At 37.9% G+C, this 118,948-nt stretch overlaps 2 protein-coding genes and 2 long non-coding RNA genes across 6 annotated transcripts; 2 read left to right on the top strand and 2 right to left on the bottom strand.

Annotated features, from left to right (window-relative positions):
- Positions 1-1,880: 1,880 nt before the first annotated feature.
- LOC137852264 (uncharacterized) lies at positions 1,881-7,451 on the bottom strand. Its single transcript, XR_011093750.1, has 3 exons — positions 7,227-7,451; positions 5,250-5,361; positions 1,881-5,160 (listed from the first exon to the last, which is right to left on the bottom strand). It is a non-coding gene; the product is annotated as an uncharacterized lncRNA (long non-coding RNA).
- STAM (signal transducing adaptor molecule) lies at positions 6,635-41,362 on the top strand. Of its 2 annotated transcripts, none has more exons than XM_068673826.1 (14): positions 6,635-6,821; positions 17,281-17,365; positions 24,269-24,344; positions 24,439-24,534; positions 25,065-25,211; positions 25,487-25,577; positions 27,430-27,622; positions 27,923-28,017; positions 29,275-29,363; positions 31,012-31,099; positions 32,838-32,892; positions 33,232-33,385; positions 35,251-35,426; positions 36,228-41,362. In XM_068673826.1, exons 1-14 carry the CDS (start codon positions 6,782-6,784, stop codon positions 36,475-36,477), a joined length of 1,635 nt encoding a protein of 544 aa, XP_068529927.1. In that variant the 5' UTR covers positions 6,635-6,781; the 3' UTR covers positions 36,478-41,362. The 2 variants fall into 2 exon arrangements, with proteins under 2 accessions (XP_068529927.1, XP_068529926.1); XM_068673825.1 differs by lacking the exon at positions 6,635-6,821 and adding an exon at positions 14,586-14,723.
- A 13,741-nt stretch (positions 41,363-55,103) lies between these two features.
- On the bottom strand, positions 55,104-87,322 carry LOC137852262 (uncharacterized). The gene is made up of 2 exons (XR_011093749.1): positions 86,981-87,322; positions 55,104-56,362 (listed from the first exon to the last, which is right to left on the bottom strand). It is a non-coding gene; the product is annotated as an uncharacterized lncRNA (long non-coding RNA).
- On the top strand, positions 57,801-117,453 carry LOC137852257 (macrophage mannose receptor 1-like). 2 transcript variants are annotated; one of them, XM_068673812.1, is made up of 30 exons: positions 57,801-59,043; positions 62,926-63,327; positions 64,745-64,918; positions 69,659-69,823; positions 71,919-72,032; positions 74,385-74,531; positions 79,696-79,878; positions 85,223-85,380; positions 88,492-88,605; positions 89,827-89,942; positions 91,282-91,430; positions 92,802-93,001; positions 93,486-93,610; positions 94,811-94,898; positions 95,834-95,978; positions 97,516-97,557; positions 97,678-97,841; positions 99,017-99,084; positions 100,240-100,340; positions 100,857-100,999; positions 101,742-101,856; positions 103,725-103,894; positions 105,807-105,909; positions 106,768-106,997; positions 108,017-108,182; positions 108,919-109,071; positions 111,628-111,744; positions 113,694-113,861; positions 116,720-116,773; positions 117,106-117,453. In XM_068673812.1, the coding sequence occupies exons 1-30, from the start codon at positions 58,977-58,979 to the stop codon at positions 117,354-117,356; spliced, it is 4,392 nt and encodes a 1,463-aa protein (XP_068529913.1). In that variant the 5' UTR covers positions 57,801-58,976; the 3' UTR covers positions 117,357-117,453. The 2 variants fall into 2 exon arrangements, with proteins under 2 accessions (XP_068529913.1, XP_068529915.1); XM_068673814.1 differs by having other exon boundaries at positions 57,805-59,043; positions 62,926-63,040.
- The last annotated feature ends 1,495 nt before the right edge of the window (positions 117,454-118,948 follow it).

The raw sequence follows: 118,948 nt of genomic DNA, 5'->3' as shown, positions 1-118,948 counted from the left end.
AACTTTCACAGGCTGTTCTCCTTTACTTGCTCTAGTTTCCAACCATAAACAGCTACACTGTTATTACAAAAATGAACATTTTTCCCAGCTTACTTCATTATTGATATTATCAATGTACATTTCTTTTATACCTTCCCTATTTCACAAATAGATTCTCAACACCTTATAAAATTAAATGGCTTTTATTTCCAAATTATTTTCAGGAACACAAGGTGATGCTTTTATGAGAACTATTTTCTCCTGTTGTGTTCTACAACATTTTTGTTGTTGTTGTTGTTGTTACAAAATTTACCTATCCAATATGGGAATATTCCTATAAGGTGAAAAGTAGCAGTACTCTGAAAATAATGTAATGACTTATCAGCTCCACTATCACAGGGGAAGGTCATCTACCATGAAATGCTGCAGAAATTACTTAGAATGAGCACCGATCTCATCATGAGATCACCTTTTACACTTCAGAGTAGCTGAATGCCAGATGATAACTATATCCCAAGGAAGGATAATTGTTAAAAAGGAAGGAAATTGTTAAAAAGATAACAGCTTAAATTCTGCTTGTCCCCCTGCCCTCTCTTCTCTTAACGTTCCTAACACACCTTGCTAGAACAAGCTGCTGAGACAACAGACTTATGTATAGGACTTGCATATTGCTTTTGGCTTTTTGGGATTTTCTGAGTTATCAGTGAGGTGTTCAAGAGTGAGTAAACAGAATTTAGTTATGTTTAGATTTAGTTATGTTTAGATTGAACAACACAGTGTTTATGCACTTTTAGTGTGTTGAGTTCATCCAGGCACATGTGTCTATGATTTTTTTTTTACGGCTGCAGGAATAGGATAGAAAATGCTTTCAAAAGACATAGTGTAGAATGGATTGCATGTCGTCTGGAAAGAACTAGAAGATGTCTCTGTTTGGTACGTCTGAAACAGCTGGGGTTTTGTGCTGTTATCACAAGACAAATGACTCATATTAAGCCTCTGACTATATAGTTTAGCAGTCAGAGAAGAAAAATGTGCCATGAACACAGGCTGAAACTATATATGAAAATATAAAAATTTTGGTGTGAACATTTAGAAATCTGTACATGAAAACTGTTGATTCTATATATCTGAAAATAAACTGGTTTGAGATGCCATTGCGTATTGTCCTATTTAATCCTCTTCAGAAACAAAAGTATAATTCAAACTGCAGTATTGAAGGATGCACACATGTTAGGAGATGAATATCCCCCTTATGTGAGATTGGTTTAGCACTCAGTGTGCTTTTTGTTATAACAGACTAATTGGACTCTGTAAAATAATTATTTTCCTTATGGGATATTTCGGACTGTACTGCTCTTTAACTAGCCTGACATTTTGTTGCACTGCTAGGCTTGGATAGATTGATGGATAGACCTGTCCCACAGCCTGTAGCCTGTGCAATTGGCTTCTCTGCACAGCATGCAGACTGGCTGTATCAAGAAGCTAACTCTGCTATAATGTTCTAATTATACAGAAGCACATACAAAATGCTTAAAGCTTAAAGTTATTACCCTTAAATTCAATGGTACTGTTCATGTGAGTTAGAGTACATGTTTAAAATCAACTGTTAGTTTAAGTTCCCTTCCCTGTAGCATGTAATATTTTTCTAAAATAAAGAAGCTTTGCTACCTTGTCAACATGTGTCATGCAGCCTTACAAAATGCACACTTCAGTAATATTAAAAAACCTTTTGATTTTCAGTATATTTCTACAGTAACTTGCTTACGTGAGTACTACAATCTCTATAGAGGAGACTGCTTCCACTACTAGTTTTGTAGCACACACAGTCTTTGCTTGACATTTAGTTTTGTTTCAAGGACTTGAGTTCAAAAGGGCTCTTTATCAAGGGAATAGTGTTCCAATCTAAATTCCATTAGGGTTAGTGGAAATATCTCTATCTTCTTTGTTAGAAGAGTGGTAGAGAACATAAAGATTAATTTTAACCTCATCATTGGTGGAAATCTGGTCCAAGTTATCAGCAAGGAAAAGATATTGGGTGTAGTCAGTTTGGCCACACTGAGAACAGGTGCTGGTGCCAAAAAAAGCATTAGGACAAGTGGTTCCCTGTGGCTGTGTCAGGAACCTGGCACAGAGTGATGCTCCTGCCAGCACCCCAGGAAGCCCAGGCACCCAGAAGTTCCAGCAGCTCACCAATTATCTGCTTCTTACAGCTATATCACAAAGCATCACTGTAAGATTACTAAAGCAAATAGTATAAGCACATCTGTATGTTTATCTTTGGTGAACTTGTTATCCAAAATCATTTAACAAAACTGCAATGTAAACATATTAAGTATTACTTAATGTGAGCTGCAAGTACTGCTTTGAGTGAGGAAAAAAATAGGAAGACAAATCCTAGTTTCTGGCACAAATACATGCAAATATTAACTAGAAATTTGCACAGTGATTGCTAACATGGTCAGGGCAAATGGGATTGTTCTATTAAGTTTATTATTTGATTACTTTCTTAGTCCTAATGTTTGAAGAAACTCCAGGTATATGCTTCATGTAATTCCGTTTGCATACTTCAAAAATCTTGAGGCCAAAAAGGACAATTAAACAATTGTGGCCTGACTTCTTGTCTAACACAGGACACCAGACTTACAGTTTTGATATGTTTCATGAATTCTCTTTATATAAGGCAATGTGTAAGAATACTATAAGCAAGCCATGCAATTTGGGAACTTGCAAAATATTAGGGTGCACAATAAACTTATGGATGGGAACTGAATCATTGCAGTCCAGTGTTTGGAATACCTACATGTGGCTTGTGACCAGGATAAATTTTGTCTTAGTCATATCATTGCATTGTTATGCATTACAGCATCTTGTGTGCCATCCAAAACATCTTGTACTTGCCCTGTCAAAGACAAAAGCTGTGATTAAATGGACTCCTGGCACTTTCTCCGTCCTGAACTTTCCTCTCTTCCTTTGATTTTCTTTTCTGCCCAGCTTCCAGTTTGGAAAGCAATGTATGCAATAGACTGCAGTGAAAATGCAGTTAAAACCAAGGTCAGTGAGACTGATCCCAGAGACAACCACTGGTCTTCATATCTGTCTCCTTGTTAACAGTGCACTGAACTGACATTTTCCTGGAGTTATACACCTTATCTTGACAGTGCAGCAGCGAGCAAAGTAATATGTGCTAAAATAAATGGGGATGCCAAGTAAAATTCTCCTCCAGTGAACAGGAACTGCAGTGAACATTCCCTCCAATGGACACAATGTTTTTGTTTTCCTCTAAAAAATACACTTCTTGTGCAACTGTGTATCAACTAAGGGATTGCTAAAAGTATCAGAAATTTCCTAGCAGGTAAGTTACTGTTTCCAAGTATCCTTTCCAAGCAAAAGACTATAGGGAAATGATTCACTGTGTATCGTCAGATTCTGGCACTGAGCTTGGTACAGAAAAAAACCTTATCGACGTTTTAAAAATAAGCAATATTTTATATAACCAACCAACAACAACAGGAAACAAAACACACAGCTACTTAGACATCAACATTCTACATGGTTTAACACGTAACTCTTTACTGAGTTATGTCTGCACTTGAACCTGTATGTAGTTTCCTTCATCAGGATTAGATGAATATGGAGTGGTCAAGCAGTAAAACATGATTGGATTTGGTAAGTTTCTTAGTGGGCAGGTGTTCATCTTCAAAAAATAGTCTGTTAGTGCATGCTGTCAGTTTTGTTATAGAATGCGAAGAAACTGGACTACACTGGCTGCTTCAGATTTTACAATGTTGTCAGTGACAACAAGTAGCAGGTTTTAACACTTTACTTTTCTTAAATTACAAAATTAATGTGTTTACAGTGGTCTTTTACAGAATCATTCTCTGTGTTAGCTGTAGATAAACCACTATGGTGCATTTCCTAAATACATTCTATAGTAAGTTCAGAAAATAATTAAGTGGCATCACTTTGCAGCTTTTTTCTATTTTAAATAGAAAATGTAACTCTAGTGAATGTCCTACATATCATAACATTTTCCTACAGCAACATCTTTGCATACATTCATCAGTTCTTACGCAGTGTTTTCTAATACTGCTGGTACTCTCACTGTTTAGATATAGATAGTGCTATGACTTGAATATATATCAGGGCAAGTTATTTGATAGTGACTCATAACTAAATTTAGAAGTATTTTACATCTTTAAAACTCAGGAAGTGAGTTGCAGTGGCAATTAACTGAATGCAAACCTTGATCACACAGCAGTACATGAACAACCGTGTGATATATAAAAGTTGAAATGTGCCAAAACAGATGCATGTACCAATGCCTGGAGATTGTTCTATTTAGACAAAAGTAGCATACATTTAAAAAGAAAAAAAAAAAAATGAACTTGCTATAAGGCCGTCAGAAGACAAGTTCTGCATCAGAGAAGTGTTGGGCAGATAGGCTCCTCCATGAAATTAATAGTCAGACCTTTGCAGAAGGCATCTTTGGAAGGAGGTCTGATATAGAAATAGATGAATAATCCCCTGGACGTGCCTGTTTTTCTTGATCCAGTTTGGTGAAGCTGGTGTACAGTCCCCAGCAGCTCCTTCCCAGCTCTTCCCTTGCACGGGATCTAATTACAAGGTGAGGAAGATGAGTGACATGATCCAACAGGGAACTTTTCTGCAGTGAGGTAGTTTTCAGTTGGATCAGCTGATTGTGCAGCCACAAATGAATTGGATCAAATTCCAAATCTAAAGCAAGAAATGTGATGGCAGCACATAGCTGTGGGCATAGGGAGTGCAGTGTTGCTGCAGTCTGCATCAGCTGTAGTTACCCTGAAATTAGATGCAATTTGACACTGTACCCTTGGACAAGATTCCTTACTTTTAGATAGCTAGCTTGGGCAGCATGAGTCCTATTTCAAACACAGTAGAAATAATACGTACATTTTGAACTACATAAAATAAGGGAAGCTTAACACACCCTTTTAATAGTATGTTCCTTACACTACTCACACATAAAGTGGTAAAGCTGGTTTCCATAACCATCTCTGTCTGAGAGGGCAAAACCCACGCTTCATGGGAGAGTGCTCTAACCATCGTCCAGTGTTGTGCAATAGGAGTGCTAGAGCCATGGGACGGGGAGAAGAGGGAGATTCAGTGTAGTATTGAGCATTCAGAGGAGTCTTGTACTTTACACTGTGTCCAACAGAAAAAAAAAATAATTACAGAAACAAAATACTAGCCATAATTATAAAGCCTTAAGATGTTCCTTGAGTATGGGCTACCTTTTTCATAATGTTGAATGGGATGTTGCCTGGGAAGTAACGCTGGGCTGGAATCCATTCAGGCTGAAGAGGGTCTAAAAGCCAAATTCCCCACATCTCGTGTTTGCTCTTACTAAAGAAAAAAAAAAAAAAAAAGGTATAAAGGCTCTGCCTGTTTTAAAAGGATTCTTACAATTCATTTTGAAACCCATCAGAAGGAAGGGATGAAAAAGGAGGGGATAAAGCAGGCTCTGAGAACATCTGCCATATGTCTTTTGTGAACATAGTGGGGGATGATGAATAGCGAGGAGGTAAAGCGTCCTCTGGGAATACCTAGCAGATGTCATTAAATTGAGGCAGAATCTAAAAAGAGAATACTAGATTCCTTAAAAGGAGTCTGTCCTGAGCAGTAGATCAATGCTGACCTGCATCAGGCTTTGTGGATAGCGAAAGGAACTGAACTTGAGGTCCTGGAAAAATGAAAACAAGTAGCGCCTGATGAATGTAAAACCCTATGGGAAAAGGCCTGGTGTGGAGTTTTCATCTAATGTGGCAAAAGCCTGCCTAATGCATGCAATTACATTCATTATTGAGCATAGTTAGGGCTATTGATTTCGTCTAGTGTTTCTGCGCTGCGAACATTAGCCGTACCTTCGCCATTTTTTGTCACGTGCCAATATTTGAATCATCGAATGGTTTGGGTTGGAAGGGAAATTAAAGATCACCCAGTCCCAACCCCCTGCCATGGGCAGGGACACCTCCCACCAGATCAGCTTGGCCAAGGCCCCATCCAGCCTGGCCTCGAGCACCTCCAGGGATGGGGCATCCACAGCTTCTCTGGGCAGCCTGTGCCAGGGCCTCACCATCCTCTGAGTGAACAATTTCCTCATAACATCTAGTCTAAATCTAACCTCTTTTAGTATAAGATTATATAAGATTATTCCTCCTTTTTCCATCATTATCTACCCGAGTAAAGAGTCCTTCTCCATCCTTTTTATAAGACCCCATTAAGCACTGAAAGGCCGCTATAAGGTCTCCCAGAGCCTTCTTTTCTCCAACACCCCCACCTCCCTCAGCCTGTCTTTAAGGAGAGCTGCTCCAGCCCACCTCAGCGCCCCCCACATCCTCTCCATCCCTTTCTGATGCCTCCGGCTCGGCCATTAGCCCTTTATTTTTCGACCTCAGCCTGCTCCCCAGTCACCCCCGAGCACTTAAACCACCGCCACCCCAGGACAACGAGCTCCCTGCGAGTCCCCTGGGGCCACCCCTTGGCGTGTGACGGGGACCAGGGGCCGGGGCCGGGCTCAGCGGGGCGGGGCGGGGGGAGCCCGGGGCCGGGCGGTGGCGGTGGCGGCGGGGCCGGCCCCGCTTTCCCGGCGTGCTGAGCGGGGAGGGAGCGGGGCCGGGCCTGCGGGGAGGAGGCGGCGGCGGCCGGGGCGACCCCGGGCGGGACGAGGAGGAGGAGGAGGAGAAGAAGGAAGAGGAGGAGGAGGAGGAGGAGGAGGAGGAAGGAGCCGCGGGCCCGTGGCTCGGTGGCCGCGCCGCGCCCCGCCATGCCGCTCTTCGCCACCAACCCCTTCGACCAGGATGTGGGTGAGTGGCGGCCCCGGGAGCCCCCTCCCCGCCGGGGCTCTCCCCTCCTGCTTCCTCTTCGCCTCCCCGGCCCTCCCGCTGCGGCCTGGCCCCGGTGGCTGCGGGCCCTGCCCGGCCTCGGGAGGCTCCGGGGGGGGGGTGCGGGGCCGAGGCTGGAGCTCGCCCTGCCCCGGGTTGGGCTCCGCTGCCTGAACGCGAAGCCCCCTCTGGGTGGGTGCAGCCTGGGCTGTGGGCAGCTCTCAGCCCCACCTGGGTGGTTTCAGGGACAGGCTGTACGGTTTGGGGGGAGGGGGGGGGGGTGAAATCCCTGCTGCTTGCTCGTGTGGCCCAACCCGAGGCAAAACAACACACGTAGGCAGCCCGAAAATTGGCACGGCTGGTTGTGTAAGACGGCTCCGCTCGTACCTGCTGCTGCCATCGGTGTAATTCCGAGTGATACAGCAGGGTACGGACTGACTTCTCCTATTTGGACCAGCACCCAGCTCCCCTGTTACCTCCCCACAGCAGGGTGACACGGCCGATGTTTCTGGGCACACCTCTCTTCATTAACCTCACATTTGCTGCCCCTCTCAGCTACAAATGCACCGGTTGTTTCTGGCTGTTTACCCAACTGCAGAAGCCAGGGCTCCGATTCAGTTACTCCAGGCCTTCAAAAAAAAAAACAACACAACTCAAAACTGCTCGGAAAGTAGGTGTTTTTCTCTGGGGGAAGGGTTAGTGCATAAACAAGCAAGTGTTACCCGGACTCGGTGTGTATGTTATCAGGAATCGTTAATCTGTTGCATCTTAATGAGGCGTAGCTCCGTTTCTTCCCATGTTGAATAATTAAGTGTGCCACGGTCTTTTCTGGTGAAGGCTGCCCTTTAATTTGTAATTTTCTTGATGGCAAAGCCAACAATTCTATATTCTGAAGGGCAGTAAATATCTTTTCCTCATTGTTTCACTGTCCTGTAGCATAATTTGGCAGCTGAAAACAAAGAAGACGTTGCACTGCTTGCCAGTTTTCTGTGGACTGTTAGAGGACTGAAACATCGGTGATACCTGTGAGAATTATTTGAACTAATAAGATTAAAAACTGATAGCCAAGGTTCTGGAAAGTGCTCATTTTCTTATTTCTTAAGGCAGCTGTCTAGCAGTGGTGAAGATCAGGCTGCTTGAGGGAGTTTATAGAGAGCTGAAGCTGGTAGATACGTTTGTCAGCACTGTAGGTTTAACGATGTGGAGTAGTAGTGCCCAACTGGTACTTCAGTGGGCTATTTGCTATTTTTGAGGACAGGGGATGCCGCCAACACCTTACCTGCTGTGACAGCCTAGTACAGACTCCAGTAGATATTTTTCAAAAGCTTTATTCTGTGTATCGTATGAACACTAGTAAATAACCTCTCACTTCCAAATTGTTCTTGGAAGAGCAGGTAAAGGGCCATGGGCTGCTTTTCCCCAGGCAATAAATCCAGCTTCTTTGTGTGGGCCCCCTTTCATAGTGCCCTGAGGGAGAGCAAAGAAGCAGCAGACAGTGGAGTTGGTGGCAGAGCTACTTGCTGCCTTTATCCATCGCTTAACTGGATTTGTGCCATGGAGGCAGCAATGGTGAAGTCTCCAGGAAAGTGTCCCCAGGCCCTTCTTCCCTGAGGCCTCCAGGGAATGCGCTATTATCTGGATGAACTTCTTGGCAGGCTTTGTAAGATAACGTCAGTTGGGAGAGTAAGCTCTCGTGTTCTCGGGAAACTTCCCAAAGTTGTCAAGCAGTAGTGTTACTTTACAGTTCTTTTCTCAGAAGGAAAGTTGAGTGCTCTGCTTTTGCTCCTGCTCAGCAAGAACGTTTTATTTTGAAAATCAGATTCCCGAAGTAGGAAAGCAGTCAAAAACTAGTCTTAGTTTCATACGAAGCTGGGCATCGGTGTAGTTGATAGTGTTGCTGGGGTAGCTGTGAATTCTTGCCTCCTGGACAGCTAATTAGTGCTGTGTAATGGTTGGAAATGACTTCGGAATCATTTTGGATGATGGATTGCAGTGAACGCATCTGGGACTAACTTGTTTGCCATTATTTTGAGGAGCATAAGCGTCTCTAAGCTGAGGAGGAGAAATTTCTCAGTTTTTCTCTCTGGTCATCAGCATGATCCTAATCCTGTTAGCGTGCTCATGCTGTGCAGATTGGTCATCTGTAATAGTGTACCACTTGGAGTCAGCTTTGTACACAGATTTTGAGGGGTGCACTTCTTTACTCAAAACAATGTTAAGACTACTGTTAAACATTTTAAAATATTAGTTTAAGCTGCCTCTAGATTTCAGGAGATAGGTCATTGTCATCCTCAAGGAGTCCCAATACTTCTGTTTTCTCAATCCTCTTTTTACCATATTTAGGAATATTTCAACATGAAGGGATGCTAATCAATGGTGACGTAAGTTTGTGTGGGTTTTCACAATCAACTGTGGAAAACTTTGACAGTGTCCATGTAAGGAACATAATGCTGAAACACGAAATAAGAAAACCCTTCAAGATACTGAACTGTTGAGGATATAGTTAAGAGTTAAGATATAGTTAATTCTCCAAATGAGGGTTTCGAATTGATGATGTACTTGTAGTTTAACACGAAGTCCATTTCTGCCATGTTTCATAACCTCAGTCATGACATCTTTTGCAGAGAATTGTTCCTGAGAAATGTGGGTTTATCTGTAAGTTTGCAGGCAAGGTAACGATGTAACGTGCTTGACGAACCAAAAGACTGTCTGCTAGTCTGTCATGCCAGGCTCATTGGTAAGGTAGCAGTGGTTAGGCTGGGTTTGATGAAGAACTCACTGCTGAAGCAGTTCTCAAGTGTTATTTAGATGCTGTCTCGAGAATACTGTTGGTAACGCTGGACTTAATGCTGTGCATACTTAACTCTAACTTGGCATTAAGCATTGTAAACTTAATCTATGTTGTAAGCAGAGAATTGGAAGAGTTTTTTACTCTGTGGCATAAACTTACTATTTCAATATATTTCTGAAATTTTATAGGCTATAATAAATACAAATTCTGGTATGAGTTGTTAAAAATCACCCAATTTTAAGGGGAGATGTTTACTTTTAATTTTGAAAGGAATTAAAATAAAAACTTTTTGAAGTTGATCCGCCATTCAGCAACGTCCAGAATGCCAAATGATGCAACTCTTCTGACTGATTTTTCTCCCTTACCCACAGCAAGGAATGGAGGCATGTCCTGCATTTGCTTTGCATGTCATTCTTGTTCGCATTGTAGCTGGTGTACTGGTTTGAGGCATCACAGGAGTGGGAACAAAGGAAAGATGCAGGCTTAATATTTACATCAATAGAAAATTAAGCAGGTAGTTTAGTAATGTACTGTCAAACTGATGTCATTGTTTTTCCTACGTTTTCATCAACTACAGCATTTATTGACCATTTTTTTATTACAACTCTTAGAAATGTAATAATATGCATGGATTACGTATGACTGTACTCAGTCATATGTAGGTACAGTGAGTAAGTTAAATTACCACTGCATACAGTTTGACACATTAGGGTGTAAGAAATGCTTTGACCTCAAGTTGCATTGTGCAATTTCTCATAATAAAATACTGTTGTTCTTTAATCTGGATAGTCTTGAGATTTATCCCATTTGGTAGTCAACGTCTTCAAAACCACCCAACTGTGCCTTTCTGTGAGCTGGGCTTTTCTGTTTGCCAAAAGGAGGGCAAATTGTTGCCGAGGAGACTCTTGACCCTGAAGAATTCTGGAGAATGCAGAGTGAGGCAACTTACCTCTGGCTGCAAGGAAGGATGACTTCCAAGGAGTGGTTCAGATTGTCAGGAGACTGGCACTTGTTCTGCTCAAGTTGGCCTACTGCTTTTCTCAGCATTGTTTTAGGGAGAAGGATATTAACTGTGAGCTGAGCAGAAAACGTGTGGGAAAGGAGGTGTAGCCAGCCCCTCTCCAGTTATTTATAAATGTTTCTAAAGAACAAGGATTTCTCACTTTGGTGTACATTCTCAATGAAAAATGGCAATGCTGACAGGCTCCAGATGAGTGAAATAAATATTTCTTCTGTAGAATAGCCAAATTTTTTTTTTTTTAGTGTCACACTTTTTGCAAATGAATCACCAGACTCTGAGTTGAGCTAGGCAAATTTGAAGCCAACAACTCACATTCCCTAGGCAAAGGAGTTGTTGTAGCTGTACTTTATTGGCAATTCTTTTTATTTCCTCCCAGGGAAGAGCTGCCACTTTAAGTGCTTCCCGTCATTTCAGCTGTGGCAACATATAACATCAACATGCAAATAATCAAAGTAGTATGTAAAATCTGTTCCTCTAGCTGATAAAAATAACACTATATGTTTGCTGTGGATAGTAATGTCTCATGCTGATCTTTCTGAAATGCCACTTCTACTATGGCTTGATTTGTGGGGCTCTGCAAATAGATCCTGGCACCACTTGATTGTGTTACTTCCCTGTGATGCACCCTGGTTGTGGAGTCGTCGCCATCGTTACCATCTCTCTCTGATGTGCTCACCGTCCTGCTCTGTTGTGGTAGTTCTGGGTGAAAGGTTGTTTAAGTTCTGTGGATTTGTTACGGTTTGCATAAAATCTCTATTTTTGCCCAGCTTGTCTTACTTTGTTTTCAGCGTTCTTACCAGATCTCTAATCCTTCTGTCTTCGTTCTGTGCAGCTCGCTGAGCTGAGTGGTGTCTGTGTTGATGAGGCTGCCTCAGACATGGTGAGATTATACAATCATAAAATCATTCAGGTTGGAAAAGACCTCCAGGATTGTCAAGTCCAGCCTAGCACTGCCAAGACTGCCACTAAACCACGTCCCTAAGCACCACACCTACATGTCTTCTGAATAATTCCAGGGATGGTGACTCAACAACCTCACGGGGCAGCCTGCTCCAATGCCTCATCAACTTTTCAGTGAAGAAATGTTTCCTCATATCCAGCCTAAACCTCACATGGCACAACATGGCATTTCCTTTTGATAGTTGTTTGGGAGAAGAGACTGACCCCTGCTCTGTCACAACCTCATTTGCGGCAGGTGTAGAGAGCTGAAAGATCTCCTCTGAGCCTCCTTTTTCCCAGGCTAAATAACCCCAGTTCCCTCAACCACTCCTCACAGAACTTGTGTTCCAGACCCCTCACCAGCTTTGTAGCCCTTCTCTGGACACATTTGAGCACCTTGATGTCCTTCTTGCAGTGAGGGGCCCAAAGCTGAACAGAGCACTCGAGGTGCGGCCTCACCAGAGCAGAGCACAGGGGGACAATCACCTCCCTGCTCCTGCTGGCTGCACTATTCCTGGTACAAGCCAGGATGCTGGGCACACTGCTGGCTCATATTTAGCTGGCTGTTGACCAGTACTGTCAAAAGCCTTGCTGTAGTGTAGGTAGGGAACATCCACAGCCTTTCCCTCATCTACTGAGCATGCCACCTTGTCACAGAAGGACAGGTTCCTCGTCCAGTTTGTCAAGCAGGACCTGCCTTTCGTAAACCCGTGCTGACTGGGCCTGATCACCTGGTTGTCCCGCAAGTGCTGCATGATGGCACTCAGGATAATCTGCTCCACAAGCTTCCCCAGCGCTGAGGTCAGCCTGACAGACCCGTAGTTCCCTGGTTTCTCCTTCCAGCCCTTCTTGTATATGGGTGCCACATTTGCTAGCCACCAGTTGACTAGGACCTCCCTGATAGCCTGGACTGCTGATAAATTGCAGATGGAATATTCATCAGCAGCTGGGAGAACTCTCACAATCACTAGCCTGTGTTCTCGTTTACGAGCAAAAGGCCCAGCTGGGCACCATCCCTCGTTGGCTAACTTACCATCTGGGTCAGGAAGTTGTCTTCCACACCTCCTAGACTGTTTCCTCTCCACTGTGTTGTATTTCCAGCAGGCGTCTGGTAAGTTGAAGAACACAAGAACAAGGGCTAGTGATTGCAAGGCTTCTCCCAGCTGCTTCTAGAATGTTTTGTCTGCCTCTTCAGCCAGGTTGGGTGGTCTCTAACAGACTCCCACATGGACATCTGCCTCGTTGGTCTCTTCCCTGATTCTTATCCATGAACACTCAACCTTCTTGTTGCCATTACTAAGCTCTAGTCAATCCAAAGAAGCCACCTCCCACCTCTCCTTCCTAGCCTGTCCCTTCTGAGGAGTTTGTAGCCTCCAATTGCTGTGGTCCAGCTGTGCGAGCTGTCCCACCATGTGCTGGTGATGGAGCTATGCTGTAGTTTTCCTGCTGCACAACAACTTCACAGAATCTCAGAATTTCTAGGTTGGAAGAGACCTCAAGATCATCGAGTCCCAGCTCCTCCAGCTTCTTGTCCATGCTGTGTGTGTTGGTGTAGATGCATGTCAGCAATCCTGTCAGCTTTCTTGGGGGGTCTTTCCAGGTGTGTTGTAGGGAAGTACAACTAATGCTTACCTTAGTCTCTTCTGTGTTTTGCTAGGCATCTCTTTCTTTAGGTGTATTGTATATTAGAGACTGAATTTGGGGCAAGATGGAATTGGTCTTACTTGGTGTGATAGGTTGTATGAGGACAGAAGAAACGTAAAGGGAGAAGACCACTGACTCCACACTCTGTGTCTTTCCAACTGGCTGAAAATTGTGATGTGACTTTTGTATGTGTTTCTTTTGTTTTATTAGAAGCTATCTAGAAAGGCATTCTTATATTATGCAGAATTTTGGTTATTGTCCAAAGAAGCCATAGGTCTAAGTATCCCTTTCCTCTGAAACAGCAACTTTTGCCACTTTTTAGAGGTGAAAGTTGAGAGCTTGCAATGGAGACAAATAAAGAAAGCAATGCTGTAAAATTTAGAAACTAACAATTAAAATCTGAGGCAACAAAAGATGGTGCAGTGTTACAGAGGCTGAAGTTGGTACATTAATTTGTAGGCCTTGCTTATGCTAGAAAAAAAAACAAAACACAAAACAAAACACACAAAACCTTGAGCATTTCCTTCATTAGTGAGACAACTTTGTGGGAAAGAGCTGTGCTGGAAAACTAGAGACAAAGTCTGGTAAGGCATGCCTCTGTGTCTTGTAGTTCTGTTTTCCTTTGCATTTGAAATAGCATGAATAAGTCTTAAAGAGCACTGATTTCATGAAGCAGCCAGTGCTGCCTTTAAAAGTTGTTTAGTAGAGCTGAAATGTTCCCTGATCTCGTGTTGGCACTCAGCAAGCCAAATAAGATTTTGTAGCAGTGATGAGGTGCACTCAGGGGGTTGGAGGTAAACATTAATATTGCTGTAACAGAATTATTTTTGATCAGAGATGGAAGATGAAGAACATTTCAAAGTTTAACGTGAGGTTATCTTCTGTCTCCTGTGTTAAGCTACCTTAAGACTTGAAATCTGTGTTTTTACCTCCGTTTTAGTCCATTTTGGTGCTAAGATAGTGATGTGCCAGCTGTACCTGAAGACAGGTGGGGTGCCAGCTGTTAGTTGGAGTAAGGAAATGCTGAATGAATGAATGAACGTGAAGGATTTTTGGCTGCAAATGCATGCCTCACGTTGGAGGAGAGAGTGTTCGTGGATTTAAAGCGATGATAATGTAAGTAATTTAACTTAAGTAGCCCTGAGTTGTAATTTTGCCTACAAAACACTGATGCAACATAGCAATTTCGTCAAAGCGTCTCTGTTGCTCCTGCTGCCAGCGTGGTGAAAGGTGATAGCTGCTCGCTAATGCTCTGACAGAGGCATTGGCCTTTTTTGTGGGCAGTCCCTGTCAGCTACTGTACTGCTAACGCTCACGCTGTGCCAGTGACTTCTGACTGCCCTCCTTGGAGGCAGAATTTAACCGAACCTTTAGAGGCAGAAAACTTTGCTCATGTCTTATGATTGATTTTTATCCAAGGGAAGTCATAGATGCTTATTACTAGAGAAGACAAAGCACACAGTGAAACCAGGTTTCAGACTGAAATAAGGTAAGAAACTACTTAGTGTTTGGTGATGGAGGAAATGTCTGTCTAATACCAGGAGGTGGGGAGGACTTACAAGCAAATGGCAGTTTTTAGACAGGACTAAGTTCAACTTTCAAGAAGAAATGTAGCTGTGGTAGAACATTTGTAATTGTATTCATGGGTAAAGCTGCAAAATATTCCATTTGAGAATTAAAATGAAGGTTGTAATTGGTGAGGTGGATGTGGATTAGGGTTTTCATTAACCACCATCTTATCTCTAGTTTTAGCCAAGCTATTTAAATTGGCATAAAACACGATTTGGTGGTATTTGACCATCTAAGGAACCTGAAGGTGCACAAATCCCTGGGACCTGACGAGATACATCTGTAGGTCCTAAAGGAACTGGTGGATGTAGCTGTTAAGCCACTGCCCATCATATTTGAGAAGTCGTGGCAGTCTGGTGAAGTTCCCACTGACTGGAAGAGGGGAAGCGTAATCCCCATTTATAAAAAGGGGAAAAAAGGAGGACCTGGGGAACTCCAGGCCAGTCAGTCTCACCTCTGTGCCCAGCAAAATCATGGAGCAGATCCTCCTGGAATCTCTGCTAAGGCAAATGGAAAACAAGGAGGTGACTGGTGACAGCCAAAACGGCTTCACTAAGGGCAGACCATGCCTGACAGATCTGGTGGCCTTGGCTCTGCACCTGGGCCAGGGCAATCCCCAGCTCAAATACAGGCTGGGTGGAGAATGGATTGAGAGCAGCCCTGAGGAGAAGGACCTGGGGGTGTTGGTTGATGAGAAGCTCAACGTGAGCTGGCAGTGTGCGCTCGCAGCCCAGGAAGCCAGCTGTGTCCTGGGCTGCATCAGAAGCAGTGTGGCCAGGGAGAGGGAGGGGATTCTGCCCCTTTGCTCTGCTCTTGTGAGACCCCACCTGGAGCCCTGCATTCAGCTCTCATGCCCCAGCACAAGAAAGGCTTGGAGCTGTTGGAGTGAGTCCAGAAGAAGCCATGAGGATTATCAAGAGGCTGGAGCACCTCTCCAGTGAAGACAGGCTGAGGGAGCTGGGGGTGTTCAGCCTGTGGAATAGAAGGCTCCAGGGAGACCTTACAGCATCCACTTTTTTACTTCTTAGTTTGCCACGCTGTTTCTCTCTGATGATGTTGTGAAGAAAGATGAATTACATTAATCTTCATAACAGACAGTACTTCTGGCAACAAGGAAAGAGCCCCAAATTTCAGTTCCATGGGATTTCTCAGCCCTCTGACTGCTGAAGGATGCCCTAGCTGAAGGACAGCGTGGGGCAGGGGTGAACTGTGTGGGTGTGCGAGGATGCACGTGAGCTCTAAGCCTGGCTGCAAGTTAGGGCTCTGCAGGGTGCTGTGTAGACACACTTTGAATGGAGCTGGTCCAGCTCCAGCAAAACTGGCAACGAACTTCAACAGGGGAATCCTGGAACTAAACTGCCTCCGTGCGGTTTGTCTAGCTTGGCTCCGGACTGTGCTGACCAGCTGTCTGCAGTCTGTTTTTCTCCTCGGCTTTATTTAGTATCTCATTTACTTGTATGTTATAAGGTATCCTCAAAACCAGAATTGAAATTCTCAAGTAATGGAACAATGCTCATTGATATAAACGGGGTACAGCCTCATTGCTCTGTGGTCATGTTTTGGCATTCTTATTTCGCTTGATGTCTGGGTTCCACCATTCTGTCTCCTTTATGAATAAGATTTAAAAACCAAGAATTTCTCTGTTAGTTATGCTAGCCCTAAGCGTCATTTAGAACATCAGCAGACCAAAAAAAAAAAAGAAGTTGTCAGTTGATCTGCTGGTGTTTCTTAGTGCCATATGTTAGCATGTTGTCTGCTCAGGGTTTTTCTTATTTTTGTTGATTATTTGATTTTTCTTTTCCTCTTTATTTCTTAACTTTTAAGCAGGGACTATTCTTGTCCTGTTCAGAAGGTTTGGAAGGAGGAGACCCAGTGGCTTCTGTCAGATCAGCTTTAGTTTAGCAGTCTGTAGCTGAAAAGAGAAGTTGGAATATATCACCCAAAGCAGAGATGAGAATGGGGAGTTAAAAGTTTAGTGACTATTAATGAATTGTTGAAGCCTCCTTATTGAGGAGAAAGGAGAAAATATGTATGAAGCAAATGCAAGACACAGCAACATAGTGTCTGACGATGGGGTAAATGCTGCTATGTTTGACTCTGCTAACAATGAATTAATACTTGGAGTATTCCTGTCGTATTAAACTTAACATTTCCAAATGCTCACTTCCCTCTCCCACCCCCCAAGTAAATCTGTTGATAGCTGATACCCTTTTGTATATATATTCTGGGTATATATTTATTGTGTGGACAAAATATGTCTATTAATTTGCTTATTCATATAACTTTAGGGCTACAAGCAAACATTTGAAAAGTAAACAGAATTAGGTATGACAGTTTAAATGTATGAATTTATTAAATATATTAATGCATTTAGAGAGGTAATGTTGCAACAACTTTATTGTCAATTTTGTTAAATTTTTATATTTTTAAAAAATAATAAGAATTGTATTTTGATTTACTTATGCTTTATTTATCAGAGAAAGCAACCAGTGAGATGAACACTGCGGAGGACTGGGGCCTCATTTTAGACATTTGTGATAAAGTTGGACAGTCACGCACAGGGTGAGTTTAGAAATTGTTTCCTCATAGACTTTAATTTTGTTGTATCAGTCTTTCTTATATTCAGATGAGAGAAATGAAAACTTCGTTATCTTGTAAAGACTTTTGAAGCAGCTCGGTTTAACTTAATTTAAATCTACTCTGGTAAGTAAGTACTACAAGGAAGAGGAAAACATAGAGATTTTCTGCCCAAATAATTACAGTTCTTCCTTTGGAGATACTAACTGATCTGTTAAAATTAGGAATTACATAGAGCAGTTTTTCATCGGCGTAACAGAATAACCAAGCTGATATGTTTTAGCAGTGTCAGTGTAAATCCAGGAGACATCATCGGGGGTTTTCTTGTAGAACCATAATCTGGCTTGGAAGTGACCTCCAGAGGTCATCTAGTCCACCCCCCTGCTTGAAACAAGTCTAATTAGATCAGGTTGCTCTGGACCGTGCCGAGCCTTGAATGCTTCCAGGGACAGAGTTTCCACAACCTATATGGGCAACCCATTTCAGTATTTAACTATCCTCATAGTAAGCAAGTGAATAAATAGGTTGTTCTACTTGTTTGCTACATCTTGCCCTGTGACCACAGCTCTGAGAAGACTCAGGCTTCATCTTCTCTGTGTTCTCTGTTTAAGGACTTGAAGAAAGCAATAAGGTCCCCTTTTAGCCTGCCCTTCTCAAAACTGAGCCCAGATCTCCATGTCTCCTTGTACGTGACTCTCCTCTAACTATCTTGGCAGCACTCCACTGGACTTGCTGTGGCGTGTCAATATCCTCCTTGTGCTGGAGAACCCCAAACCAGGCAAACTCCAGCTGCAGTCTCACACAAGTGCTGAACGAGGGGATGGATCGCTTCCCTGGCCTGCTGGCTATGATGTTATACTGTGGCCCAGGATGTGGCTGGTCATCTTTTCAGTCAGGCTGCTCTGCTGACTGCTGTCACCCACTAGGACCTGCCAATCCTTTCCTGTGGAGCTGCTTTCTTGGTGGCAGGCTAGTGCTGCCTACCCCAAATGTAACACCTTGCTTTTCTCTTGCTGAATTTAATGAGGTCTGCCATTTCTCCAGACAGTTTCTCCTTACTAGACAGTAAGGAGACAGTAAGGAGACTCTTACTAGACAGTAAGATCCCTGTAGTTAGCCCACAGCTCTCCAGTGTATTGACTGCTTCTTCCAACTGGTCAGCAAAGTTGCTGAGAGTGCACTGCCTCCCATTATCTAGGTCATTAGAGCAGTACATTTAGCAGTACTGGTCCCAAGAGCTGGAATTTGCACTACTGGTGATCACTCTTTGATCTTAGCTGTCCAGCCAGCTTTCTGCCCACCTTATCACCCTTCCATCCAACCAATATTTCACCGGTTGAGTGATAAGGAGACTATAAGACAGTGTAGAAGCTTTGCTAGAACCAAAATAGAAAGCATCTGCTGCCCCCTCTTTGTCACAGAAATGAGGCTGTGTTTTTGTTTTGAGAGGCCGTTTTATGACATCAGGGCTTTATTAACTGTTCATTTTGAAAATGTGCTATTGAATGAAACCCACCTCGATACAGACCATTAATGCTTCCATTATTAATTATTTAATGAACTTTCTCATGGACTTTGTGTATGGCCTCATTTCTTGGACATGAAAAGTTAAAATGTAAGTTGAGATAGCAAATAAAAATACAACACTGAATAAAAACGTGATAGATATACTGAAATATTGTCTTTACGCTGTATTTAGATTTTGGACATGTATTAAATACAGACCCCCCAAGCATTCTCTGAAATAATTCACATAAGGAATGGCATCAAAAAGAGAGCGGTGCCGTTGCTGCTGTTTAGAGAAAGGCTCCTTTGAGAAGGACTTGGACTGCCTTGTAAGACTGTGGGAAACAGTACAGGATGTCAGACAGCAAATTCCCACCTGGGATTTTTGTTCCGAAGGACAGGTTCGAAAATAAGCTTATTCCTTGGGATTAGAGATGGTCTCTAGAGGAGTGTTTATAAATAGCATGGTGTATTGAGGCTGCTGTGCTGTTGTGTATCACTCCAGTTAAGATAACAAACAGCTGGTAAGTTATTAATAATGCTGTTAGTCCCTATATGTAAAACTGTATTTCTGCTGTGTGTGCATTGCTGCTGAGCCTGTAACAATAATACTATTATTGAAGGTTTCAGTATTCTAGTTCATCATTGAAAGCTTTTGCATAGGCAAGATTTAGCCTCACAGTGACTTACGCTGAGCAGTGCTCAAATGTATTTGGCTGCAAGAGACAGCTGCTTGGGAGTACAGACAAATCTTCTGGCAACATACAGCTAGATGTCTCCATGACAGCTGGAATTTCTGCAGTGATTTTAAAAACAGAACGAAACAACAGTAGTTTTATACTGGCTGTGACTTTAACCTTTGTAATACTTACCCTGCTTGTAATAAGCTGCCAGCTGACTCATTGCTTAACATCAGATTCTGTTAAAACTTGCTGATAATGTGTTTTCTTTGTTTTGATGGATTATGTCATGCTACAGCAAGGTAAAGCAAGGCAGAATTCCCCATTAAGTTTAAGGCAGATATGCTACACTGTTTGTAACTCTTTTGCAATTTAAGTTCATTTTCTCCAAAGATAAATTAGTTACAGTCCAGTAACAGAATTGCTAACTGCATGCATACAGTTGTGCTACTGTAACTTTTTATATTGCCATACCTTGGGTACAGCAAATCACCAACAGCAACCACTTTTATCTTTCTTCCCTTAATTCAACCAAAAAAAAAAATAAATACTGCTTTAGCAAGTTGGAACCCCTCCACAGCTCCCTCTTTTTAATTGGAATTAACTTGATACTTTCTGCATGTTTTGTGTATCAGGTTCTTACAGTGATCTAGAATTTGTCTCACTTTGAGTCAATCAAAACAGCTTTTTAAATCTCTGATATATATGTATATATTTATTTTTTTAGTAAATTGTCCAGTTCTGCAGTTGCATATTGCATTTTTTGTTATGTTTTTTAGGAACACTGGTAGTATCCAAAACAGTTCAGTGACCAAGCTGCCTTTTCAACATGAAAAGATGATTAAAACACAGTGTTTTTGGAAAATTGTTTATTTTAGAACCGTTGATTGTGTTTGACTTGCATTTTAAATCAACTCACTACAGGAAAGTTATACGTTCTGCATGTTGTTGGCTTGCAATCAAAGTGCTTACACAACTTAATCTATAGTTTATCAGCTCCTAGTAAAATAATGTTACGACACTGGAATTACTCATTAAACAGAAAGAAAAGGAAACTTAAAAAATGTAATATGTTTTAGCATGAGGTGCACCCGTCTTGCTTGCTCTCTGTTAATTCCTCAGTGAGTTTTAGTTCAGTGCTAACCAGTTCCTGAGAAGTTTGTACCTTTTGCTTTGACTTAATGAGGCATACCAGTACTTACGTTTGAAACTATAACTACTGCAGTTTTTCTCTAGGAATGGTAGTTAATAACAGTGAGACGATAAAAACATAGGAAGTTGGTGACTAGGTGAAGATAGCAATGGTTAAGAAAATAGAAACATTTTGCAGTACTGTCTGTTCATGGAGAGAGATTTGGATATTGAAAACCTTTCATTCAGAAATGGCTTGTCTGCGTTGCTACTTGTTTAACTTTGTCCTGAGTCCTTATGGCTTAATCACTGCCTTGGTGAGTCTGTGTTCTGGTTAGCTCATTATCCTTTTGTTGTTTCCATGCCTGTTTGTACAAGAGAAAACAGTAAAACTGCATGCTTGATAGTCTTCTAAACCAGTTCTTATCTTTTTTCCTACCCCCTCAAGTTACCCAATGTAAGTAGCATTTTACGTAGTCATCCCTAGTCATCCAGTGTATGTGTCATACAGAAACCAGGAAGCTCTTGGACTAGCTTGTTTCTCATGGAGCAAGGAGGAAAATGGAGACACGTGTTGTGGTTGTTTTACCTTGCTGAGTAGCTGAGCTCCGCCACAACTGATCTCACTCCTCAAAGGGAATGAGGGAGAAAATTTGATTTTCAGGGTTCAGGGATTGAGATAAGGACAGCGAGATCACTCAACAATTATCATCGTGGGCAGAACAGACTCAGCATAAGGAGATGAAAGAAATTTATTGCCTATTACTAACAAGCTAGAGCAGCAAAAAACTAAATACAAACTAAAAACATCTTCCCCCCAACCACCCTCTTCCACCTCCTTCCCCTGAGCAGTGCAGGGGAACGGGAAATGTGGTCAGTCCAAAAATCTTTGCTGATGTATTTTTAAGTTTTTATGAATTAATGAGAAAGGTTTTTTTTTTTTTTTTTTTTTTTTTTAATATATATATATATTGAAGTTGTACTTGACACTTATGAAAGATCATTTGATTTTGAAGATTTCCTGTTACTTTATTAGTTTTCAGAAGGAGCTACCATAACAAAATCATTGTAGACTAATGGTCCTGGTCCTGGACTACTAAGCTCCTGAACATGTAGCCTACTTTTATAAATACTGGCTTAGCAATTAATGTCCATTGTTCGTGATTTTTGTTGCTTGCAGTTCTAACACATTGTTTATCCTACTCATAAATGAATGCAGTTATTTATATATTAATGTATACATTAAAAACAGTTATTTCAGAAAGTTTTATCATGTATTCTTTCTCAGGTAAGATGAACATAGCAGAAGTCTCAGATAATTAATAGGTAATGGACAGTACTTGTCTTACAGCCTTCATTTGCAGTAATAATTGGTTGTATGAAGGTATACACTGAGTAATATGTAGTCTTTCAATGTGACAGCATTTTCTATAATTAGTACTACTGAACATGAGAGAGACACTTCTGTAAAATGTAGACACTGCCAAATATAGTATAGCCAAGCAGTGGTGTAACTTATACCTGAGTTTCATATTAGATCCTGGATATCAGTTCAATAGAACTGACTTTGCTTCCAAGAAAAAAACACACAAAACCACAAAGTTGCTGTAAATGCTCAGAAAAACATAAAATCTCTTACTTTTAAATATACCCTTCTCTTTTTCTATTTCCCTACTGTTGCCTTTTTCAAGGCTATCTTTTTAGGGCTATTCAATAGGTAATACTTGTATGCTCATGGTAATTATACCCTACACTTGCTCAGCCTTCTACCATCTCCAGAGACAAAATAACTGAGACACACATGGATTTAAATACACTAAACTGTCTGAAAATCCCATTCAAATTGTTAAATTTCCTTTTTGCCTTTATGTCTATTTAGGATGACAAAGGTAAAACGTGAATTCTATATTTATCTGCTTTAAAACTTCTGTGCAGTTTGTCTAACATTTTTTTTTTCCCACTTGTTTCTTTGCTATGTATTTTCTTTATAAATGTTATCCTGGAGATTAAAGCAGACTCTGAGGAGCATAGTGGTGGTAATTAAAAACAATGCAGGAAGGGTGTGTTGGTAATCAGTATGTAAGCAAATATTCTTAGATATGTGTGTGGAATACGGAGGAGGAGTAGATCTTAAGGAAACGTATGTGGAAGTAATTATCACCCTAATTCATTAAATAAATATTAATTACATAAGGTGATTGTATATCTACTAAAAGGGAGAGAATATTCAGACTAATTTTTAAGTATGGACTGGGATGAATTGAAAGTGAAGCTAAGCTTACTGAGCATTTTTCTGGAAGGTAATTGATGAGCGTGACACAAGTTAAATGTAGGAAACTGCTCTTTACTTAATTTTTATTAGTAACTGAAGTTATATTGTGACATTAAAACATTGAATATCTGAGGAGACTTCTACAGCACTTAAGTCTTAATTTCAGCTTTTTTGCTTATGAAGTTTTACGTGTTAGTGACTAACGCTGACAGTTACGATATTGTATATGTATTTCCAGAGAAGATTTTAAATTGATTTAGGCTTAGCTTATTTACAAGACTGACATAAGTAGAGATTGTAACCTAACTTTAAAAAGTCAGATGTTTTTCATTGTGATTTGAATGGACACGTGGGAACTAGAGAGATGTTAAATGAGGGAGAAAGGGAAGGGATTTACAGTACAAAGACTTGGTTATGTTCATGTAAAAGTGACAACTTCTGCCCTGCTCCTTTTTAAGTGAAATGCAAGCGTTCCTTTCTTGAGCTGTATTGTCATTAATGGCGTATGAGTTCTGAATCCTTGCAGCAAGTGTTCAGTGTCCTGGGGTACTTTGTAGAGCTCACTTGGAGAAGGGGGAAGTAACACGGAGTTCTGATATCCAAAGGAGTTCAATGTGTTTGTTGTGTGAGAAGGTTGGAGTGGGAAAAGAGAGTAACCCATACAGGGAAAGACACTCTGGGGAGCAGGTAGGAGAGAAGCACAAGAAATCATGTGGTGGTTGAAGTGATGACTGTAAATTCACTTGCATGTCTTAGATGCTGAAAGATTTTGTTTTGATACCAGATTCTTTAAGAGATCTGTGTTAAAAAGAAATTAAAAGCAACAATATGAATTTGATGTAGCAAAAAAGTATTTTCATTAAAATCCTGTTACAGAGTTTTGAAATACATTGCAATCATACACAAATATTTTACATGATGATTTCTCTGATAAGAGTTTTTCTTAGAGTGAAAAAAAAGTATTTAATGAAGATGCACAGATTACAGAGAGCTACAGTACTCTAATTGTAAGGAATTTTATGCGTTTCTGCAGTATTTACAGTAACTCTCTCCAACTAAAAAAAGGATATGTAGCTTATTGAGAGGTTTTGATAACTAAGACTAGCAATCATACAGATAAAAATGGCTAGAACAGCTAATGGTGTTGATTTTTTTTTTTTAATTGAATGTTGCACTTTAAAGCTACTAAATAATTTACTGTTTGTATTCAGGAGAGCTTGCTCTCTGTTGGTGTTGTCATGTGTGCAGTAGGAAATGTTCATTGCAGTGCATTATTTTAAAGTTGTCTTGTTTCTTTAGGCCTAAGGATTGTCTCCGTTCTATTATGAAGAGAGTGAACCATAAAGATCCCCATGTTGCTATGCAGGCGTTAACAGTAGGTTACTTCTTAATGTAGTCTTTTTCCTTCCTAGAAAGCTATATTGCAAAAACTCTTCTCTAACTTTTCTCTCTGATCCTTCTTTCTTCAGCTTCTAGGAGCATGTGTATCAAACTGTGGTAAAATCTTTCATTTAGAAGTCTGTTCAAGAGATTTTGCCAGTGAAGTCAGCAATGTGTTGAATAAGGTAATGTATTGCATTGATTTATGTTTCGTATAAAAGCTAAATCAGAGTTGGGGTAACCTGAAATTGGAGTGGGATCTGCTTCTGCAAGATTGGAAATTCTGGGAGGGGATACAAAGGAGGAGGGGGGGGGATTTGGGCAGAAGGATATAAGATGACTGTGAAGACTGACTGTGAGAAAAAGCTTCCGGAATATCAATTCACAATACTGAGACTTACGTATTCTGTTCACGTGGGTAGTGGGACTACTTTATAAGTATACGAATGGACATAACACAGGACCTTTCTATAACCTTGTTTTACTCTGTTTTGGGGCTAGTCCTTATTGTTTAAGTGATATTCGTGCAGGCCATCAAACACAATGCTGAAAAGGGTGCTTAAAGGGTGTCCCCTTTCTAATAAGGACATCACTTAGTAATATACGTGACTTTAAAGTGTCTATACAGTTTATGTTGACAACAATATGAAATTACATGAAATTTAAGGATTAAGAATAGATTCCTACATTATTTAACTAGCTTGTTTTTCTGCAGGGTCATCCAAAAGTTTGTGAAAAGCTGAAAGCCCTTATGGTGGAATGGACTGATGAATTCAAGAATGACCCACAGCTTAGTTTAATATCTGCTATGATAAAAAATCTTAAAGAGCAAGGAGTTACCTTCCCAGCTATTGGTTCACAGGTACAATACATGTTGTGGTGGTTCTTAAAAGGAATGACAAATTCTTTTTATCCTCAGTTCTGTATTTTAAAATTTGTAATCTTGAATTCTATAATGCATTTGGCAAACAAAACAAAATCTTTCTTTTCTAAATAAAACATTCATATGTGAGTTGAACTGCCCTGTTTTCCTTTGATTTTTGTATTGCAGATGAATACAAATCAAAACGGTGAACTTACTGCATTGTCACAGTTTTTCAATTAATTTACTTTTACATTTTTAATTTTTTTGGTTAGGCTGCTGAACAGGCAAAAGCAAGTCCAGCACTAGTTGCCAAAGATCCTGGTGCAGTAGCTAACAAAAAGGAAGAGGAGGATTTAGCTAAAGGTGGGTACGTTTACTTGCTGACCCAAATAATTTGTTGGTAAGTATCTAGTGAGGCAGGAACTTTGCTTCCTTCCTCACTGTGTGCAGTACATTTATGGATTGTAGATATGATTTCTATTCCTTCCTTTCTGGAGGGTTAGAGATCAAAACTTATTCTATGTATAAAACAAAATTGAATAATGCCAGATTTTTTTAACCCTTGCCAGACCAAAACAACATAAAAATCTGTGAAACCTCGTGTTAAGAATGTTTTCCATAATGTAAATGTTTGATACAAGTTCTGCGCTTGAATTTTCCCTCTCTCAGGGGCCAATGAAGCATATTCACTTGCAATTTAAACATTTGATTGAAGCAGACCATGAGGATTATAGTGTAAGTGGTATGCAAAGTTGGATTCAGTAGGTTGGGTGTGCTACTTTAAACTTCGTATTTCTTTGAATAATACTTCCTTAATGTACTTAACATGACTTTAAGCCTTTGACTGCTGTAAGCAGAGTGTTAAATGTCTCAGTGCAGTCCCAGTAAACAAAACTAGGATGTGTTTTTTTTATTTATTTACTGTTGTACCAAGGTATATTTAAAGATAATTTAATGATCCTATACCATGTGCAAAGAGTTATTCTTAGACTAGACTGATCCGTATGGCTTACAGAGTGTTCAGATTTCAGCAAGATAAAGGCATCAATTAGACCTTATATGTAGTATGGCTTTTGGCTTAAAGTTAATGACTCTTCATTATATGAATGAAGACCTTGTGCAAGGATATTTGCAGTTTCTCATCTTTGATAGAAAAATTCTTCATTTAGCTATTGTCTAATATAACTTTGACCCATTTTAATCACCATTAGCCCATCTGTAACTGTTACTTGTGGCTTCTTCAGTAGTTGATCCACCAAGGTCTGGTTTTCAAGGGTTTTCTGTCTCAAGGTTCAGATTCTGCATGGGTTCTTTAACATTTGTCCAATTCTTTTGTGTCTCAGTCTGTCCCATCTTATACAGGGTCATCTATTTACAAATTTGGAGGAGTTTATTATGACCGAAACCCTTCTGCTTAGTCAAGTTTAGTTGACAATGATCAAGCAATTTATAAAATTATTCCAGGAGAGATAGGGAGAGAAAAAAGGATAGACAAATAGGCAAGCAAAAGGCTTTCTATAAATTATGATTTAAGGACAGACTTTTTTACAGTTAGGGTGATTGAGCACTGGTGTAGGTTGCAGAGGGGTGGTAGTCTCCTTTCTTAAAAATATTCAAAAGCCATCTGGACGTGGTCCTGGACAGCTGGCCCTAAGTGACCATGCTTGAGTGGGGATTTGGAACAAATGACCTCCAACCGTAATTTTCAGTCTTAATTAATCTGTGTGATTGTCTGATTTAGGCTAAAGCCTACTGATCTAAAAGACAAACAGTGTGCAGCTAAACAGCTGTATCTTTTTAGCATTTTAAGCAGTCTGGAAGAGTTGAACCTTGTGTATGCTGGTTAGAATGTAGATCTGCATATCTGTTTAAGATGCTAACAGTAATAGTAATAATAATAAATGGATCACTTCACTGAGTTATCTTGTTTGTGCTTAAGTACTACTCATTCCTCCTGTCCATGTTGAAAGTCTCAGTAACAAGGAGTGGAATTATGCTCCATAGTTGTAAAACATCTTTTCATCTTTTTACTATTATTTATAAATGAAAGTCAGAAGTTGGTTATGATGCAAAAAAAAATGGAATTATACTACAAGTTTTCATAGAGATAAATTTTCAAATCATTCAATGCATTTATAAAGCGAATGTTCATCTGGATGACTTTTTCAGATTAAGAACTTTTCATAACCTATTTAAAAACCTTTTTCTTTTGTAGCTATTGAACTGTCACTAAAAGAACAAAGGCAACAGCAAACAACACTTTCCAGCTTGTATCCAAGCACCTCAAGTCTTTTAACAAATCACAAACATGAGGGCCGAAAGGTTCGTGCAATCTATGATTTTGAGGCTGCTGAAGACAACGAATTAACCTTTAAAGCTGGAGAACTTATAACTATCCTCGATGACAGGTACCTTGTACAGAATGCTTTCTAGAAGTGGTTTAGACTCTAAAAATCGATCAGGAATAATGGTGTCTGGTATGTAGAAGCATATTGGAATACCATTGCAATAAAATATATTTATGCATTAAATATTTTATCTCTTTGATTTTTGACACAGAAATGTAATGGTATAAAGATTAATATATAAAGATTTCTGCATATATGCAAATTGTGTTTATGTACAAGTAATACAAATGCTTTGTACAGTGCAATTCTTGGAAAAAATCCATGTCATTATGGGGTTTTAAATGTGTATTTATGTTTTAGTGATCCAAACTGGTGGAAGGGTGAAACTCAACAGGGTATAGGATTGTTTCCATCTAATTTTGTAACAGCTGATCTTTCTGCTGAGCCAGAAATGAGTAAGTAACTTTATGTTTACGTATATAAGTTAAGCTTTGCCTTGGTTCAAGGGATGCTCTGTAGTCAGGTATTATCTCTGTGATCCCTGAATGGGAAAGGTTCAATTGCAATTTAATGTAAAGCTTGAAGTAAAACTGAGCCCTTGCTGTGCTTTCACAGTCATGTCTCTGTGTGGCAGACCAAGGTTACCTAAGCTGGCATCTGTTGAAAAATAGGATGCTACCTGCTGCTGGCTTTGTCATTAGCTTCCTTGAGACTCATTTAACAATTTCATAGACAGATAGATACATTTTGTAGGCAACAGCAGCTTTTTTCCAAACTGTCTTTTTACTTGGTTGCAACAGTACATATTTAATCAAGAAAAAACTGAAGGTAGGAGACAGAAACAGATTTCCATAGCTCGAATGGTATAAGAAATCTAAATTATATCAGTACATATGTGGAAGGAATTTTTTGCTGCATATTGATTTATCTCCCTGTATCAACTTACTATCAGTCTAACATACTCTTAAGCCTGTAATAAAATAATATTAGGCAAAGTTTTAAGATGCTAAATCTAATTTCTGTAAACTGGACGGGTTTGAAAGATGAATTTCTTGTGTTCTCAATATCTGTGTGTCAAGGGTGTGAGCAGGTCAGCAGAATTAGACCCTGTTGGGGTCATATGTTCTGTATTAAGGCTAATTGGTAAGAGTAGTATATTGAGAGTAGTATATGGCAGCTTTTTTGGTGGCTCCTCTGCAACTCGTCATCTGAGTGAGATGCTTTTGCAGACAATATTTGATGGAGAAGGAATAGCAAAATTTGACAGTTTTCCATTCTATATTTTACTTTGGGGAAAAGAAGACTCCAGTTTGTCATGGATGATTTTACCATTTTTCTTGTAAGGTTTACTCACTAGCCCTGTTTCTTCCAATCACTCTTAGTCTGCTTTCCTGATGGCTTATTATTAGGTGGTGTTATGTAGAGGGAGACTATAATAAAGACATTACTTGTTAAAACATATGTTTCTATTGACCTTGTGTGAACAGATGTCTTTTTCTAGTGCAATTTATTGATTTATTTCTGAAAATTTCTTGTCTGCGAAGATGCTTTTGTCCTTCAATGGACAAAGTAATGTCAACAAAATAATTTAAAAAATTTTCACAGTAGGTTTTTCAGATCCAAAGATCTTAGGTAACATGCTAGCTGTGTAACATTGTAATTGCTTTGTTTATTTCTATTTTATAAAATAAAGATCTGCCTTTACCTTACAGTGAAAACCGAGAAGAAAACAGTGCAGTTCAGTGATGAAGTTCAAGTAGAGACAATAGAACCTGAGCCCGAACCAGTTTATATTGATGAAGTAAGTGTGATACAGCTACTGATTTTTCAACTAGTGGTATGCTTAAACATGCGATGTTTAACCCTTTCAAACTTTACCTCCAAAGTAATCAGTTTGAAATATCAAGAGAGCGTAACCAGAAGAGAAATGGGAAGGAAAAGTTGAACTTTTTTTTAATGAGCATCTACAGTGCTCTAATTTGTTCATTTGCCTTGAAGTTCTCAGGAATTTCTGAAACTGAATTTGGAGGCTGCATTCAATTTAGGGCCCTACTCCACGACTGTACAGCTGTTTAACTCCCATCTAGATGCTTGGTGTGGAGTGATGTTTGTTCTAAAGCTGCGCTTTAAGGACCTCAAGATGCCTCAGATGTACCAATCATAAATACTCCCTTAGAGTTATCTCTAGTATAACCACTGCTGTCTTCTCCCGCACTTCCTTCTGTGAAAACTGAGCTTTTTGTTGCTCTAAAACGTATCCATTAAGATTCACACAATCTCACCTTGGTGATACTGCAAGGTTCCCAGGAGCTCTCAGCCAAAGCTGTTTTCCCCTGTCCTTTCCTTTTTCCAAGGGTGCTATTGTCTTAAGATTTTTTTTTTTTTTCATTTCTCTCTCATGAGCTTCTATATGTTTCTCAACTAGGGTTATTTCATTGTTCTGTGAAATGAAAAAAATGAGTTACTGCCTTCCTAAAATCCTGTATATCTCCTGCCTCATCTGTCCCTTTCTCAGGTAGTCTTCCTCCAGAGAGGTTTTTGTTAGTTTGTAATCTGCAGAAATGACTTATCTCAGGCCTGTGTTGAGGTGCCTTTCAGCTTTGTCTTCTGTGATGAGTCCATGTTAGTTTGCATGTAAGCATTTTGTTTTGTTGTTAAACTTCCCATGGAATATTTTTTTTAGGAAGTAGTTCATTTGGCTTCTTTCCACGTTTTCCTGGGGTTGAGGAGGAAAAATCATGTCTTATACTGCCTATGTAACTCTGCCCTGTTAAGACTGTTTGATGCCACTCAGCTAAAAAGTGATTCTTAACCATTTACATGTAATGTTTAGTTAAGCAGTATAATTTACAGCAAGGCATAATTTCTGAAGAGCTTATGAATGTTCATTTTTTTTCCCTTGGTATTTTTTTTAAATAGGTTACATTTAACCTTGTTAATCGAGGATGTGAAATTCTAAAGTAAACCATACAACCCCTCCGAACATCATCTTAAACTCTTTTCTATATATTAGTTATGACATTGCTAGTGTGCTGATAGGCATCATGTGTGTACAAAATGTGGGTTGGTTCTTCAGTGATTTTAGTTTTAAGTACCTATTTCTTTACTCAAGGTATTCTGTCAAAACATTTGCACTAATCCCACTAGGTGGTAGTATTGCATATGTAATAAGCAGAATGGAAAAATGGAAACTGCTCAGGAAATACTGTTTAGAATGACTTTTAAAATTAAAGGGATATACAGCATATTCCACTTGCTGCTACTAATCAATTTTTTATCATTTGGCTTTTCCTTGTTGAATTATCTTCATTTGTTAAAGCTAGTTTAGATGATTTCCCAGTTCCAAGAGACCCAAATGGATGTTGTAAATAGCTGTTTTAAGTTACTGTTCTGAAACTGCTGATTCTTCCCTCACTTCTTCCACACTAATTACACAATTTTTGTTCTAGGATAAAATGGACCAACTTCTGCAGATGTTACAAAGTGCAGATCCATCCGATGACCAACCTGACCTCCCAGAATTGCTTCATCTTGAGGGTAAGAAAATCTCAGTTTTGTTGTTGTTGTTTTGCTTTCCAGTAATTACTTATGTCAAAACGAATTGAAACTACTTCAGCTTGTTTTGTGTGCTGCAAATATGCCTGAGGAAAGTGCTTAAGTCTTAACTGTCTTTTCACTTCTTGTTTCCCATATCTAAGAGACCAAAATGCAGTATTTTAATTTGAAGAAATTATCCTCTTCTCTCAATTATCTTATATTACATTTTCATTTACTTTTCAAGACCCAGAAATACTTAATTCAATTTTCTCTATTTTTTTTTTCCTTCATGGAGTAGCACAGCATAAGTTGCAATAACAATGTGAAGAGAATTCTGTGAGAAGAATAAAAATATTTCTGTGACTTAGGATGGGCCTGTGGGTGTTCCACTTGCTTTTCACTTGCATGCATTTTCCTATTAGGATTTTAGAGTTAAGGAATACCTTACAGAGAACTACAAAGACTAGTCCTTTAGACTCAAAGTTATTCAGAATACCTCTTCAAAGAGGCATTATAGGCCATTCTATCTGGGTCAATAGATGCAGCGAAGGTTTTAGAAGGGAACTTTGGAGAAGGAAGTAAAGAAACTACATGTTACGGAACAGAATATTGGCTTTAATTTACAATCCAGATAAGATCAGACTTTAAGAAAATGGGGGATTCTGAATCTATGTAGAAGTTGAGCAAGAAAAGATGCTTGAGCCTGTAAACTGTTGGATATCTCCAGTCTTTTCAGAGAATCACAGAATTGTAGGGGTTGGAAGGAACCTCAAGAGATCATTGGGTCCAACCCCCCTGCCAAAGCAGGTTCCCTAGAGCAGGTTACCTTAAATTAGTAAATAATTCATTGTTTGGAGAAGTAGGCACATTTTGCATTCTGAAGTAGGGTTAAGCTGTAGTATCCCATTTTAGCTTTCCTTCCTCTTTATTTTACATGTGACAAAATCAGACTTTCTGTTAGTTAATTGTTGTTTGCTTTGCAGTTACATGAGCCCTATGTCCTTATGCTGGAAGTTGGGGTGAGGAGGTGCACTTTTACTTTAATGTTCTTCCATTCTACTTCTGCTAGGTTTTTCTTTGTGTTGGCTTTTGCGTGTAATATCTTAGTGGTTTGAAAAAGCCTTACCTGACAGGATCCCCCTCACACAGTTAGGATTCCAGTGAAATCGCAATGTGCTGTTAGTTGTTAGTGTCTTTGTTGTGCAGATAATTTAAATAATTTCAGTCTATTTCCCCCTTCATTGTTTTAATTTTTTTGGTAGTAATGTTGATGGAGCACACAATCACGGTTTCAGTGGCAAATTTTCTTCCTTGAAGAAAGATCACCTTTCAGATTACCTGAACTTTTTTTAATGCAAAATAGTTTCATCATTCTATTTACCTTTTTTATGTGCCATAAGTGTCTACAGCTGATACTGCTTTACACTCCCTGGATGTTAATTTACACTCCCTGGATGTTAAATGTGTTGTTTTGTTCTATTTAAACCGGGATTCTTTCTCTGTGCTATTATTGAAAACTTCAACTGGATCTCATTATTAAATTGTTCATGAAACTGCATCTCTTACTGTAATTCTTTAGCATATAGTTTATAGGACTAATCATAATTTTTCTTTTTAAACATTTTTCTTTATTTTTGCATCTACACATTTCAATCCGATAATTCATTTTAAAGCTATTTTCTGACTTGCTATATAGAAATATTTATTACTCTAATAATATTTTAATGTTCTTTTCTAGCAATGTGCCACCAGATGGGACCCCTCATAGATGAAAAGTTGGAAGATATAGACAGGTAAAACATAGGTGTTTTGAATCAATTAAGACACGTTTTTAGAAATAATAGAGTTGCTACTTAAATATATGCAGCCATTTCTGTCAATACTGGTAAAGAAGACAGGTATATTTATTAGTATCTTCTCATCTGGGAGAAGGTCTTGAAGGATTATTTTTTTTCAAGGTAGTATAGTATTTTATAGTATTCTACCATTTGACATTATGGCACTTAACGGGCATCGCTTTACAGGCAGTAGGAGAATTTTGCTTATCACCCTTTGTGAAAGTTCCTCTGTTTTGTCTGTTCTGTACGGAAGTTATCTAGACTGTAGAATAAGCTATATAATGTATTTTCCAGGAAACACTCAGAACTCTCAGAACTCAATGTTAAAGCAATGGAGGCTCTTTCTTTGTATAACAAGTTGATGAATGAGGACCCAATGTATTCCATGTATGCAAAGCTACAAAACCAACAGTATTACATGCCGTCATCTGGCGTTTCTGGCTCTCAGGTAAGCTTTAAGAGCCATTGACACTATCAAGTACATACTAGATTAGAGGTGATTTGCTCAAATTTTGCTTAATTTATTTTTTTTTTTACAATGTACTGCTGTACAGTACTGAAATAAAGTATTGATTTTGTAAGAAAGTGCAAGTTCTATAGTGTGGGGCATGTTGATGGCGAGTAGTTATGTATTTCGTGTTTCTGCCCTGCTGCTGCTGACTCCTCTACCCTAGAAGTTGGAAACCTCTATTTAGGAAAATTCATTGCCTTAACGCTTGGTTAAAAATCATCTTGCTCCCTCAGAAATATTCTAAAATGAACTAGCAAATCTTTCTTAGCACAGTATGAAAACAAAATATTGTGTTTTCAGTTGCAAGCTTTAGAGATTTTCTATTTGCTAGTTTTAACAATTCTAGTTCTTTTCTGCTCAGTTTATTTTGATCAAGGAAAAAGTCTATCCTGTTTTGAGTCACACATAAACAGCTGGAAAGTAGAAGCTGACTAGGCCTTTGCATAGTAGGTCAAAGAAAGTATAGAATCAAAGGAGTAAAATTCCTGTTTAAGAATTGTAATTCTTAAATTACAATTACACTCCACCCTAAAATTTACACTCCACCCTAAAGCAAGCGTTGTCTTTTATTTTGCTTTTAATTCCATAGTCTAATGTATATTTGCTGTATTTCTTCTTTGTAGGAATATGTAATATTTCAAGTTATTTCAATAGTTTACTTTTAGTATGTAAAAAAAAAAAATAAAAAAAAAATTCAGCTTATTAATGCTCATGCAGTATTATAAAATCTTTGGAGCAGATTTAGTTTTTAGCTTCCTACAAATATGCCCCTGCTTTCAGTGTCTTTTTAAAAAAATGTATATTTTCCCAGTGTCATTAAGGAAAACATTGTGTACCATGCATATTATACAAGCAATCACGTCACAACTGTTTTAAAGTAATCTCAATATTTTATTAATGGGTATGTTTCTGGGGATTCTCAAAAGGAAAAACTGGATTTTTCGGGTTGAACATGAACCAGTATAAAGTCCTGAAAAGTCAGAAGGTCTCCTCCCTTTTCTGGCCTCTAAAATTATTTTGTGATACTGATCTACACTTTTTAAATGTTATAAGAGATTCATGGATCTTAAGATAGAAGGGCTGTATGATGTTAATTTGTATGAACCCAATTATGCATGAGACCTGATAATTTCTTCTCTTAATTTTTGTTAAGCCAGATAATTCAGACTGAATAAAAGCATAGGTTTTAGAAATTTAGTCTTCATTTGGAATCTAGTTGAAACATCTACTGGCAAGCTTTCCCTCCAGCTAATTGTAAAACTTTATTTTCAATTGAAACTTTTCTTAAAACCTCTTTTTTCATTCTGCCCCCCTCAAACAATTTCACAATGGCAGTCTCAGGTGTTACTTACAAGAAATTATAGGTTAGGTAAAGGTAGGAAAATGATGTGTGATTTGCCGTCCATTTTAACTTTCACTAAGTAGAGCTGTTTTCTGGGCATCAAAAACCTCTGCTTTAGACTGCTATTTATTATACAACATAAGCAGTATTTTCATTCAGAAGAGGAATGAAACTAACTAGCATGAATGATAGTAATTGAAATAAAATGAGGAATACAAGTTGTCCAGTGAACTGTCTGACCTTTTTGGTACTAGAGCCTGAGGATAGAAATGCAAATAGTGTCTTTACAAATCCAGTATTTTTTTGTACTGCAGCACCTAATAGAAGACAATCAGTCACTTTTTATTTAAAATACCTGTAATAAAAGTTTTGAGAGACTGTCTTTAAGTTCTTCACCAGATATTAACTACCAAAATTTTATTTTCTTTTATTCTTAATATTCTTTTATTTAACTTCCTAGGTTTATCCGGGGCAACCTCAAGGTAATGCGTATTTGGTGGCAGGCAGTGCACAGATGGGCCATATTCAAGGCTATAATCTTCCTCCTGAACAGCTCTCCTCCCTCAGCCAAGGCACAGTTACTCCATCTGCCAGCTCGGTACTGCCTGGCCAGCCTGCACAAACGTCTTACACAAAGTAATTTCAAGTTACTTTCCTATTTAAACCTAAATCAATTTAAACATAAAGGACTACATATTTGAAGGAGAAAATTTGTCTTATAGAAGTATAGTTTTAATGACAACTGAAATATATTTAAGTGCAATTACTTCCAGTGGTGCTTTTTATTGGTGTTGTGTATTTGGTAAAAATTCCTGACAAATTTCAAACATTTCTTTGTGTGTGCATATATATACACATACATACATATGTACATACATGTGTATATGTAAAATTAGAGAAAATGCTGTATTCATAATTTTCATCTTTAAACATCTACTGAAATTTATTTTAAAAAAGTTACCTGCTGCTCTGTCTAGCTTTGCGTAATTTTTGAGATAGTGTATATTATGTCACACTCGTTTCAAATATTTCAAATTATTCCAAATTTACGGTGGTCAGACATGCCAAATAAACAGATAAAGCAAGTTTCTGCACACTTCACCAAACTTGTTTTGCCGTATGAAACACTTGTTTTTTTTTTTTTTCATAAGCAGAACAGAAAATAGATGGGGTTCCATATTGTACATTAGACTGAATCTGTTTTATTTTTAGTTTTAAAACTATTAGAAGTGTGTTAGGTGTGTTTAAATCTGAGGAGTATGTTTAAATTTTAATTGGAATATTCACTGGCTACAGCTTTGTCTATGCAAGGTGTCCGGAGCCAGGAGGTAGCTTTTCCTGTGTGTGTATATAGAACAGTTAAAGGAACAATAAAAGTTGTCTTGCTGTTCTGTTGGTATTTTTTTTTTAATTTAAATATTTTGTTTTATTTTTCAGTGCAATGGTTGGCTCTGTTGCTGGAAACACTTACTCTAACCAAGCTTCAGTGTACAGTCCACCACCTGCTACTGTTGATGTTGCTGCTTATCAGAATGCTGGAACTAATATGTCCCAGGTGCCAAACTATAACTTAGCTTCTACGTCTCTGCCACAGACAACAGGCAGTCAACAAGCACCTCCACAACAGCCACAGCCTCCTCCACCTCAACAGCCACAGCATACTTATTCACAGAAGGCTCTGCTATAGGATCCAGGACTTCGGATTCCTCATCTCCTTTAACCTCTGCTAAAGGCAGTTGACAATGCTTTGAGTTTCTTCCTTTAATCTCTTAAACTTTGTTTATCCCCAGCTTAATAAGAATCTATCTTGGTGAACAAGTTCAATTTGCACTGACTTTTTAGGATTTTTTTTTAATTTTGCAGAGGAACAGATATATTTAGGACATATAATTCCTTTTAAAATGCCTAAAAATTGGTACAAGATTATTTATGTCTGGTAGAATTGGCTAGTCTGTGAAAGCTCAACACTTGCAAACTGTTGTGGCATACGTGTTATGTACATATAGTGTGTGATTGCAGTAGTGGTCATTTCGTATAGCTATGGTGATCATGTGAATATATTTAACACAATGTTAAAAATAATTTACATTACTATTTTATTTTAATCATGAACTGACAACCATGTTTCATAGTTTTATCTAGTTTTATGACAGATGTGATGTCTTTTTCCAACGCAGGGAAAATGGTAATTCTGCGTATCATACTTACACTCTAAGGTCTATATATGAATTTCCAAACTTACTGGGTCTAGGTTTCATTACTTCTGAACACAAATGTGTCATGACTATTAGATGGCTTTATCTACCAAAGTTAACTAGTTAACTAGTAAGTGATCTGGGAGGATAACAGCAAATTATGATTCTGCTTCACATATAACTAAAACTACTATTCAGAGGCTGCTAAACATATCTTGGGACCACACAACAGATCAGGATTTTGCATTGTATCATGAGAAGCACATAATTTATTTTTTCCAAGTTTTTTTTTTTTTTTTTTTTTTTCCGATGAGAACAAGAACTGTATTCTATATGTGTTGGTAGAGAGTATACCAAAGACAGAGAAATTGAGTTGGAGGAGAAATGATGGAGCTGTAAACTGGAACACACAACATGAATAACACTACTTTATTCAAGTCTTCTTATTAGAGAATTAATGGAGAACGATGGACTTTTAAATCTCTTTGCTGAACAAACTATCAGGGCTTTATCTCTTGTGGCCTTGCTTAGCAATTTGTTCTGTTTACTGTTCTAACACAAACACTTCTGCCTTAAACATCTGTTAATTTTTCAATTTCCAGTTGTTCTACCACTTGAGTTTATTTAGCAGTATAAGTAGTTTTACGAGGCCTCATGATTTCATTGACTTTCAGATTACTTTGAATTTTCTTTTGCAGCAACATGCATTAGCCTATTTTAACCCTTGCATTTCTCAGAAACTGAGCCAGGTGGCTCTTTAAGGCATAATATTTTCTTTCTACAGCCAAGGTTCTGCAAAAGGAATATGGTTATGGAAGGCAGAATTCTGATATGCCTGATCAGAGTTTCTTGTACAAAGACTGGTGTTACTTTGCATTTGTATTCAATCTACTAATGCATCCTGATTTCCTCTACCTTTTCTGGTGACTCTAATTCCGGTTAGAGCAAAAGAACTTGTGGCTTCAACATCAAAGCTGTTTGCGCAGTCTTGTTAGTGTGTATGCCAGAAATTGTTCGCTTTTGTGTACTGTATTTTAGTGTGATGCTTCTGGAATTAAATGTTGCCCTTGTAATTATACTGTAAGTTAACCTCAGTTACCCCGTATACTCTGGCTTTGTCTGCCTACAAGCAGTTACCTAACAAGCCTTTGTTTCACTATTTTAATCAACAGTGGTGTGTTCTGCCTGCTGATGTTTTCAGATGACTAATTTGCATAACTTTGTAGCCAGGGTGGTTACAAAACAGGCCCATACCTGATGTTTCCCATTCGGTGATGTTCTAGCCAGGACAACTGGTTGTTTTGATTATTGGTATTTTCTTTTTTTTTTTTTTCTCCTTTTTCCAGAATTGTTAAGCACCCTCACAAACTGTCAGTATATCAGTATTTGATGTTACCACAAGAGTCTGTGGAATTTGAAACAAAATGCTACCAAAAGAAAAATAATTCCAATCCATTCTGTCATAGAGGATTTTTAATAGATCACAGAGATCAGAGGTGGTTTTCTGTAGAAAGTGCATACAGTATCATTTAGCTAGTGTCTTCTATATGCTTTAGGTATTCCAAAAGCAGAGAAACAGTCTGTAGAAGTGTATAATTTCTACGCAAAAAATGAAAATAAGTACTCCATACTTCTTATATCCTGATGCAAGAAGGATCTTGAAGCATCAAAATAGTCCAGCTGACTTTGACGACTTGTATTAGTTTTTCACATGTTGTATAATGTACAGCAAAAATTCTTTATATTGCTAATTTGTCATTGTTTTAAAAAATTTTCAAGTCTTTTTACCTTAATACAGAAATGCTTGTTCCCATTTTTTTCTTTGAACACTGAAAACTTACATGTATCTTAATTTTTTCTGCCTTCCAACTTACTGATTTGGGGCATTTATCCATTTCTTAAAGAAATTAAAACCCACTTTTATTTGTGTTCATCATGACCAAAAAACACTTGAAAATGCAATGCCATCTAAATTCATCATAATAATATATATATATACATATATTTTTTTTCTTAATGCCTTTATTAGAGTCACTGCTCTAAAATATCTTCTGGAACAAATCTGTGAATTTTAGGTGACTTAAAATAAGTTTTCATTGTCCACAATTGGTGTAGTAGATCACTAGATTTTTGGAGTCAGTCTTAGCATTTCTATTGCATCCTGTATTTTTCTCGTTTCAGATGCAATCTTCAGATTAAATTGAATTTGGAGCTATATTACTTCATGTAGATTTTTTTCCATTTAGCAGGAAGATTGTTTTGCCTACTCAGTTGTGTCCTTCACTCCGGTATCACATCTAGTGATGCCTCCTCCTACTTTGCTAGCTGCTGTTGTTACATTAATTCCTTCACTCATCCTCTCATATCCTCTCTAACTGATAATTCATCAATTTCAGTTCACCTTTCTGATGATACAGTATCATCTACATGGAGGTATAGCACCTTGCTGGTGCTTTTCTGCTGTGATTTGTTCTGAATTTCCTTATTTATGCATTGTTTTGACCAAGTTCTTGTCTGTTCTGTCTCACTATGGTATTGAACACTGAGTATTGTGAGGGAGGGAAAGTACCTGTACAGCTACTGTATGGAAAAGCTTCTTAGCAAAGAAGTTAAGTGTCAAGAAGTTAATCTAAAAGTTAAGAATCCCAGGAAAAGACAGGTCATTCGTGTTCCAACAGAACTAATTTTTTAATGTCTTGTTTCTTCACATGTAAACTGTCAATGAAAGGCTGAAATATTTTCATTATATTTTGTATAACCCTTTGTTGTTTAACCCTTTCATTAAGGAATACAAAAACATCAACTTCAGGAGGGATATCTTCGTAGCTTGGATTTCATGAACAGGAGCAAACTCTGGAAAGTGCCTTCTGCACATTTCACATCTATAAACGAAGTTTGTTTACCCACGTGTATCATCTCAGTTTTTGTGGACATAACAAAGATGTAAAGATATACTGTAAAGCGTCCCAGGAAAAAATACTGAGGCTGTGTGTTTAAAATTTGGTATGCTGCACTGATGTCGTAGCAGTATGTTCAAGAGTGTGCAGTTGCAGTTACCACGTATTTATCCACCTGTGCTTAATAACTGTTACCCACGTAGATGTGTATTTAATGTCACCAGATAGTCTGTATACAGCAGTAAAAGGAACTGAACAGAAGAATTACTGCATGCTTCTCAGCAGGCGTGGAGCAGCATATTGATGGCCCTCATGGTACCCTGACTGTTCATACGTTTTGAGGGGGGAACTAAAATGGATTTGAATGACCAGAACTTCCTGTAATTCTGTCAGATTGCGAATGGTTAGATGCAACAAAGGAGATAAATCGCTTTTAATAGCATGTACATATTTTGCCAATCAAATCTAGGCTGCTATTGTAGTTCTCTCTGATTTCATCTAGATGGCAGGAACATCAGATTTACACTGGAGAACTGCTTAATACCTCATTTTCCTTTTTTTTTTTTTTTTTTTTTTCCCCAGTATTTTCTAATATCACTTACCTATATTGTTTTTCAATCTCATTTCAAAGATTTCTGTGCTGTCTTCACTTTTAAAGGTCATACTGTATTCCTCATCTGCTGGGTTTCACAGACAGAACAGAAGAGAATGTCTCTAATTACAGTGGCTACAATGGCACTTTGAGTTAAGTAACTGCAGTTTCCTTTGGAGAAAGTGCATCTCTTTTGAAGAACAAGGGAGCGTGATTTTTGCATTTAAAAATCAGGAGGAGTTTAAAAAAAAATCAACGTAAAATCTACAAAAATCTCCACTGCTAACAGCAGGCAGAATCATTTTTTACTCTGTTACTCAATTTTAGTAAAGCTGACCATCTTCACACTACAGATCCTCCTTTTTCAGTTTCAGCTGTGATGAAGAATATTTACGTTAACACTATCCAACAGCATAGTAAAACCTTGGAAGGCCTTGAAATTTGAAATTTTTGCTTCAATAAAAACACTATATATATTTTTCAGCCTTGTTTCCTAAATTAAGACATCTGTAATTAAAAACATTCCATTTGCTACTATGTATAATTGCAGATATCATTCAGTTTTCATGCCACCACCTTAGCAAAAAGGTGGTAAGAGTTTTTTTCTCCCTTGCATGTGCTTCTGTAAACCCAAATGATTTCTTTCTTTGTCACGAAAAAGAAAAGAAGCCTGCTGCAGTCTCTTCTGGTTGTAATGAAGTGTACACAGTAGCAAAGTGCATTTTTGGATTTGTTTGGTTAGATGCTCCCTTTGATGTTGGCATATGTATATATTTAGATATACTGCACTGTTGTACAAGAATTGTTTTAGTAAATAACACTATTTGTAAAAACTGTTAATTGTTTTTGGTATGAATGCAAAATATTAAAGTTGGAGTATTTAGTTCATTATGTTGCAAAGTCAATTTATACATTTCATAGAAGAATAATCAGAAAAGGACTTTGCTGGAAGGACTTGGGAATGCAATGGGCAAGGTCTGTTAGAAAAACACTAAATCAAATTTTCTGATTTCTCGGAGGGGTGGCTGTTTTTTTGCTGTTGTGTTTTTGCCACTGCCATTGTTGATTGATCGAATTTTTACTCTTTGAATTTTTTCATTTGTGATTAACTTCCTTCAGTTAAAATCTAAGTAACACATTAAACTTATTTCAAGTATGCTGCACACCCTCTTATATATAAACCAGCATGAATATTTTCAAGTGTCAGTAGTAAACAGAAGGAAACAACCATATCTGTATAGTCCGATGCTTACGGATCAATAAGCGGATACTAGAGGCAGTTAGTGTCTACCCAGTTACTTGACAGTTAATGCCATTTCTGATGATGGTAACTCAAAGTAGCCTAAGATTGTGTTATCAGGTCTACGTGAAGTGTTGAAGATCAGTCTAAAGCCTGGTTCATGAGTATATTACTGCTTAAGGCCACAGCTGAAACTTGATGGTCTTGACAGCCGTATGCTGTGTTCCTAACACAATGTTAAACTTCATAGGTTTCTTGCTTGATGCAATATAAGTACTGAAGACCGCCACAGGTCTTAGGAAACAGTGAGCAATGGGTTAGCAGTTTTGCCTGTGCTTAGGCTCTGTTCCTAAAAAAAAGATGAGCTAAACATCTTGGGATAACCATTTATGTGCAGTGTGGCTTAAAGCAACAACTCTTGTGTTTCAAGAGAAAATGTCAATCTGGCTGACAGGAATAAGTCTTGCAGTTTGTATAGAAATGAAACATGTAATGTCTCTGATTTGGAAAAAGGAGTGGCTTGTCCACTTAATTTTATGCTGTATGTTCTGTAGCTGTTTCCTAAGCTTGATTTACTAATAAGCAAATTATTTGCCCTAGCTGCTACTGAAATCACACCAAAATCTATTTCTAGCAGGTGATGGCTCACCCCTGTTGACTCATCCATCCTCGGGTATTTGTGGATCTTGCAGGCAAGTTGCTTTTGCAACCTGAGTGTCAGACTGTCCCAATTTTCTCTGCTTCACAAAGCATCGTGCACGTTACATCACTGGTTCTGATGTCTTTCAGGGCTGTGAAAATCTCCCCAAATCAGTTTTGCATTAGTTCCCTGGTAACATACTCTTGTAGCTGATGGTGAAGGGTTGTCACAGAGGCCATTTAGGCCACCACTGCAATAAGCACGGTGGCCTCAGGAATACAGGTAATATGATGTTGTGGTGCCTTACACAAACACAAAAGTAATCATCAGCTCATCATGGGACATGGGGTTTCAGATAAACTGTGGGTATTGTCTAACGGGCTCTCTCCTTAGCTCTGTGTTTGTTCAGAGGTTTGTTCTTTTTCTTCATGGCACTGTGAGGAGGAAAAAAATAAAAAGTGAAGAATTTTTTGAGTGTCCACAAGCTCACTTCGTAATCAATTTCTTGCACCTTCTGCTGAATCATAATTGGTTATCTGCTTGCGAGGATAATGGCACTCGAGTAGGGTTCAGCATTAGTAATTCTTAAAATTCCTCCTGCTCACTTAATTGTAAAGTAGATTATTTCCTTTTAGTCATTTATCTTAGTAAGCTTCTTCTCGACCAAAACAGCCGTGCTTTCTACTCCTGAGTACTTTTTATCTCCCTGATAATCAAGGCTTCCTGTAAATGCTGGCTGTTGCTCCTGAGGTCTGGGAGTCCTGCTGATCACTTCAGAGGGCAGCTGTTTGTCCTGGTTGCTCAAACCACTCCTAATTTTGCCTGTTCCAAGAACCAGACTCCCTTGAATTTGTCTATCTGTGAAGCTAAAATTGACACCAGATTTGTTGCTCGGTTTATTTTTTCAGCACAGTTAGTAGGTAGCAGGCAATTGCCTCTCTGTAAACAGCACAGAGCTGAACCACATTCAGTGGGACCCTGTAGTTCAACAGCAGAAATGCACAGAATTCAAATCCCATCTCCTGTATGTATATATATATAAACGGGAGAGCTGTAGATGTGTGTGCACATATAGATATAGTTTGAAAGCATGTTTGTGTGTCTATATACACGTATATATTCCAGCAGCTCCATATGTATGCGTGTTTAAGTTATCCCCTTGTTTCACGTGTTTTCTCATACTTGATCCTTATGGTGAACATGTCCATGAATATTAAAGCCTAGTAATACATAAATTTAATTCCTTTTATATGTACACACACATATATATTGATATATTTGGACAGTTCCACTCTGCAGATTCTCCTTCCATAATACTTTAAGTGTCCTGTGTAGCTTTCAAATTGTGTTTTGAATGCAGTCTCGCTCTTCAGCCTACAAAGTACTGTCTCTTTCCCTCCCCACTGGTTCAGTCACACAGCTCCAGTAATTGGGTTTCATATGTTTTGAGTTCCTCTAATGTTGCTTTAGCCTACGGAGTATTTTTCACATAGCACCTTGACATTGACTTCAGATCATCATTTTTGGATTGGCAATGATTGTTTTTTTGATTGGCAATTGATTATGCTTATACAATCCCATGGATAACTCCAGCTTCCATTTCCCCTAGGCCACACGCTTTGCCGTTCTTGCAGCCTTGTTCATCTGTGCTAGAGGCATTGGATGTGCTTTGAACTTCAGCTTGTCACAGGGGACTTCTGCACATGGCAGATGGGAGGCAGGGAGTGTAGGAGAAAATTGATAGCTAATAGTGTAAGAGCAGGCTATCCCTACCCTGTACTTATCAAACTGTGTCTGTAGATTTTTGAAGTGTTAATTTATATCTTCCAAAGTGAAAGTATGTCCTTCGAGACCATAGGTTGTCATAGGTTGTTTCCATAACTTACAGAAAAAATAAAAAATAAAAAAGGGTTTTCAACATAAAAATTCTCTGTCCATAGTGGGGTTATTCCAAAACACCATGCTACCCTCATCTTTGAAACTAAACTGCAAGAAAAACTTTCTGTTACGAAACAGTTCTAAAGATAATAACCAAACTCTCATAATCAGCTCTCCATTTCTTTCTCGTATCACTCAGGAGGAGGCTACTCTAGTTATTTTAATTATACCATTAGGTACAGCAAATAGACTTAAGTGTTTAAAAGCAAATGCTGTTCTTTGGAAGTCATTGTGTCAAGTGTTGTACAGCGATAACGTCAGTCTGCCTAAGTAGCCTACCTTAGTGAGGAGCGGGATCTGTAGTAGACTGTGTAAGAGTTTCCACTTCAGTGTAAATCAGTATGTTTCTCTATTTTTATATTATGTATTTTTCTCTATTTTTATCATGCTACATGTATTATTCTGTGTCCCTCCTCATCTTTTCCTATTATTATTATTATTATTTTTTTAAATAGAATTTACATCAAGGCAACTCCTAACTACAAAAGGATTGTGTTCATAAAATATAGAGTCAGTCATGGGTCCGAATGCAGCACATTTGGAAACATGTTGGGAATACCTATCCTGGCCTTCAAAATAAGCCTCTTTCACCAACCCTTTTTTTTTTTTTTTTGAGTATTTAGTGGAAAAATTAGTCTTTCTACCATTTATTTGGGCTGATTTTCAAATAAATCAATAACTATTGCACACAAATAACATGGTGATCTTGATCTTTTTCTCCTAGTTATTAATCTTGCATCTTAGTATTTTCTGTGGTTGCATTTTCTTCTCATTTTCACCCCAAAAATCTCAGTGTCACCAGTCTAAATTCCCAGTAACGCAGCCAGGCCGCAGCCAGGGCTGTGGCGCACAGCTCTTCTGATGTGGAAGCAGTGGTTCACCGCTGAAGATTTGCTACAAAATCCTCTAGTGGTCTGTCAGGAATCGCGTTGCATTCATTGCAGTTTCTGGTCACTTGATTTATTTCTGGTCATTTTCTTTACTACCTCAATTTTGAAAATGCTTCAGAACAGTGGTGGGTACTTCTTAATTTCCCCCTCCTCCAATTCAAAGAGAATTGTCTTGCTTAAACAGCTTTAGCATGTGCTCAATCTGAACGTGTCTTGACAGTGATAATGTCCCTATAGCTACTAGGATTTTACATAATGATGTCATTAGCCTACTGCTGTTTCACTTATATGATGCCGGTGTTGACTACGTTGAGGTTATGACCTTGGATCTCCTCCTATTATTATTATTTATTTATTCGTTTATTTATTTACCATTATCATTATTTTCTGTAAGACATTTGGGTCAGATTTAACCAAAACCAACCACCACCAACACAACCCCAAGCACCCAGGACCTCTCTCATCACAGCTATTTTCGGCCGTTCATCATTTTCTGATAACGAGTGGGACCAGCCCCCCACGCCCTGCTCTTAGGGTAAGTCATTTTGGAGCAGCGGTAAGCACAGGAGTCTTTTCCCTGGCTGGGCTCCAAAATCTCCAGATCCAAATACTCACCGTGCCCTGGGCTACTGGTCTGGGCTGGGGTAACACTTTAACCAAGTGCTTTGAAGGAGAGCTGCAGACCTCAGCACTGCACGCTTGTCCTCACCGACGTGCAGGGGTGTCCCAGGAGCTGGCCCCCTGCCCAGTCCATTTTCTGCATCCCAACAAAGCTGTTATTGCCACAGCACAGCTCCGCATACAGGCAGCAGCCCTATGAAAAATGGTGTTGACCTCTCACACGTGTAATTTTGTTTGACGGTTGTGCTGTTGTATTACAGAATATGATCTCCTGGTTCATCACCTCCAGCCTGGTTTTTATCAGGCTGTACATTCCACAGCAGTCAATTCTGTGGGCTTAAGCAACTTTCTTATCAACATATTCTGGGAAAAAAATAAAAATAAAATCTCCTTCTTGGTTCCCTCCTAGGCTTCAGGATCCTACAGGACAGCAATGTCTACATATTTGTGCAATTTTAAGCCCACCTTGTGCACTGAGTTTGCCAAAATATCAAGATTTCTTTGGTTTATGTATTTCCATCAGAGGCAGAAACTTTTAAATTGTCCCTTGGAGGAAAAAAAAAAAAAAAAAAAAAAAAAAAAGAGAGAGAAATTGACTTAATCACTGTGGTACAATAGTTCTGGGTTCATTTATTATAGAATAAGAATCAGTCCTATGTAAACTCAGGATCAGCATTGCAAGTGTGAAGACTCAGGAGCCTGTGCTTCATTTGGGAAAGCTGCTGAGGGACATTATTTGCCTATGACAGGCGGGTGCTCCTTTCAGGTAGTGACAAAACTGTCTCTTCTAGCACATGTTTCTCATGGACAGCAGCCTCTGCTCTGCTGATCCTTTGATCTTTCATTGGTTGTGACTCTGTAATGCCAAACTGTAAAGGGTGTTGTGCCATGAAATGAATCTTAACTGCAGATCTAGCTTGTCATAATTTCATAATTACCAAGAAACATTTATTTTGTCTGAACTTCTCAGCTAAATCAGACTTGTTATCCATAGATCACTATGGCTATTTGGTCTTCTTTGGGGGGCTGGAGGGTAGGAGCTGGTATTTGTTGACCATGTCTCGCAGAACCAGGGAGCTACATGCACAGCAGAAGGGGCAGCTTTTGAATATCTCGGTGTTAAAAACAGGCAATATAATAGTCAATCTTCTTGGGTATCGTACTTTGGAATAGGAATGACAAGCAACAAGCCCCAAAGAAAGGGATTTAATCTCTTTTCTCAGCAGTTCCCTGCCAGGTTTGTCAAGCACTGGCTTTGCTGAAATCAGGTCTGATGTGGGGTAGCGTCTCGAGGTCTTAAGAATGGTGGAGGGAATGGAGGGAAAATGCAAATCATGACTTGAGGTGGTTGATTCAATCAGGATAGACAAAAAAGGAAGATGGCGGAAATAAATGAATCTATTATTAAAGCTCTGTTTCTGGAAGGACACACATGTTCTGTATATAGGGGATTAATCCATACAAACTTGTAATTTTCTGCAAACCAGGCAGTATTTTAGGGTTGCATAAAAAGCCCTTCCCCCCCAGACCCCCCCCCAACTTTTTTTTTTTTTTTCCCCAGAGCTGTTATGAAAGCTATACGGTAAGACAGGGCTCTGAGTGAAAACAGAACTAGGATGTGTTCTGTAGCATCAAGGGACTTATGGGAGCTACCTGTCCTGGGTGCTGTAGTGAAGTGCCTCACCCGGGAGAGGTTTGTTTAAAACAAACAAAAATGGAGGATAAATAGGCAAATCTTTTTGGCTGGTGTTCTGGCTTCTATGGCATGCAATTTTTTGAGTGTTTCAGTGTTCATCTTCAATTGCTTACGTTTTTCCAGCTTGTAGCAAAAAAAAGCAGTTTATATGATTTATGAAGCACTTTAGCTTTCTTCCCCCTATACCTGTGCTTGCTGTTTGGCACTTTGCTATGAAGGCTTAAAGGAAGCAAGGAATGTATATGCAGAGCGTGGTTTGCTATATCCTGCTTTACTGCCTTGTGACATTTGCTGATTTGGTTTCCTGTAAAAACTTGGATACATCAGCTCACTTCTGGTCACAGATAACAGGCAGGAAGAGCTGCCAGGGCTCCAAAAAAGAATAGTCCGTATAAATCCTCCGTGCAGCACTGAGCTGAAGTGTTTTTATTTTAGGAAGAAAAAGCAAACGGCATGTTTTGATACCACGGGAGGAAGCTGTTCTCAAAAAATACAGATACCTCAAGTTGCTCGTGACTTCAAACCCATCGCTTTGGAGAACAACTCGATGAGATGACAATGTCAGAAGGGGAGAGAGTGGAGTTGTCGTGGTGCAGCCTTCCTGGCTGCTTGGCATGCTGCCGCGCTCGGTCTGCCCGAGCAGTTACACACTGTGCTGGGTAAAACAACAAATGGCATGCTTGCTGTTGTACGTTCAAAAACAGACTGTGAGCAGTCATTGCATGGAGCAAAACTCTGCAGATATCTAGTTTCTGGGAGGGATAGGGGAGGTAATCGGATTTGTGTTTAAGTGCAGATAGCACAGCCAACAAGTCAATGAAAAATTAGGGTGTTTTAACTACAGACATTGCTTGAAATGACAGAGAATTGCTTTGAAATTTTAAGTTTTTGAAACCTAGAGACTTGAATGTCTTTAGTGAAATGGAAGAGATTGAAAATTATGGAAGACACATTGGTCTTTCTAAAAGAAATGTGCCCCAAAAGGGAAAAACCTTACCCTATCATAAAACTGTTCTTAATCCATCATAAAAATTGTTTCCTTTTGAATTTTTTTCAAAAAACTGCCACTGGTTTCACATTGTCAAAGCCATTTTGATGCCTGCCTCCTGTTGAAATGAGGCATCAAAATAATCCAGCCACAACTGTGGATGATCTCTTGCTTCCAGCCAAGGTACCAGGAAACGCAAACAAATAACCCCTAACCCTTCCTGTTTTGGACTATTATCCCTTTCCACTGGGCACCTTTTACATTTTTCTGGATGTTCTTTCTCGTGTGTGTTTTTGTGTTTAAAGTTTGACTTACAAAAGAAATACCTTGTCCATCTTGACCAACAAATTTGGAATCCAAGTCACCCACAACCAACTCGTATCTGTATGAACACAGGAGATGAAGGCTTTCCTGGTAACAGGACCATTGCTCTTTGACCACATAGGAGGTACAGGATTATTTCCTAGGAGAGAAAGGGAGAGTATAAAAGGTTCCTCAGCCCTATGGTGCTGTCAGCATCCATGTGTGAGGGCCAAGCCCAACTGCTGGTGTAAAAAAATGAGGATGAAGTCACAGACGACACTCCTCCTGTGCTCTGCAGATTGTCTTGTGGAGCAGGATTTTATCAGCTGGTGCTCAGACCAATGCTGCTTTGGTCTTTTATGTGGTTTTCAGACCAATGTTTGAGTTTGGCTGCCCGATGTTCTGAGGGAAACTTTCGAGAGAGTACTTCATCATTCACTCTGCAAACAAGTGTTATCTTTGGGAACATTACAGGCTCATCTATGCATGGTCATCATACAAACATCGGTCCACCTACTCTGTACGTTACATTGGCATGCCTTAAACTAGTGAAATGTACACAAAGAACCTGCAGAAAACCATTAGTTTAGTCTAAATTCCAGGAGCTGTGGATTCTGGTCCTGTTTTCACATCACAGGAGTGCTGTTTTCCTGGATTTGAAACCTATTGGCATGGCTCCCAGGAATCTGGACTACTTCCCTCTAGATTTTACAAAGTCAATATTCATAAATATTCTCAAGGAAATGCCTGGTGAGTCTGTTACGCGCTGGTACAAGACATTTCACTTAAATCTCAGCATTTAATGCTTATTTTAACAGTTATTTTAATGGGAAGCCAGTTGGACAAGTGACAATGAAACTGGCTGTTTTCTCTAAGTCTGTAGCAGGTACAGCTTGGCTTTGGGGCAGTGTGAGATTTTCTGACTCCACATAACACTCCCTGGTAGAAGAGAAAAAGGTGATTCAGCCTCTCTGCTTGCTCACCAGGGCACTTCTGCTGAAATTGCTCTCCAGTGAAGAGCTGAAGTGATGACATACATTAGGATGCTTCTGGCCCGAGCCAACAGTTTCATCCCTGGTGCACAACAGTGTTCAGACAGCAGGTCCTTTGGGGTGGTGTAGTGCTGTTCTTGTGTTTAATGTGTTGCTACATTTCTTACTAACTTCGGGGCTCTTGCCAAACTTCTAAAAACTCAAGGCAAGGCTGCTGAATTTCCAAGAACTTAGACTCGCCCTTCCCTTTTTATCAAATGTTGTAAGAGGAGAACAGTTTTGACTTTGTTTTCTCTTTATCTTTTTCCCACTAAGATCTAGCAGAGCACATTCTGCATCAAGAGAGGGTGGTAAGGTCTTTATCTCTTGGAGCAGCACTGCCCTGAAGTTCAGCTGTGGGTGAGCAGACGGAGAAAAAGTGAGAAGGCTCATTACCGCAACTCCAGCAGCCCAGCCCCTGAAGTCAGGTAAGAATTTATCCCCAAAGTGTCTTTTATAGCACTGTTTCAGTATGTTTTCTCACAATAGGACTCGGCATCATCCCAGTCCCTCCACCAGAGCTACTCCTACAGGTCAGGTAGCACCAGCCTCCCTCCCTCTACTCCTGTCTCAGAAGTGATTCCTCTTCAGACCACAATCTATGAAATTGTTGCATGGCTTTCATTTGATTTGAAATATGGAGGGTAGGATAGCTGTGAGAATGTCTCAGCCACTTTTTGGCTCATAAATTTCAGTATATTTATATCTCAAATACATACATCTCTGTATTTGCTCCTCCAGTAAGTCTTGGTGGGTAGTCACAATATCATTTTAAGGTAAGCAGGCAAAGGAAGGAATAAAGAGAAATGTAGTCACCAAGTTAGGTACTTCAGGCTGGCTTTGTGGAGAACTGTGTGTTCATCAGGGCTGGCGATGTTCCTGGGTGATTTTGCAGCAATGGGACACATGCTGTGCATGTGATGGGAAGTCTCCTGTGGGAAGCATCCACCACTGTACACATGCCCAGACCCAATGCACCCTGCTGTGCTCTAGTGAGTCAGACCATCTTGTGAATCCACAGTGCCATGCGTTTTTTAAATAATAGTGAGCTGAGCCTGGATTCTAAACAGTTTTGGACTAATCAAAACTACATTAATAATTAATTTTGAATGTCAGATAAAAATATCATTCTCACACTTGGTTATTCTCAGCAGAGAAAAAAAGGTATTGCTGAAATTAGAATGAAATTTGACTATTTTCTGCAACATAAATTTTCACTTTTTCCCTACTATATAGAAAACGCAATAATATGTAGTTGGAGACTGGTTTACTTTAAAATATTTCATTTTTCTTGAGTTCATTTTCTGATGAAAAAAAGATTCTTATATTCTGCCAAAAATGTTTTTTTTTTTTAAACAACAACAACAAAAAAACAAAACCAAAATGAAACGAAACAAAACAAAACAAAACAAAAAAACAAAGAGCACAAGGCTTCTTTGAATGAGAAAGGAGACCTGAACATTAAATGTAAGATGTAACTGCAATTCTCAGTGCCTTTACTGAAATACTCGTTACTGGCATAGACTTTTATTTATTAAAAAATAAGTTGCAAAGTTTTTCAACTACTACCCAACAGAATAGTGGCTAAAAGCATTGGAAGAATTCAAAGACTTCTCAGGTATCATCTTAATACTCACAGGATCAAACCAGTGATTAATGAGTGTGGTCTATGGTTTCGTCCCAGGATAGATTATCTGAAGTAAAGCTAAAGCAAACAAAGAAACAAAGAACCCCCCAAATAACCTTCTTTCCTGCAAACAAAGCCAGCCCAGGTGCTCTACTGGACAGTTACCTAGTGATCCTATAATCTGCTCAGAGAAGTTTCTTCTTAAATACAATTGACTTCTAATTTCTGAAGAACTACCCTAGAGGAGGGTAGTTCTTGTCAGACCTCTGAGAGCTCATGTCTATGGTTATATTTTGAGTTAGTACTGACAGTGGATATGAAGACTGTTGTCGTTGAATTAAACTGGATTTTCTTATGTTTGTACCATGATGTGGCAAACAGAAGTGATGGATAAACCAGCTCTGTACTGTTTGTTCTTTCAGCTTTCTCTGTCATGCCTCAACATTTGTCTTTCATTTCTAAAAAGCCTATTTCCTGGTGAGAAAAACCTCCTCATCCTTTATTAAGGTCTTTGTTCCATCTGTGAACTGCCATTTTTCTGCTGCATTTCTTTTCATCCATGGCAAATAACTAGAAGTGAGTGTAGTATGGAAAGGTAGTAACTACTATCAATACATTATGGCATTGCATTAATTTCAAGCTGTGTTCTGCTCGACTCCCGCTGAATTCCAAATTTTGTTGGGCTACTCTTCAATTGCATATGGATATTATTATGCAGGAAGAAAACTTACAGAGACCACCGGTGTACTTGTAAAGTTACAAGGGGATTAAAGATGTGTATCCAAAAGACTTTTGGCACTTAGATTAATGAGAAACGGCGGTTTATGACTTTATAATTATCTCCTGTGCAGATGACATTGATGTGTCTCCCACTGCTCTGGTTGTATACAGCCCATTGTCATGCAGGCCTCTGTAATTAAAAAATAAAATAAAAAATCCACAGCTATCACTTAGGATTGCTCTGTTATTAAAGAATGGGAGAGAAAACTGAATATAATGTGATCAGCAAAGAATGCTTATTGGTGTTCCCTTTCTCCATCCTGTCTGGAGAGGATTTGCAGCTTGTATTTCATGTTTGAGATGAATTCTTTTCTGAGAGTGAACTAAGGTACTTTATCTCCCAGATCAGCAGTGAGATATTTTCTTCCTATAAAACAGATAGCTGAAATAGCTGTAGGCAGACAGAGAAATGAAGTTAATACCATTTGCTTTATACTGGAATACTGAATGTATATATATATTTTTTTTTAAAAAAAGGTAATAAGTAACGGTTAAAAAAATCAATGTAATTCTTATGAAGATAAAGAAACATGTAAGGCTTCACAAATAATCACAGAATCATGGAATGGTTTGGGTTGGAAGTGACCTTAAAGATCACCCAGTTCCAATCCCCTGCCATGAGCAGGGACACCTCCCACCAGACCAGGTTGCTAAAAATAAAGGTTTAAGGTGCTGCCTCGAGGAAAAACAAAATGGTTATCCAGAATTAGTATTTATTCAGTTTTTCTACTTAGCACAGAACAGTATGTATCCCATTCAGGAATGCAGGCCCAGGTAAGGTGTTCTATCTGAGGTGTTCACAGAGGGCTACGAAATCCAAGCTGTTCTATTACAGCCTCTCTTTCTCTCCACTGACAGCAAAGGAAATTCAGATCTGCTGCTGTGTTGGGACTTGTTGGTATGATGAACACATTTGGGTATTTAGAAGAAATTTCTTTCTGTCATGTGAAGTAATAACAGAATAACAAAACTACTTTCTTGGCAGTGCTTTATTTATTTATCTATTTATTTATTTATTTATTTATTTATTTATTTATTTATTTATTTATTTATTTTCCTTACCAGTGGTCAAAATTGTTTGTTGTGATGATGATATTGCAAAACCAATGCTGAACAGGACCCTGCTTATGCATTGGTTTGGTCATTGTTCCTATCAGCTGTCTCATTTCTATGTACTTGCAGAATTGAACAGGATGAGCTTAAGTCTTGCAAAGTAAAATATGAGACAAACAAAGTGCTCTATGATTGTATCAGGAAGCTTTTAAGAACCTTCTTTCTACTATCGCCTGTATCGCCTGACTCAGCCTTAGCTACATATAAAATCAGGTGACTGTTGGTGAGCGTCCATAGGTTTGTGTTTTGGTTCTTTCAGTTCATACATGATAGTTCTATAATTTTTCCTTGAAGTGATAGTTATATTCAGTTTGTCTGTCAAGAAAAACTCAGAGAAACGTCAAAATTTCTGCCAATTTTCTGTGATTTTCTTCTTAGTTTTTAATTCTTGACATCTGAAAGATTCTGGTTTAAATACAGCTGAGTTCTATGACTTCTTTATAATATTTATATATGGTTTAGTTAAAGTATAGAATAGTAAAGTTCTTAAAATGATCTTTGTAAATAATGTTTTAGAATGTCTTTACAACAATATTTTACAACAATACAATCTTCCAGAAAGCTAACTTTCTGAGTTCTTTAAATATTGTGAGAATGTTGTTTAAATACTCTAAAATGACCAGTGAACTGCTGCAAAGATAATAATATTCCTGTGTGTTGACAGAGTAAGAGCATGATGTCTATATTAAGAGAGAAAGCATTTACAACTTTCTCACAAGTAAATTGTGATGTCAAGCATTTGAGAAAAGACACTGGAGAGAAAAAAGCTAGAGAGAAGTCATCTGCCTCTTCTTCCCCTGCAGAACTTACAAACATCAGGGTCTTAATGCTGGAAGGCATCTCAATGCATGTGAGAGAAATCTTTCAACACAAAAATCTTTGGTATGTTTGGATTCTGTTTCAAGTAGATGGTTTTTTCTTGGTGGGTGGATAGAAAGTGGCACAGTTTATAGCAGTGTTCCTCCTTGTTTATAAGCAGGCTGTCTTTACTTTCTGGTCTTTTTTTTTTTTTTTTTTTTTTTTTTTTTCTCTGAAATGTATGTACCTTATGAAGTTCCTGGTTTTGATAAAAATCATATACACGCTGAAGCGGTGGCTTGCCTAAGAAGAAAGACTTACTTTCAAAGTAAGTCTGTCTTGGCTGTGTTTACCTATCTCCTAGTACATTAATTTTAAGATGTGAACACCTTATAACTAAGGACCTCTTATCTGAATTACATGATACGAATCTGATTTACAATATATTACACAAACTGGATACAATATTACAATATATTACACAATCTGAATTACACAATACAGTCCCTCCACACAATCCAATGTCTAGCTGTATTTCTGAAACAGGACATAATAAAATACCCTGGAAAACTGAATAAGAACTGATAAGAACATGACATGATCTGTATAGATACACTGGGTACTTTACAGCCATGGGTCTTCTTTCCTTTGCCTCTTGAGACTCCTCTATGATGACAGAAACCAAAAAAACCTTCTCAAATTTCTTTACTTGACTTAAACATCTGAAAACTTTTGGTTGCATTTTCTGTCTCTTTTAACTATGCAGGCAACACTTATTTGTATAAGGAAACAGAAATGCAATGGCATGGAAGTTCCTCTTTATTTTCCTATGGTAGGTCAGGCATAAACCAAACCTGACATGTTAGAAATCATGAGAGTATAAATAAATTCCCAATATCCATGTGTGTTTATAAAGCAATTAAAACGTATGCAAGGAATAATGACTTTCTTACTTTACAGTAGAGACGGTATGCTGGATTACTTTATTTGTTTTATATTTAAAGCACAGATAAAAGTTTGCATTAGTTGAACTTCAAGTGAATATTGCACATTACATTAATGGTATCTTCAAGGGATTGTTGCTACATAAAGGCTCTTTGGTGACAGGTATTAGAGCCTTGATTTTTCTTCTTCAAAAAACATTTTTTCTGTTTTGTTTTTAGAAATTACAAATGCCAAAATCAATTTCTGAATAACATTTCAAAGCAATCTGATTTGAAAAATGAAACATTAATTTTGCCAATTCCTATTTTTTTCAGTGCCCAATAAGTTATTCATATAGCTCCTTAATATAGTGTAAGTATTGTCATACTAATGATGATGAGCTTTTTGTTCTTAATTACATGTTTATTGTACACAACAATGCAAATGTTAGAAATGTATAGAAAACTACTGAAAGCCATCTTTTAGATACAGACTCACACATGAAATGTCAAAAAAATGTCTTGGATATAAATGTGAAAGAATGGCCAATAATCCAGTTGTTTTGCTTCAAAACAAACAAAATGGGGGTATTATGTTTCAGCTCTGGATATGATTTCATTTATACAGAACTTTCCATTTTCCTGTTGACTATCAAAAGTCAAGAGCCACTGCAACTTCAGGTTTTCAGGGTATTTTGCCAGGAACACTCACCAGTTGCAAGTACTATATGTGCCAGAACAGGAGAGGGTCTGACCTGTTTTAGAGGAATTTAGGCCTTTGTGTTCCAAATGTAAATGGCAGCTGGCTTGCTACCCACAGAGAAAGATGAAAACATATGTCTATCTAGGGCGCGTTTTAAATAGTATCCTGTCATTAGTTATTTAGCAGATTGGAGTTCTGGTAACTGTTTGCTTAAAATCACTATAGCCTAAGACTTTGCTGAATCTTTTTGTCCAAAATAGAAAAATTGTTCCCCTTGCACTACAATCAGAATACACTGTTTATGTGCTTGTACACTGATTCCCAAAGAGTAAGCTAGACCTAGACTTAATTGTTGAGCAGGGTGCTGCAGATGAGACACGGAGGCTGAATAAACTTATCCAGACCTGGATGAGTTCTAGGCAGGGCATGTGTCTATATTTACATACATGCACCATAATCAAAACGAGTTTGAAGTGACAGTACCTCCAGTGTGTGCAAGGGGCAATGAGGAAAAGGCATTTTTTAAGAATTAGGAAAGGAACCAATTCAGTGATGCACAGATCTCAATAAAGGCTGGAATTCTAGTGTTAGTAGTAGCTCTTAGTAGCTCTTCTCACTTTGGTTGGAAGGGACCTCTGGAAGCCATCTGGTACGACCCCCTCACTGAAGCAGGCCTACCTTGACATTTAGATCAAGTTGCTAAGCTTGTACAGTTCAGTCTTGAGAATCTCCAAAAATTGCCCGATACTGTTTATTCTGTTACCTCCAAATATAGGTCATTCCTGTTGTGGCCACTGACTGCTTCCGTATTTCTATGATGCATGTAGGCACTTAAGTTATATGCAGCCCACTTTGCTATTTGAATTTAAAGACTTTTGTGGAAGTTGTACTTACATGGAAACTGAACTTCACATAATGTGTCCTTTCTTTTATTATTCTTAGCCAAAAGAATACCAAGGATTCCCAAACTAAATGCAGATGATGGTCTGCTGTTGGGACATCTGCATTATTCTCCATGGTCTGACTCGTTCCTTCTAGCACTAGGTGTTTTCCTAGGCTTCCCATAGTTGCTAAGTGCTATTAAAATAAACATGAATAAATATTAAGGTGATTTAGGAAACTGTTTTTCCCTCCACATCTAAAAGCACTTTTCAATTCCTGAAGGTTTTGGAGGTGGAAGTGGTAGAATGTGAAGAAACTCTTCATTTCTGAGTTGTGCTATGATTATTTGAGTTGGCTGTATCTCCTCAGTGGGAGCACTTGGATCTTGTATTTGTTCAGCATAAAGGTTATTGCAAGTAGTTAGTGAATAACAAGTGCCAGATACTGCAGCAAGAGAATTCGTATCAGTTGGGGAAGGAGTTTCCCAGATGAGAATTCATCAACATAACGATACATAACTCTGCTATTTATGGTTGAAATACTTCTTAGCTCCTGTTTACATGGGACCACAGATGTCAATACAAATTATGAAAAGTTTCCTCTTCACTTCCTGTATGTTGTCCATTGTAGGGCACAACAGAGCTCAGGTGCCTGGCTGGCATCCCTGCTTGTGTTACCGGGAGTTTTGTCATGGAATGCAAATGAGCTTGGATTTCATCTCCATTGTTTCTTCTCCTGTAAAAGCACTGTAAAAGTATCAGTTCTCTCTGCCCCGTTTCCTTCCATACTAATTTCACATGGTTGTTTGCTCTATTTTTCCACCCAGAACTTCCAGCAAAGAGGCTTTAAAAAACTTTCTATACTGACTGGAGATTTCTGAGTGCATGATGGTACAAGAACCACTGCACAACATGCACAACACACATGGCACAATTCATCAGGCATGTGTATGTGTATGCTCGGTAAATCTAATACGTTACAAAAGCCTCTATATGTAAGACAGCACTAAGGCTTATGTTTTCCATCAATTTGGGACCCTTCAGACCAAATATTGGTAACAGCCTCTAAGCAACAATGTGCTGTTCCCCCCCAAAAAAAAAAAAAAAAAAAAAAAAAAAAAAAAAAAAGCATTTGGTGAGGTCCACTCAGGAAGAAGCTGTAAAAACCTCAAGACAGATTGTGCTCCTCCAAAGGCACCTTTTCAGAAAGATTACTTAAATTCCACAAAGATGTTTCAGCTTGTGAAAACCCAGCTAGCAAGTTTCTATTTTTCCCCCCCTCACACTCTGATTGTGTGAGCAAGATTTACATCATGTTAAAAGTAGATACAGCCATCAAAGTCAGAAGAAGAACAAAAACCTATTGAAATTTATCAGAGCTCAGAAAAAGCTGGAGAAATATTTAATGAAGTGCTTCAGTCCTTCTCTTTTCTTCCTCCGGTATCCAGGACTCCCAGTGATTTTACTCATGTAGGCAACAAATCTGGTTCTGATCCTTGGCATTTAACGTTGAAACGTGGGTATTAGTGCAGACAAGAAAAATAATAACAGTTATCAGGGCTTGTTTCCAAATGATGCTGTGAAAGCCAGCATTTACAGATGTAAACCTAATTGCTCATAGCAGCTGGTGGGCAAAAACCAAGTAAACACATGCGTGGCACATTTTCACGGGAAGCCGGTGTGCTCGTTTGTAGCTTCGGCACTGATGGCTGGTGTGAGCTTGCAGCTCCGTGCATCCCCACTGGGCACCTGCCACCTGAGTGAGGGGGGGACAGTAAAATCCTGCTTTCCAAAAAGCAGGGCTCTCCTCCTCCTGCAGTTTGGGAGAAGCCGGGGCGAGGTGGGGTTGCTGGAGGTGCGGACTCCCCTCAGGAGGCAGGAGGAGCGGTGTCCTGCTCGCTCACGGTGGACGCTCCTCTTCCCCGTCCTCCCCGGAGGGCTGATTTTCTTAGAAAAGCGAGCAAAAACCCACGTGCAGCACTGACAGGCTCACGCAGGGGATAAAAAAGAAGAAAAAAAAAATAAAAAAAGAACGACAACAACAACAACAAAAAAAACAGCCCAGCCCGCCCCTCAGCTATCACCACTTTATCACCTGCATGTGCCTGGAAGGAGGCTCTTCCCTCCGCCGAGGAAAATCAGCTTAGGAAAGCAAAGTTTGAACAGCGAATTCCTGTTATTTCAAAGCACCCCATGTGACAGGATATTTCCTTATCATCTCGAGCCCAGAGCTTTCCCCCGATCCACCAGCCCTGCACAAGTGCGGAGGACCTGCCCGGCGGGGAGCCTTCTCCTCACAGCGGAGGGGCGCGACGGGCGAAGCCGCGGCGATGGCTCCCTCCCCGCTCCTGCTCCTTCTCCTCCTCGGACTTCTGCCCGGGGCTTTTCCGCTGCTGGGTAAGTGCCCGCAGGGGCTGTGCACGATCCGTCGGGAATTAAGAGGGGTCTCGGCAGGCTGTGTGCGGGGATAACCCCCGCGCAGGTGGGGGGCAGCCCCGCGGGACGGGGAGAAGCCCGCCGGCATTTTGCCCCCCTCCGTGCTGCCCCCGGGGAGCCTCGGGGTGTCGGGGAGGGCCGGAGGGAAGGTGGGCGCCACCCGTCCGTCCCTCCCTCAGCAGCCCCCTCCCCGTCCTCACCCTGAGGTGATCTGTGGGTGAAGCTGCCCCATGAGGCAGCCCTTTGGGTTTCAGGTTTTTTTTGGGTTGTAGTGGGCACCAAGCAGGGCAGCTTCTGGGTGTTAGAGTATCCCAGATATTGTCATAGGGTTGTTTGGGTGAAACGTGGAGCTTGCACCTCAGAATTTCTCTGATCTCCAGTGGACTGCTATATTCCAGCAAAAGTTTTGCCTCAGCCCCTCCCGAAAGCCTCCTTGGCATCCTTTGCAGTCCAGTTTGAGGTCTCCTGAAGCACAGGTTTCTAACACCAGCTTGTAACCTTTTTTTTTTTTTTTGCTCCGTGTAGTTAGCAGCAATCAGTGTAGGCTATCCAGTAAGCAAGAGCCTCCGTGGAGAAGAAGACAGTCATCCTACCTGCTGGCTGCCTCATTTCTTGCCCCTCTCTTGCCTCTAGCCGTTGGTGTGCTGTTGGGGTGCTCTCAGTAGGTGTTTGACACTGGTAGCCCTTCACTGACTTCATGAGTCACTTCTTAATTTACACTCATGTAATCTGTGATAGTTTGAGAAAGCTGCAAAATCTGAAGCTGTGTTGGCATAGTGGAACTTTTAAAATGTAATCTCTACTGTGGAAGAGGTACTTGGTCAGTAACATTTTACAGTACCTGCCTTCTGGGGCTAGAAATAGGCAAACCAGCAGTGAGATGGGTAAAGAAAACGAAACCTTGTGGGAAAAAGAATCTATTAGGATATGCTTGGGACAGTTGAAGTAATATGCTAGATGTCTCTGGATAGGTTATTGTTGTGGTTTAACACTGACAGGCAGCTAAATACCGCACAGCCACTCTCTCGCTCCCCCTCCTCAGCAGGACGATGATGGGTGTGTGGGGAAAATAAAATGGAGGAAAACTTGTGGGTTTGAGATAGTTTAATGAAAGAAAATAAAATGGAATCATGGAATAAAAAGGAGAAAAAAATAGTCTCAGCTACCCTTTAGCAAATGATGTCCAGGTAACTGCTAGAGTGCCCTCCCTTGTTCTTCCTTCCCTGAAGCTTTTAGTGTCAAGCACAACATCTTATGACATAGATTATCCCCAGCTATGCCCCCTCCAGCCTCTTGGCCACCCCTAGCCAAGTGGCCTTTGGGGGGCTAAGGCCAGAGACGCAGCCTTGATGCCATGCAACCACTGCTCAGCAACAGCCAGAACATTGGTACGGTATCAATACCGTTCTAACTGCAAAGCACAGCACTGTATGAGCTGCTGTGGGGAACGTTAACTCCATCCCAGCCAGACTCAGTACAATTATAAGGGTGGGATGAGTTGGTGCTTATGCCTGGAAGGTTTCTATGAACCTTTTTCCAGGAGTAATTTTTGTTATATGTTACATTATATGTTACTTTCTTAGAAACTGCCGTAATTCAATGCACCAGTACTTGGGATGATGCTCAGGTGAAACTTCTTGTGTACCACCTCCAGCTCATCTCTAGTGAAGAATGGCTCCCTGTTATGGGAGCTATGACAAATGTTGCTACAGAACAGTGAAGAAACACAGTTAACAGATACATGAATAGTTCTGCACAGCCCATTTTACAGATACAACTCAATATGTTGACAAGAAGTGATATCAAGTTGTTACAGAGAACAGCTGCCAGGGTTTCACAGATACCTGACTTGTTTGATATTCTTGTAGACTCTAATATATCATGCAAGAAAGTATTGTATGGGAATCTGCTTTGGTGTGCAAACAGGCAGAACAGACACCGCAGTAGAGCCATAACCTGGAGCAGCACAGGACCATGATACAAGTCAGCTGTATGGTCATGGATGTATCAGGAGCAACTACAAGGAAAAGGAAATTTTCCAACTACAGTCTCAGCCACAGTTCTTCTGCCTTAACCACTGCCTTCTTCTACCTCTTGTTCTTCCATCCTGCATGGTGCCAACTTCTTTTTAATGCCTACTTGGCCATGTTGGCCCTTTATCTGTTTATAACTCATAAGTATGATTTGCTGTCAGATCCCTGTGTGCACTGGGGCCCTTGTAAAAGCTGCTGTGTTACATTTAAATACCTCTTACACTTTGTAAAGATACAGTCAGAAAAGCAGAGGACCAAAGATTTTATTTCCCCCCTACAGACCAGACCTCTTTATTCAGCTTTCTGACTTTGTCTCTGAAGCCAAAACTCCCCACTCTTTTGGGCCTGGGTACAGCAGTCCAGGCTTTTGACTTTGGGGTACATTTTTTCACATGCCTAGTGTCCTCTAACACCACAAGTTGCATAAAACTTATAATGTTATATTAAGCCACAAATAAAATTTTAGCAGCTTAAAAGATCAAACAGTGTTTTCCACACTTGTGAAAAAGTGTGACATTTTCTTTTAACCGGAAGCTTTAAATAAGATTTCAGGAAAAGGAGAGTTGCAAGCATTGCATGTATCATTGGGCTAAATCCTAGTACAAATGCAGAATTAAAATAAAGTTATCACCAGAAGTGATAATTATATATTTCCTTGTATTGTCTATGAGTAAAGCTGATTGGCAAAAGGCAACAATTTTTGTCTCCAGTGCTCATCAGTTTTATATTGCTTCCCAGTGAGTTGGAAGCCAAAGGACAGGAGAAGGAAACTGAACCATGGGTGAAATAAGTCTTGGTCAGCTCTTTCTCTGAGATAGGGGTTATTTGTTCCCAGATTGTTCTCCTGTAGTAAATTATGATCATTTCCACATTGGAGCCTCAGCAGAGACAGGAAAATGTTTTGTGGTTAACCTGTTTCCCGTTAAATATTTTTTTTTTCATTGTACAATTTGTTTAATTTGGTAATCTAGCATTAAATAAATAATATTTCAATTAGCCTCAATCCTTGGAGTAACATAAATTAGTCTTTTTCCTAGCTTGTAGCCCAGCTAAAATACAGTTTTAAGACCTTGTGCAGTCTGTTTCATTTTGAGTTAGAATATCAGTGAACTGTTAACTTACCATCCTAAAACGTATCTCAAGGGGATCAGAGGAAGGAGGAGAAATTCTCAGTCACTGGAAAAATGTAAGAAAGGACAAAGTAATCACCGATTACTGCAGTTGAGTGAAAAATGAATATGTTGTTCTAGCCCTACAAGTAGCTTGTTTACAAAGGGTAAAAAATAAAAATCCTTCCACTCAGTTAAGAATTCAAGGATTTCAGCAGAGCTTATGAGAGCAAGAATCTCCATCAAGGGGAAATGGAGCCTGAAGAACTTCTGCTGTAGGCATCTTCTCACGCTTGGGAGCCAGGATCAAGGAACTGAGTGCTCAGCGCCAGGATCTGCAGTGCATGGTGTGCGTGCTCCCTCCTCCCATTAACTCCCATGGCTGCAGCTTAGAATAAAATCATGAGTGGGCTTTTTTCCTTAGAAGGAAAAGAAAAACTTTTTTTTTTTTTTTGAAAAACAAACAAACACACATGTTTTAAAGCTGCAGAAGACACTAGATCTGTCTCTAGTGCCTTGCTCTTTTGAGTATAGGTGCTTTCACTGATGAAAGATAGTTGAAATGTCCCAAAATCTGAACTGTTGAACATTGTCTAAACAGATGATGAGATTTTAACCTCAAGAGCAGCATCCAGACTCATATTTCATTTAGATAGTAGGTAAAATTACTTCAAATAATTCTGTTGCTTTTTGCCTTACAGATACTAGCATCTTTTTAATATATAACGAAGACCACAAGCGCTGTGTACTGGCTCAAAGTTCTAATTCAGTGACTACTGCTCCTTGCGTTCAAGAAAATGAGTCACAAAAATTCAGGTGGGTCTCAGATCACCAGCTTATGAGCATAGCGTTCAAATTGTGCTTGGGAGTGCCTTCGAAGAAAGACTGGGTTCCGATCACTCTGTATCCTTGTGACAAGGCTAGCGAACTTCAGCGATGGGAATGCAGAAATGAGACTCTCTTTGCAATCCAAGGGGAAGATTTGTTTTTCAACTATGGAAACAGACAGGAAAGGAATGTTATGCTGTACAAGGGATCTGGTTTTTGGAGTAGGTGGAAAGTCTACGGAACCACAGACGATCTGTGTTCTCGAGGCTATGAAGGTAAAGTTCTATACATTCATTTCTGTATTCTAAGTCCATTTCTATGTGTATCTAATTAAACTATTTAGAAGTGTAGGAGAATTATTTTAGTCTTGTTGGTGATCAGTGAATGTGTCTTCTGGTGAAATCAGCAACACTTGAGTGTGCTTTATGTTTTCTGAGGGGTTCGTTTTGCTTTTCTTTTGTCAAAGTTATGATAGATAATTAACCATAGAAGGCAGTGTTTCATTTTGAGGAAGAGGAAAGCCTGTGGTTATTCAGAACGTATATAGCCATTACACAACAGTTAGTGATAGGTTTGACTATTTATGTCTACAGAAAAACATAGTATAAATGTATGGTCTGTTGGTTATGTTCTCCCCCTCCCTCCTGGAGAACAAATATAAATTAGATTGTGAGGATTTAATTAACTCATGATATCTTCAGGTCCAGTATATTTGAAGGTGCATTTCTAGGTGTTTGAATTGCCTCTTAGGGTTGGTGCTGAAGTGTTAGACAAAGAAATAGGACACTTTAAATAGTTAAATATGAAAATGTACATACATGTATGTTTATGATAGTACCTGGGAATACATCTGGCCTCCCTTTGGTAAACAGAAAGGGGCAGAGGAAGGGAAGGATGCATTTTCTAGGGTTAGCACAAATGCTGATTACAGTATTAGTCCTTGACCCAGATCCAGAAAAAAATGAACCCTAGCAAGGCAAATTATCTGAAAGGAGGCAGGGAGGAGATGGAGTTATGACCCATCTCTCCTTTGCCTTTGTTTTCTAGCAGCTCTGTGGGACAGTGACCTTGGTATGTCAGCTCCACAGCCATCCCTATCAAGTGGTGTTCCTCCGTACATCCTCTCACCGAGGCACATATGTTGTGTGAGCACACAGAAAGCTGCTTTAGTTACTTTGATAAGTTTCATCAACTTGTCTGTCTGATGAAACAAAATTGGCCTTTTGATGGAAATTTTATTTGGGCATAGTATGAAGGAGTCACTCTCTGGTATATATCCTGCAAGTTTATACCTGTGTGACATTATATCTAAAACAGACAGTAATTGAGTGAGTTATCAACACAAGAACAAACGGTTGGGCATAAAAAGAAAATTGGTTAACTTTGTGGATTTTATATTTTTGATTGTTATGCATGTAAAATTTAGCATGAGAAAGCACCTGTGTTGGCTCAGTCAGTTCTGGTCAGTAGTCTTTTCTGGCCAGTGGTCTCCTTAAATGACAAAAATTTGTCTGATTGTGCAAATGGGTATCAGCTTGGACCTAGAGAGTAAAATCTAGCAACATCCCATTTCAAGTACAGATTGGATACTAAGCTATCAAGCTTTGCTTGCTATAATATGGTCATAAAGTTGAACTGATACATATACCATGCTTATTACATCTTTATTTTAAAATTCTTGTGTCTCCTTAGATACCTACACAGTGAAAGGAAATGCCAATGGAGCACCTTGTGTTTTCCCTTTTAAGTTTGGTGGCAAATGGTACGCTGACTGCACAGATGCTGGCCGATCAGACGGCTGGTTCTGGTGTGGAACCACTTCCGACTTTGATGTTGACAAGATGTATGGATTTTGCCCATTGAAATGTGAGTTTTGTATATTGAAGATTCTGCTGTGCTCTGTTACTCAGCTGCCTGTGAATACTGCTGTCCTTGTGTGCTTTACTGTACAAAACACATTCTGAAACTTTATGTTTTTTCTGTCTTCATGCAGCTTGCTATTTTTTAGGAACAACTTAAATATGAGAAAGTAGGGCTCAGCATACAAAAATTGTCTGCCTTTATCCTGGCGAAAGCATGTTAATCATACACTGGAATCTGTAATTGCAGCATTTGCTCAAATAGCAAGTTAATTAGATATAAAGGTATTACATTAGTACATGCAAAAGGTGGCATAGAAGTTTGTGCTGCAGAACTGGAAGCTAGAATTTAACAACTAAAAAATGAGACTTCTTCATAGAAATTAATTGCCTTGTGAACATAAGACAACTTATGTGAACTTTTTACTAAATCCTAGTAAGTCCTACATTACTTACTCTTCTGCATTACTTTTCTGTAATTAAAAGCAGTAGGAAAGGTCTATATTCTAAATTCCCTGGTTTGAGTATAGCTAGATTTTAACTGTAGTATTATGAAAATGCAGAACTTCATGTAGAAATGTTACCATTCCTTTAAGTAACTTGGAGTAATATGCTTGTATATATTTGAATTATTTTCAATTTGTGTAAAGTTTCTCTGAACTTCCATAAAATAGATAAAATAGATACTGAGAAATTTGTCTGCAAGCTTTTTTTTTTTTTTTTTTTTTTTTTTGGTCATGCTGGGAAAGGTGGCACTTTTCCTTTCCTTCTTCTTTATGATTGTGTTTGGCTGTAAAGCTCCAACTGACCACAGTGAGAACAAAAGAGAAAAACATATCTTTCCTTTGATGTGAAGAAAACAGAGTGGGTTGATCTTAACTGATCTGATGATGAAGTATCAGTGTCCTCATATGATTTTCATGAATGTTGCATTCATTATTTCAGAAAAATGAAAATTGCATGCTATTTTTTCCCTAGGCCAATATACTTTTCAAGATATAAAAACATGTTGGAAATATTAACCCCATAAACAGAGCACATGCAAATCAGCTTAAGTATGCTACCTGTCTAGCATTCTTTGAGCAAGGCAAATAGGAGGTATTAAATTTTTGTTTAGTTCTCTGGCATAATTCAAGGAAATCCATTCAGATGACTGTGATTGTTTTTGGAAAAAGCTGCTTTATGCTGATTGCCTGCATGTTTCCTTCCTAATTCTTCAGTACTGGCTATAAAATATTCATGTTTAGATCATATATTTTAATGAGAGACAGGCTGGGGTAGAAAAGTTTTAGCCAGCTGTATGACTGAGAACTGCACTGCATGAGAGTGGTAAGTTGTTAAACTTCAAGAGTGCTTTTTAGACAGAAAACATTGAAGTCTTTTGTATGTTAAAGTTTATTTAATAAGATTTATGCATTGTTCTTTTTCTAAGCTATCTGGGGGGAGCAAAGGTGCTGATATGAAGACTTTTACAGCTCTTCATAATAGGGCCTGGGCACACAGTGAAATTACAATTGAACCAGTCACTTTTTATTGTGAGCAAAACCCAAATGTTTTCCAGTATGAAGAGGGCTAAGATTATGCTTATTAGTAATTATTATACCCAAAAGAAATGCGGAAATTTTACCAGGAGAGGTAACATAGTAGTGAGTATGAGCCCTTTAGTGGGAGCTTTATAAAGATGCTGATACACTGACAGATGAAACTTAAATCCCACAGGAAGAAACTGAGAAGTGTTTCCGCCACTTCAGACAATTTTTAATACCCTAGGAAATACTGATTCTTTCCAGGTTACACTGTGTATTTTTGAGCTGTATGTTACATTGCAATGTAAAACTAGGCACTGAGGAAGAGAACAGGTTGTACAAGGTAAGATCACCAGGAGATCAAGTCATGACGTATGCCCATAGCTGTATTGAAGTGGGCAAAAGTCCATTGAGGCTCCTCTCCTGAGAGCTGAAAGAGCTAGAGCTTCTGTAGAGAATTTAGTAAGCCTAGAAGTAAACGAAGAATGCAGAGAGTAAGGAAATATTTAAATAGTCTTAGTCTTGCATATTAATCATTGGGCAAATTACATCCTTGCATTCATTCAAAAATATTGATTTTAAAAAAATATTACTTTTTTTTTTTTTTTTTTTAAACGTCAGTCTTTTCCCCCATGCTGGCATTTCAAGGTGTTTTGAAGGATTTTTCAGTGTGGTTTTATTTCTAGTTCAAAATACCTTGTGAAATGACCAAATAAGTTACATAGGGTGATTTACCATGTTTCTTCTGATTTACCGGAAAGTCATAATCTGAGTTTGGATCTCACAAATTTATCTAGGAAAAAAAAAGAGAAACACTTCAGGAAAAAACATCTAAGAGAAGATAACTCTGTGAAGGAAATTTAGTGTACTTTAGATTTTCTTTATTACTATTGACAGCATTTAGTTATATCATAAACTACGTTATAAACTCATATGAAGTCTTTATTATGGGATTTTTTCCTGACTATCTGGTCAGAAAGGAAGAGATGGCAGTTATATTACGGGCTGTCTAGCAAGATTTATATTCGGTTTTCTTTTGCCATGATTCTGTTCATGTGGTTTCCAAGAATATTGGACTGAGACTCCAGCATGTTTGGGATGGCTAACTAGGCAGACAAGAACACTTGTGTTGTTACTCCTAGTCAAAGGCAAGATTTCAGCTTGCAATTTTGGAACTCAAACTTCTCAAGACCATTACTGATTTCCCGTTTCTTTTGTTTGCAGATTCAGCAGAAATACTGTATGTGATAAATCTATTAACATTTTATATATATATTATATGTATATATATATAATATATAAAATATATATATTTTAATTGTAATAAATATTTGCACCGATAGGGCAATTTTTCTTTCCTATAGGTTTTAGCTTGTTTGTCAAGGGCTATGAGTGAAATTCAGTGCAGTTTTGGTCTGCTTCACTTTGTTTTAAAGACTAAAGATAGTAGTCCTAGTGGAAACACCTAGTTCTCGCTAATTTCAATGTATACAAAAATGTGTGTTGAGTTCATCAGTGTAGGGATAAAGTTGAGCTCTTAAAAATTCTTTTTCCAGTTATGCAATTGTATTCTAATAAGAATTAAGCTCAGATGATAAAATATATCATTCTAGAAAAGTGATTCCTCTTCTGGTTTCTATGGGGATACTAAACTTTAAACAATAGCATGTAGGTTTCCTAAAAACTGCTTGTACACCTTGTATTTTTTTTTTTTTTTTAAATGTTCAGAAATTAACTTTATTTTGATGAAAGACCAAAGTTCTATAGAGCAGCACCAAATGCAAGTCATCTATAAATTAAGAGAATAAGGGAGGGAGGATGAATGCCTGAGACTTGTTTTTCTTTTCTTCTGTAGTAATGGTCTAGAAAAACCCTTTTGTCAGAGACAAATTTCTTTACTTAATTATAGACTTTTAATATTACAGTCTCTATTTTATCCCAGGCATGTGCTTGTGCTCAGGAATTAAAGCTTTTGTAGAACTCAGTGTAGCGAAGCAATTTTGGCTTCTGGTAGTCACGAAGTACTTTGGATAGAAGTTAGTTTGTGGGTAATGATAATTGGATGAAAGTTCCCATATTTAGTGTCTGTATTACAGTATACTATGTATTTATTTTGTTGTCTAAGGGTAATTTGAAAAGAAGCACTTCATATTGTCTATCGGATTTAATACAGGAAAAAGTGGAACTGGTTACTGACCTGCTGACATTTAACATGTACCATCCTTTGTCTTGAGTTTTGTTTATTGTACTGCTTTCCTCTTATTTACACTCTTACGTTTTCTGAGATCTCTGAATTCGGAAAAGGAAAAGACTCCTTTCTCTTAAATTTTCACAGCTTGCAACTTAAGGAGCTGATAGAGGCTGCAGGAATTTCAGTCCCTTTCCCATTGTCAGCAGACCTTCAGTGACCTCTACTATATTCGGCTTTTGTCTTGCAACTTATGGAGTGATATTTTAGTTCAGTGTTGGGACCTACAGTAGATCCTGTTTCTAGCAGAGCAAGATCATACTGTTGTATCTTGTGTTGTGGAGATTCACCTGACATGATCTAGGAAAGGCTGTGGCAGTTTGAGGAGTGTGGTTACTTCTAATGTCGGGCCCTGATAGGTGACATTTTCACTGGTTTGACATTGCCAAGATGTGTCAACTGCAGGTTTTCAACAAGATTTAGTCAAGTCATGGGACAGAGAAGAATACATGGAAGTATATCACATACATGCATAAGACAAGTGAGGAATTGCAGAAAAGTGTGAGATTGATGCTGATAATTTAAATTTTGTGTCTGATGTTTGGGTCTAATTACCTCTATCTCAGTTAGAAAATCCACAGCCACTTTGTATAGCACCCAACATTTGTAAAATAAACGGATTTCTTATCTCAGAACAGTGGGCAGCTTCATGTACATCTTAGAGTCTGTCAGGTTTTAGCATTTTTCTCCATAGTTAAAAATCAGTTCTTTTGGATTGACTTTAACCATTCATCTTTTGTTTTAAACAGCAGCTTTGTTATACCAGAGAAAATAGTGGGATTGTTTCATAATGTCTGACACTATAGTCATGGTTTAGCTCAGGCCTGATATATTAGAGAACATTGGGACTCCTTTTAAACCAGTTCTGTACTGCAGTGGTTGGGTTTGTGTATTTTTTGCCGGGCAATTCATTCTATATTTTATCTGGCTTAGTCTTTGTGATCAGTTTCAGAATTTCTTTTTCTCCCTGCAGTTAATAATATCGATTCATTGTGGAATACCGATCCACTAACAAATGTCCAGTATCAGACAAATTTTGATGCAGCGCTGACGTGGCACCAGGCAAGAAAAAGCTGTCAACAACAGAAGGCAGAGTTATTAAGCATCACAGAGTTGCATGAACAAACATACCTGACAGGTAGAGTAATATCATCCAGCAGTTTTTTAAAAAAGTGAATTATTGTAACAGTGGCACTTATATAGCATGTTCCATCTCGAAAGTCGGTATTTTGTTCAGTTCTTTTAATTAGTAGATTTAAATTGTTGTCTTGAATAATTCACCTGGAAAACTGGAAAGTTAATGATTATTTTATCCTGAATCAACATAGCCAGAAACTTACAGAAACATGAAAAATAACAACAAATAAGTAATGCAAGCAATAAAGAAAGAATTTTGGAATGCATGAAAATTCAAAGTAGTTTTCAAAGCAAAAAGACAGATACCAAGAGTGCATCTTTTTTAAGCTACACTTGCTGTGTGTACTAGTAAGCATTTTGGCCTATTTCATTAAAGCTCTCATATCATCACTATGTGCTGAAATATGAAAAGAATGTAAAAAAAAGCAATATACAAGAGGACTTATAAATAGCTTGTTTTAATTTCAGTCTCTTTCATTATTTCCCCAAGTCATTCTCAAACTTCTCTCCTGAGAAAATTCACTCCTGAATTCCAGCTTGAATGCATTTACATTCTATAAAGAGACAGTCTTGTCTTCACTACCTTCTGAGCCTGTGCACACACATGAAGCAGTCCACTATATTACATCTATTAAATAGATTAGAAAATACTTTGAATATGTCAAATCAATTGGGAGATAAACTTTGCTATGATGTAACATACATGTTGTGCTTTGTAAATTCAGAGGATGACTGGGTACTCAGTAAATGCATTTTTAACGTGATGCATAGCCTTTTCTGTGTAAGCTTCTGTTTTCAGTTTAAGTATTTTGTCAAAACCTGAGTCTTATTTACTACGATAAATTTATTGTAAATTTATTGTTAAAATTAATGCTCAAGTGAGCATTGGAATTTAGGAGTAAATTACTAGTAGGCATGTTTGAACTGCAGACTATTATATATTGCTGCCAAATGTATGTGGAAATCCATTTTTCATTCTGCAACTATTCTGGCAGGACCAGGATTTCCTGTCATGCTCATTTTTTACTTCTCTTAACCTCCACTTGTTTGTACAGAAGTAGTACTGGAATACATTACCGTGTTGTTGCCAGATCAGGCTCTGGTATGACATTGCAGTCCTTTCCAGTGTTTAACTACCCTTGCTTTTAACCTGGCCACGCTTCAAGTCCAGCTCATAACCACAGTGTCAAAGACAACTAAAATACATGGAGCAAAATTGCTTACTGGCATGATGCCACCCGTAACAGCAGAAATTAATAATATATGTTGTGCAATGATTTTCTGTAAGCTATGCAGAAATAAATTAAGTCAAAAATAATCAGCAGTCATCCAGCTAGGCATCCAAGACTTATACATAAAGCAGAGAGAGACAATTGATTAATAATTACTATAAATAATACCAGAGAATTCAGTAGGACCATACATGAGCATAATAAGTGGTTTTCAGATGTGGAGCAGAAGGTTGAAACAGCATTTGGAAACCTGACTTACAGTTGGCTAAAGAAGTAAAATCAGATGAGTCTGAAAATGCACAAGGTGTGCTGTTAAAAAGATGATTTTTGGAATGATCATGTTTAAATATAGTGTGATAAAATATGAACAGTACAATTACAATATTAGTTTGCAATATTTTGTATATTTGAAACTGTTGGAAAATACACAGCAGGAAACAATTCATATTTGTTTTTTGGAAAACTGATTTTAGGAGTTTTTTTTTTTTTTTTTTTTTTTTTTTTTTTTTTTTTCTGACCTTTTAAGTAACTTCCAATCTTATATTTTATAATTATGCACCTTTCTTCATATTTATGATAATCAGCTTACAAAGAGCACATATGTCATTTTGTTTTCCATTCCAACACAATTCCCTACACCTAGAATTGTGAAAACTGTAAAGCTGAAATTAACCTTTTTGTATGGCCATGTAAGACTACATGTTGTGCAAGTTTAGCATAGCCACCTCAAAAGTTGTTATTGTTAAAAGTTTAAAAAACTTGTACCATGAAAAAGGAGAACCAAAGAAGTTTGGCTTTCAAGTTCTAAATGAGTGTTTCTCTTGCCGTGCACTGCTAGTGTCTGTCTTTGTTTCTGTTACCTAGGTTTGACCAGCAGGCTGAGTTCGGCTCTCTGGTTTGGTCTTAACAGTTTGAATTTCAATGGTGGATGGCAGTGGGTTGGTGGTGCTCCTTTTCGATATTTAAATTGGGTCCCAGGTAAGATTAAATGTGTTGCTAATAGGTTTAAAAGGAAAAAAAAAAAAAAAAAGTCTTTGTGTAACAGATTTCTTCTCTTGTGCTCTATTGTCCTGCTGCTATTCATCTTGTTTTGATATTGAAAGATTCTGACTGTGGCTATAAATGTTGTTAATGACAGCCCTCATGCTAGGGATAGATTTATTATTTAGGTTTGATTTATTATTTAGGATGAAAAATGTAGCCTCCAAATTCAGAGGAAAGTTTTAAGTCATCTGTATATCTTACTTTGCTTTATCTCTATGTACATACAGAGTAAATCTGATGCTCTAGGTCTTTTCATTTGCGTGCTTAAACTGGTCATTTTTTTGTTTCCTTTCTTTTCCAGTTTGTTTTGGTTATTTGCTTAATGATTCAATTTTTAATTTCATCTTGGATTAACCGACCCATGGTAGCATGTATAGAAGCGAACATATTAGGCTAGCCTGCTTTGAAGCAAAAACGGCTGCTCCACACCTGGAGACAGCACTGTATTGAGCTCTGGTGCTGGTGTTAAGAAGCTAGCCTCCTATGCCTCAGCAGAGAAGAGGTGATTTTCCGGTTTACTATTTGGAATGTCCGTGTTAAGGTGACTTTCAGTAAGACCTTTGTTTCCTTGCCCTGTGTATTCAGGAAGTCCTTGGAAGCTAATATAAAGTTGAGGTTTGAAGTTATGCAGTGGGAATACTCTTCATCTTCACTGAGCATGCCCCACGTATTTAATCTGCAGTAATGGTGTAAACGTACACTCCATCTTATCACCCAGTAGCTTCCTTGTGTAGGTAAGCCCAAACTACATTTTAGGTAGAGAAAACCTCTTTGTAAGCTTTGACATGAATTGAACCACTGTATAAATAGCTCTCCAACAGAGAGAGCACATGAGGAAAACAGATGGGCTGACCTGCAAGTTGCTGTGAGGGTATTTATAGGTCTGTCTTCTAAGAGCACAGGTGAGAATCTGCATGTAACGAAGAACAGAGGAAACCTGATTGTAAGATAGAGCCAAATCAGCAAGGGAAGCTGTTCATGGTTGTTAAAACTGCTGTCAACTCTCACCTATCCTGTAAAGAATTATATGAGTTTTGGCGTAACCAAAATGGGTTCCATTTGTCTTTAACCCTTTAAGTTTCTTAATTTCATTCGAAGGTAATACTCTTATGTCCTTTTAACAAATTTTATGTTTGTAATGTATCCTTCTCATTTTGCTTTGGTTAGCCTATGTTTGTCTCATCTCTATTTTTCTGGATGTTCAGGAGTTGACTCCTGAACTCTCACTAGTACATTTTAAAAGAATTTGTGGAAGCTTCACATTCTTCTGTCTCACTAGCCCTGAATAGATAACAGGAAAAAACAACAACAACAAAAAACAAAACCACAACACAATAAAGGAACTAAGTTACAAACATTTAAACTAAAGTTATGCTGGTTAGGCATTTGGGAAAGCTAACTGCCAACAGCTGAGATTTTTTCATGCATTAAACCAATTAAATTTTTTGTTCTTGAGATAAAAATATTTTTCCTCCCATGGAAAGGACTGTAATTTAAGGTAATGAAATCATAATGACCCAAGACAAATTTCAGTGAATCTTGCACACTAAAAATTATTGTTTTGCTGTGTTTATTGTTGAGCCATTCTGACACTTCCTTGTTATGCAGTGTAGTGACTTGTTGAGATATGAAAGAAAATCCATGTTTAGTTTAATCATAGACCAGATCTTGCAAAGTTCATCTAGTTTGTTGCAGAAATGTGCTGTACGCTACACTTTCTGATTGCCTTCTAGATGTTAGATGTTAGTGCTAATTCTAATCTTCAACTGAAGAGAGCCAAATAACTTGCTGTTGTTGTGTTGTTTAGACAAATGGACAAGAAGTTCACACTAGCAGCATAACCACTTACTATTTTTGTCTTTTATACTAAATGCAGAATTTCACTAGCTTACTGAACAGGTTTTCACCTAAATAATATACTCCAGAGCTGAGAAAGGGAAAAAAACAAATGAAATATGTGCACTGTAATACCTTACATTGAGACTTTGAGCGTGTGAAGAGGTCATTAAAATTGTGAACTGGATAAATATCTCAGCTTGTGGTTGCTATGAGAAGAATATCTGCTAAGAGAAATGAGCTACACCATTTAGGCAAAGGGACTGTTGAGAATTGCAATTGCCAATATACTAACATATCTTGTAATTAATTAAAACATGGAACAAATTAGAATATGTGAGCAATTGGAAATGTAACCACGAGGTGCTTATACTTGGTTATTGTTGTTAAATATATATTTTTTAATTTCTATCTTTTTTGTTTTTGTTTGTTTGTTTGTTTTTATTGAAGGGCATCCTTCTCCAGAACCTGGAAAAATCTGTGCAGCATTAAATCCTGGCAAAGGTGCTAAGTGGGAGAATCGGGAATGCAATCAGAAACTTGGCTACATTTGTAAACGAGGAAATGCTACTTTAGAATCTTTCATTGTTCCTACAGGTGGGTTTGGTAATAATCCCCTAAGAAATAATTAATGGGCAGTGTTTTTTTTTTTTTTTTTAAATCTATAATTCTAATAGGTATTTGTTATTACAGATGGTAAAACTGACCAAAGGTCATGTCTATGCAGAATGTTGCTTTGCTGAGATTCCCTGCAAAAGTGAACAGTGTGTACTTCCCCTTTATTTTGGCCTCCCTAATTCCTGTGTAGGCATCTTTTTTTTCTGTAAGATGCAGAAGTGGTTGAGTTCTCTTTCCAAAAACAAAAAGAACCGTTAGATTTTGTAGTGTCGTGGTTTAATCCGGCCGGCAGCTAAACACCACACAGCCATTCTCTCACCCTCCCCCCTCCCTCTCTGGGACAGGGGAGAGAAATGGAAAGTGAAGCCCGTGAGTTGAGATAAAGACAGTTTAATAAGACAGGAAAATAATAATAATAATAATAATAATAATACAATGATGATAATAGTACTACTAATAATAATGTGTACAAACAAGTGATGCACAATGCAATTGCTCACCACCCGCTGACCGATGCCCAGCCTAACCCCAAGCAGTCTGACCCCCTCCCCCGGCTAGCCACCCCTATATATTGTTTAGCATGACGTCAGATGGTATGGAATACCCCTTTGGATAGTTTGGGTCTGTCCTGGGTCTGTCCCCTCCCAGCTCTTGCTGCACCCCTAGCCTGCCTGTTGGCAGGACAGAGCAAGAAGCTGAGATGTCCTTGGCTTAGTATAAGCACTGCTCTGCAACAATTAAAATATCGGGGTGTTATCAGCACTCTTCTCATCCTAAGCCAAAACACAGCATTCTACCAGCTACTAGGAAGAAAATTAACTCTGTTCTAACTGAAACCAGGACAGTAGATAGAATATAAAGGTAAATTATTTATTTATTTTTTATAAGTGTGATTATCTAAAGCCTCATGTTCTCATTGAAACAAATCTATTTCTTCTTGTCATTTGTTCTACTTATGAAACAGAATAATTTTCACAGTGCAAGTTGGTAGTGGAATTTTTAAAAACTCTTTTAATATTTATAAACACATTTAAAATATACATACATATAAAATTATATATATATATATATATATAAACTATTTCACCTGATTATAAAATTATTTAAATTATATATATATAAAGACACTTTTTCGGAAGAAATGTAATTCTGGCATTTGCTTAAAGTACACTGGAGAAACAAACCAGCGAGAGGTTCTCATAGCTTTATTTAGACCTGATTCCCTATTTCTATAATTTATCTTGTAGCTTCTTCCTTTGTTTCTTCACTCTTTCCTTCTTTTATCCCTTACTTCCAGGTTTATTTATTTTTCTAGAACATACAGGTGTCTCCTAAATCCATTGACATTATTTTGCATAGGTTTTAGAAGCAGACAAACTACTACCATATTTCCACTCCATTTATTAATATACATTATTGGCAAACCAGATGTCAATTGCTGAATTTCCAAAATATTCAGCTTGAAAACATTTTAAAATGTTTTCTCCTGCCATAGCCAATATATAACCAGCCCAGTCAAAACCATTTGGAACAGCCTCCTGGCAAACCTGTTTTGCTTTATTGCAAATAGAAAAGAACACAAGAAGTAGCTAGTGTATCGTTAACTAAATATTGAAATAACTTAATATTAATTAAATAATACTTCAGTATTGAAATCAAGCATATTTATTGCCTGAGTTGGGAAAGACTTTAGTGCATATTTTAATGCTTTCCTGAATTAAATTGCAAACTTTTGTTAGTATTTATATACATCTGATGACCAGATAGCTTAATTAATTTGGGCTGTCTTAGTTTGTTTAATTAGCTACTGCTCAGCTTTTCAGATTCATACATCTGTCTTTAAACACTGATGCATATAAATAAACTACTGATTCAGTTCTGGCTGCTATTTTATTTTGTTTTAAATTCAGTCTAAATTAAGTGTTAATTCAGGGCTAATGGCCATTTCCATTTTATGCATTAGGCTTTAACTACTCCCTTCCCTCCCCCACCCCAAGTGTATCAATACTTTGGAGGAAGAACACCATTGAGACAAAAGTTTTCAGTTATTCAGAAAATTACTGAGTAAACATGGTGAGGTGACAGATTAAACAGAGATTGGCCGTGGTTCACATCAGAAACTATATTTCCAAATGTCCTGTGGGAGGAAGTCATAAAAAGAATGTGTGCAATCATGCAAGGTGTTAAGTGCCCTCAACTCCTAATGATGTAAAGGAAAACTCATGGCACACGATGTTTTCCTGACTAGGGTTCCTGAGTCAAAATATAAATTAATCACAAATTCATGCATGCACTTAGCAGTGTAAGCATTAAATGCAAAGGCAATCCATTGATATTTTAACACTACAATTAAGCACAACAAATCAGTGTAAATACTGTGGGATAAAAGAACACTTTAAAAACTCAATGTAATTATGCTTGTATTCATAAGGAAGTAGAGAAAAATATTTCTAGAATCTTTATTTTTGTAACACTTTTTGCACTAAGTCTATGGCTGTTTTTTTTTTTCCCCAGAAAAAGTTTTTTCCAGCAGGGGGCCACATCATTATATATATAAAGTCATGTAGAATTGTAGGTTTTCAAAGCATTTGCCCTGTAGTACAGCAAAGTGGATCACTAAAAAACTATTAATTTCATTTGCATAACTTTCCTATTTTTTAATTTCATTTTCTAAAGAAAGGCTGGTCGAGTGTCTACCTCCACCAAGTGACTGACGAAATAGATTTTATCCCAATCGGGCAATGTGCAATGATCTTAAAGTATTAAGTTCCCAAATATTTCATAAAATCAAATATCCATGAGAGAATTAAATGCTCTTAGTGTAACTGTTGTTACTGCTCTTTGAGCTCTCTCTTCCGCGAGAATGGATGTGTGAGAGAGAAATTTTAATGCCTTAATTAAAACTTCAGCTAGTGCTTTCACCCTTTAAACACACAAGTCAATCACTGGGAGATCTTCAGCCTTCAGGAAGCCAAGATTATAGGTTACAAAATTATTTGCTCTCTTTTTGAGGGAAAAAACAACCTCTGTTTCATTTCTGTATGTTGTTCCACAGTATACCACAGTATTCATCAGCTTGTCATCTGGGATAACATTTTTAATATATTTGCACGATTCCCTTTGTTACATCTTATTTGTTTTAATTTGCCTTGTGTCTTTTGCTTAAGTCAGTTAAAGTTCAAGGTTTAGTACCTGTTTCCTTTAACACAAAAAACATACCATACGGCCTTGTATTATTGTGTGTTGTCTTTAAAAGAAGAGGGAAGCACAGAGTTCATTGCTGACTAATGGAAATGAAGAACTGAAGGCTTTCTCTTACTGAGAAATGCCCAGCTATGTCATCCAATAAAACCAAAAGAAACCCAATAAGACCACCAAAGTAACTGGACTGTCATACACTATTCCTGTTTTTCTGTCTGCAACAAATTCCCTGGTATTTTTGGATTTACAACCAAAAGAGTCTCCTAGCCTGTCATGGCTGCTTTAGTGTTTACAGTAATAGACTTGCAGCGTCCTTCAGTCTGGCAGAGAGACTCTTACAGATTTACTGGGGAATAAAGACCTTTGTGATTCTCTTTGTAGCCCTGTCTGAACTGCTTATATCTGTTCTATTCTGTTTACTGCAGAAGGGTGCACAGAGTGTGTTGAAGGAGCATATAAACCTAGACTTTTTTTTTTTTTTTCAGAGCTGCTCTCTGACTGTTATAGCAAACCACTGTAAAATGCATATGCTCAGAGTTGGCAGCAGACATAAGACAAATCAGGCAGCTGTTTAAAGCATTGGACAAACCTCTCCAATAGTATTTGTCACCTCTGTCTCATTTCTCTGAAAAACACCATGTGCAATCAGTTTGTCTTTCCACAGTTTCCCTAGTCTCTACTGCAGTTCTTCATTTCTGTGGCAGGAGTGACAGGGCACTGACCATGCACTGAGCCCTGCCTGGGGTGACAAAGTTCAATTTTACTTGAACTTCTGATAAGATGCTGGCAGCCAACTAGTTTATAGCTGTGCTAGAAATTGGGTTCTGACAATGAGTACCTACTAATTGTCAACATATTCCATCTGCAACAGGGTACATACTTGCAAACTGGGCATGACTGATCGTGACTTGGATGCCTACTTAAATATTTCCATGGAATATACTCCCCTGTCCTACAGAAACTCATTGCTTCTCCTTCCCCAACACATATAAGTTTATTTTGCCAACAGAATTTCTGCAAACCTGCTGTCCTTGTTCTACTCTATATATTGGTGTTTGCTAAACCCGTCTGCAGATTATAAAAATGCTGCAAGAGTCATAATTTGTTTCTGTAACAGTGGTATTCTGTTTATTATTCATTTGGATGGCACTTCTCCTCAGGCTGAATTGTTTGCTGAACAGCAGTGTGGTTGTTGGCAGTATTCTGCTTTGTTCTGCTGAACTCCTAAAAGCAATTTTTTAGGCATAGATCATTTACTTTGACACTGTAATTTTCTCAATGGAGCTTTTAAAAAAGACTCCTAAAGTGGTGTTCTTATCTGGGTTTGTGAACAATCCTGTAGAATCATTTTTTTGTTTGTTTGTTTGTTTGTTTTTTGTTCTTTTCTTCGCTAATCTAGAAAATGTGGCTAGATTAAGCATAAAATGCTTAAAGTCTGCTGACAAAAGGAAAAAAAAAAAACAACACACACAGACACAAAAACAACCAACCAACCAAAAAACCACCAACAACAAAACCTTCATATGTACGTTTTGTAAGCCCAGGTTCTTATCAGGTACCTATGCAACATGGAGACATGGAGAATGAAGAGTTGTGCTGATGTGAGTGCAGGAAAGTGATAGAGCACAGCTCTGTAAACTTTACATTTTGGTATACATGTGTGCTTATAAAAGTGAAAAGTGTGTTTTTGTGGTCAGTTTAAATCTGTCTTTTCACAAGTTTCAAGCACTTGTTTTCAACTGTAGTGTTCCTAAAAAAATCTGGAAGTTTTAACTTTTGATCATACTTGTATATTATCATTCCTTTACATATATTTCAACTCTGCTGTTCTTCATGAAGAAAATATATAATTTATTCATTTGTTAAATTTTTCCTTATGTAATTTTCAGTCTTTAGTTAAGAATAGAATTCTGAAATTCTTCACGGTTATTTTTCTTTTCAGAGACTAATGTGCCCATTAGATGTCCTGATCAATGGATATCATATGCTGGTCACTGTTACAGAATTCACAGGGACCCCAAAATATGGAAAGATGCCTTAACATCATGCAGAAAGGAGGATGGGGATCTGGCAAGCATCCATAATGTTGAAGAGTACAGCTTTATTATTTCTCAGCTTGGGTACCGTGAGTATTTTTTTGCAATAACATAATGACTTCTATACTAAGGAAATAATGTTTTAAATAAGTCTTACCTACTAAGGAAATCTGTTTAAAAAAACAGTCTTTATCACAAGTACAAAAGGAGAATTTTAAACTTCAAAAATATTTGGAAGGAAAATATCAATATGAGAATTAAAACTACACAGACTATGCTGTCATGGAAAAGCTGTTCTCAGTGTTAAGACTTGCATCAAACACAAGCTCCTATTTCTCTGGGTCTGCTTCTGCCTTCTTTTATACAGATTAAGCAATTTATAACCTTCTCAGAAGTTGGAAGAATTTTTACTATTAGTCTGCAAAGATAGGTGAGAGGAGACAATGGTTTTTTGGTCAGAATTTGGGAAGATGTGGATCCTATTACCAGCACTGCCATGTTCCTATATTTCATGTCATGTCACTTATATTTCTTTTGAAAAAGGAAGCCGTCTGTCCCACTATGTGGATTCAGATGTGCCCCATCTGAAATGTGGTACTTAGGTGCTCACATACTCAAGTTGTTGCAAGGCTAGTTAAGCTACAGATGCTGTGTGTTCCTTGAGTCAGAAACAACCATTCTGATGCTGAGGCAATTTTGTAGTTGCTATTGCTTTACGTGGACCTGATTTTGCATTTAGTATCAGACATGACTTTTTGATGGGGGAAACGTTCACAGCTGTGTCTGTTTCATTGCAGTAACTGATCCTGTGTGTGCTTTTAATGCCAGGTGAGTTAGTTTATCCTCACTAAAAGTGCAGTAAGCTGCTTTGGGCAGCATAACAGCAGTCTTGGAGCAGCAATCATAAAACAGCTGGTATGCTTTAGTTTTGTATCCTGTCCAACTCCATAGCAACTTGTGCTTGTCCTCACGTTCATAGTATCATAGAATATCCTGAGTTAGAAGAGACTTACAAAGATCATCGAGTCTAACTCCTGCTCCAAATAGGACCACCCAATAAAAATCAAACCATGTGTCTGAAAGTGTTGTACAAATGCTTCTTGAACTCTGTTAAGCTCAGTGCTGTGACCACTTCCCTGGGGAGCCTCCAGTGAAGTGGTCAGAAGAAGGTCCTGTTCTTTCTCAGTGAAGAATATTTTCATAACAACCAGCCTGACCCTCCCCTGTCACAGCTCCATGCCATCTCTGTCACTTGAGAACAGAGCTCAGTGCCTGCTTTTCCACTCCCCTCGTGAGGAAGCTGCAGGCTGCCATAAGGCCTCCCCTTGGTCTCCATTCCTCTGGGCTGAACAATCCATTCGATTTCAGCAACTCCTCATATGTTTTGCCCTCTACACCTTTCACCATCTTTGTAGCCCTCCTTTAGACACCCTGTGATAGTATTATGTTCTCCTTATGTTGTGGTGCCCAAAACTGCACACAGTATTTGAGGTGAGACCACACCAGTACAGACCAGAGTGGGACAATCCCTTCCTTCAGCTGACTAGCCTTGCTGTGCCTGATATACCCTGGGGTACTCTTGGCCCTCCTGGCTGCCAGGCAGTACACCACTGACTTATGTTAAGCGTGGTATTGGCCAAAACTCCCAGATCCCTTTCTGCAGGGCTGCTCTCCAGCCTCTTGTCCCCCAGTCTGTATGTACAGTCAGGGTTGCACCTTCCGAGGTGCAGAATCCAGCAGAATCTTGTTAAACTTCATGTAGCTGGTGATTGCCCAGGCCTTTAATTTGTCAAGAGGTCTCTGCAAGGCCTCTCCACTCTTGTAACAATCAACAGCTCCTTCCAATTCAGTGTCATCTGCAGATTTACTCAGTCTATCTTCAACTCCTGCATACAAACCATTTAAGAAAACATTGAAGAGAATTGGCCCTGAAATGGAGCCCTGGGGAATCCCACTAGTTATTGGCTGCCAGCCTGATGTAGTCCCATTACCTATAACTCCTTGAGCCTAATCTGTCAGCCAGTTGTTCACCCATCATATTATGTATTTCTCTAGCTGTATGCTAGACCTTTTGTCCAGAAGGATACCATGAGAAACAGTATTGAAAGCTTTACTGAAATCCAAAAACATTGCATCAGCTGGATTCCCTTGGTCAACTACATGGGTGACCTTGTCATAAAAGGAAGTTTGTTGAGCAGGACCTTCTCCTCGTGAGCCTGTGTTGTCTGTGAACTATGACTGTGTTGTCCTTCAGGTATTTTTCAATAAATCCCTGAATAATTTTCTCCATAATTTTACCAGGTACTGAAGTCAGACCGACAGGCTTGTAATTACCAGGGTCTTCTTTCTTGCCCTTCTTGAAAATCGGAACAACATTTGCCAGCTAGTCAACAGGGACCTCTCCAGATTCCCAAAACTGCTGAAAAATAATTGAGAAAGATTTTGTGATGACATCAATCAGCTCTCTGAGGCCCCTGGGATGAATTACATTGGGTCCCAACCACTTTTTTGCATGGAACTTTTATTCTTTCAAATGAGGCAATTAGGAAAGGTGGGACTTCTTGATGAGGCATTAGACATTTGAAAGAAGTTAGGCTCTAAAGGAAATTAGATATATTTTCACCATATTCCTTGGAAGCTGATCATTTCACAGATAGATTAATGCCTTTTCCAAAGGCTTTTCCAAGACTGACTGCACTGGTTTTGTAAAAATGAATGTTTCTGAAAGGCATATAGTCCTGAAGGAAACCAGGCCTCTCACATATGGCACAGTCACTGCAACAGACTATTTTGAAAGTATTTTTTTCAGAGGGGGAAAACTGGAACGACTGAAGAAGCCTTTTAAGGCAATTGTAACAGTATCAGATTGCCATTGCTCACCACTGAGATGAGAACACTCTGTGTTTCAGTGCATAGAAAATCCTGTCTGCATCAAACTCTGCTACAAAAGTGCTGTGCAAATAGAAAAAAGTCCATCTTTGCACCAAGCAATTCACAGTCCCATGATGAAACCAAGCAGTAAGGGGTACAGTGAGATAAGTATTGATGCCAAACTTCTTCAGTTTTTCTTGGCATCACCCCCAAAGGAGAACTTTAGAGAGGAACATGAAGAATAAAAGAGAAGTGCATTGTATATGTTTACACAGAAGTGCAACATCTGATATTGCACAAATGTGGCCCAATGCATATCTGAGAGAGGGGGAAATAACTCAGTTATACTGTTGTTGTGGAAAAAAATCTTGGTATTTAGTCACCTGGCTTTAAAGAAGATCGCAAGACTCTGACAACATTTCTTCTTCAGAGGAGAAAATGTTAGGTAGGAAGAGGCTTCAATAATTCTTGGTGATTTCTGATTTACATGGCTTATTTAGCTGACTTAGATGTAAATATTTTGTTATGGATTGCTGTTTTTTGTTGCTATTACCGTGGTATGAGTCCACCACAGTAGGAGCTCTTGCCACCCAACTCTGTTGTGCTGGGTGCCAAATAAACACAGTCAGATTTTTTTTTAAACAAATAAAAAAAATATTAGAGAGCATGGAAGACAGCAACTAAAGAGGGAACAAGACATTAATGAGCATGATGGGCAGTGAAATAAGAAGAACCTTCAGTTTTGGTATCAGAGGAGAGTTTAAAGGATGGTACTGAGGTGTGTTGTTGGGGGACTTCTGAACATGAAGTGCAGTCTGGAAGAAGGGGTAAAGGTGACTGTTGAAGATGGAGCTGGTGTCCTGTGAGTCTGAGCCCTCGGTACTGGGGGAGAGATGGAAAGGACAGTATGGATGAACTACGAGGGCTGATCATATTCAGGTATAATAAAGACAGGAAGGAAAATGGAGGGAAACAGAAAAGAGGTGACTCCATAAAATTGACAAACTGGGAGGGCGATTTTTGCAGGAACTTGATTTGTCAAAATGGGAAGCCTCTGTGTTCCTGTATCTAGCAGATGGGAGAAATGTCACAGGAGAGTTTTAAGTTGTGGGGGTGTCTATTAAACCTCCACCCAAAAAGTATTATCAGAAAAGGATTGCCTTAAGGGAGATGACTTTTAACAGTGCTTTACAGACTTCTGTTGCTAGTGACAGCAGTAACAGAATAGAAACAGCTCCAGCTTCCATTCAGAGACCACTCTAGCAGCAGATATCTTTATGGGGGGACTCACAATCCCATTTTTAATTTTCATGAGTGATTCCATTGTCAACTTGGCTGTGGTCAGTCTGGACAGAAGATGCTAGAGGAAGACTTCTTCTTCAGAAAGAAATGTGGGAACAAACTGTGAACAGGAGAGTGTTGTACAAATTTTGCACAGAATGAATGCTAGCCAAGGGAAGGACTGTGTGTAGCTGGTCAGTGTGATCTGATTCATAGTTCTGTGGAGCAAAGGAGACATCTATACTGCCTTTAGTCTAGGCTTGATGACAGATTATATGAATTCTATAGCAGGCCTCAACAACAGGGACATACCAGAAGGAAAGCAGGCCTTTTACTACAGTCGTATTCAGATATCCATCAGTCTATATTTTTTTCTCTCCACAAAGGTGCATTTACTTCAAAGTACAGTTCTATCATGCTGCTAATAATGGAATTAAATCTCTTTTATGCTTTTCATAATAAATGCACTTAACAAAGTCATAAAATCAGTACTACAAAGGAATTCCCTTTGATGATGATTGAGTTCACATTCTAAATGCCCATTTTTTTCCATATTCAAATAGATTTTTATTTTTTTTTTCAGAAGAAAATTAGATAATGAACATTATAGTAGCAATATGGTAGAGTACAGAATTTTAAGCACCAACAAATAAACCTCTAAGATACATCTGCTGTAAAGTAAGATAACTGATTATTCCTGCACTTCCAACTAAAAACCATCAGTTTACCCCATTGTGAACTAAAAAAAGTCCAACAACTAGATGAATTTCATTTTGGTCTGAAATGAAACAAAATTTAGGAACATGTAATGGAAAGACTTGCGAGTGCTCTGACTGTCAACTCTAAAAGACAGCACTGGGTGTGTAAGCATTAGAAAAGATGGCACTTCTACTTTCTTTGCTGTACACAAGGTAAGAGGAAAACAGAAGGTAGAATTTTCTTTACATATTGTCAAATCTTGTTGTTTATGTTATACAAGGGTTTTGAGCTGGAAAATGAGAACAAATCAAATTGTGCTACAACATAATTGAACACAGAGAGTAAGTGTGCTGTTTTGTACAAGGCTAAACACTTTTATTGCATTTTCACTAGAGTGAGTGGTCCTTCCTGATGACTAGAGTAGGTATGTGAGGAATGGTGTGCTGTCTTTATGAAACAGGGAGACTTAATTTCCTGTGACTACCTTTTACCCTTCTAAGAATAAATTCTTTGCTGTTCCATGAAGACAAAATTTCCCATCATATAAAAGGATTGTTATCAATCTTGTTAATCTTGTTTTAGAGCCAGATGATGAGCTGTGGATTGGGCTGAATGACTTCAAGGTTCAAATGTATTTTGAATGGAGTGATGGGACACCTGTGACGTACACCAGGTGGCTTCGTGGAGAGCCCACGCATGCAAACAACAGGCAAGAGGACTGTGTTGTTATGAAGGGAAAGGTAAAGTCATGTTTAGCTATTGATCTAATTATCTTATTTTTTATTATCTAATTATCTTTTGGGACTTTTTCTATGCAAGAATACAGGAGTGGGGGATGTTGCTGTTTGAAGCAGCCCATTTTAGACTCTTTTAGGTGTTACTTTTTAGATGAAAGTTCCCTGTTCAAGGTTGCTAAAAGTTTTCCATTGTTGCTTCTTTCAGAAGCAAGTGGTGGCTTTATTTCAAGGTAAATGACCTGCAAGGTCCAGAGATTTCAGTATTTGCATGTGAATTTTGGAAGAAACTTGTAATTACATCATGAAGCTTGTGAACATATAAATTCTTCTCTTCAGGAATCTACAAAGATGTTTTAGATGCATTTGATTTTTATTTTTTTTTATGCTTTAACTGAATATGTTGTATATAGCTACTTTAAGAAAATGCATTAGAAATCACTATTTGATGCTAAAGAAAAACACTATCTTTAGAAGAGAAGCCTTTGTTTTCTTTTTCTAGGCAAAGTAATAAAACCTGGGTCTGGGACCTAGATGGATTAGATATTGTGCTTGTGTCTGCACTGCATGTGAAAAGCTATGAGGAAAGTGTTTAGCAATGACATTAGAGGAGGCCTTTCCTCAGTGACTATGTGCCTACAGTTACAAGGCTGTATTTAAAAAGGCTTCCTCTAGGAATATAAGCAATGATCAGTATCTAGGTGTACTGTAGGAACAGAGATAATCATCTGGTATAAAAGTCAATCAGTGCGATGTTGCAAAACAATATTTTTCCTCTTAGCGATAATTAAAAATATTGAACTTAGCACCTCCTTGAGGGTTTACTTATTTTACCAGCAGAAAAAAAGAGAATTTACCCATATCAAAGGCATCTTCTTATTTAGCAAAATTAACACTTGAGGGCTGTACTTTTGGTGAGTGCACTTCAAAAAGAGAATAGCTACACTTTTTTTCCCAACTGGCCTGAAAACTATACAGAGCTTACCTCTGTGTCGGCAAGCCCACGCTCAGTAGCAAAATTAAAGAAAACAAACTATAGTTCTTGCTTGTAGTTCCCATATTTCTCAAAATAACAAGTCTTAGAATATTCTATCATACCTAAGGAACAAATACACAAATATAGCTTGTTTTGCATTTGTATATTTTTGTATTTTTCATTGACACTGGGGGAAAAAGTCTTTTTATTTTTCAACTCTTCAGTATACTTCCTGGGAAGTACACTATTTAATGACATAAATATATTTAATGGCAAATATCCAAAAAATCTGGAAAGACTTCAGTGTTTATTACCTCAAAATGAGAAGCTGTTTGAGAGACTGTTGTGGTTTATCCTGGCAAGCAGCAAATTACCCCACAGCCATTTGCTCACTCCCCTCTCACATAATGGGGTGGGGAAGAGAATTGGGGGAAAGAGGTAAAACTCATGGGTTTAGAGAAAGGAAGTTTAATAAGAAAGAGAAAGGTGGGAGAGAACAAAAATAAAAGAATACACAAAGCAAGCGATGCACAATGCTATTGCGTACCACCAGCTGACTGATGCAACCCCAGCCTCCTCGCAAAGAAGGGCGGTATGAGAAGCTGAAAAGTCACAGAATCACAGAATTACACAGAATCACAGAATTTCTAGGTTGGAAGAGACCTCAAGATCATCGAGTCCAACCTCTAACCTAACACTAACAGTCCCCACTAAACCATATCCCTAAGCTCTATATCTAAACGTCTTTTGAAGACTTCCAGGGATGGTGACTCCACCACCTCCCTGGGCAGCCTGTTCCAGTGCCTAACAACCCTTTCAGTAAAGAAGTTCTTCCTAACATCTAACCTAAAACTCCCCTGGTGCAACTTTAGCCCATTCCCCCTCGTCCTGTCACCAGGCACGTGGGAGAACAGGCCAACCCCCACCTCACTACAGCCTCCTTTAAGGTATCTGTAGAGAGTGATAAGGTCGCCCCTGAGCCTCCTCTTCTCCAGGCTGAAAATTGATCCTTGATTTAGTATAAGCACTGTTCAACAACTACTAAAATATTAGCGTGTTATCAAGATTATTTTCCTACTAACTCCAAAACATGGCACCCTACCAGCATTATGAAGAAAACTAACCTTCTCCCATTCGAAACCAGGAGAGATACTCTAGATGGAAGAAAATTGGAAGGAAAGTGAATCCAAAGGTGTGAGCGTAGCAACATGGACTAATGGACTCAAAAAACAAGACTTCATTAATTTAGGGAAATTAGGATTTTATTTCTTTTTTTTTTTTCCCAAGAGGTTTAGAGCAACAGCGGTGTGTATGCATGTAGCTGATTCAGGTGTCTGCATCGTTCTGGTGCACAGACACACTGGTTCAGAAGGTGAGACTGAGTGCAGAGGGAGCCAGCCCTGTGACACTTCTGGCTGTGAGGGGCATGGAGGAGTTAGCAGGTGGAGCACTTGCAGAAGGTGAAGAAGAGACTACATCACCAGTTCCAGGAAGGAATGAAGAAGAGAACTGGAATAAGAACCTTTGGAGAGCAAAACCACAGTAATTAATATCCATGAAAGAGGAAGGCCTGCATAGGCTACAACATATAAATCTCCCCAAATTGAGAAGAGCTATATGTGTTTATTGGGGTTGTTCTCTCAGGGCCAAAGTTGAGATTTACTCAGGGGGTGGTGAGGCCCTGGCACAGGTTGGTCAGAGAAGCTGTGGATGCCCCATCCCTGGAGGTGTTCAAGGCCAGGCTGGATGGGGCTTTGGGCAACCTGGTCTGGCGGGAGGTGTCCCTGTCCATGGCAGGGGGTTGGAACTGGGTGATCTTTTCCGACCCAAACCATTCTATGATTCTATGATCTCCCTTTCCTCCTACATGGTTATTAAACTAGTAGTCTTTGTAAAGATAGTGTATTGTCACCTCAAAGCATTCACTTTTCAGCAGGGTTAATAATGAAGGAAAGTGTAAGTCAGTGGGGAATCAGCCTCAGTAGAAGAATGGAGGTTGGAATGAATGGCTACTACTGAAGTTACATGTAGGTTTTACTTCCTTTAAAGGTAGCAAAAAGTTGTTAAATACTTAAAAGCATAGAGCACATAATTTGAAAACTAAATCCAACTTGACTGTGTTGTTGTGTTCTAATGTTCAGGATGGTTTTTGGGCAGACCATTCTTGTGAAAAGAAAATTGGCTACATCTGTAAAAGGAAACCCATGTCAGAAGCTCCAACAGAAGAGGAAACTATTGACACGGGCTGCCAGAGAGTAAGTAAAGGAAAAGTTGTCAGAGCCGAGCAGGCTGCTAAGGATGACTAAGAGGAGAAAATAGCACGTGGATGGCTCTGCAAGGACAGACAGACAAAAAAATGAGTTCTGTTTTGTCACCTTAGAATAGTTGGCTTTCTCATTTCTCTGACAGATGGGTGAGGTGATACATATTAATAGGTCTAGGCTCTAACTGTCATTTAACTGTCATTAAAAGTGTTGTTCCTGCAGTAGACTATTTTTCAGTGATTGGCATTCAGGCCTTCATAAGAAATTTGCTTGCACCAGCAGCTGCTCTTTAGCTCTACCTAAAATTTTCTTCAATATTATTCACAACAGTAAGGGTGTGCTTGTCTTCATGCTGTTCTGGCAGTGCTCCTTCCTTTGAAGAATTTGTTACCAGTGCCTAAGCAAAATAGATCCACTGTGCTCTTTCTGAACTGCTCGTGGATCTACCACTGATTTGGAACCACTGTTGACATAAGTGGTTCCAAAAAACTGACCGTAACTTGTTATGTCCTTTTCCCCAAAGTCTGTTCTACACAGCCACAGAGAATTCTTTGATATGAATTCCCTGTATTTGTGCAAGAGGCCCTGGGAGAAGATAAAGTGATCCTAATGCTTATGTGTGCTGTCCTTGTCTAGAAAACTAAGTGCCTACTGGTAGAAAAAGAAGTCTCCTTGGTGAAAAATTTAAGACCATCTGGGAAAATTTGTGTGAATTGTAGCTGGGTCACAGCAAATTATTCCTCCATAAGCATATTCCTGAGCTAATGACATTTGAATGACAAAACATTAGAAAAGAGTGTTAAAGGTAGTTAATAATAACCAAATGTGTTTGAGATGCCATTCCCTTTCTGAAAAGCCAAGCTGAAATTTACTTCTCATGAGCATTTTCATGATTGCATGCTCATGTGCCAGACAGTCCAATAGTGAACACTGAAGGCCTACAACAAAGCCTCTCATGCCTTTATAGAAGTGAAAAGCACCAATTTATTAATTCATTATATACCAAAAATTATTTTATGAATCAGAACTTTAAAAAATGTTTTTGGCTATTTCCAACCTGCCTTATCCAGTTCAATTGTTCCTTTCTCCAATGGTTAGCTGACAGTGTCATACATCACTTTTTCCCCATATTTTTTAAATTTTTCATTTATTTTTGATAAGCAGTTTAGAAAAGTTATAACATATGTGATCACTTCATGTTTATTTTCACAGGGCTGGAAAAGACATGGTTTTTATTGTTACTTCATTGGAAATACATTTGTGTCATTTTCTCAAGCAAATCAAACCTGTGAAAGGCATAAGGCTTTTTTAGCAAGTGTTGAAGACAGGTATGTGAAAACGGCTTGCACGAGGGTCCCCCTGAGGATTTAACATCTAACATTATCAGAATATCAAAATAAAGATTTTGATTGGATGAAAATCTTGCTTGAGAGGACAGCTATCTGAAGATAGAGAATTTCTAAAGGTTTTTGCATATGCATTCAAATCTAGGAATTCAGTTTATAGTAAAAATAGGCAATGGCTGTAAAATCATTGCTACAGATGGTTAGAATTATTATAATATAATAGAATTATATTTTCTTTCTTTAATTGCAGTGATTTGAGCATGGATTTACTTGAGTGTAGTACACAGAATGATTCTGAATTCTCAAAAGTTAGTTTAAATGAGCAAGAGAACATCAGTTTCACCTATCTGCTCTTCTCAGAACTGAGCTACTTTTTCAAAGTTAAAATGAGAATCCGAATGAGGATAGAAGGGCTTGGTGCCTGAAAATCCATCACAATTCCATCAGGCTTCGGAGTGTGCTAAATTTGTGAGCAGCTGATACACATTATCAGATATGGCATATTGTGAAAATGAGATGGGGTTAAGAAACGAAGCTCACTGCACCTGCAGTCGACTCAGTGCTTTGTACTTTGGCTTACTTTCTTCATTGTAATTTAAATAGGTGTGTTCTAGCCTGAAAATCTGTTGTGGATTGTAACTCTCTAAACGTAGGTAGCACTGCAGCTGTGCTTAAATTGTTTAACGATAATGTTGTAATTGTTTAATGATAATGTGGCTATACGTTGTTATGGGAAAGCCTTTTTAAAATTTGCTCTGATTTTGCAAAAACTGATTGTTTAAACACTGTAATAAACTATGTTAGATTTTGCCTCTTCATAGGTTTGTTTCCAACATAACTTTTCAGGTATGATCACTGGATCTAATTTAGGTTTTTTATTAGTTTAGCAGTTTAGTATCTTACTACTCTGGCCTTCAGTTTGTTGTATTTCCCTAGTAGTGCTAAGACTTCTTTTCTGGTTTTGGTTTTGTCTGTAGAAAGAATTCATTAAATTCAATGGTACCAGAAACTCACAGTAATATAGTAATATTCAAGTAAAGTCCTGTAAAGTTTCCTCCTTCCCATATCCTCTCCAATTTCAAGTCAGTCCACCCTTAAATCACTTTCTTTATTGGGTATCAGAAGAGAAGACAGAATATTCTGTTATTCAAACTTACAAAATAAATATTATGACTGTTTTATTTAGTTTGTTCAGGTAAATCCATCTAAAACATTCATTCAAGAAGGTACGAAGGTAATTCTGAGAAAATAAGAAACTATTAACATCTTTTAAATAAATATTTTAATGGTATTAATTTAACAGTTGTGTTCTTTTGAACAGATACGAACAAGCCTATCTGACTAGTCTGGTTGGGCTGAGGACAGAAAGATACTTTTGGATTGGACTTTCGGATGTTGAAGAAAAGGGAACTTTCAAGTGGACTAATGGCGAATCTGTCTTATTTACACACTGGAATTCTGAAATGCCTGGTAGCTATGACTCTATGCTCTTTAATGAGTGCAGTGCTCAGAAAACATAGCTTGCCACATGTTTTTTTTTTTTTTTTTAAATTTCAATCCATAGCCCCTGCTTGATGCTATAATGAGCGATTGCTTTCAAATATACCTGGCTGCTCTGTCAAGCATGCAATGCTGTTGCTAACTTTCTGCATGGTGCTCAAGTGAGTTTTTAATGTGAGCTCAGAAAAAGCTTTAAAGTGAGGACAAGTTCAGGTTTACTTTCATTCTGCATGTCCTACTCTAGAAGATTAATCTCTGCAGACACACTGTGCCTTGCTTGCAAGCCCTGCCTGTGCAGCATATCTCTTAGTACACTTGCTCACTGCATACATAAAGTGTCTGGTCTTAGAGAAAATGGCATTGTGGGAAAGGAAAAGAGGAAGGTTTGTGTTTAGTCTTTTCAGTTAATATCTTTTCTAGATGAGTTTGATTTCCTTATTTACTATGCTGTGTTGATGAAAACCTTGCTATTTTTTTCCAGTACTAATGAAAAAATAGGAATCAATTGGGGATCTCCTCAATGTATATAAATATCTGAGGGGTGGGGGACAGAGGGATGTAGCCAACCTCTTCTCAGTGGTTTGTGGGGATAGAACAAGGGGTAATGGCTGCAAGTTAGAGCGCAGGAAGTTGTGCACTGACATGCGAAAGAACTTCTTCATGGTGAGGGTGACGGAGCGTTGGAACAGGCTGCCTAGGGAGGTTGTGGAGTCTCCTTCTCTGGAGATATTCAAGGCTTGTCTGGACGCCTACCCTGGGTAGCCTGTTCTGAGGAACCTGCTTTGGCAGGGGGGTTGGACCCGATGATCTTTCGAGGTCCCTTCCAACCCCTACAGTTCTGTGATTATGTGAATGGGAAGCCTTTTTGTCTCTGACATGGTCACATCAGAAAGAGGACAGTGTCTAGCATTCAAGATTCTGGTGTGTTGTATTTGGCTTTCAGGAAATCCTCTGATCCTCAGTAATTGCAGTGCCTTAAATGCTGATTTAAATGCGTCAGGTGGAGTGCTAAGGCTACATGGACTGTGAAGCCAACAGTAGGTCTGCACATAGCCAGCTTATTTTTGAAAATCATTGTCAAATGAGACAAATCTGAGAAAATAGCTCTAAACATATCTTCAGTTTTAGAGGAGAATTAGTAGAATTGGGGAGAATTAGAAGAATTGCAGGTTATAAGGTTGCTTGGAGGCTGATGTGATTTGATGTGAGATATGTTTCCATATCTCACATATGGGTGAACAACAGATATATATATATATATGTATATATATATATTTTAAATTTTTGTTGTTTGTAATGACCCCTGAAATGCTGCTTTTATGCATTCCTGTTTATAACCAGGAAGAAAGCCAGGCTGTGTTGCCATGAGAACAGGAATTGCAGGTGGATTATGGGATGTAATAAAATGTGAAGAAAAGGCAAAATTCTTATGTAAAGTGTGGGCAGAGGGAGTGACACCACCACCTGTTCCTACAACTACTCCTGTTCCCAGGTGTCCAGAAGGCTGGGACTCAAACAATCGTATCAACTTCTGTTTCAAAGTAAGTATGTTGCTTAGTTCTGAGTTAAGGTAGTTTCTATTTGCTGTGCTTAAATGCAATAAAAATTGTTTTACAGATGATTTGCTGTTTCATAAGCATATTTATGGATTGTATGTGGAGGTCTTGTTCCCTTTTATTAAAATGCTTATGGCTTTGTTTACTCCTCTGAAGTCTGATCTTGAGGTCTGATCTTCTGAGCTTAATTTCCCATCCTTTGTCTGTTAAGATTGAAAGTACCTTTCTCTGTGTGTTGTCTTGGAGCAGATACTGCTGTCAGCAATGCAGTCTGCTAACTTGCCTCGAAGACACTTATGTGAAACCTGTTTTTCACACAGATGAATGCTCATTAACCTTATATTCCAAGTTTCTGTAATCCCCACAGAACAAGTTAATTGTAAATGAATTGCTTTTGTGTTGCTGGTGTTTCTTTTTCTTGTGATCTGTATGGTCTACTATATCTGATTGCAAAACATGCTCTCTTTAGCCTTTTTCCAAAGCAGAGCAAAAGAAAACATGGCTTGAATCTCAACAGTTTTGTCGAAGTATAGGAGGAGATCTGGCCTCCATTAACGGTAAAGAAGAACAGTACGTGATATGGCGTTCTATTGCGTGAGTATCCGTGGCATGGTCATCCATCTGCTTCAATTACCCTTTTGATCTTTCTGAAATATTTCATTTTAGGTCTGCATTTTTACTTTAGTACATGCATAAGGTAGTCTTGATTTATTATCAGCACCTGCATCAAACACAGCAAAAAAGCAGAGCTGATGAAATAGCCGTTGTAGTATGACTAGTGGCAGTCACCCCAGAAGCTAATGCTATTGTGAGATACCTCGCTGAGACAACATTTATGATCAGATATAAAAATGTTTCCTGTGGATTTGTGAATATTATAAAATTACCTCAGATGCCAGTTGGTTTAGCATAAGCAAATGTACAAATAGGGAAACAGTCATGATATAAATCTGGTCAATGTTTTGTTTCATTATTTTCTGAACAAATCAGGAAGCAGAGGCAAATTCAGATTCATTTTTTTTCCCTAGACAGAATGTAAATAAAGTTTATAGGTCCCTGAATTGTAAATAAATAAATAAATAAATAAATAATAAGTGAAAGATTTCTGAATGTGTTCAAGTACTGTTAAAAAGATAACACTTGTGATATGACCTGAAGAGGGTGGGCTCATTGAGCACATACATGTGCTGACAAGTGTGTCTAGAAAGCATGACTGAAACATGGCAGCCTTGTAAAATATTGCAACCATACTAGAATCACAGCTATGTACTTCTGGAAAGGAAGAAGTCTCAGATGCTGCATTACCATATATTGACTCAATAAATTCTGATAAATCAGTAAAGTGTGTCTGCTTACAAGAATTCATTTAAGATGATTTTTATTTATTATTTTTTTTTTAATGCAGTTCAACTGAAGCAAGTATTTTTCAGCTTGGATACTGTAAATGCCTTTAAAGAGAAAATGAGAAACAGTAGACATTGGACTATTAGAGAAAAGTAATAAACAACCTTATCAGATTTTCAGCAGTTGGATTGGATTGACACTTTCTGAATAAAGTCTTGGCCAGTGTTTCAATTTATTTGAGTTAATGTATAGTGCTAAGAGCTAGAAATAGTTGTATTTTAATTGTTGTCCTCCCTCATTATTGTTTCTAAGAGTTTTAAGGATTTTTACAGAAGTTTATCCTCTGTTGTGGATGATAGATTTTAAAAATATTGTAACGCCCTTATTAGCTTTGTTTTTATGTTTAAACTTCTTATAATTTGGATATTTATTATTTTACTTTTTGTTTAGGAACAATGGTTATTACCACCAGCATTTCTGGATGGGTTTATATTATTTGAATCCTGATGATGGCTTTGTTTGGAGCGATGGATCTCCAGTGAGTGGTTTAATTATTCACAGGTGTTATTTTGCATTCCCCATGTTTCTCAACTGTGTGTGTTGTAGACGTCTGTGTATAATTTTATGTTTAATCATAATCCTCTCTTGTGTCATGCTCTCTTTAGGAAAGCTTATGAATAACAATTTAATGGCTTGATTTTTTGTCTAAAAGTACTGATTTTTTTATAAGAAAATGTGCATTAAATTATTGAGAAAGTTAAATTCATGTAGATGAAAAAAGTGTGTATATATATATATATATATAATTGAGTATATTGAGTAAATATAGTTTATTATCAATATATATATATACTCCAGTAAAATAGTTCATCATTAGTATTTCTCTTCTTTGCTAATTAGCTCTTGATCTGAAATGGCCTTCATTCCATGGAACTGAAGGCAATTTCTTATGCCAGTGTAGAAAACTGTAGAAACAAAAGTGATTCTAGAGATGTGATTGCATCTCATTCAAGGTTGGTCAAAATGTATTGATAGAATTTTACCGTAGAGAAAAATGAAATTGGTATTCATGCAGGAAAATTAGAATATCAGTATTTTTTTGAGTAAAATTCCAACATTTTTGTTGTGTCTCAGCAATGTCCTACTATTTTACTTGTATAGGATATGTAATTAATTTAATAGCAAAATGTAGCATCATCATTGTTGTTAGATGAATTTTACAGAATTTATATCCTAAAAAAAGATTTCAATATTATTCCAAGTGTGAAAAGAAACAAGTTATCTAAGCTGTGGTCCAGTTCAAATCTGAAAACAAATTTGAAATGTCAGCATTTGCAGGGGGAAGTTCTGATTTCCTTCTATCTCATAGACTGACAGTAGGAACAGATTTTAGGTGTCTGATGCCGTATCTTTCCCCTCTCTCTTGTTATCTGGCTGTACAACAGAATCCTCACAAAACCTTTTCTTTTATAGGTGAGGTATGAAAACTGGGGCTTTGGAGAACCCAATAATTATCAAGGAATTGAACTTTGTGCAGAGATCAGTGGCGATTCCAGCATGCTTTGGAATGACAGGCACTGTGATTATCTATATGGATGGATTTGCCAGATAAGAAAAGGTATTATTGCTTCCTTATGCATATAATAATAATAATATTCTTGGTTGATATTTTTTTTTCCATAACTTTGAGAAAAAAAAAAACTTTCAAAATGTGTTTCTCAGAATGGTTCCCTGTGGAAGGTGAAATATGAAAGTGGCATAATGATTTACCTGTCTTCAATGCATCTGAAGATACAGAGTCCCTGTGGCACCCTGCTGGGAATTCTCACAGATCTTTCTCTGTGATTTCAGAAAGAACAATGTGATTCCTCAAAAATAGGAAATGTTACTTTGAATATTAATGCTTACATCTCAATTCATACTTACTCCAACAAATGGTATTTTGGATTCTTTTTTTTCATGAGTTGAGCTTCTAGTTAGAAGAAAATGGTTCACAAATCAGTTCACGTACTTGAATTTTTGTGTGTGAAAACTCCCTCCTTTACTTGGCTTAAGTACTTGGCTTTGGTCAGATAATTGAATCTATAATTGCAAGATGCAGCCTGATTTGGGGATATTTTATTTTACTTTGGCTGGGTTTTATATTCCTTTGTTGGTTTCTTGCAAAGTCTTCCTGAAATCAAATTTTGGATTCTTTTAATTTTCTGAAAACAAGACAAAATTTGTAATTTTCTGAGTTCCACAAACAGCATATCTAACTACCTTTGAGTATTTTGGAAAATGCTTAGTTAAGCTTTTTGCCACATTCATATACTGTGAGGGCAGGGTGCAAAATAAATATGCCTCATTGGGCTATGGACAACAAACTACCAGATCTGCTTTATGTTGGTAAAAAGGATTTATTGGACAGGGAATATTTTATTAAGTGCCAATATCTATAAGACTCTTTTTACTACAAAGTAAATTGGTAAACCTATAAAGTGAGAGATGTCCTGTTTTAGAAATTGTTTTCCTTAGATGCTGATGACCTCCATGATGCTATCTCTACCATGCCATAACCAAAACAATTAGGGGAATTCTTTAGCATGACATCTTCTTGCTAGAAAGAACCAGTTAATTTCTTGGGAGCATATCTTTTTCCAGTAGGATATTTTCTATGGAATTTTTTAAGAAGCTCTTTCTTCTCAGAGAAGATGGAAACAACATTAGTAGCTATGGCACCATGGAAGAAGATAACACAGCTTCATTCCTGCTATTTCTCGTTTAATCCAGAGTTCTTGTATACAAGACCTGGGGAAAGGAGGGAGGGGAAGATACAGGGCAGTCTTGATAGCGTTAATGCTTTGGGACAGGAGGTTTTCAGCATCCATCAAATACCAAATATAATTACTCAAATCAGGCAAATTTCAAAGTAGTTCATAATAGCTTGTGCTTTAGGAGTATCTTATATTTAGAGCCTCAAGGAATAAGAATATGTATTTAAAAATACATATTTTTAAATGGCCAAAAAAAGATGTGGGCAACTTAGTTCCCTCTAGATTTTGTTAAAACCATAGCTAACACTAAAATTCAATGTCAAGAGAAAATCTTGCCCATGAGTCATGGTAAACACTTTCTCTTACGGCAGTCCTAATAAATATTTTTTTTTCTTACAGGAGCAAGTGTAAAGCCTGAACCAACAGAATCTCCTGCACCCAGTAAGTGTTATTGCTTATACTCTTTGTGTGTGTGTTGTTTAAATGCATTTTTAATATTCTGTTAATGAGAATATCTTGTACCTCAGGAGCAATATAGTTAGCTTAGTATTTATTTTACAGAGTACACAACTACTGAGGATGGATGGATTATACATGAAGACAAACATTATTATTTCAGCACAGAGAGTGTTCCTATGGAAAAGGGTCGTGAATTTTGCAAAAAGAACTTTGGAGACCTTGCCGTCATTGAGAGTGAAAGTGAAAGAAAGTTCCTCTGGCGATATGTAAGAAAAATCACTAGTATTATGGAATAAATTATCCAGAACAAGTGATTGTGGTCAGAAAACCTTTTCAACCTGCTGTACTTCCTACAAGTTTTATGAAAGGGAAGTCAGTGAAATTCCAATAACATTAAGCCAGATGAAAATGAAGGACAAATCCAAGTCTTTTTTTAGATTGTTTCCTATCTGAAACAGGGCCTAGGTTGGTCTAGGATTTTTTATAGAAATAACCACAGTAAGCATTAAAGAAATCCTTATCCACATTTAAATTATACAACGTGGTAGTTACAACATGTTATCAGAGTATTATAGAATCATAGGTTTTCCTGTGTTTGAAGGGAACCAAAAAGATCAAGTCTGTTATATCTAGCTGTGACTGCTTATGTGTTAAGGTAAATCTTAATGTTTAATTTTAATTAATCTGTGGCTTCATTTTAGCAAGAAGTATTATAATCTTGAGCTACAGTTCTGTAATGCAGGTGAGTTAACTGAAAGTAAAGGTCAGCAGGAAAACTCAAAGTAACAAATCAAAACCAGCTATTAATTTACATGCAACTCTCAGAAGACTGGCTTTTGAGCTTGTCAGTGTATCTGAGATGTAGTCTACCTAGCAGCCTCTTTTTGGTCCTCAGACTTCCTTTTGCCTCTTCCTATGGAATATAATTATGAGGGAAGAATCTGAGTCACAGATTATGGGCAAAGAGTTTTTAAATGATGTTTCCTAGGTGACTGGGTGTTAGTTGTTGGTTTGCTGTCTTGAGACCAACTTGTTTAAATCATCAATATCCTTAAAAGTCAGATTTGAACTACTTAAATCTTTTATTGAACTGGCTGAAAAGTGTCAGTGAGATGACACAAGAGCCTATATTAATTGATTGTAGGAGGGTTCATGTCTTGCAAGGTATTTGTCAGATGACATCTGCTACAGAGGTTGTGCAAGATTTGATGATTTCACTGACTTTCAAGTAAGAAATGATGATATAGTAACAAAACTATTTGGCCAATGTTGATGTTGTCTGAGGACTGTCAGCTGTGAGCTGCTTTAACTTTAGCACTGTAGCTAGAGAATATAGTAACTCATAACCCCTGTTAATAAATAGTTTATTACTCATTATTAACATAACGGATTTCTGTGATAAAAAGAGGAAGTGTATACAATTTTAATCGTTATATTCTAGATCTTGAAAAACGGCAAAGAGGATGCATATTTCATTGGTTTACAACTGAGTGTTGATCAAAAGACAAGGTAGGTCAATGAGAACTATCAAGCTTGCATTGTGCTTTGAAATCAAGAAAGAAGAAATCTACTGAGCAGAGAAAAAAAGATGAAATGCTTGTATGAAATTGTGGCCTATCAAAGTGAATGAGAATGTTCTTGTGTTTTACTCTGAATTCCCTGGGATTAGTATTTCATGCTTGATGGGTTTGCTTATGAAGGTTGTAAAAATGTATTAAATATATCACAGTGCATCATTATATTTAATCGGTTTTATTTTGAATCCCGCTTCTGTTGTTAGGCATACTCACCCTACTAATAATATTATTTTATATTTTTTATAGAATGAAAAAAGCTTGTTTTGAATTTTGCCCTGATCTGTTGACTGCCTTGCCCACACTCCAGTAAAATATAGCTAATATAAGGAATTAAAAAAAAAATAAAAATTCTGTGTTGATACTAGTGATTTTTTTTTTTTTCTTTAAGAAACGATCAAATCCTTTTATAGTCACCATAAGATGAGTGCTTAAGTGATGTAACTGGTGTGTGTGCCTAAAGTTATAAAGGGTTCTCTGGGCATTTCTCTCAGTTGCAGTCCAACAGGAATGTATCTTTACATTAATATTTGATTGCCTGGCTATAATTTTTTTCTTGACAGTTTAATCTACATTGATGTACAACTTTTTCAGTATTTCTATTTTACCTTGTGGGGAGGGAAAATTGTCACAGGAATTGCCTTGTAGGTGGTTTGTCATGACCTCACAATTTTTCCTCTGCATGGGGGAATGATCAAACATTTGGCTAGTGTTATGCCTAGTATCTCTGATCTCTGTAATAGGCAAAATGAATGTATGACTTGGAGAGAAATGGTGAGCACCTGGGCTCCCTCATGCTGAAATAGTGTCTGGCTTTCATGTTGGCCTAAATGGTGATTCTGGTTATTATTCCATTGGCTGCAAATTGTCAGTGTGTTGTATAAACCCAGAGTAAGCACAGCTTCAACACATATGCTATGTCTTTGCACAGAGAGTAAGTTTAGTGCAATTAGCAGGGAGGCAAATTGGTCAAACAGTGCACCTTAAACTGTGAGAAGCTTTATTAAACGTTGCAGAATAACTTTTTTTTCTAACATAGAAGCAAACCTACTTATATGTTAAAGTGTTTTGTTGAATTGTTTTTCTTAAGCTGGATGGATGGCACCCCAGTGAATTATTTGGCATGGGCACCACATGAACCTAACTTTGCAAATAATGATGAAAACTGTGTAGTCATGTATAAGAATTTAGGTGAGTTCTGTGTCATTGTTCCTGAATTTCATTGTTTGTGTGTTTGCGTCATAACTTTTTTCTTCTGAGAGGTGAGAGGTACCCATTCTCTTTTTTTTTTTTTTTTTTTGTTCTTTCATGAAATGCTGTAGTGGAAGACCATACTATTGTACTATAATTATTATACTTAAGACTTGTGTTCCTGTGTTTATCTGAAATCTAACATGAGGAAGCTCTAATAGAGGTCTGTGGTTATTATACAGCAGTTTTATATTTTTTTATTAAAATTGGCCTAATACGCCACTACAAAATTGATATCTCTAGTACCTATTTCTACACTGCTTTCAACACCATAATTAAGGTGTGTATGAAGTGGTGTATTTATCCTAGATTCTGTTACAGAATGAAAATAAACTGTGAGACTTTTAGGATTTGATCTTGTCTCTCAACTTTTTTTTTTAGAATGAATGAAATTGTTTTTGATTTAAACAATGCTGACTGTGGTGTCATACAGTTCCCCATTTATCTTACATTCAGGATTTTGGAATGATATAAACTGTGGTTATCCAAATCCCTACATATGTGAAAGGCACAACAGCTCCATAAACTCAACAGTTCCTCCAACAACATTTTCAACTCCAAGAGGATGTCATCCAACTTGGCTTTCCTTTCAAAACAAGGTACCATAACAAATAAAGAGCATGTTGGATGTTTGGCAGAACATTAACTAGAAAGCAAAGGAATGATTTAATACTACTGTTTCTTATTAGAATAAAATATTGTTTGTTCCAGAGAGCTGGTTGTTGCCTACGCACTTTGCTTTATTTGCCCATCCACTACTTTGCTTTTTAACACTTCGTTAGAAGTGGTATATAAGCATATTTATTGTAATTTATGAAAATCATTCTCTAGCCATCTCTTCAAACATTTTGATATGATTTTCCTAAAGAAATTGGAGAGTTCTTGAAGTATTGACACTTTGATCTTCTGTTTTAACCAAGTTATAATGTTCTTTCAATACTGAATGTATTTTGTCTTTCTTGACTTTAACACTGTGATATGTTTTGTAGAGTTAAATTAAAAAAGAACAACAAGAAACAAGCAGACTAATATCAGTCATGCAGAATTTACCAATATTAGTTGACCGTTTATAAAAGTCAGTTTTGCTTGTTTTTATTTAGCAATTTCAGATCAAATTTATTATATGTCTTGTTTAGCAAAACATTTTCTTGAAATATTAAATTTTTATGTAGAAAATGGACCAGCACAAAAAGCTTGCTTTAAGTTGAATGTGTTTTTTTTCTAGATAAATCTGTTATTTTACTGCCTTTTCTCCATCCATCTTTGCTTGAAGCAGTGATTTTCAATCTGTAAGAGGTGTTGGAGTAAAGATAATATATGGAGAATTTGTTCATGTTTTAGTGTTACAAAATATTTGGATCTACAGAAGATGAACGTGTCACTTGGCATGCTGCACGAACAGCTTGTATGAATTTAGGAGGAAACCTGGCCACTATCTCTAATGAACAAGTGCAAGGTACTGTAATTAGTTCTGTAGCAACTAGATGAAATGGCATTTAATCTTTACAGGATGCCTGTTGTATTTGTATAAATATGGGCAGCATTTGAATGATGTCTGCACATCTGATTTGGGTTCCAAAATATAAAATATTTAGAAATTTACAGTGAAATCTACACATGAATATACAGAATTCTGATGTTGGCTTAGATATGCATGTATATTATCTTGGCAGCCAAAGTAATGCTTTGTCTGCCAGCTGGACCCAGCACGATCCTTTCCAAGTGATGTAGTTTCACTAGGTGGCATTAACTCGCTGCATGTCTTTCCATATTACCTCAAGAAGAAAACCTTTGGGGTTAGAATTTACTGTGTCTGGGCAGTTTGGGGCAGAGGTTTGACTGCTCATACACCTACCCACAACTCAAAGCACAGATGTTCTTCTTTTCACTATAGAAGCTGATTTGAGTGATCGGAAGAGCCACATCGGTGACTGGGGGAGATGAGCAGAGGGAAATTACCCCACATTTCAGTAAACATGGCACACATTCAAATTAAAAATTGGGAAAGATTTTAATAGATGGTAATAACACCTTCTTTTTAGCAATACTGTTTTTTACTTTTATACTGCAGTGATGAGAAACAGATGCTGCACACCACAAACTGTTTGTGAACTTAAAAGAACATACTGAAAAATCAACTACTGTAAAATAAATCATTGTTGTAGTCTGAGCAATTAACAAGATTAAATTTAGATTACTAACATGACTTTAGCACTACTGACATTTTCCACATGTGAAGACATGAAGAATCAGATTTTCACTTTTCAAACATATTTAAATCCTTATTTGACATAACCTGCAGAAAAGTTTTCTCAGGTAGTTCATGCACAGGGATAGAATTCTAGATAAAAGAGAAATGACCAATAAAGCTGTTAGCACAATACTATTGTTATTACAGGCAAGATATAAAGGCTTCAATTCCTGTTACAATTTCTGGCAGACTGACAATATTAACATTTGGCAAAGAAATCTATAGGTCTTATTCCTGGAAAGGTAAGTAAGTTGCATTCATTTTAAAAGACTAAGGCCAGGTGAATGGTTGATAGAGCAGACAGCAATATAAAAACGAGTGAGCTCTTAATGTTGACTAGCAATTGGCAAAAGCCGTGATATATTTATTTAGCACAGTGTTTGATATGCTGTGGTTTAGTGGGTTGATAAATACCAGCTGACCTGGCCTGCTCTGTTTTTGAGGTAGCCACACTAAGATGCACAAGAACCTTCCTGGATTGTGCAAAGCTGTGGTAATTGATTCACTTGTGATAAACAGTTCTGTTGAAACGCATTTTAAAGCATCTCTCTTGTGTATTCTGCTCCCTGTTATGGCAGTACCGGCTGTTGCCCAGGTATTCCTTTGTAAGGGGAAACACATTTGCTGTTACAGCTGCAGATGCACAAGTGGTTGGTGCTCAGTTGTGTTGTCTGTATGATGCCACAGTGGCATAACCACACTGGTGAAATTATCAGAAATGTGTGGAATCTACATGGCTTTATATTTCTGTATCAGTTGTAGGGCTGAGATTTAAAAACGCATTGAGACATTTTAAAAAGCATTCCCGTCATGCTTTGGGGATTCATCCCTGTACCAGGTTAGATAAATAGCTGAAGTGTCTAGCACAAAGCAACAGCTTTATATGTGATTCCCTGTTTATTAAACTAAAAAAGTCAATTCCTTTTCATCTTATGTGTTTGTGTCATCAACAATAAATTGTTCTGTATTTCAGAAAAATACTTAATCTCTCAGAGGCCTTACACCTGAGTTCGTTTACCGTTCATTAAAAGTATTTTTTTTTCTTTCTCTCTCTCCCTTTTTTAAAACTATAGCTTTCCTCACCTTTCATATGAAAGATTTTGTTACTGACACATGGATTGGATTAAATGATATAAATCATGAACTGAGGTTCCTCTGGACAGATGGAACAGGAGTTTACTTTACAAACTGGGCTAAAGGCTTTCCATCAGGACATATGGGTTTCTACTCATATGATGGCCAGGTAAATAGCAATCACAAACCAACTTCTGAAATTTGTTTTTAGATTTATTCGCTGGGATTTGAGATTTTACTGCTCGACTTATTGGTTTCTTGATTGCTATGATTACTTACCTATCTAAAGACTTTAATAACAGCACTATCCTCACTGTTGTTTTTCTTTGTTCATTTTTTTTCCTCCCAGAAACCTGGCATTTTTAAATTGTTATTTAAAGTGTTTTACATGGTGCCACATATCTCATTGATAAAATAGTCAATTACAATCCTTCTTATACATGTCACACAAATCCAAATAGAGTGAAGGGCTCTGAACTGTATTAGCTCTTGATGGGATCTGTAGAGTGCTCATACAAAGATTACTTTCAGATTTCAATTCTCTGTGTCCACGAAGGCTGCATAGCACCTCTGTTTGTCCTGCCTTTTCTAATTAATACACATTTGAAACAAGACGGTGGGATTCCTGCCTTGTGACATTGCCCCAAAAATGCACTGAATGAGTGCATTCTCCTAGTCCCTTGACCATAGTTGTGCCTGAACTTTGAAGGTTTCTCAGTTGGCATGCAGATTGCAAGAATCATTTACAGGAAAACCTTCCCTACTGTACATTCAAGCAAAATTTGTCATTCACATTTGCAGGAAGGATATGTTTCTGTAAAAAGTTAGCCATTCAGGCTTTATTGGGGGGGGGGGGATGGGGGGGGAAGAGCAAAACACTTCCTCTATTTGTCATGCAAACTGACTTGATAGATCATAGAGTCCTTCTCTTTAATCTTACATATTTATAACTTACAGCTGTGCTATGGAACTACAGCATGTTACAACACTAGCTATACATTTCTCTTGAATGGAACTCTCACCATAGAAGTCTTAGTTTTATGTACAAAGTCCTTTTCCTTTTTTTGGAAGCATCACCTCTGAGCTTATTATCCCTAATGGAGGAGGAAAATCTGGGACAATAAAAATAGAAAAGCAACTTTAAAATGTTACTTTTGGAAGGAGCAATATATTTTTATTTTTTATTTTTTGGTGAAAACTAGCAGGGTTTCTATGAAGTAATCTGTGAAAACTTGTAAAGCCCCTATTTTATAAATTTTAAATTTATTTTTACTTGACCTCAACAAAATAAGAAGTTGTCACAGTTAATACAAAGTTCTATGGAACTTTTCAGTTGGAAAGATTTAAGCCTTAATGTATTTCACTTGCAAGTCACGTTTTTCTCTGTGCATCTCCTCCTGGGCAGCAAAAATCACTAACAAAAAAATAAGCATGAATGTTCCATTGCACAAAACCATTTGTAAACAAAAAGCCTTCTGCATTAGTCACTCTTCATTCAAAATGTGCTAGCATAAATTCTAGCCATTGAGTCCATGTAAGAGAAACTGAAATGTACAGCACACTCTAAGGGTGGTATGCACAGATAAGTGGCTGACTATGAGTACGAGCAGCTGTAATTTTGCTGTTTGTGTGCTGTTACAACTTATAACAATAGGTTTAAATAAGGGACTCTGATATATCAGAAATCATTGCCTTTTTTTTTTTCTTTTTTTTTTTTTTTTTTTTTTCCCTGGAGCAAAGATAAACACTCTTTTCTACAAAAGTTCATTTAATTTCTCCTTAACTTGTTTGTGGTTTTCCTTCTCTCCATGTTGTATGCCCGGAGATGGGAGGATGCCAGAATTTCTTTGGTTTGCCTATTCACCCCAGTGTTGTGCAAGATAGAGCAACAGTAACAAATTTGAGAAGTACAAGAGGAACAGAAACTCTATGCCATTAAAAACGTATACTATTCAATATTACAAGGATTGGAGAGTAAAACTACAGTATTATTTTTGTCTGAAGATGTAAAAGGGGGACAAAAGTTTCTTATTTGCATTTTCTAGTTATTTGTAACTGATCTTGTATCTTTTTGTCCCAAGGCTGATTGTGTTGTCATGAGAAACAATCCTGTTAAGGAAGCAGGGAAGTGGGCTGATGAGAGCTGTGATAACAACAGAGGATATATATGCCAAATTAATGCAGGTACTTACTTGTTTTTTCTTTTAAAATATAATCAAAGCTCATGAGTTTTCGGGCTTTTGCTTGGTTGTTAAATGCTGTGTTTCAACATCATTTCACTCAATAAAAATACATCCACAAATTGTTTTTCAGGCAGGAACATAAGGGTCACATTTGTCAGACCAAAGGTCCAGTCTCAGCAGACTCTTCCCAGTAACTGCCATGTTATTAACTTCCTGAGCTGGAATCTGTAGCTTCATCTTTGTGTTTAGTATGACCCTTAAAATGAAAATTTGTTGCATGATTTTGTCTGCCATTTTCTGAACATGTTGGCTTTCAGAAGCCATTCTTTTTCTGGAAAAGAATGAATTGTACACATAGCATGAACAATCTGGAGTGTGAATGTTGCTCATCCATGTTGAACTTGATTTACTCTAATTTACCTCTAGAAATTAAATTAAAACCAGTGAAAACCTGGATTTAAATATCAGATTGATTTGTAAGGGCTGGTCTGTTATGGAGTTTTCCTTTTCTCTGGCAAAAAATGAAAAATCTGTCCAAAACAGCCAGTCTCTGCAAAACACTTCTATTGAAGAAAAAAATATTAAAGAAATCGTGGCCTATGCTAATCCATTTCAGTAATACTGTGTTATACAGAATGCTCCTTTAGTCCATGTTACAGATTGCTTTAATTAGCTCCTTTCCTTTCAACAGTTCTGTATTTGATTTTTATTACTGATGCTGGCTTAAAGAATTGCACATCCAACCCATGCTGGTCAGGGAATATGAAATCAAGAAAAGAGGCAGGTTGCTTTATCCTATTTGCAACTGCAGCCAAATCATAATCACCTTTAGAACAAATATCTCTCCTTTATTTTGCAGACGCTGAGCTTCTCCCTTCTACAAGTACAGACCCATCAAGCATTTTCCGTTATGGTAACAGTAGTTATTTGTTCATCCATACCAAAATGAAATGGGAGGATGCACGAAATAACTGCAGACGTGATCAGTTTGATCTTTCCAGTATCTTAGACCCCTACAGTCATTCGTTCCTGTGGCTAAAGATATTAAAGTATGGGGTGCCCATGTGGATTGGACTTAACAGTAATGTGGTAAGAACATCAAACTGGCTGAACGTGATGCTGCTCCTCTTATGGACAACTTAGAAAATGCAAAATCTTATTATCTTGTTTTACTTTTAGCTTGTTAGTTAGTCTTGGTCCTAAATATTTTTATGTATTGTCAGATTTAGAGGTTGGGGTCTCCTCTTCCATTACTCCGATTAAATTGTATAGAGTAGACATATTTTTCACGCTTGTTTTATGACATTAAACCCTGTGAACTTCCAAACAATACATTTTAGGCTGGAATTTGGAAATATTTCTTTATAGTGCAACGTTTGCTTTTTGAGATAAAATCCACAAATTTTAAGATGTACAGTGAGAATCACTTATTCTAAATAACAACATTTATTTTTCAGAAATAGTTAATTGTTTAATTCATTTTATTTTACTTGTCTGCCCTGTCCTAGTTCTTTGATACATTAATACTTTCTGGATATTAAAATGCAGCACCTTTTCTGCTTGGCACAGGTTCTAGTCATGCATTCCCTCCATTTGGCTGTGCACATGAAAGAAATACAAATTAGTGAACATAATACACTCCTTTTTAAATAAATAAAACATCCCCCAAACCTAATCAACTGAATGATTCCATAAAGTTCACAAGCTTAGGTGGGAGATAATTCAGTTTTTAAACGTCCTTTAAATATTTAAAAATAAAAATTTTACATTTCTTGCAAAGTGGGGGAAAACAAAAATTACTAATCAGAATTTCACTCCTAAAAATATTTATGTGAAATGATTGCAACCAAATTAACAGTTTTGTTAAGTTCAAAATTAATTCAATGTCACTTCCTCTGCATTTCATTTTACTGAAAAGCATTTGTTGCTCTGCTGTATTTCTCAATGAGCAGCTGCTTGTCACAACATAAATTTAAAAGTCTGAGCAATTTGCATTTGTTATCGATTTCTAAATGAAAACTTCTGGCACAAGCATCTACATAGACATTTGACTAACAAAGAAATGGTTAATGCTTAGGGTTTAATCATTCCTGTTGTTTTGTTTTTAGACTAATGGACGTTATGAATGGATTGATAACTGGAGAATGAAGTATACTAAATGGGCTGAAGGGGAGCCAAAGCAGAAAATAGGCTGTGTCTATCTAGACATTTCTGGAGCCTGGAAGACAGGATTCTGCAATGAAAGTTACTTCTCTGTTTGCAAAAAGAATGATGGTAAGAACTTGAATTGAACCATTGTAATTACAATGACGAACTGTTTAGAGTTCATTGTGCTGGGTGGTATGCTAATATATATTTAGATGCCGTGTTTCATTTAAAGAACTAAATAGATGAAGTGATTAAAATTTAATTAGTTTGAATGGGGCTGCTTTAAAATGAAGGCCAACACTTACTAACAAAGCTAGATTTACTGTTAATAGCCATCATTTTACATTATTAGTTATATTGTTCAATTTTATTCCAATATTGTGTAAACATGTAAAAACAGCAGTCTTCAAAAATCCAAATGTAATGTATGTAGTCACAATGGTATGGTGTTGAGGGAGGAATGGCTGAATGACCAAGACATAAACTTACAACAGTGTTTACTCATAGCAGCTTTCCAGGTTTTCCCTTTATAACTGAGTAACAAATTATAGGTAGTACTGAAATTTTCAAGGACACTCCTTCAGGCCTCCTCTTCTGTTTTTGATCTGAAACTCACATTGCTCTCATATGATAATGCATTCTGCATTCCATGATAGTAGGTCCCAACCTGTATAATTAGTCATTTGGTCATATGGCTCCTAATTCAGCAAAAAGTCAGCTGTGATTGTGGGTAAAGAGTAGAGCTCAACTTAAGAATGTGTCAAAAGATAATAGAAATATTACCCCCTCTCTCTCTCTTCTCCCCCCTCCTCCTTCTTTCCTACCTTTCTTTCTTCCTTACTTCCATCTGTCATTTTGATAGTTCAAGCTCCCACTGAGCCCCCTCAACTTCCAGGAAAGTGCCCTGAATCAGAAGGACACCAGTCATGGATCCCTTTTCGAGGTCATTGCTACTACATTGAATCTTCATCTACAAGGAACTGGGCACAGGCATCTTTAGAATGTCTTCGTTTGGGTAAGTATCTTCGATCAAAATCACATCTTTCCGACATGCTTTTCCTCCTGTGGGAAGCTGAACATGGGGTGTGCATTTTGTGACTTTGAGGGTGGTCCAAGTGTTAGCCCACAGCATAGTTCAATGCAATTATTGCCTTAATTTTGAGGAAATGGAGCTACTGTCTACCTCTGGCACACACCGTCTTTCATGTACATGTATATGGCACCGGGCATTATAAGAAATGCGTGGCCTGCAGTGAAGATCACTAAAATGGAAACTAGGTCCTTTTACCCTGCTAGGAGGTAGTCGAGCTCATGTGTAGCAATTACTAAATCTTGTTTTAATGACATTTTTTACATTTGCATTTCCAATCTGATTTGCCCCTTGATTATTGCAGTTTTATGCCACTGGAATGAAAAAGTTACAGCTGTCTAGGCTGGATAATGTATTAGTCAGCTAGGGCTGTTGTTTCATTCTTGCAACTTCCTTCCTTGGAAAAGTGATGTAAGGTTCATTATGCCAGACTTGATATGTCAATAGTATTGATGTCTGTAGCACTGGTGGCTAAGTGACTTAGGTGTTTAGCCTCCTAGTAAAGTATGCAGAGACCTCCTTACTTCAGTCAGTGGAACTAACTACATATTATTCTTCACCTGAAGTATATTTTGACATTTGGTCCGATGAATTGTACACAAAACTCCACTGAATGGATTGTGTATGTCTCTGCTGGCAATAAACCTACCAGTGAAATGCCTGTCAAAGTACAGACACTGGAGTTGGATAAGAAGAATCTCACTCTTTCTGCTGGTAGTCAAGTTCTTTCTTGGGTTCTCAGGAATTAGTACATTACCAGCTTTAGTTTGAGAAACTGTAGTATTTCTGAGGGAAGGCTAAGTTTTGGTATGGGTTCTTTAAATCTTATTATATTCTCCACATCAAGATTTGCATAACATTTGGATGAAGATGTAGCCCTCCTTTGGACACTCTCTAACAGTTTTATGTCATTCTTATATTGTGGTGCCCAAAACTGCATGCAGTGCCTGAGGTGAGGCCACGGCAGGGCAGAGCAGAGCAGGACAATCCCCTCCCTGCCCCAGCTAGCTACGCTGTGCTCAATGCACCCCAGGGTACCCTGTCCTTTTTGGCTGCCAGGACACACTGCTGGCTCATGTTCAACTTGCCATCAACATGTCTTGGTGAGTTTCGTGCCTGGACACTTGGACTGATGCTGTCCTGCGACAGTGCTAGGAAGGACCAGAACAGGATGTCCTTTTCCTAAGTCCATAATTTGAATTCTTCCCTTTCCATTGTGCCTCTTTGCCCCTCTGGGCTTGTGGGGAATGACCTTTGATGGGCTGATGGCTCCTTTGATGAGCCTGGAGTAGACAAAGAAGGGTACTAAGTGGGGTCCCTCCTCCTTGTCTCTCTGTACTCCTTTGTGGATGTGCGGAGGATCTTTTTACAACAAACATAACAGTAAACAAACATCTGAATCATTCAGCAAAAGAGGAACCACTAAAAAAACATGAAGACTGTAGTGAAAAAAAGAGGAACATTCCATGTTCTCCTGTATTCTGCTGTCCCTACTTGCACTCTGGGTTTTGTTTGCAGTTGGGCATTTTCCAATTATATCTCGTGCATAGTAGAATTCTGAACCATAGTAGAATTTATCACTAGATCAGCTGTGATGCTGTGATCCAAATTACTTCTATGTTTTCACTCTCTGTAACTGTGACTTCTTTATCTGAAGAAAAACACCTTCGAAAATTCAACAGCCCAATCAAAACAGTGGATTGTCAAACACAGCTGTTGCTATATACCTATTGACTGGATTTCAGTGTCACACAAGATAAGTGAGGATGCTCTTTACCCAGTATGCCACTCCATACAAAGTTGTGTAGCTCATTCTCTCTGCTGGCACACTGCAGGCTCCATGCTGTGACCTCTTGTCTGCTAGAGCATCAGACAGAATGAATCATTATAGCAGAATGCATAGTGTTGCATGTGGATGACTAACAAGGTATGACACTATCTGGACAACAGATGATCAAAATGAACTTTCTTTTTTTTTGATGGGTACAATAAGAATGTAGGAAAATAAACATGACCTATTTGAAGAGTTACACTAATGATTTATGCTTCAGAAAGCCAGCAAGTGTGCTTGCTATATGTGATCTATACATAGGAACAGAAAACATGTAATCATCAATATGTAAAATTATATTGCACACAGACTAAAGGTATAGCTACTGTTTACTAAAAAGTTGTAATTTTGTTTAGAGACATATTTATAGTAAAACATCAGTAGAAGTTTATACTGGATAACATATTCGCCTGTTGTGTTGTTTCTTAAGTTGTTAGCTGCGTTGCTATTTCCCAGTGAATGAGAAAACAGTGAACAGTGCTAGTGCAATGTTATGAAAATGGTAAGAAATACCTAAGTGACAGTACAAGCTTGGAATTTGGCACAGATAATCAGTAGTGAAAATAAGACTGACATCTCACAGGATAACAATAATGCATTCCAGTACGAAACTTACATCTCTAAGAGATTTTTCTCTTTTTGTGTTGCAGGTTCTTCTTTGGTATCAGTTGAAGACTCAGCTGAGGCCAGCTTTCTGACATACGCCATTGAACCACTTGAAGGGAAAACATCAACTTTTTGGACAGGAATGTACAGAAATGTGGATGGTAATTTCTTTTCTTTTGACATCTTTTTGTTTGGTGAATAATTGTTACAAGCTGTTTGATGTGGATGTTTAAAATTTCATGTTACACTTCTTTAATAAATATCATGGGAAATTAGAAAAGGTTGTAGGGTCATGAAATGAAACCGGTCAATTGTAACCAAGTAGTAACCAATAACGTATAACAGAAAGACCATGCTCAGAAAGCTCGTCTTAAAGCAAGAAAAGTACTTCACAACAAAGTAAAGTTCACAGGCGCGTATAGCAGAGCATAAACAGGACTATGTTGGAAGTTAAACTAAAGTCAAATGGTTCTCAAATGGAGAAACTCTAGGCTGATGTGTTTGTCACTCCAGTTTTAGAGAGAGAATAATGTTTCTAACATTACCTCCTGTCTTTGGAATCACCATCCTGAATGACTAATCTCCCGTCTTTAGTTGTGGCTGGCCCTCAGAACTTTGCTTTGAAGCTGGAATTGTTTCTGTCTTCAGAATTTTGTAGCGTAACTTTTTCTATTTTCTGCCTAACCTGTCAGAAAGGGAAGGAAAGAGACAGCAGACAGTAGGCTACTTTAATGAAATTACTGCTTATAAAAATAAATTTGCTTCTTTCTGTTTATTTATTGATAAAAATAATACTCAGTTATATAGTTACTTCTGTCTAATTGATAGACCTAAAGGCTACTTCAGTTTTGTGCTACTCAGGCTAAGACTCCAGTTTAACAATGGCTGAGACAGGACTGCAGAATGGTTCACAGAATCACAAAATTGTAGGGGGTTGGAAGGGACCTCAAGAGATCATCAGGTCCAACCTCCAGTTCATAGTGCTGCCTGTTTGTTTGCTTGTTTGTCTGAGTTTTGGATTTTTTTTTCCTACCATTGCCTGCTCAAATACTTCAATACACCACTTAAGGGGAAGAAAAGTATTCAATTATATTACCTGAATCTTAGACAGGAAACCGGAAAGTTGTCACCAGAGGAAAAAAGAATTTGAATAATAATTAATAAGTTGTAACACATCAAGAAAAGTTGAGATTTACTCATGCGATTGATTGATACAGAAAATAGTTTTGGAAAGTAGTTCTAGAGTACGTGTAAAACAATGCAGTTCCTACAGCAATCATAAACATGAGAGCAGCTACAGCAGGTATATGCCATTGTATAGCTATGTGGTATATAGCAACTGTAACTAAATTTAATGATTGTATCAAAATATCATACAGCGGAAAAAAGGCAGGTATTTAAAACTAAAACGAGTAAAAAATGAAGACTTATAAGAATAAAACAACTTTCATGCTGAAGCTAACCATTTGCTTATCCGAGTACAACTTAAAAGTCACATGGGGGACATTTGTTTTAAATAAATAATGCTATTAAAAGAAAGTAAAGGAAAAAAAAAGGAACAGGAAGGATGAAACAGAAAGTCCCAGCATACTTGAACAACAATGATCACAAGATTTTTAAAGCAGATCTTCAGAAATGAAAATTGTGTGTGCAAAGTCAGTGGGAAGGAGCAAAAACTGAAAACCAAATGTGAAAAATTAGACTTAAAAGGACTTTAGTGGGAGCTTTGAAAAGAGTTATATAAAATCTCCCTACATATTACTGAAATAAAGCACATTTTGGTGAAGATAAATTATGTGTTTATTTCAGGCATTTCTATAAACTGAATAAAAAATGTTGCTACACCAGTGCAATAAATTATGGGAACTTCATAACTTTGTAACTTTATTAGCCAGATTGGTCTGCAATTTCACCAAAACTGATGCTTTATCACTGGCATAATAAATCAAGGGCAACCATGATGTGTCAGGCCAAAAACCTAAATAGTCTAGTGGCCTGTCTCCAAGATTGGCCACAAGACTTCTTAGGAAGGCAACAAATGCAGAACAGGTGGCAAAGATGGAAATAAATACTATCTTGTTTCTTTCCATATTCAATGTTTCCCATTTAGGAGAATGGCTGTGGCTAGACAACACTGCAGTGAATTTTGTCAACTGGAATGTAGGAGAACCTTCCCCTCAACAAAATGAGCACTGTGTCGAAATGTATGCTAACTCTGGGTACTGGAATAATAACTATTGCTCTTCCTACAAAGGCTATATTTGTAAAAAGCCAAAAAGTAAGTGCTACATTTATAATTTTGTTTGATGTTTTGAGTATTCTTGTGTGCTAGTAGACGGCTTTTACACACAGTGAACTTCAGCTGGGTGTTTTGTGCTTTTACAAATGCCAAAGGAAGTACATTTGCATACCAACAGAAAGAAAGACTAACTCTTGCCAGAAAGAATTGCAGACTAGTGTTCAGATTCCTCAGAATTGTTTCAAAAAGACTGTTTTCCATTATTAACTCTTTCTAGTGTAGACATTTTACAAGATTGCCTGTCCTGTATTGATAATTGTTCAGTAATCACATTGTTAATACTGTGCTTTGCATACACAAATTAGTTCCATCTCTTTGAAAATATATTCCTCGGGGAATCCCTTCTCTACACAGGGAATACCCTTAGCTTATTTCCCTTTGGCAGGCTCATGTGTGTACTATTTGTGAGTATGAAGCAGTGTTTCTGTAAATTGACTATTCATGAATTGTAAATGAACAATTTTGGACCTTTTGTCTCTATATTGTCCTGTTTTGAGATGACGAATACGTGAAAAGCGAAACAAATAGCATAGCTTGAATGTACTAAACTGGAAGTGTCCTGAAATAGTAAAATGTGCACATTTGGCAGTAAGGGCATCTAGTGCATACATTTTCATAGAAGTCATGCTAATAGTCATGCTTACAGTATATTGCAATATCAAAAATCTACAGTTAGCAGCTGAAATATACCCACTTCCTCTACAAGACTGGATATGAGAGAAGTTTCTGCTATCCTTTCTATAAATTTGCTCTCTTGCCCGTTTTTACTGACTTACTCAGATACTCGTAATGATGACTGTATCTTGCACAGAAAATACCGCAGAACTGTCAGATATAGCCAGCCATTCAGATTTTACTTATCTGTCTTTTTACATTGTGATTGAAAAAAAGAAAAAGCAATTTGTTTTCATTCTTTAGTTGAAATAGTCTTAGCAGTAGATAAAAAGTATTACAATCAATGGCCATCATTCCTTTTTGACCATTCAGCTCTCCTCTTTGTTCTGGCATTATTATTCACCTGTTTCAATGCCGAGTCAGTTCAAGGACCTTAAACAGATGGAAGACAGTTACTTTTTTTAGAACTTGCTTCGGCCAGTCTAGAGCTGGAATGCTATGGAGTCAGCAAAGCGTCAGTGTCAGCGCAGGGACTGTCAGCTGCTCTCTCAGGGGCAGGACTCAGTTGAGTCTTACAGTGCTGTAGAAATGCAGCTCAGGTTGGTGGAATTTTGCTATGATAGTGCTCCATTTGCAGTGTTGAAAGGATGTATTGAATAGCTAAATGGAGTGTTAGAAGCATCATTTTATTTAGTTGCACTTTCTGTGCCTTGCTATGCTTGCTGTTTTCTGAAGAGACTGCAAATGCAAACCTGTGATTGAAGTTTTCTTGTAAAATAGATACTATTTGCTGTTCCACTTACTGAGGTAATTTTTACCATAGCAATTTTAAATTCTGTAGCTGGTCTATTATATAAATAATCTAACTTTGTTTTGTAAGTATGTAGGTACTTCAAAGAACTGTTCAACAGTTCAACAGGTGCTAGTTGACAGTGCTACAAAATAGTGGCTAGGAATATTATGTTCATTGCACCTCATTCTCACTTCTTAGAAATAACAGATTTGTACCAGTAAATATAATGCTTGTTTAACAAGTAGGTGAGTTTAAAGTGCAGTCATTTCATAGCAAAACCCAACCATGATGTGCATAATACACATGATCAGTGGAACACAACACTTGGTCAGCTAATAATTTTTGGCTGAAAAAAAATATCTAGGTTATTATATTCCACTTTTTCTCAGTCAAATGAAGCGATGCAGCCAGAGGATTATTTGCCAAATGTAAATTTTTTCCTCCTCTTTCTTGCCAAGACTGTCTTTTACACTGTGATTTCAGACAGAAGGTAGCATTATTGTCACAGAATCACAGAATGGTTGAGATTGGAAGGCATCTCTGGAGGCAAAGATCTGAAAGCATCCAAATAATTGTGTCGAGTTTACTTTAAAGATGTAGAGCAATGTAGGTTTGTCTCTAAATGTAAAACTAGTAGTGCTGACAGTCTAGCAGTGTTTTAGAAAATCTTTGGAAGCAAAGGTTGTTGGATTATTAATTAAATCAGACAACATAAGCAAGGAGGTTGGCAAAACAATTTAACTTCCTGGGTTCACCTTCATCAGAATGAAACTTTATGCATTGATTCAACATTTTAATTGTGTAATGGTTTTATGTGCACATAACAAAATGTGGATTTAATCTTTTATAATCACCTACTTTTCCCAGCAAACCAGATTTCATGGCCCAAATACTTAATTTTAAATGGACTACAGACATTTTAGTTTGGATATGATGAGTGCTAAGACATTTTGGAGTTCAGAAATGGATTCAGTTATCTGTGTAGGCTGGTCATCAAGGTCTCTTAGCAAACCAAATATATCACATTTGCTACATTTATATAGAATGACAAGTACAGCAAGAATTTATAATTGTATTCAGGATCATGTCTGAGCATCTCTGCCCTAATCATGTTTGAGCGTCTCTGCCCTGAAGAACTTTCTTGTGGTTTTTCAGCAATGTAGGGACTTGTCACCATGGCGGTTCATTGTTGCTTCTAGTAGTTGATATAAACACATACATAAGAGACAATAGCACAATAATCATCGTGCTGTGACTTTTGATAGGTATATGTGTGCTCCAAACCAAGGTGTATGGAGCATTTAGAGATCTGTATTACCATACATTTCTCAGAATATGATTTTTCACTATGTTTCAAATAATGTAATTAACATAAATAACAGAAAATACAATAATAACATCATTCTTTTTCAATGTTTTGAAACACCAGCAATTGAAATACCGCCATCAGCTGAAATGCCACCAGCTGAAATGCCTACAAAGGGTAAGAATATTTTCTTTCAGGTAGACAAAATCTTTTCCAGTGTAATATCATAAACAAAATAAATCTTATTCTGTATTATATATCTTACATTTTCTGATGTATCTGAGTACCAGCTCTGTTTCCTATGAGCATGTTAATACTTAATGGAATACAATGTACTCATGCATTGTTAGCCTTTAAAAAATCAAATAATTTTATTCTATTATCTCATTCTCTTATTATTTTGAAGCAAATTAAACACTTTGTCTTCAAACATAGTGGAAAAAAATTGCTTCCAGTGCTCAAATAGGAAGTGTAGAATAACCTCTTGATTTCTTTTTATTTGTTTTCAGCAATGACAAAGGATGAGAGGGCTCCTACTCTGAGCCATGGAAAAACAGGAGTTGTGGTTATTGTTGTCATCCTCGTCCTAGTTGGAAGCAGCCTTGTGGGCTATCTCTTCTACAAAAGAAGAAAGAATCGTTTGTCAACAAATGACAGCTTTGAGAACAATTTGTATTTTAATAGTGATGCTGTTCCTGGAACTAGTGACACGAAAGATCTTGTGACCAACATAGAACGGAATGAACATGCAACACTGTAATGTAATAAAATGAAATGTAATGTAATATGTAATGTAAAATGTAATGTAATAAAATAAAATGTGCCTTGTTTTAATAAAATTATGCAATTACAATTAAGCCAAAGCTATTTTTTCATGTGCAAATACTATATCAGCCACTTTCACTGTGTGCATAACATAGAGCAGTGTCTTTATACCGTAACCATTTTACGTTGTGTAAGATTTCAGACCTCATGATCTGAAGACCCATGCTGCATTAGAGATAATGCAAACTAATTATTAAATGGAACGATGAAATGGCTGCAATAAAGAAAGTGAAATTTAGGTAGATCCACTTGAGAAAGCTTCCAAGGTTTGAAGTTTCTGCACCAGATTCATTTCAAACCTACATTTCATGTCATAAGGGACAGATTTACAAGCTGTTCAGCAAACACTTCACTAACTCAGCCAGCTTTCAAGTACTCCTGGAGGCTTAACTGCAGCGGTAGTTGCTAAGTGACAAGTCTGTGTTTAGGCACATCCTCTTTGAACCAACAGATGAAAAAATCCTCTCATGACATAATTTCAGTTTCCAAAATTTCACACAACATAGAGAACCAAGAATTTACTTCTTTAGGCTAGGATTTGATCTGGTAAAATCTGTGGGCAGGCCTTTGAAATGGAAAAGTGTGGTTGGTGTTAATTGCCAGAGTTCTGGCTGGCCACAAGTGGATGTGTCTGGGAGAGGTGGTAAAGGTCATGGCAAAAGTTGCTTCTTATAAGGGCAGTTATTGAGGAGAGGAGGAACATTACCTATACATGTTCTGAAGGCTTATTGGAGTGCTGGGCTGTGGTGATCACATGTTGGTGCTGCTCTCCTATACCCTCTGAATAAATGGCATAGGTTTGTGAGGTGTGTGCTGGAAGTCAGGAACAATTTAGCTTTACCAATGTATCAGTTAATGCTGATTTGTTTCCTTTCTAGATCAGTTACAATTTATGGAAATCTTAGATTCCGAAGTGTGGAGTTTATATTCCTGACTTTTGCAAATCTTGTAAAACGCAAATCATACATGATTCTTCACATGCATAAAAAGATGTGTGAGATTTAATTTTGTGGTTTCATATTTTGTTCCATGAAATAGACAGTAAAATTAGATTCTTTAAAAAAAAAAAAACAGTTTTACATTGTATAGTCTTGACAATGTAAGACTGTAACAAGATAAAATGGAGATGATCTGATCCTGGAGACATTCCGTCCTAAGCTGTTATCTTCCTGAATTTGTCTGTGGATTATGTGCTCAAACAATGCCAGCTGAGTGATCTAGAAAAAAATCTGGAATTATATATGTATGCAGGTAAGATGGGGAAATTTGTTCTGGAGTGCCCTTTCTCCTTCTGCTCTGCTCCCTTTCTCCAGGTATTTCCTTGTCTCTGTTCCTTCTGCTGTCTCTTTTTTCAATGCACAGCTGTTGGAGCATGTCTTTTCAAGCATTAGTACTTCTAATGGTCCTTCATCCCACCTGTTGGGGTTCATGAACCAGAAACTTCATAACTGGTTAATGATGTTGAAGGTGATGCCATTTCAACTAAATGGTTGAAACAGAAAGCTATGTCAAACGGGCAGTGAAATG

Source organism: Anas acuta, chromosome 2, assembly GCF_963932015.1.
Source record: "Anas acuta chromosome 2, bAnaAcu1.1, whole genome shotgun sequence".
In the NCBI taxonomy this organism is placed as follows: Eukaryota; Metazoa; Chordata; class Aves; order Anseriformes; family Anatidae; genus Anas; species Anas acuta.
The sequence above is the reverse complement of the archived record's forward strand: the minus strand, read 5'-3'. Positions and strand labels throughout refer to the sequence as shown.

Excerpts from the sequence above, each read along its gene's own strand:
- STAM (XM_068673826.1), top strand. The coding sequence starts at position 6,782 with ATGCCGCTCTTCGCCACCAACCCCTTCGACCAGGATGTGG. Across the intron at positions 24,345-24,438 it reads TTGCTATGCAGGCGTTAACA|CTTCTAGGAGCATGTGTATC; the intron begins GTAGGTTACTTC and ends TTCTTTCTTCAG. Across the intron at positions 25,578-27,429 it reads AGAGGAGGATTTAGCTAAAG|CTATTGAACTGTCACTAAAA; the intron begins GTGGGTACGTTT and ends TTTCTTTTGTAG.
- LOC137852257 (XM_068673812.1), top strand. The coding sequence starts at position 58,977 with ATGGCTCCCTCCCCGCTCCTGCTCCTTCTCCTCCTCGGACTTCTGCCC. Across the intron at positions 103,895-105,806 it reads TCTACTCATATGATGGCCAG|GCTGATTGTGTTGTCATGAG; the intron begins GTAAATAGCAAT and ends TTTTGTCCCAAG. Across the intron at positions 116,774-117,105 it reads AGCTGAAATGCCTACAAAGG|CAATGACAAAGGATGAGAGG; the intron begins GTAAGAATATTT and ends ATTTGTTTTCAG.